Genomic DNA, 144,179 nt, shown 5'->3' on the forward strand with positions numbered 1-144,179 from the left:
TGAGGGAAGTTGACCTTCGCCTCTGAGGAAAGTCCCGTATAATAAAAGGGTCGCTTTAGGAGCTTCTTTTTTACCAACTAGTTTACTACGAACAATCTGCACAAAATGTGAAAACATTCCTGCACACAGCGTTCTCGTTCCCAGTTCTTTTATTCCAAATGGACTTTCTAAAATGTTCTTTCTATACAGCTCACTGGATAACATTTGTTCTAAAAATAACAGGAATTAAGTAAACTTTAGTGAAAGGAGGTATGTTTTGAGTATTGGATGCGACTGAAATGTAGTGGTTCTAGATACTGTTATATATTTCTTTATATTAACATCATTTGAATTTCCTTGGGGTGTTTTCTATGCACGGTGTATTATATATGGTTGTTGTTGTTTTAATCAAATTTTACTTCTTGGCGCAATGACAAAATGTGTAAAAAGATCAAAAGGTGAAAAGTCAATATTTCGTCAATGGTTATGAAATGCATTAACTACTCTTTTGTATATGCTTCGACCCATATAGATAAAACGATGAAGAGTGCTTTCCACACACCGGAATACTCTGGACCAATGTCCAAATTATTGGTATTCATTTAAACAGTAGACTCAGATCGTGTGATCACTTTTGCATATACACACTTGTATCCTGAAACAATTCCAATCACGTTGGACATTTAAGTAAACATTTCCCTTTGGATTATTTGACATCACGGATGATCCAGTACAACAACAACAACACCAACAACAACACCACTAACGAACAATCTCTCTCATCCAGATTTTATTTTATTTGTTACCACATTGCTCTGTCACATTTTAATTGCTCATTCCAAAGAAGCGGTGCACCCACTCGGCGTCCAGCCCTGTGAGCCGGGCCCTGCAGCGCACGTGAGCAGCAGATATCAGTAAAGCCCTCAGAACGGACCAATGGGATCTGACCTCTCAGAGATGCCCGCTGTAAGCATTTATCAGAGATTGGAGGAGATTATGCTAAATCAGATTACTGTACCCCCAACCTGCCTATAAAAAGCAAGGTCGTTATGAGCTTAGCCTCGTGTAATGTCGCTCGTTTTATGAAACGTATGAGATCATATTAGGTCATATTTGTGTTGCCATTTTACCTCTTTTTTCCTAATCTGATTCCTTCTCTGATCTCTCGCTAATGCTGTGAGATAGTGCTACTTACGGGCCCTGCTCTGCATGTGTGTGTGTGTGTGTGTGTGTGTCTCTGGTGTGTCTGCGTGTGAAACACTCATTAAAAGTCAAAGTTCTTGGGGGCCTTGTCCATGTGAACTGTTTCAATTCTACACAATTACTATATGAAAACATACAGGAGGCTGTTATATGCAGTATAGTCATGCTATTGACGATAAACATAATATGTCATGTTTCTTACAGAATAAAATGGCTCAATTGTTGAAATCTCTTTTTAATGGTTTGCCCGATGATGATGATGATGATGATGATGACTGTTTGACATAGTTTGACTTTAGTTCGACTAAATCAAAGCATGTGTTGACACCAAAAAGCACATCGAGGTGTGGCTTGTTGTCTTTCCGCTTTCCTCATCAAAAGTGCTCGTTGCCGACAGTAAGCCTTCTCCCCCGGGTGCACGGGCCGAGGCTCTGCAGCTTCACAACACATGCATGCAGACGGGCAGGGGCGTATCCAGGGGCAACTGAATCTCACCAGAATTAACCTGAGCAGATGAGTCCTGGTGGAAAGCCACACCCAGAATACACACACACACACACACACACACACACACACACACACACGCACACACGCACACACACGCACACACACACAAGTTACAGGCAATGATGCAGTGATTTTAAAATTATTTTTTTAAAGAAAGCTACATTCTGGTTTCTAATAATGGTATTAACTAATCCTCCACCAACATTTTGCTTCTTCCTTAATGTGTGCCAAAATGTGAGTGAATCAGTGTTGGTGGGTTTTCACTCGATACAGTACCCCTCCATACAGTACTCTCCATACAGTACCCCTCTGTACAGTACCCTCCATACATTACCTCTCCATACAGTACCCCTCCATCCAGTAATCCTCCATACATTACCTCTCCATACAGTAACCCTCCATACATTACCTTCCATGCAGTACCCTCCATACAGCACAGTTACTATGGGGAAGGCATCTCTGGCCCAAAGCAAAGGATTGTTCATACAGGAGAGCAGGCCAGTTTCCTCCTACGGGTTTGAGATTCAAAGAACTGACAATTTGCACACAACCGCGTGGAAATTAAAACGACTGAGACAGAATATATACATATTGAAGGATAATTTTAATAGATACGTGCTTATTTGCCATTTCTACTGCAACATGCGACTGTCAAGAGACGACAGAAAAAACCCCAGATCAAGCACAAAACAGTGCGTCCCCAAATGCTGGGGCTGCACAGCCGAGAGAACGGACCTCTCTCAGGAGCGCTCTTCATGCAAACCGTAGCTGATGATGCTTTTGTCTTACCCATCGCACCAAGCCCCACACACACTTTGCGGTCCTGGTGGACGCCAAAGTGTTCCACGTCTCCAAGTAACGACTTGTCCCGCTGAGCATTATCCCCTCCTCTGAGCACTCTACCAAGAGCACTGGTGATAATGATCAAGTCATCTCTGTGCTGCAGAGTGAGGCCCAACCTCAAGCGCTCAGGCGCAGGAGGCCAATCCCCACTGATTTCTTGTCTGGAACTATAGGGCACATCGCTTCATACAAATAAAGTACGACTTGTCAACAAAAACAGCCAAATTGCCAGCCTATGTCGACCACATGTCTGGGGACAGTGGGAGCGAATAATGACTGTTGTGGTATTACTAATGGATCAGAGTAAATGTTGTAGCATAGATCATCAAACCACCAATGTATATTATATTTACTGTACATGCAGTGAAAAGTGTTTTGGATTCATGCCTGCTGGCAGAAAAGAACCTGCCGTGCTGTAGTTAAATTTGTGGCACAGTCTGTTTTGGTTTGCAAATGAGACTGTGTTATTGGCCTGGGGTAGCGGTTGTTGCACTGACATGAAAAGTCAGGAGTTGCAGTTGTTATACCCACATAAAAATCACCTTTTTTTGTTTAAAGTTCCCAAACTCAGGTTCACAGAAAGCCTCTTTTGGCGATACATCTGCTTCCCGAAGAGTCAAAGGTCTCATGTGTAACATGGATTTGGGATTTTATACTACTGGAGTATATACTATAAATATATATGAGTGGTAGAATACACAAGTAAACAAAGCCACTTGTTCCTAAATATGTTACTAAATTATTAATGGTAAGTGATTATAAAAGTACCCTACAGAACCTAAAGAGTTGTGCAGGCCACATATCAGAACTACTGGGCTTTATAGAAAAGCTGTTCTAACCTACTTTGGCGTGAGAAATGCCCGTTCTCGTGTCAAGTCGGATTAGAACTCATTAAATGGGCACAGTTTTCGAATTTAAAAAAAGCGTTTTGGCAGGTAAATGTTATTTAGGTGTGTTGGTGTTACCAAAAATGGCAGTATTTCCTGATCTGTTAGTCGCCGACCCCTTCGCCGTGCGTTGTGACGCTGCGTAACGTGGGGTTTCCCAGACCTGAGTGCAGGGTTACCGCGCCCATCTCTGCTGTTTGATGGCCGGAGGAAGAAGCGACTGAGATCCTGGCGTGAAGGAAGAAAAAAAGAGGGACGACGACGGTGGGAAAGACGAGAAGGGATTTTTTTGCTTTGAGTTGGAATTTGCGTCGAAACGGAAGAACGCTCCAACGGGACTGTGACACGTCTTTCTGGGTGAACACCGCCTTATCTCTGCGCCTCTGTGCCGGTGTGTCTCCCCCCTCGGCGGGTCAAAAACTGGGTTCGGGGAGTGCCGCTCCTCGGTAGCTGAACCAACGTTAGCTCAATCTTAGCGCCTGGGCGGAGAGAGGAGCGTCAAGACTTTGTCGTTTCCAGTCAATGTGATTTAAACGACGGATACCCTCGACTGAAAGCGGGTAAGTTATATGTAATGATTTACATGGCGCTTCAGGAAATGCATTGGCGTTAAGTGTCTGTGCAGTCGGCTAGCCTGTCTAGCAGAAAGGGGTTAAACCCGAGAGCCGTTAGCTGCCGTTAGCGGGCTGCTAGCTAGCCGTCGCTGCCAAGAGAGTGGGTGGGGGTCGCTGTTAAAGAAACTCAAAGCATTGCGTTAACCCAGGTGTCTATTCAGCGGGGTGACATTTAGCTGGTTTTATGTCTCACGGTTCTAACCGGTATGCTGGCGGCGTTAGATAATGCCTTGTGTTCATGTACATTAGAAGGGTAACGTTAGTTGGTGAAAGCTTGGGTAGGTTAGCCAGCACCCCTCTCCAACGTCCGGGTATCTTCCTCCCTCTATGGTTCAGCTAATTCGGCTTAAACTGTATCAGCGTTGCTTTATAGCTCATTTATCCGAGCAGTTTTGAAATTTGTGGGTTCACTTTAATCGTAATATTGATCCCAGCCATCCCCCCAAAACATAGTGTCTCTGTATGTCGGCACACATTTCACATCTTTTACGCTACTCCTGATTTCACGTCACCCGGTGAGCTAACTAGCCGCACATTTGCTCCTCCGAATAGTGTTGACTAACCCCTGGGCGAGCTGTGGTCGTTTCATAGTTGCGACTTATTGTACTTGCGTAACTCAAACGAACGGGGTTTCGGATTTACTTCCTCTCGTGTTGCAAACTCCGTGGCATATATCATGCAAATAACCAGCGGAATTAGTCTAAATGTGGCCGCCTCGCCAACAGAATCGCCGCCGCCACCCCCATGGTTGCATAGCTAGTCCACACAAGTCGGCCAGCAGCGGGGCCACAGCCTACGTTTGCATCCTGGTATGGCCGATCTGTGTGTGCACACTCCGAACATGGCAGCCAGAACAATCTGCCCCGTAGCGATCCTCCTCCGCCGTGAGCGGTGTTGTTGTCGAGGTGCCGCTTTTTTTATGCCAAACTCGTGCATTGGATCGCTAATAGTTGCCTTTCTCTGATTATTTACGTGCCTGTCGAATTACTCAATTGCAAACTCTTATTTTACAAATTGGGTTTAAACGGGCTCGTTGACCTCGCAGCGTTTTAATTCAGTGAATCGAAACCAACCCATCATGCGTTATGGCCCCTGTGTGCCACAGCTAACGCTATATGTTCACATTCCCACGTTTGGGCTGCACACCAAGTCACCCAGTCCACCGAAAGTACTGGAAAGGAACTGTGGGGAGGGGGGTTCGTCCACGCGATTATTTCCTCTAATGCACAATGTCTAAAACTGACATTTGCGTTTACTACCAAGCCGGGACGCAGATTGTAAAATCGCGTTGAGAAAATAAGCGCCGCTGTGGAGCAATAGCCATTTTAGTTTCACGAGTGTCAAAACCGCCGTCAGTTTGCGAACACACACCGTTCGACCTACAGTCGAACTTCTTCTTTTAATGACGCGAAAATGAGATTGTCGAAATCCAATTATCATTAGACAATCTGTTTATCTCGATCACGGGTCTGTCGCGGGCCAAGTTGTTAGCCGCTACACCGGGCCGCGCCGCTCCAGAGTGTCTCGAGCTCCGGAAAACGGGCACGCTTTACCCACAGTGAAACCGCAGACGCCTGGGTAGCACACCCGCGCGAGGTGTTGGGTTCGGACATGTGTATTTAGTGTTAAACAATCCGAAAGATGCTTTAGCAGCGAGTCAGACGTGCTGTCGCAGGAAGTCTCGCTGAGCGCCGCCGCCTCCTCAAGCACCGAGGCGAGATAGATTTGTTTCGTTAGCCGAAGTTATTGACCAGCACTGGGAAGATATGGCACCTAAAGAACCCGCTACTGGGGAGGACAATCTGATTTCTAATCGTTTACATGACATTGTCGGTGTTTTCTTAAACGGAGCTATTTGTATTTACTGGTTCACAAAGATGAATTCATTTTGCCAGTGTGCCCCCTCCCTCCGCCTCCTCGAATGAATGGGTTCCTGTATTCAGGGCCCAAGCAGCTGCAATGAACAAGATGGCGTTCAAAGCCTTTTTCATCACCGCTTTTTCTCAGACTGAGAGAGACAGATGCCGAGCATCGGATGAGTTCAGGCTTGGCAGACTAGATTTCTTTGATTTCCCCCATCGTAAAATTGTACAGAATGTATTTGTATCAAAACGGGATTATTATTTTTAGCTGATAGAGAATCCTGCTCAGTTGAATCCAATATGTGCATCCCAGATTCAGGACAACATGGTGGGAAAGGGGTGTTGTACAGCTTGACTGAACGTTAATACCATGCAACATGATCAATAGTTTAAAGGATTTATAAGAAATAGACATTTGTGTGACATTTTGTTAAATTTAATGGCATATTTCAAGTATTTGCAACCACACCTCAGGGAAGTGGGACACATCCTCAATCCTGACAAGAACTCAGTCAAATGTAACTGAATAGATACAAAATACAGATCTCCAATTGTAAATGAACAGTCTAAAAAAAGTTTTTCCGCTCGGCTTTAAGTGCAGTGATTTTTTTATTTATTTATTTATTTTTTCTCCGCCCAGATTTTATTTGTTTAAAACACTTATTTATTCTATGTTATTTAAAAAAAAAAAAAGATCAGGCGCAGTTCTTCAGTTCATAGTATGTCCATCAGTATGTATTTAATGTTGGTTATGTAACTATCAGTTTTGAAGGGATGACATTTTACAAATTTGCAATGCCGCTGAATGGCCCAATTGCATTTACCCCAAATTTCAAATTCTGATTTTTTTTCTTTTTCTGTCCTTGTAATTACACAGGATGGTACCACACCACCTGAGAGCTCAGCAACTGCTGCCTCAGTGATGTCTCTCAGCTTCACTGGAATTTAAGATTGTGCTTTCTTTTATCAAGTATTTCTTTGTGACCTAGTGAATTAGTCCAGAACTTGAGACTTTTAGTCTAATGGCTCTCTTCACCTAGGAATCCACTGTAAATATAATATGAAGTATATACTTAGCACTGGACAGATCATGTTAAATGTCTTTTATTTTTGTTATCAATAATCAGTTTAGTTAGAGGAAAAACCTGTATGGACACCCAAGAGCATCCAGTTATCTAACTAGGCATAACACATTGTTCCATTTCATGTTAATCATGACCTGGCCATGACCCAAACAATACTGTCACCCAGAATGTATTTGATATTCTGTCCAGTGGCCCTGGTGGACAATGATGGCATAATCTGCAGGCATTTTTGAAATTGTGTATCTATATATGTAATGATACAAGTGGTGTATAGCGAGCTTATCTGAAAGCAGGTAATGTGTCTGAAATACTTTTGTCCCTGGATTTGTACACAGTCAAGCTTGTCAGTAGGATGAGTGTCACCACAAGATAATGACCATGTGTCAAAAGCCCGAGTCATTGGCCTTTTGTGCTGGTAGTGGAGGGGGGGTTCTTTGTTTTTATCCCGCTGATGTGTATTTTTTCCTCTTTTTAATCTGCGAGTGCAGGATATGAATAGGATTAAAATCTCTGGGGATTTTATTCTTTGGGATTATGTGGATTTGGTCAGTGATAGTGCTGATTTTTCTTCACTTCTGATATTATCCTGCTTTTAACTGTCTACACAGCCTATTTAAAACTGACTGTACCAAATAGTAGCTAGCTAATAGGCACTTAACTTAAAACCTTTCAGTGGGACATTTTTACAGACTGGGTGGGTGCTCATATCTTGGGTTGGCCACATTAATTAGTTAAAATCTCTCATATTTTACTGTGTGAATCAGCACCATTTAAAAGAAATTGTCTACTGACATCAGAAAAAGCAGATATTATCATAAGATTTGTTTCTCTGAGAGCCTTGCTGTTTTTTTTCTCTCCAGCAGTTTGGGTCTAATGACTCATTAAGACTTTTTGATTTTAGCTTTTTTAGAATTACTGGATGGTGCTGTATAGGGTTGCAACAAACAACACATTTTCTATCGATTTCAATATATCTACTATTTTAATGATTAGTCAATTAATTCAAACAATGAATCCCTTAAAGCAGGGCCTATTATTTAAATCAGCAGTTCAACAAAAGAAATAATTCAGATTTTCTACAAACGGTGCATCATGTTTAGAGTATAAGATGGTGCCCAGCGCTGCCCAACTCAAATATTGGGATCAAAGTTCTGTTAGACATTAGATGCGTGTTTTAATGTAAGAATTACAACATGTTCTGGACTTAGCCTGGCTCTTTTCCTGGAAACTGTTTCCAGCTGCAGAGGACAGACGTTTGGAAGGTGTTGATGTAGAAGGTACACACAAGTGAGACTTTGCCAGAAATTTGCCAGAGAGGGAAACCATGCCTCATTTGCTTTCCACCACTGCAAATTATCTGTATTTTTAGGCAGATGCTGTTCCCCAAACTATTTGAGAATCTTGGTTCTCACTGATTGACTGATGTCTGGCTGGATGTTTCTTTTAAGTCCGACCCAAGCAAGGAGTCCAGCATAGACGTACGGGCCGTTGCTGTGGCTGATTCTGTCACTCTTCTCTTTGCTCCTAGTGCAAAGGGCCTGCACTGTCACATGCTTTCTTATGGGGCCAGGAATGTCAGTCTGTGATGCAGGGCAGCTGCAATTACACTGTTTGGTGAAGCATCTTTGTAGGCCATCTCCACCTCCCACCTTGTTGAGATTTCCTGTCCTGCTCACGGGTGTTGTCCAAGGTTGCATTCTGTGTGGACTAACTTCATCAGTCCTATAATGAGTGCGGGAGGAGAGGAGAGGGTCTCGTATAACTCCCTGCTGAGATGAACAGGAGCATACTCAAATGGCTGGAGAGCCTGTTTCAGCTCCTCCAACAGGCTGCACAGTTCAGGTTTGAGGTCAAGGAAATGCTTTGCTCTTTGTTTAACTTCTGGGTCTGACAGAGTTGCTTTAACAGACCGCCTCGGCTCTAGCAGGCGGCTGATCATGTGTTAAGCGCTATTCCATCTTGAATTAGCTTGTGTTCAGGGATGCTTATTTGTTTTTGTTTTGTTTTCAGCTTTGAGCTGTATTCTTCAGTGCATGATTTACCACTAGTTGTAATGCGTGGCCAGCACAGCGGACTGTAGATATTCCATGTATTTCATCCAACAAATTGAGGACTGCAACTACATTAGCTGCATTACCATGCACCACAGCTTTGATATGACTTGCAGGAATTCCAAACTTCTAAATTGTTGTTTCAGTCCAGGATGCAATAATCACTGCAGTGTGTTACTCTTCAACTAGCATAGTAGTTAAACTATAGCTTCTCAGCTTCCAGTCGTCATTGTTAATTATGCAGCTGACCAATGACTGGAGCCAAAAACGACTTGATGTCATGAAGCTGCAATTTGGCTACGTAGTGATATGAAGAATAACGTAAAACATCAGGTTGTCGTCATTGATTACATCAACTTAAAGTGGCAGCCCGAGTGCTGCATCAGGTGATGCACTTTCTTGTTATTGGCACTGCTGTTCTGCACAGTTTACAATATACATCACCACTCTGTTTTGTTGCAAGCTTTGTTTCTCCCGATCCTGTTTGGGATGGGCTTATCGACAGTGTGGCTAAACATGCTTAAATCGCCAAATTGTTACCAAACCACTGACGTCTTGTTACCTCGGCTACAGCCACACTAATACGTTTTCTCCATTCATACGGGTGTTTCAGCATCCTTTTCGATCCACACGGCATCCTTTTTGAAAATGCATATCACATGACCATTCACGTACACTGCATGGGTGTGACGGTTTAAACAGGAGGCAGTATTTTCTACACAATGCAGTTGGTTTAGTTGCAGAAAATACTGCAGTGGAAGAACAGCAATGGCAAAAAGAGGCACCAGAGATTTCTTTGCTTGTCGAACTGTTGCTCAGAGTCATGTGATGGGGGCAGGACCAATCAGGGAACGACACCCCGTGACTGCTAAGGCCCAATCAAGTAGCGAACGTGGGTGTCTACGACATCGTTTCCCAACTTCTCTGTTTACGACCGTCCACGCTAGGACACACTAGGTTTTTAGGTGCTCATACTTGAAGCACCCCACTAGCGTTGGTGTTAAGCTAGCTCAACGCGTGCCGTTAGTGAATTGGACTGTCCAATACGGAAAGATGTAAGATTGGTTAGAAATAACTTTCTTTGTTTATTTCGCTTATTGACACTATCAAATGTTACAATTTCTGAGGAAATGTTTCTACTGCAATCAGTCCTTACAGGGCTGGGCGATATGGCCAAAATCTTCAGTACCGATATAGGTCTTGGTAACGCTTTAATCTGATCATATTGCATGTTTTCTGTTAATTCAAGAAATAATCTATATGAAATACCAACATACTAAAAGCCATTTTTTGTGTGTACTCCTGCCTGAATTAAATACGTGACAACTGAAAGGTGCTACATGTTTTCTTATTTATTCAGGACATTCTATGCAAAATAATCAGATTTTTCTGATACATTTGAGTAAGTAGCCTACATGCCTGTTATCAGTTTCGAGCATGTAATTATGTATCATCATATCTCATATGATTGAAAACTCCAGGGTTGTGTTTTAGTCTGGATAGGCGGACCTTTGAAAAATAATTTGCTTCTTGATTGGGTATTATCCAATAGCCATGATGTCCTTCCCTAATTGCATGATCCTCTTCCAGAATAAAACAAACATCATCGTCAACTACCGCCGATTGATATCAATGTGAATAAAGAATTACAAGCATTGCTGAACTTCATTGTTGTCAATGCTTGCAGTTGTTTCGCAGTTAAAGTCTGCATTTTATAATGCTACTACGGCTTTCAAGCACAGGAGGCAAGCTATTATTTGAGCGCTTTGCAACAACTCCCGTTTGCAGCGCCACTATTGGCCATAGGCCAACAAACGCATGGCCAGTGTACGTGAATGGTCATGTGATATACGTATTCAGTCGTGGTAGTGTGGACTAAGATTATTTCTGAGATGGCGCTTACGTTTTCGCCTGGGCGGATAACGTTTTTGTTAAAGTGGATGTAGCCTTCATTTCTATTGGCCATTACTGGTTGCCTCTGCATCATGGCACTCGTTACTTCACCCTTAGGTATGGTGTATTGTAGTTGAGCAAACCAAATCCTTTTCCTCTTCTCTCACTCAGCTTCTCTCAGAACACAACTGAAACTGTTTCGTCAGGGGTGTTGCACGTCCATAGTCAAATGTGGGGCTGGAGATTGTCTTATTGCAGCTTTCTGTTGCTAGGTTGCTGTGAAAGTTGTTTGTTAAACGATCTGCTGGCGGCTGAGATTGACCTGTATATAGTTGAGCTGATTATTAGTTTCACTCTAAGTTATACTTGCTTAACGTAACATCTGTTTGGCACACACAGACTCGCACACACACACACACACCACGTTATTACGAGTTGTAGGTCTTCCTGTTATTTTTAACCCTAAATGCCAGTTGATGGCTCAGGGCTCCAGTAAACCATTTTTCCAACTCAAATTTGGGTGTATTCCTAAATGTGGTGGACTACACCGCAGGGTGGAAATGCCAGTACACTCACAAAAACAGGAGATTTGTTCCTCTACACCAGAAGGTGGAGTTGTGAATACAATACAAACTATGACTGCACTAATAGTCACATCTGATACAGGTGAACAAAGACTCTAGCTCTCCCTATATGGCTTGCATCCGAATGAATGAATATCTTGTGAAAAGTGTTAATGAGGGTGTTTGAAATTACAACTTTCAATGCCAATACTGAATCTAACTGTACAACGCATGTCAGCTCCGATGGGTTACTTTCCATTATTCTTTTTCCCAATTCTCTAAACATGACAAGCAGCCTTAACAGCATTTCTCTTGAGATGTTTTTTCCTGGTAAAACACTTCCCAAGGGTACGTCGTGGCATTTCTATGGTGGACTGTTTGGGGCTGAAAACAAAGACCCACTTTCTTAAACACTTAAGTTGAGGCAGTACAAAGAAATGTAGTGAAGTAACTGAAATATTAAATTGGCTGAACTCGGATCAACTACCAAGCCCAGCTGTGTCCCTCGTGTCTATAGTTGTGGTATTAATGTCCGTCACCATAAAGGCAATTCGATATGTCTAAGTTTCTGCCCTGACAATGCAGAGTGTGATGAGCACTGTGACACGTACTGGCCACTCCTCCTAATGTCATACAGCAGGCCACGAGTAAGGGTTGACACAATGTGGATTCTTCCTTTCATCACAGTCTGAGGAGTAGGTGGATTTCAAATCTTTATGGGTCTTAAGAAGAATGGCTGAACTGAAAATGAATAGCCTTGGGCCCCACAACCCATTTTTCTCCGTTGAAAGTGGAGCAAAATCCCGGGGCTACAAATGAGTATGCATAAGCTGACACAGTTCTGTTCATGATGTTCCACTGAATTTGGGTGCACAATTCATTTGAGGGAAACAGTACAGTTCAGCGTTTTCTAACTTGAAAAGGCTGCATTTACCGTTTCTCTGAATTGTCCATTCTGGTGTGAACTCTGGGAGGAATCGTACCAGAAAGATGGTTTAATTTTTCAGCTATTTGTGGCAAGGCAACCTCTGGCCACTGAAATAGCCATACAAGACAAACATGGGCCAAGAAGAATGACGCATGCACTAACAAGATAGCTAATATGGGATAAAATTCCAGTCAATTGAAGCCTCATAGTAAAGGAGGGGCTTTAGAGAAAGAAAAAGCATTTTTTTTTATAGGACACGCATGGAGCTGTATGCGTGACACAAAAACCTTTTCACATCAGCAGACTTGGAGCCAGGGGCAATAAGTGTATGGTGAAACCCTTGCATTTCCTGAACAACCGTCACTTTACCTAAAAGTTAAAGAAAAACAACATACTATCAATTACAGAGTGCACAGAAACCTTGCTTCTTACATATGCTAATTAGTGCAATGTTTAAGCCCCTTGTTTGCCTCCTATGTAATGTTCATTCAGCTCAAGGTTAGGTGTATGAATGGTTAAATAATTTACAACCATAAACAAACGTATGCTATACGTCTGTGTGCGTCTGCCATGTGATAGACTGACGACCTGTCTTGTGTGTACCCCACAAGCTCCCGGCTCATGCGCTTCAAGGGTTAAATGGGTACAGAAAATGGATGGCTAGATGAATGAATCAAAGTTTTATGTATTTAAGTGTTGTTGTAAGGGCCTGAAATGACTGGATTTAGTTCAACTTCAGTCACTGAAGATGCAAGTACCGTTTAGATCTCACAGCTCTGGTGCTCCTCCTGTTGCCTTCGTCATATATTTAACTCATCTCTACACCATTTGAAACTTTCATTTTAAAAATATAATTTTTCCGTATTTCATATTTGAATGAATCGATTCAGAATCTCGATTTCTAAATCGCCGCTCCACCGCAGTATAATATACAAATCAATGCGGTCCCTTTTTAACTGGGCACAATTTTGTGTAGGCTCCCTCAATGCGGCTGCCTACTGCGAGTAGTGTCTGATGATAGGGGACATAACATCAATGGGACTGACAGTGGAGTTTAATTGATTGGTTAGTGAAACATTCCATGATGCGGTGTGCCCTTACTAGACAGGGTGCATTGCTAGTTGAAATGGCAGGCATTGGCTATTGTAGAATAAGTGACTCCAACAGGCAGAGTTGGCTAAATGAAAACCAATATCTGACAGTATAATTCAAGATAAGATGGTCTGTCATGCAATTCTCTGAAAAGCCAAATCTGAGCAGCAGGGCTCATGCCAAACAGACAGGCTAGCACTCATGTTGGCTGATTATTTGTGACTATCATGAAGACAGTTCAAGTTGAAAAGGGGAAAAAGCAGTCGCATACATTAACAAAGATATACTTTGTGCTTCGGACAGTTGCACAACCAGCTTCTTATACAGATAAATGAATGAGTTAAATTAAAAAAGGAGAGGGAAAAAAAGGAAGGGAAGGTCAGGCTAGCCTAAAGCCAAAAGCATGACTTTATTTAAAACATAAAATACACTCCTTTGATTGCATTAATAATCATATTCCTCCCCCCGTGCTTTCTCTCCAAGCTTCCAAGAGAGGAACAAGCGTGTGTGTGAAGAGTCACATGACAGCTAGCCCACTAAGGCTGTATTTCCTTATTCAAATCAATCTTCATCATGAATGATCCAATATCGGCTTATAAAAACCCCAATATTGATCTGTTAACAAGCCTTTTCATGTGGATACGTGAAGAAGCATCTCGGTTAAATCAAACCGGAAGTTGCTTTACTGAAGTCAGCGCCAAGCTCTGCGCCGATGGATTACCAAACTAGTCCGTAGGGTGGCCGGGCTCCCGTTTTATATTTAAGGGTTTAAGATCTACGTGTAGAAAAAAAGTGTATCCTCCAGTTAATTATGATCTATATAGTTATGCGGTTATAATCACTGTCACAGTCGAGAGAGGTGTGCATGTTCAGGTTTACCTGGTGGAAACATTATTCCAGTGATTATCTTAGACCAACAGTGACGTCTCCTCAAAGTAAAGTGGTATAACAGTATGACATAATATGGTCAAAATAAAATAAAAAGGCTGGTACATTATACATATTATGGCATATAAGTGTAATATTATGAAGTGAAATGTAGTAGTTGCAAAACAATATTCAGTATAGTACAGCAGTATTGCATATTGTAAGTATTAAGTCTACAAAATACTATATATATATATATATATATATATATATATATATATATATATATATATATATATATATATATATATATTTATTTATTTATTTATATTTTGTATTAAGAATCTGAATCCTCAAAGTAGCCTAACTAGTAATTAATAGTGTCAAGTAGAGTTAAAAGTACAATATTTCCTTCTTGAGATGTAGGCAAGTAGAAGTATGAATGGAAAAATTGTACCTCAGTACAGTACTTAAGACGCCTATATGAAGTTCTTCATAGATCTAGGCCAGGGGTGGCCAACCAGTTAGAGACTAAGAGCCACATTTTTTACTGTGTTACCACAAAGAGTCACATCATACACATGGGCACACATGAACATCACCCCATCCCTTCTTTTCCCATTTTTTTTTTTGTGTGCCCGTAAAGGACTGAAAACGGCTCTGAGAAAGACTGAAAACGGGTCCGCGATTTCATGGCTTTCAAGCCGTCGCGCCTTGAGTTTGACACTAGTGGTCTAAAGTATTTGCAAAATCAATAAAAAGATTTTTTTTTTAAAGAAAAAAATAAACTTTGATATGAACGTAAGAGCCGCATGAAACCAGGCAAAGAGCCGCATGCGGCTCGGGAGCCGCGGGTTGGCCAGGCCTGATCTAGGCTCTAAATTTTGCTCTTAAATTGTAATTGTTTACTATAAAATGTTTTAAAAAAGGGGAGCATGCCCTCCGAAGCACCTCTAGAGGGAACTTTTGCTCAAGCGACTACTGCCTTTCTTGCTTTTAAAGACAAAAATAAAACTCACTAATATGAGCCATCTGCTACCGTTATCTCAGGATTCAGGTTTGGTCACATGTTACATGTGGCAGCCAAATGTAAAAGTTAAAATGTAAATAAACCGCGAGACGGTCTCTATTCAAAGCAGGGCCAGCATTGAGGTGCATAGGCAAAGCACTTTCAGCAGGGTTGCACCGTGTCAGAGTGGCGACAGGTTTGTGTGCGGGTCACAAAGCTGCCCTGGAGCAACTTACTTTGACTATTCAAAACAGTGGCTAAGACCTTTTGGTCAGTGCTGACAAGCTATTAGAGGTTGAACAGTATGTCCATTAATTCCCAAACTTTCGTGACAGGATGTATGGTTCGATGCAACCAAGCATCCACATGCAACATCTTTCTGGGCTGTTTGAAGGAGATGTTTTCACAGCAACATATTTATGTATGAATGAAAAGGAATTATGACCCGGTTTAACTTCCCAACACTAGCTCTAGTAGAGGTGACAGTAACAAAGTAAAGATAACATTGACTTTTTTAAGTTTACATTAACTTCAAGTTGGTTTAAATTATGGAGTTGCCAAACTAAAGCTTTACCCCTTCAGAAGTATTGATGAAATTTAAGAAATTGGTATACTGTGGCATATACCGCTATCGTCCATGCTTCAAAATTATACTGCGATATACATTTTAGGCCCTACTGCCCTGTCTGTATAAACAAGCTCAAGCTGCAGTTCAGGATTATTTTTTTTTCCGAGTTTTTGTAACTAATGAAAAACTGATACTTTTTCAGTTTTGTTATTGTTCTCCCTGCTGTATCAAAAAACATAGCCAACCATGACCCTAAAACCGGGGTTCATACTAAACCATGGATTTTATTTACCGTTCCAACCCAGAAGTTATGAATGCAGAAAAGCACTACAGTCAAACTACACACTGGGATAACTTTAGTTTGAATTTCCTTAGTAATGTTGAATCTGGTGATAGCTTTGAGACCTCAAACCAACAAGCAACCATGTTTAGCGAAACAGAGACAAATGTTTTGTGTGCTACTGTACAAAGGTATTGCATAAACAGGTTGGAAGTACATAGAGTATCATCAAAACAATTATGATACCAGTACTTCATTCGATATCCATCATGTGAATGTAAGATCAGTGTGTCCCAGTAGCTAGCTAACCACAGACGCACGGCGTACCCCAACCAGGTAAAAACTGTCAGCTCTTTTGACGTTGTTAGCGCTGTTAGAACCATTAGCTGCTAGCCACCTGCTCAGACATATCTGTGTTCAGAGCCGTGTGGAGGCAGTCATTCTAGGCTGTATGGGTTGTACATTTTAAGATCGCTTGTGGAGCAACACCAAACAAATGGTCATTTATTTGCTTATATCTGGGCACAAAAGGGATCATCGGACTGGAGGAGTTTTGATACTACTTGTTACTGCGTTATTTCAGTCAATTCCTTTAAAAAAAAGTATGGAGTACCAATACCTAGCCCTATTTAGCAGGTCTTGCCGCCACCTTGCTATGATATGATTTGCAACTTGAACAGGTCTGGTATGTGCACTGCAATATGTTATATTATATAGGCACACATGTGGCTGGTCACATGTGGTCTGCGCTACAAATGGATTGTCCCCTGGCGTCAACCAGTTCTGGGTAGAGTTAGTGTTGGTGGGGTTTGTTCAACAGCAGGTTAGTCACAAGTAAGGCCAGACGTACACTACATTCAAAATCCAAACTGCCCTGTTTTCAGAAGTCTGTGATCCCAAAAAAGTAGTCTCAGGCCTCCAGAGAGAACGTTCAGTCATTTACTGCCCCAGTGTGCAATGGCAATTGGTTCACATGTCATTTTAGATTAGTCACAAAGTGGATCCACAACCTTGCTTTTAACTTTACTAAACATGAAATGTCCATTTCATTCTTTTTAGTCATACTGAAACTAAAAAAGAAAACAAAAGAAACAAACGAAAGTGTGAGATGCAGGTAGAGTCCCCAAGTGCCAAAAAAAAAGGTGTGTGTGTGTGTGTGTGTGTGTGTGTGTTGGTGTGTGTGTGTGTGTGTGTTGGAGAAAATGAATTGAGTAAGATTGAACAGGGCTTTTAAGAAATGTCCAGGAGCAATCCTCTTCTGTCTTCTTGTACTGCATCATCAGCTCCCTTGTTCCTGCCTTCTTTGTGACCTGGTTGTGTTTCAGCTACATTTGCCATGCATCACTTCCCCACAGCACTTAGTTAGACTCCCATCCACCAACCAGACAAAAAGACTCATGCACTTACAGTATCATCTCGCATCTGTTTTGCCCTAGTCAAAACTTTCAAAATTGGATCACTTTAAACATGGTAAAAGAGAACTGACATAAGTTAATATTACATGTTTTACCAGGAATTATCTGTTATAGTTTATTACCTAGTCATTTCATATTGAGTAACCAAATATGATCTGATTGTTGTGCCTTTTCTTTTCTACATCAGCCAGCTTCACAGCGCACATTCAGTCCAAGAAGGGTAACAGTAAATTTCTGAAGTAAGGTTTGGACATTATCTCTCCATTCCCAGCCTGTAGTTCAAATGCATTATTAAGCCAAGAGCAAAATTCAGAAGTGTGGCCTCCCTAAAAAAAACAACAACAACAACAACAAGGAATGGATTGGGAGTTATTAAGCCAAAACAATCCATCACAAATGGATCAGGGCAGCTCACTGAAAGCTCACTGACAACTGCTAGTTGTTAAATTAGACATCACTTTGATCATCATGTTGCCAGTCTGGTAGTCGGAGCTGGTCAGTGGTGAAGCTGTCACTACTGGTTAGACTGGAGGCTTTGAACATAATGTGGGTTGGCCTATCTCAAATTGAGAGGGCATGCGGTGGGAGAATGCTTTTAAATATTGCAGAGTTTTCTTCCGATGGCTGGATGGCGAGTAGAAGAAATGAGGTGGTTTCTCTCCAGACAGAGTGCTTTTCTAAAAGCCTTTCCGGTTGCATCAAGACCTGAAAGTGCAGTCCCATTGTAAACCCGGCATAGGAGTTTTGGAGCCATCTGCCGTTTCACCATCCTGGTGTCGACATTCAGAAGAAAATTAACATTTTAAAACTGCACATAAAACCGCTTTTCGTGGCTTTTTGTCAGGTCTGAATGAGATCCAGTAACCTTGTTTGCTTTTGAGGTTTCTGTGCATATCCACACTTTGGGACTCAGTGTCACAGAATTAATCCCAACTGCAAGTCCAAAATAAGCCGTGAGGAAACAACTAACTTTATCAGACACGTGTTGTATTTCATTTCTATGTTTGCCACTCTGAGTTATTGCAGTGGCCAGCTCGACAGGGTCTCTCCCTCACATAGCCCTGCGTGCCATCTACACTCGGTACATTCAGCTTCTAGCTGACAGTCAGTTTTGATTATTTGTTTACGAGTATGGGCTCGGCCTAATCTAAGTCAGACTGACCTAGTTTTGAGTGAGGTGCCAGCCGATCCTCTGGTGTTGCAGCAGCACCACCACACACAGCGCCTCCTGCTGATTCACCACCCTCCTTCCTGATTTTATCCCTACGTTTGTCTGTTAGCATAAGCCTGCCTGTCAGGATGTCCTGTGCAACCTGTTATTGTAATGCGGCTGATTGCATAGCCTGGTTCAAAGCCTGGATGGACAGTGACGAGTGTAATGGAGGTAGCAGAAAGTGTGTGTGCTGTCGCCACATCCGCTGAATGTTTTGACAAAGGGAGAGAGAGAGGGGGGGGGGAGAGAGAGAGACACACACACGAGCACAGCTAGGGAAACACCCTTAAAAAGGAAACGCCTGCTTTCGAGAGGCTATGTGCTCACGTTAAGGTGGAGGCAGCGCGCTGACAGACAATCGGTAGCGAAGCTCTGTCACAGCACTACAACAAAACGTCCATTCCATCCCCTTCTGTTCCTCGTACTGTATGGCTCTAGGAACAGCCAATCTACCGCGACCTTAATGTCACTCTAACACGCTAGGCTGTAAGATTGGACAGAGAGGTGAGTGAGTAGGAACAATCAGACCGGTGAAATGGAATGTGATCCTCCTGAAGGCAAGGGGTGTTAGAAGATGGTATCCAAGCAGGAGGGCGTAAATTATTAAGCCCACCACCCTTACTCCACCTTTTCGAATACTACAGTACCGTGTACTAATTACAAGGTTGTCTGTCTCACCCCCTGGGCAATATGTAAAGAATAATATAAATCATCATGGTTTAGACTGAAAATACTGCAGGAGTATATAGTCCTATACATTTTCTCTTCACTTGCATCGGCGCTGCTCCAGTGTGCACGGTGTCCCCAGTAGGGATGGGTATCGTTTGGGTTTTTTCTGATACCGGTGCTAAAACAATACTTTTAAAATGACACCGGTGCCTCAACCGATACTTTAAAAAAAAGAAGCACAAAATAACGATTGACAATTTTTTTTATTGCCAAGGCAAAAAATGTTTCTTCAAATTGAACAATATATTAATTGTTTAAAGTATACTATAAATATAAATACAAAATACTTTACTTCAAACTACAGCTTCAAACTTTTTAACTCCAATTAAACACCAAATGAACCGAGGAACAAACACGTCTCCTAATCTCCCTTTGTGTCGCGGCTTGGAGCGTTTCTCCTGCAGAGCTCCCAGCCGGTGTTCTTGCCGGTCAGCTGCGGTTCCTCTGCTCTGACGTTGGACCTCCATCAGGGAAACAGAAGTTTCTAGCAGGAAGTTTAGAGTTTATAGTTCGATAGTCTTTTCCCTCTCTAGAAACTCTGCAGCTTTCTCGTCCAGATTCCAGCGTGTAAAACGGGCGTTACCTCGAAAGGAAACACCGGTTTTCGGTACCCAACCCAGGCAGCAGAGATGTTCCAATCACATTCTTTGGGGTTTTTGACACCCGCATGCACCCTCACCCCAAATACCACACGAAAAACACACACTCCAAAACCGAAGGGGCTCAGTCAAAGTGAATATGGTCAAACTCCTCGTTGTCTGTTTTGTGAGCTCAGCAGTTCACAAACAATGTTCGTTTGTAGTAAAACACACACTACTCTGTATTTTAACAGAGTAGTGTGCCGCATTTATGTCACCTGGTGTACCCATAGCACATGAATGAATGAATAAATGAATGAATATATACTTTATTAATCCCCAAGGGGAAATTTCGAGTCGAGTAGCAGCCATTTACACAGGAAATAAGATATAAAAACAACAGGGATGAAAGATATATATATATATATATATATATATATATATATATATATATATATATATATATATATATATATATATATATATATATATATATATATATACACACACACACACACACACACACACTAATAATACTAATAAAAATAACAATAAAATAAAATAGCTGGATGAAAGAAAGACGAACAGAGTATTAATTTAGAAATTAAATTAAGTGCAAGAGTGAAAGTATGTATGTATGTGCATATTAAGTGTGTGAGGTGTAAATAAAAATAACAATAGGAGAGTGCAAATAATGTATGTAATATAATGTGTGAAGTGTAGATAACCATAAACATGTACAGTGGTTAATCCACAGAGGATCTGGCAAGCGTTGACTTATTATAAAGTTGTATTGCCGTAGGCAGGAATGTTCTCCTGTAGCGGTCCTTGTTACAGCGGAGCGTGATGATTCTCTTGGAGAAAGTGCTCCTCTGGCCCTGCAGCAGGTGGTAGAGAGGGTGGTCCAGGTTGTCCAATATGGAAAAAGTTTCTTCAGCGTCCTCCTCTCCACCACCTGCTCCAGAAACTCCTGCTTGCAGCCGATGATGCAGCCGGCCTTCTTAACTTGCTTGTTAAGTCTGTTGGTGTCACCGGCTCCAATGCTGCTCCCCCAGCAGACAATGGAGAAGTACAGGGCGCTGGCCACAACCGACTGGAGAACATCTCCAGCATCTTGCTGCACACATTGAAGGATCGAAGCTTCCTCAGGAAAAAGAGTCGACTCATCCCCTTCTTGTACACAGCGTTGATGTTGGCCTTCCAGTTCAGTCGGCTGTCGATGGAAACACCGAGGTACCTGTAACTCCTCCACTATGTCCACGTCCTCTCCCAGAACACTCAGAGGACTCGGAGCCGTCGTCTTCCTCCTGAAGTCCACCACCATCTCTCTGGTCTTGGCCACTTTCAGAAGCAGGTGATTCTCACCGGCCCACTCCACAAAGTCACTCACCACTGCCCTGTACTCCTCCTCCCGTCCATCCCTCATACACCGCCCACTGCAGAGTCATCAGAACTTCTGCAGATGGCATGACTCTGTGTTGTACTGGAAGTCAGTGGTGTACAGGGTGAACAGGAAGGGAGACAGAACAGTTCCCTGTGGGGCTCCAACATCACTGACCACCGTCCCAGACAGCACACGGCCCATTCTGACAAACTGTGGTCTGCCTGTGAGGTAGTCAGTGATCCAGGAGATGGTGGACGAGCAAAATGTAGAGGGCCCAGCGACCTTAAGGCATAAAATAGTAAAAAAGTTTCAGTTTTTCAAATATCATACTTTAAACGTGTTATAAAGGAGACACACAGTAGTCAGGACTTGTTTTTCAGTACACGGTACGACAAAATCTCTTCAGTGTGGGTCTAACCTAAAAATATAGTAGGGGTGGGAATCACCAGAGGCCCCACGATTCGATTTTATCACGATACTTGGGTCCCGATTCGATACTATCATGATTCTGCGATATATTGAGTATTGCGATTTTATTCCCTTTTTTTCACCGCAAATTGTCCCCAAAGGAAAACTTTGTCACAGAATTGCATCTAAGATACCATTTTCAGTCTGTTCATCTCACTTCTATAATTTTTATTGCAGCAAAATGTGATTGTCAAGCAGACAAACTGACCAACACTTTCATAAATGTTGCACCTTACAAACTGAACTGCTTGTGTTACAGTCTGCATAGTCGCGTCATTCGAGCTGGACGCGTCATAGAGGGGGCGGGGCTTATCTCTGTGGTTTACCTCCGTGCAAAGAGTTTCCATTTCTGCCGTCCACCACGAAAATAACTATTTCATACTTGTTGTGGAAATCTCAAAGAGGTCGGAGCATCAAACGCCGTATTGTCTGGGTTCATAATATTACTTCTCCAGGAACTGCGTCGGGATGACGGTGTTACGGATTAACAGGCGGCCGTGTTAACTGGTGACTTTCGGCCGGAAGTCACCAGTTAACACGGCCGCTACGAGAGTACCAGCAGCCAGTTTGATTCATGCTTGAGTTAACGTCTTTGACCAGCGCCGTGTCGCGGACTTTGTCCTGTGCGCCGTGCAACAGCTCTGCTACGAGTGACAGGAAGTCCAGACGTTTGATTTACACGCGGATGGCGCATTTCTCATCTCATTATCCGATGCCTCCCATAATTGATTACATTAATAAAAAAAAAAGATCGATAGTTGGCCAAAAAACACAGGGCGGCGTAGGTGTAGGCCGTCTCTGCTCAGTTGTTAATGTTGGAAAGCTAACTGAGCCTGCTCCTCTTCACCAAGGGGTTAATTAGCAGCTCCCCTCCCAATTGTCCTCTGCTTGTTCACTCTCATTAGTTTAATCTGGCTCTGTCCTCCAACTTGCCTCTCTTGCCTCTATCCTCTTGCGCACCAGAACATCTCACCGCCTACCCGACTCCTTATGTCATCAGGGTGGAGCCTTTTGTCTTCCCCAAAGAAATCTACTCTCCGACCCATCTAAACCATCATGTGATCTCTATCCCTTCACACCTGCTGCCCTACTGTATTTATTTAGCCATCATTGTTGTTGTTTTTATTAATTCATAAAATAATATTCAGATATTTGATATTAAGTCAGTCTCGTTATCAGAAGTCCCCTTTTGATGGTTATTGTGCTAATAAGGTGGACATATTGTCTGTTAAGTCGTGTTGTCAATCGTGAAATTCCTTGATTACCAGTCTACTTTTTTCCCTCATTCTGTGCCTTGTATAACGAAACCTCAGTTGAAATGTTCGCCGACTAAGACGCAATCTAGCCCAATGAATCGTCTGTATGGTGAGAAAATGAATGGTGCTTGCATGATCATTGCCATTCAGGAAGGAGAAATACCAACCAAGTTTGTTAGTGAGCGTGGAGTCAAATTACACTTCCTCTCTCCTTGTCACTGTGTTGCGCTCGAGATGTCGGCGCTGATAGGAGTGGCTGGAAAATGTGAAGTCTGCTCCCCTCCTCCTCTTTCTCTTTCTCCTCCTCCTCCCCCACCACCTCTCTAAAAATAGCTGGCAGAAAGAGAAGGCAGCGCAGTCGAGGCTGTATCTGTTGGGCTGCCAGTGGTTTCAACACTCCCACCAGCAGCACAAGGGAGAGAGTTATCTAAAATCACACCTCTAATACCAACGGCAGTAACAACTGCTACCGTATTATACTTTTTTGTCGGTAGAAATTCTTTTATTCTTCAAATCTCTACATTTCATCAATTAGACATTAACCTGTTATGTGAATTGTTTTATCTTAGAGACAAGGTTATTTTTTAGCACAGGGGTGATGAGTAAAGCGGAAATATATGCAATGCATTGATGCAATGCAGTCTGAAACAACCCAATTTTAGAAATGTTTTTTTCCCTGGACCAAACAGTGGAATGTTCTTGACAGGCTACATTGATCACCTGACCACAGCCCAACCGATCATGTGTTTCACTTGTTTTAACCAAAAGTGAAGAGGAAAAAGTCCCTTTTTTAAATAAGAATAAAGTGAAGAATGGCTGCACTACAGGCCTGGCAGGGCATTACCAGGAAGGATATCGAGCCTTCACTCGTGTAAATGGATTGTAGATATCTCGCAGTTATTGATTTAGACTTTTTGCAACCAAATATATTTTTTATTTCAATATATTTACCTAAATGTGTTAGATTAGGTTTGGTGCACTAAAGTTGGCAGGTTATTTTCTAAGAGGAACCCATATGTATAAACCCTTGAATGGAAACTGAAACCAGCCTTAACCATTAAGCCATTGTTTTACCTCCAGAAAGTACCCATGTCTTTCTTTTTACCATCCCGTAGTCACCCCTCCAATTGGTATAGGTAATGTGATATATCTACTACACCTAAATAATGCCACATTATGAACAACAAATGGGTAGAAATCTGCAAGATAAGACTAACGTGAGTTGATGGCACAGTCCTGCTTGGCTAAAGCCAGAGCTAACAGCATAGCGACATTTGGAACAGCAAATTTAATTGGACGTTATCAGGCCTGTTATATTGCAATTCATTCAAAATACAATTGTGGCTTTCCGTGTGTATTTGTATCTTCTTTTCAAGTTGTCTAAATCTCTTATTGATTTTTATTTATTTATTAATAGGCCTACATTTTCCATTTTCGGACAAGTACGTTTTGCTATTGTGCGAGTAAAACATCTCTGCTACTTGTCGAAGCTGAATGTTGGTTCATTTAAAGCCAGGACAACCAGCGCTTGCATGCAGACCAAATGATGCGGTTCATATGTTGTCGCTGTCACAAGGCATGTGTGACAATTTGGCAATGTTTAGCACTGCAGACTCCACCCCATAGTTCTTGGGCCATGGGAAGAGGCTACCCCCAGATCATGTACGTTTATGGGAGCAGAAGCCTTTTGCGTGGCTTCTGCACAGAGCTAGGTGAAAATATCAGAAGGACAACAGAGTGTTTACAATGAACACGTTTGGACTGGCGGTAGAAGATTACGTTACTTGAGTGTTCTAAAAACAACAATTCAAGCACAATGCCTGAATTTCAAAATCTGTTGACCAGTTGATGTCTTTCCTTAAAAAAAAACACACCGGTAGGTCACATTACCTCTTAATCAGAGGGATATTACAGAGAAAAGAACAATTGGCCTGTGATATGACCATGAGATGTTTTTATCACCAAGATTAAGGGTTAATGCGCCTTGCTTAGGTGCAGACCCATTTTTTACAGCGCTGGCCAATCAGGTGACGGGTAGCTACAGAGATGTCAGGGGCTTGAAGGATAAGGTGTTCATTCAGAAGGTCTCAACACTCCCCAAGACAAAGGACTTGTATCGAAACAGGGAGGTAAGGTGTGTTTGCATTGCAAATGGTGCTGTAGTTGGCTTGTATTTGACAGATGGGCAGCGACGTTACTTATAGTTTGCTATAAGGACATTTATTTTTAGAAAAAAAATTGTGAGGTAATTAGTCCTTGAAATGAGGAAGAGGAGAGAGTATCAAAGGAAGACAGTTCCTGAACTTATTTCCACCGGACGGGGGTCACTGAAAATATGTCATCCTGCGGTTAACTGTTTATATGAACATCTGATTTAGAGATTTATCTGACTTTCTGTGTCTTCCACAGGCACTTCTAGTAATAATGATTGCACTGCTTACACTAGGTATTCCATCAGTGTTCAACAAGCCTGTTGGCCAGAGGTCATAATTGTTCCAGTCGTATTTTTCTTCTTGATTAGAATTTGTCTTCGTTTTATGGAGAGTGAAAGTGTCAGTGCTAAGAGTGTCAACCAGAGGATTGAGGTCAGCAGGATAGCCACTGCTTTTAGGATCATCAGCAGGTTTTGTCTTAACCGGATTTGGCTGGAGGAGCTGAATCAACTGTGTCCCAGGATTACAGGGATGACATTGGAGGAGAGTTTAGAGTCCAGAGGCCAGAGCACTGACGGCTTCGTCAAACCTTGCCCATCATCGGAGCACTTTGGGGTTCCAGTCGTGCACCAAATCCGAAGCTGGTCTCTTGTAGTGCCTCTCTGCTTTCTCAATATCTGGACTTAATACTTGCTTCTTTTGTCAGTAAAGGGGTATGTTTTGCTCTCATATGGCTAAGTGGATATTTTCTTTTTAAACCTATTTTTGTTATTTATTTTTGCCTTGGCTGTTGAGTAATGGTTATCATCTGCTTAGTGTTGCCTAATCTTTGCCCAAGGGTTTGCTATTGTTTGAGGGAAGAGAGAACAAATTCAACATCATCTTCAAAAATGTTCTTTTAAGCTTAAAGTAGCTGCAGAGCGCTTGTTGCTAGGTAACAGTTTGATGATGGCAAGGACAAGTCTTGAGTCTCGTCTCGAAAGTGTTGGGCAGTTGTGATTCCCTGTAACTTTTGTCTGGAAGGGATTTAGGAGACTCTGTGATACTCGGCTGCAATTTGTCCATAATTCCATCACGGAAGATTCAGCACAAAAGGTCTTTGCACTGTGGTCGAGGCCTCGCATGTGATTTGGCGCGTTCGGAGTAAAAAAAAGAAAGAAAGGAAAAGGTTTACAGAGTAAATTACTTAATTGTACATTTGAATATATGTTATGCCTTTCATTTCTTGTCTCCCCAGATCAGCAAGAATCCAGGCGGCGGAGCGAAGCGAAGCACACCATTAGCAGAGGAAAATGAGTGAACTGGATCAGCTACGCCAGGAGGCTGAGCAGCTCAAGAACCAAATCAGAGTAAGGCCTTCAAGTCCTTAAACCTGCCAGGGGTTTTTTGTTTGTTTTTTATATTTGTTTACAAATCCACATTTGGTGCTCTAGAGACTTATGTTTCAAACAGGTGTTGATGAAAGCAGATTCTTCACCAAGAAGCTTCCTATTGTGATGCCTCTCCATATTATAAAGACATAGCCGACATTAAGCCATTTTGTTTTTTGTGCTTCAAAACACAGGTCTGTCTTGGTTAAGTGTCTAAAAGATCAAAACCCCTTTTACAGTTTTTATAGCCAATGACATTATGTTAACATTGGATCAAATTCCCTGAATTCATTGCCGACAACGCCGTTAATCAGCCACCAACGACTGCGGTGGATGGCAATATTCCATCATGTGCCACTATACTATATATCACAGATGATTAATGCGACTTTAAGCTGTCTGCTAAAGCCCAAACAGGGTTTCTATTTACGTCATTGTAGTGATATGCAGCCTAATGAGATTTCATCTTAATTGCTATGATGCAGAGTTTAAATGCTGTCATTTTTCCTACTTGTATTGCTCCATAATTGCATAATGACATTTATTTATTTTTTTAAATGGTTGCTATTATGGCTACAATGCACTTAAACTGAGATCACACAATTATATATTTGTTTTCCATTTTGACAAAGTGCATTGATCTAGTAATGAAGGAACCACAATATTATCAGTTTGTGACAGACGAGTTCTACACGGGACAAATGATATTACCAGTACCGAAACCATACTTTTTCAGGACATAAACATTTGGTTTATCAGGTGGTACTCAAAGTGTTCAGTTGTGAGAACCTTTTGATGCACTGATGGTCACTAATTGTGAATAGTTTGTGGGCTGAAATGGATTTTAATGGTTTGTTGTGTTTCAGGATGCCAGGAAAGCGTGTGCGGATGCTACCCTGTCTCAGGTAAGATAAATATCATTATTAATAACCTCACTATTTTTTCACTATGATCAAATATATTATACAATATACTATAATAAGCTTTGATGTTTGACCGTGGGTAGTGTTTATACCGAGTGTGGGATTTTAAGACTGCATTCTTTTTTTGTTTTTCTTAAAGTTTGAGTGCAAATAGCAGAGAAATACATATAGCCGTCTCAAAGTGACTTTTCCTCTCATCTTTATCTTGTTTAGATCACAGCTAACATCGACCCTGTTGGCCGAATTCAGATGCGCACTAGACGGACACTGAGGGGGCATCTGGCTAAAATCTATGCCATGCACTGGGGCACTGACTCAAGGTAATCTCATTCCACTCAATTCTGTCCATTAACTAAATATGTCATCCCATCAGCCCAGCCCCCTCGCCTAAATACAGGAAATGAATATAAAGGCAAGCTTGACCGTCTTTGTGCTCGTCACTTCTCCCGAGGGTCCTCGTCAATCCCATGACATCCTACAATAGCTCACTCTCGACATTTGTACAAAGCGATCTATCAGATTAACATATACTCGGTGTTCTTGGATTCAAAAGCAGGATATTTGTGCACACGCACAATAGGTAATTTTTTTTATGCACATCGGGCATGCATCAGTCACTCTATCGTTGAGTATGTCTACTGTGGTGTGTGCATGTGTATCTGTGTGTGCTGTGTTTGTGTAATGGGGGTGGGGTATGTGGGTAGGGAAAATACTCAAAATGGAGTCAGCCTTTGTTAGAGCTGTGTTAAGGCTAGATAGACAAGGAAGATGAAGCAAACACTCCAGTGATCTTCACATATAACACCTTTTTCCCAGGAGTTGTACACCTTTCACCTCAGCAACCAACAAGTTAATCACTGTAGTGCCGGTGTGCGTCAGTCCACAGAGGGACCGCTGCAAACTGCCATGTCACCTCATCATCCTTCCAGTCGTAGTTGGAACTGTTTTTTCATCTGTTAATGATTCACTTCTGGAGGAGTTGGGGTATTTATTAGACCACCTGCTGAGATTCAGCCACCCAGAAAGGTCACATAAAGATGTGTTGACCCACAGTTGAAGCTAAGTCCGCTATTTTTAGCCCTATGGAGGCGCTACTTGGATTCAGTCTGTGGTGGTGGGTCGCCCAACAGTTTGAGAAAGAACACCATCGTTAATTCAACTTCCCCTCGTAAACCTTAATTTATATTGAGTTAAATGTTCTGGGTGTTGTAGTCTAATCTACCCAAAAAAATCATACATGCCTGAAAAAGGCAAAACTTTGTAGTTATAGTATTATAAGAAAAGAAAAATCGGTGGCCTAAATTTTCGGTTACACTATTCATTACTCAAAATTAACTATTATTATTAGTTATTCTCAGTCGGACAGCGCTGTTCCAAGGCCGGCATCTCACTAATATTATTAGTCAGTGGTTCAGCGTCAAACTTTACTCAATAGCCAAAGCACTGCCCTTATTTATCCGGTGAAGATCTGGGTTCTTCCTTTCTAGTTTTATTTCAGTGCCTGGGAGACAGCTGACATTGCAGTCTTCACACAAAAAAATGTTCTGGTGGAAAAAGTGAGCCATTTTCATCAAATTTGGTACAATAGGACTTGGTATGACGTGATAAGGAGGTTTTCAGCGTTTTCATAACCCCTTTTTTTTGTCGCCTGTGTGGCTTTGCTCATATAATACTGCACCATAGATAGTTACCTCTATTTCTATGGTGGCGAATTAAGATCATTTTCAAATCAATGTAGATTTTGTAATTAAGTATTCACTATATATGTGAAATTGTGGCTACATCTTATGTTTTCATTTTTCTTTTGCTGCTATTCACTTCAGTGAAGGCTGGGCGATAATCACAACACGACTCCATTGAAAAATCATAAATAATATTGAATTAACTCTTTTTTCAAGATACACAATTATGTTGTCTAAATTGAGAATGACAAGCACATGCTGATAATAATGCTGCTAATGGGAATACCACAGTGTAGTTTAATCAAACTATTATATTTATATGATTACTCTTTATTTGTCTACATGCATCTAAACCTTTTCTCTAATTTACATTGAAACTTATCTTTTAGTTTGCACAAATGTCTTCATGACAAGAGAAAATATCCTAACTTGAGCTTTGCAGAACTACATTAGAGCAAAAACTCCTCTCCTTGTGATTGACTGTCACTAGACAGCATCACAGTTACTCAAACAGACCTGATGAGTAATGAGCCACACAAACTGATTGGGTATTCAAAATCAGGGCTTTCCAAACATTGGGCTTCTGTTCCCAACCATGTTGTCAGAGCTGCTCTGGTGAGAAAGGGAGCGTCTCATTACATCATTGTGTCCCACAGACGCACGCACACAGCGATTCAGTGTCCAACACACACACTCTGAGGCCATGTCCACACCACTAAGTTTCCATTTTAAAACGCATACCTTTAAGTTTGAAAACTCCATGCTTACGTCCTAGTATGGACGGTCATAAACGGAGAAGTTTGGAAATGATGACGTAGACGCCCGTGTTCCCTACTTGATTGGGCCTTAGCAGTCACAACGTGTCCTCCTCTGATTCGTCACGCCCCGATCACATGACTGAGCAACACTTGGACCTCGTCTGAGCTAAAAAATCTCTGGTCCCTCTTTTTGTCCATTGCCGTTCTTCCTCCGCAGTATTTTCTGCAACTAAACCAACTGCAGTGTGTAGAAAATACTGCTTCCTGTTTACACAGTCACGCGTATGCCCAGTGTACGTGAATGGTCAAGTGATATGCATTTTCAAAGGTTGCAGTTGCAGGTTGGAGTTTGAAAACATATTAGTGTGGATGTAGCCGTACTCTCTCGCTGGCATTGCACCTAAAGTTTAAAAGGAGCCTTTTTAAAGTTAATACATTTTCTTGCTTTTGACAACCTCTTTGTTTATTTGTGGTTAATCTGTTAATTTTAAAGCTCTGAAGTTGACACTTAATTTTCTGTCAGACTAAAATTCCCAGCACAGACCATTCTGTCCATTCTGGCTTGTTATCAGCGGGAGTGTGCACATGTGAGCGTGTTACCGCCAGCCTGGTAGTTAAGATTTACAAAGTCCCATCAGGCCTTGGTGTGTTCACTCCTCTTCCTGGTCCTATGTGTATTGGGACTCTCACTGTGGTTACTCTGGTTGGATTCACCCAGAGAGCAGAGCTGTCTCTAGACTGCAAAGCAGGGTTTGTAACAGTTCCTATTAGAATGACTGTGCTTACCACACAGACACTGCAGGTTGGGTCTTTGATGCCCATAAAAAGTACTCAATCGTATATTAGAATTACACAGAACTGAGCCAGTATGCCGCAGCTCTCTGTGGCGGTCCATTTTAGGATTAGCACTGTGCGTTCTGTGGAATACCGTGTTGTTGATGCAGCAGCAGCTTTAAAAATAATGCCGTGACAGATTTATCTGGTATACAGGTGCTGGATTAAAAGCTTTTATATTCATTACCTGCTTTAACTCCATGCAGCGTGGTGCATTTCCTTTAGTCAGTCCAAGTTTTTCCTCATTCACTGTTGTAGCTTTTGCAGTTTTTCTTTATCCGAAGAAAGTTAAAGTATAGTCTGCACAACAATTTGTTTTGTAGATATTCAAAATGTTCATACACGAATAGCCATACCCTCACATTTTGTATGCATCAACCACTGTTATTTTCATTATGAAGGTCAGAGATGACAGGAACTGAGGGCCAATATATAACTAATATATACATGAACATATCCATCACGGAATTGGATGCAAGATGCCATTTTTTGAGCTGATAAACTGCTTATTTAAAATGGACTGGTCATTTTGAATTGTTCTTTAGTTTACACTATCTTTATTTCCATCAGGCTTTTGGTCAGCGCCTCCCAGGATGGCAAACTCATTATTTGGGACAGCTACACCACAAACAAGGTAAGAAACTCCACATTTCCAAAGAACTGTAACGATCTCAAAGCGGAGAGCGCATAGTTTTTATCTGGTAATCAAAGCTTAAGTCAGCAATACCCATTACTCCCCCTTCGCTGGCAGTTAGTTTCATTTAGGTTGACAAATTGTCGGGTTCATTATAAAATAATTTGTGAGTGTTTGAGGGTGCCAAGTAATGCTATTTATAGTGAGCATTGTGCCCTTGAAAGGTTAAGTTAATATTTCGGACCAAACTTGTCCCATGCCTCTCTCTCTTTCCCCCCCTCTCTCTCTCTCTCTCTCTCTCTCTCTCTCTCTCTCTCTCTCTCTCTCTCTCCTTCTCTCTCCCCCATCTGTCACTGCATGCAATCTAATATTAAATCTTTCTTCTGTCTTCCAGGTCCACGCCATCCCGTTGCGCTCCTCCTGGGTGATGACGTGCGCCTATGCCCCTTCTGGGAACTACGTTGCCTGTGGAGGCCTGGACAACATCTGCTCCATCTACAACCTGAAGACCCGTGAGGGAAATGTGCGCGTCAGCCGCGAGCTGGCTGGTCACACAGGTGAGCTGGACACATCCACTAACATGAACCCATTGACCATCAATCCCAGGGTGTTCTGATGGTCCAAATGTCACTGAGAAGTAACTGGAAAATGCAAAACATGATTAGGCAACACTCGGCAGGATCATTTTCACCCAGCCAGTGTGCACTGCTTTTTACATAATATCATGTTGTCGTCATGTCATCATGACGGAGCACTTATCCGCTGCATTTTTGGAAAAATTTTGCTTTCCAGAAGTTTAAATTAGTCTTAATTTATGTGATGAGAAGATAAACGCATGAACCAAAGCCATTCAGTTATTAATGTCTGATAGTGACATTGTTTTAACCTCATGTAAGACCACATATTTTCATATCAGAGAGATGCCTGTCACATGTTGTGTCTTTCTCCCTAAAAATAGGAGTTGGTTGAGCCGTATCCCAGCTCAAACTAATGAAAGTGTTAAGCTCTTGGGCAAGGAGCATTCATCTGATCAGTGTCACATGATGCAGGAAGTGTGTCAGCATTTTAGTTCTTGCTATAGGGAGGGGTATGCATGCACACTCTGCCAGTAAGGAAAGGATGAATTATGGAAGAAAGTCATGAACCGAGAGATACCACACAGCTTTTTTTTGTTTTTTTGTTCTGGGAGTGAATTAGTCAATTCATCTCCTCCACATCCCATACGCACATTTAACTCTAAGGGTGTGATGGTAATTTTGAATATAACTTCTTCCTCTACAGACAGTAAAGAAGGAAGCCTCTACTTGTTAATGCTATAGAAAAGACCTGTCATAAATGAGTTCTTCAATCCGTGTGTTTGATTACTGTCAGGTTACCTGTCCTGCTGTCGCTTCCTGGATGACAACCAGATCGTCACCAGCTCTGGAGACACCACCTGGTGAGTTGTGGTACTGCACTCAATACAACCCAATACTACATGACGATCTACCCGATTTAAAAATGAACACAGTGTTAGCTCAACACTTGTTTAATACAAAATATATAATTAGATACAAGGCCGTTGTATTTGTTTGTTATATTGTGAGATGTTCCTTACCCTCCAGCCTTGTCAACACAATATACAGAAACATTACAGACGTTAAGTTTTCAGATTGATATTTAGATTCTCAGTCAATATAATCTATATACTGCTAAGCTTAAAGCCAAGTCAACCGTGAGCCTCCAGTGCTGGGTCTGCCTGTGCTACACAGACGTCACACAGCTACCAGCATCACTTCGATCAGTTTCCTTCTGGAATGTTTGAAAATGTCAAAGCGCTCCAGATGTTGTTTTGTATATTGCAGCTGTAATTTCACTTGGCATGGTTACTGGAAACCGGTATTAAACGGGCAAAGGTCAAACCCTAACCCTGCTAAATAATTAAAGACTGTGGTATTGATAAACTCTGACGTTCTTTTATCTCTACTTTATAACCTCTCGGTGTAATTTATGATCCCGCTGCAGCCTGTACTCTTCTTTATGTGTTGAGACTGAGCTACAAGTTCACACGCACAAACAAACACACAGAGAGAAGTAGATGGGCAGCAGAGCAGAGAGGCCGCCGAAGATTACTTGAGTTGACGACAACTAGGCTCGTTACCAATTCTTAGGCTTTTTGTACAGGTGGATTAATACACAAGTAGAAAAGCGATATTTCAATCTGCTCCATCAGCAGTTTATTATCCACCGCTGCGATGCCTTTATAGAAGCACAGTGCGTGAGCTCAGCTAATAGCCAATTGCTACAAACAAGCTAAAACAAAAGCTGCTTCATTGCCGTTTTAGATTTGTTTCCAATGAGATTGTATTGGTTTTATTTTGTCAATTTGCTGTTGTAAGCATTACTTTCGCAGCTCTCGAAACAAACAGATAAACACAAGTAAATGGATAATTGTGCAATGAAAAGGAACTGATGAGAAGAGTCTTGACCATACCCGTACCTTAATTTGACGGTTCTTTCTGCTTTCTTGCAGTGCTCTGTGGGACATTGAGACTGGTCAGCAGACAACTACATTTGCTGGTCACACTGGTGATGTAATGAGTCTCTCTCTGGCGCCCGACACCAGGCTGTTTGTGTCTGGAGCCTGCGATGCCTCGGCCAAGCTCTGGGACATCAGAGAAGGAATGTGCCGACAGACCTTCACTGGCCACGAGTCGGACATCAATGCTATCTGCGTAAGGCTGCACACGCAAACTCTCTTTGACATGTTATATACGAATCGTACGAGGGTGTCAAGTCTCAAATCTTTTCTATGCATGTCCAAGTCAGGTCCGGTTCAAGTAAAGTCACATGTTTTATAAGTAAATTGCAATTCAAGATGCTGTGGATGCTGGCCATTACAATGCCACTGCATTTGAATGTTTTCTTTTCAAAGAAGTGGTAATAGTCTTTCCTACATAGCTGAGTTATAAATTGTTATAACTTCTTGCTGCAAAATGTAGGTCAAAAATAAACTCTATAAACTCCAGAGTTCATTGTTCAATTATTACAAGAAGCACAGAAAAGGGTGTGGCAAGTTACTGTTACACAACCCCAGGACAATAACAATATACAACAACTAAATATAGTCATTTTAATAATTTGTATCCATCACTCAGAAGTAAAGGATGTTTGCACAAAAGTACCAACATTGAAACGTCTCCCTTGACCTTTGTTGCAGTTCTTCCCCAATGGCAATGCATTTGCCACGGGTTCAGACGACGCTACCTGCCGGCTGTTTGACCTGCGTGCTGACCAGGAGTTGATGGTTTACTCGCATGACAACATCATCTGTGGTATCACCTCCGTGGCATTCTCCAAGAGTGGCCGCCTACTGCTGGCTGGCTACGACGATTTCAACTGCAACGTCTGGGACACTTTGAAGGCCGACCGTGCCGGTAAGCCACCACGCAGGACAAAAGAGTAGAGATCTTTTCAACTGATTTCAAAATATGAGTCAATATTTCCAGGTCTGCTCCATTAAAGTGGTGGCTTGTGGGCCGTCTGAGTAACCAGCAGTAAATGTCAGTTTGGTGTCAGTCCTAGTCAAAAATGTGGAGAAGAGGTGTGGGAAGAAATATACCATATCTGTCTCAGCTGTTGCTCAGAACCACCACAGTCTTTTTAAAGTAAAGCTGACGTTTCAATTTAGCAGAAAACACGGACAGTGGGTGAAGTTCAAACACAAGAAATGTGGAGAATTAATCTATAGCACGGTTTTAGCTCCCCTGATTCCACAACTCCGTGCACCTGGTCAGAAGAGAGTGGGCGGGGCCCTCACTTTGTGGGTTTGGTTTTGTTGGGACTAAAGTACACAGCCAACCATCAAGCTCTCCAAACAGTAGGTCTTGTATATAAAATATTACCTGAAGCATGTTGAGGGAAAGTGTGTATACTGAAATATAAATTACTGGGGCGGGCGGTCAATGCATAAAACAGTCAATAAAAGATGTTTTTAGAAAGTGAGTCACTGCAACCACGATGGGTCCTTGGAGCATTAACTTGCCACCCAACATATTATGCAGTTTGCTGCAGCAGAATGCGAGATGATCCGTGGACAGACAGAGGTGCACAAACCGCATGACCCTCCTGACATGCATAATAATAATTTATACATTGGGTTTTGGGCTTGTCAGGGAAGACTAAAGACATGTTACAAAAATGTGATTGAGTTTAACGTGGCTTATCCAATTGCTAAATGTGTTTGGGTAAATCTGTTTATTCCACTGTACACATCTTGTGTTGTGCCTTTTCCAAGACTGTCATGATGTGACCATAGATCTTTTTTTTTACTTTGAATATCTTTATCTGGAATGTTGAACAGCTGAACAATATCCTGTTAGAAACCACATCATGAAGGCAGTCAGGAGCCCATGTGGAGGCATGAATACTTTACAGCTATTGATTGTATAGTGGGGTCAGGGATCAGACGATGCCCCCATCAGAGCTGGCTATTTCAAATATACACTTATTTGATCCTTTGGTGGGTGGAATATTGATTACCAGCATATTAGGTCAGTATTAGCCTTCAATAAGTCTAATCAGGAGTATTGGCTTCTCTTTGTGGTGTGAACCAAACGACGAAAACACATTGAGTGTCACAACAATGAATGCCCTGAAACCTTTACTGTTTTGTCACTTGCACTACTCGCTGATGTCCAATAAGGTTGTTTATCCACGTCCATCCTGGCAAGTGGTATTCATCAGCCTCTGGTGTCTCCACAGGTGTCCTGGCTGGTCACGATAACCGGGTGAGCTGCTTGGGTGTGACCGACGACGGCATGGCAGTGGCAACAGGGTCCTGGGACAGCTTCCTCAAGATCTGGAACTAGAGTCTGAAGGTAAATGGTGACGTGTGTGTGTGTGTGTGTGTGTGTGCGTGTGCGAGTGAAACGGAGGTAATGGTTTACTAACAGCATCAGCTACATGCAACCTCAGCCAGAGTTTGTATTGACTGCCATCTGGAGGTTGGGAATGAAGGTGCAACATATAAAACTAGCAGAGAAACCAAACATAATATCACATCAGCTATTTTTCATGTATTTTTGCCATGCAGTGCCACTTTCTTTCTGGACGCCTTTTCTTGCTCGCAGAGCTTCAGAGATTATCTTGTGATATTGTTTTTGACATTGCACTTTAGCACAAACACGAGTAAAATATAGTGAAGTTAGCCGTTTCTGTCTGCAGTTTGTGAATATTTATAATCGTTAATCAAATAAATGGATATGCTCATATGATCAACCATGGATTCAATGAGATTTACTGTACGGCGACCAATGATTTATTTAATAACATAATTTTTCTTTGTTTGTTTTTTAGATGACATCTGGACTCCAAAGTTGAGTGGAAGACCATTCCAACATCACAATGTTCAATTTTATTGCATATCCAATCTTTTCAAAAACACCATGATACTGACTCCAAACACCCCAAAAATCTATCAAGGGCAAAACTTCTCTCTCTCTCTTTCCCTCTCTCTCTCTCCCCCTCCCGACCCCCCTTCTCATTTGAAAGAGCACAATTGTCTGTCACTCATTCAGCTACAAAAATATAAAAGAAAAGGCTTGAGGAATTTAGTGGAGGGGGACATTGTGCATTCCTCCCATGACCATGGTCTGGTATTGTAGTAAGCCACCTCCAAGCATCCATGTCCTGCGTCCTCATTATACACAGGTCTGAGTGAAGGTTATTACATGACAGTGATCTAACTCTTACTAGCTTTTTGGCAATGTTTCTTTCTTTTTTTTTGTTAAAGAGAAGTAGATCAGTGAACTGTCAGTTCATGTTTAAAATGAGGATCAAAGCTTTGTTTTATTTCCTTGTCTTTACACATTTTAGAGATTGTTTTTAAGTTGAAAACTAGAAGAACCTCCAGATCACGTCATTTTAAATCCAGCTTTATCCCACTGGAGAACAAAGTGAGAGAATTGAGCTTCAACAGGGAGTCCTCAAGCCACTTCTGGCCCTTCTGTATATTTAGTCCCATGATACTTTGACTGTTTCTTTTTCTTTTTTTTTCAGTGTAGTCCACAAATCTTTGTTTGCACAAAAATTAAACTTTGCATATATAGAATTATGTCTAAAGGAAAAAAAAAGTTAACTAACCAAGCACATGCTGTTTATGATGATGAATGCTCGTTTTTAAAACGAAAAACAACACCAACAAAAACACAACAAAACTATTTTAACCATTCTTACACCTTTTTTGTCTGGCAACAGTGTAGAATAATTAAATGAAGATTAACCCATCGGATCATAATCCACCCCGGCCCTCTTTTTTTTTTATTCATTTTTTCCCCCTCCTTTAATTTAGTTTTGTTTTCCCTGGTTTCTGTTGACCGAGGTTGGGACCGGTGATGTGATTTGGTCGGGTAGGGAGTACCTCCACTTTAGCCCGGTTGCAATCCGGATGTTTCTCTTTTAACAGAGGTGCCCATGCCGTGCTTGGAAATGCAGTTACTACTTTGTGAATGACATGTTGTATAAATCAATGTTTGAAAATAATGATATTGAAACTTTTTAAGTTAAAAATGAAAAAAAAAGATTTTGGTTGTCTGCCATGGGTGGGTTATCTCTTAGAATCGCATGCTGTAGAATTGCTTAAAAAGGTGCATATGGAATTAAGTCCTTTGATGTTTTTCTTTAAGAAAATAACCTGTTGAATATATCAATACAATGGTATTTATATTTTTCTTTTCCTTTTTTTTCTTCTCTTTTGTTTTTGGCTACTCCGTGCATACATGATTCAACTAAAATGTCAAAGCTATGCACTTGAGGAGCGAACCCTGCAACATAAACGGTTACTTGGTCCATACTTGGGAGGGATTCCACAAATTTAAGAAGTAACGTAAATGTTAAAATTGTACACACATGCATACGTACATTCATTCACCTAAACATACACAATCTCAAATGGAACAAATGAATTTTCATTCCTTCTGTAGCAAACAAAATTCCACTTACAAAGAAAAACATTTTATAACAGGTTTTTTTCTGTCCTTTAATAAAAAAAAATTTAAAAAAATCTTGCAGCATCTGAATGGCAGAATTTTCTGTTGTTCCCTTCTCCTTGTAAACAGAGACGCTCTTTCTTTAGCAGTAGTGACATTTTTTTTCCCATTCTGTTTTTTCTCTGCGACATTCTGTACAAAAAAATGTGCTGTAATTGTGCGTTAGGCCTGGAGTTGGCAAAAAATACAATGAAATAAAAAATATTAAAAATTAATTAAATTCCCTTTCCTTTTCTCTTTCTCCATCAAATAACTGTAGAGCTCTGCACCCCCACTCTTCCCTTTTCACCTTTTGTATTTAATTTTAAAGTCAGTCAGTGTACAACCGAAAGCTGGATGCAAGATAGAAACTATATTAAAATGTACTGTTATTTAAGATGTAATAAAAAGCAGTTTGAGATGACCTCCTGTGTTGAGTGTGATTCACTTAGAGCGGTTGCCACTGAAGCTAGAATGTTGCAGACTGTTTGGTTTCCCCTGTAATTATGTTAAAGTCAAATAAACAATTTCTTATCCACTGTTGAATCAGCCTGGCTTCTCTGTCCAGTCATTTGCTCAGAGTTACCCTGATAGCCATGTTTGTTTATCAGCATTTACACTCGTATAAAGGGACACCTTATATTCCTGTTTGTATGTGTAGCTATTGTGAGGATAGAAAATAGAACTGCAGACTACAACCATCAACCGTTCGGTGACCTGACACATGAAGTGAAAAGCTACATCCTGTATGTTTGCCGTATTGAGCACAACTTCAGAGATCTCTTGGAAATACTCCCTGATTGTTGGACTCCTCCTAGCGTATGATTTTTTTTTTTTAACCATCATACGGTTCTCGCTACTGTAAGGAACTTTAAACGGATTATGAAACAGTCTCAATTTAATACGGATGCTTCTGTGTAAGTATAGGTATGACATCTGGAGATAACACTTTCATCCTAGCAGCGTTACTGCATGTTCAATTATTACATCAAAGCATATTCATATTGACTCATGTAACAAAAGCTATGTTAGACTTTGGAGAATTCAAAATGTGAGAATTTAAATGAACATCCCTGAACTGTGTTCTGAGCAATATGACAACCCCGTGGCCTGAACAATACAGTATGTGCCTGACAAGTATTAATGAATGGCTGATAGATAATGTTAATTTAAAAGGTGAAATACTTTTTTGCTCCACATTCAATACTGATCAGATTTGTATTCACCCTGTCCTAACGCAGTATACTGCAAATCTAATTACAGTCATGTAGTTTCTTTTTAATGAATAATACTGATCTTATTTCACATAAGGTCCCATCTGTCATGTCTGGAAGAGGAAATGCAATTTTATTGTATCGCTCTATTACATTTTAAAAGCATTATTCCAGAGGTTTGGTCCATGAATGAAATAAACAACCATGAAGTGGTATATTTGTGTGCAATGAGCCAGACAGTGGCGCTGTCGCACTGTGGTTAACAGGTTGTACAATAACGTATTTACTGTATAGCCCATATAACTGCCTGTTTGGGAGACAAGGGCTCAAAGTGTGACAAACTGCAAAGACGGATTACCAACCAAACAAAGTGGACGACTACGTCCCCTAGTCAGACTCCCCAGGGGCCAACAGGGGCCAGCACCTGATTATTAACCTCAGGGCGAGGTAATTCTGGCCATGTACAGCAGTTAAACAATCAGTCCATTTGGATCATCGCCCGGATGGAATCACTATTCAGACAAACTGTATAAATGTCCAGTTTCCCCAATTTCCCCTCTGATACAATCAGAAAGTTATATATCCCGGTCCTCCCTGGCCTGTCGGTCTGTCCGGAGATATCGTCCAACATGACGTCAGCGAGGAGAAAGCCCGTGATTGGTCGGTCCGTATCAGGAAGCCATGAGCTGACTGTTGACAGCGCTCTCCCAAAGTAAGGCGGCGGAACAGTGTTGCCTCATGAAATAACGGCAAGGATTTGATCCAACGGATCACTTGTCGCGCTCCAAAACAGTTGTGTCTTCCCACTGTGGGTGAAAGGTATTCTTGGTGGCAACAGACGTGAATGTTATGACTCTGTGTGTTGCGCGTGCCCAGCTATTAGCTTAGCTCGCTAACTAGCTCCACTTAGCTCACTGTGGATCTTCTGCCATCTGGACCGTCACTATTCATCCGCTTAACGCCGCGCGCGTTGCCGTGGAGGTCTCGATAGAGCCGACGCTGCTCAACCGTTCGACATTTTGAGGGATTTGATAACTCGGTAGGCTAACGGTCACCGCCAGCTAGCTAAGTGACAACGGGACTGCTAGTTATTCAACTAGTTATTCACCTGCGTGTCGCAAAGTACACCTCAGCTAGGTTAGGCTAGCTGAGGTGTTGCGGACTAAACGATAACCTCGCGTGACGGAACTCGCGAGTACCTTTTTTAATGACACACGTGACTTCATAAACTCCGCTATTGTGCTGCCACTTGAATTGCATAACTTTAGAGTTTCTCTCGTTTAAAAAATCAATAATAATGAATTGGGTCTTAACTTTATTTCGCTTTGACGTAGACTTTGAACTGACCGGAGGTTATTTGACTCTCCCTGTCGGTCAGTTTACTCGCAGCCTGGCTGTCTGAGATGGACGGTGGAGAGGAGGTGCGCGTGGACGCTGCCCCGTACTGCTGCTCCACCTGTGATGGAGGAGGGGAGGTCGCCGGACGCAGCCTGGCTCGACGCAGCAGGAAGACCCGAAGCCTGAGCAGCTCCTCGGCTGGCAGCTCCTCCGACTACAGGTATTGTAGATGCACACACACGCGCGCACATGCGGACACCACGCACCACGGGACATCATTTATATAGATGACGTTTGGAGGTAGGGATCGATGTTTTATTGGGTATAGTGGTGAAACTAGATCTTGTCTTAGTTTATGGACATTGTATTGTGGGACGGGTTGTCCTTTCCTGGTTTGTAAAGGCTGCCTGCGTTACAATAAAGTCATGTCATGTTCTAAACTTACCAGACTGTTCTAGCTGTCACGTTATTTGCCTTTATCCAGTTAGTCCTAGTGTGTGGTGCAGGAACAAGTCAAAACATTTTTTAATTAGTTTTTTGGCTACATGCCTGAAATAAAGTCTCTGTTTATCGCCCCGATGTAATGTTACAGCCTTTTGTTTGCGCTTCATGCCAACTTGGACTTGTTCTCCAGTTGTATCTCTCTGGCCTTGTATGAACACATTTTTGAAACGAAGATGCCTGGATTTGATGCATCTACACTTTGGTATTTGTGTCTCAGTTTCGCACACTCTCACTTGGAGTGAGCAGCAATTCAAAATTCACATGAGAACAAAACTGGTTCCACCTGAAAAGACGTGCTGAGGTGTGGCTGGTCGGATGCATACATATTTTAAATTCATAGAGCACGTTGCAACAACACAATAACCTGACTTATTTACTGCTGTGCAATCTATATGAACAAACGGCTGCTGTTGCTCTAAACTGTGTTAGCAACCATATTTGAAGTGGAGAATTGATTTGCGTAGCTCCACCTGCAGATATGCGTTAACATTTTATCAATAGTGATGAGGTTTCTTACAAGGAAAAAAGTTGAACGGCATTGGGCTATATCTAGCTATATGTCCTTAAAATACCACTCAGGACTTTCCCAGGAAGTGACCCATCATTCACTTGTCCAAGATGTCGAAATGCGCTCATGAAGTGACTCATGAATATCAAACATGAGGGGAAGTTGGTCGTCAAGGTGCAAAGCATCTGAATCAAATTTTGGTTAAAAGTCAGAGATTAATAAGACAAGCGGATCACAAGCTCTCTCCGATTTTCTTTGGTCACCCAAACTAAGAAAAAAAAAATGAAACATTGATTTTTATCAGGATGGTATTTGGTCTTGACAGGAGCATGATGCAATTCAGTTATATGACTGACCCACATGACTGCCTTTTGTAAAGGTTTTTTCAAAACATTTTTCGACGTAATCCTGGATTCTTGTGTTCTTTTTTTCCCACTATTGATGTTTTATCGACTAAGGAGCAATCGTTAAAAATGATTGTCAGGTTAATCGGCAATAAAAACACAAATTGACTGAAATACCCCTATGGGACAAAAGTAAAACCCATTTTAAATATCAGTTATGAAATGCATCTCTATCCACCTTGTTACAATTTTTATAGGAAACATGTAAATATGTGGAAGCTGTTTCATGGGAGCGTTAAAGCTGCATTAGAAACATTTTATCCTCTAATAGGCCGAAGGACTCTAAAAAACAAAACACACACACACACAGAGCACGTGACTCATTTCAAAACAAAAAGGCTCAAAGAGGGTCACAACTCTGTAGAGCGACGACCCTTGTCTCGTTGCACACACTCATTTCACACTCGCACTCAGGCAGCTTTAAGAGCGAGTAAACAGCAGATGGGTGCGATCCGACTGCTAAGAGGATTTGTCGGCTGAGCAACGTGGCGAAGCGTGAAGGCTTCTGTCGTCGGAGGCAGTCGTCTCTTGGTGCTGTGTCACTGACCTTTCACCCCCCAATACAATCGTGTAAATTTTTTACATTTTCCACCGTCCCTCGCTCTGTACGTCTCTCGCTCCAACACACACTCACTACGCTTACACCACGTACTGAGCCCTTCTGAGGTGACACCATTTTTCCATCCAAACATTTTTGCGTGAATTGTGTGGACTAGATAGAAGTGACAACTGCAGTATAACTTTCCTAGAGCTGTCAAAAACACTGCTGTGGCTGTAGAGGGAGATTTTTTTCGCTATAAATCAATTTAGAGAGACGTTATCTGTCATCATTATGGGATGAAATGAAAGATTAAGATCTAGACGGTGCTCAGGTAAATGTAATTCACCCATTGGATCTCCCTTCCTATTGGTTGGCAAGTTTGTAATCTTGGCCGTGTATTCCCTTGATTGTGGAATTTGATAGCTAAACAGAAATGATCAGCTCAAATGCTCGCGATCAGGTGCTCAAGTAACACATTTGTGGCCAGCCTTGGGTTAAATGTTCATGGTTAATGTACTGGGCCTTCACTTTTTTTCTTTTAAACAGGGAAATGAAAGTTGTCAATCTTAAAGCATAAAGAGGCATTTAGAAATGCTGGAATCCATCAGCAACACGTGCTGCTCTCCAGTTCAGCTTACACTTTCCTCAAAATAATGGGAATGTAACACTTCACACAAACATCACAATGGAAACAAACTTAATGCAATTCTTCTTTTTTTCATATTTGAAAACAGTGTTTTTTTCTTTATCACATGCATTTTGTGTCTTAAACCCGAATGTTTACATTTGTCATCCTCTCTTTTAGGAGGCCCCAGTCGCTTCATGGACCAAGCCCTGTGACCACATTCGGTCCGAAGGCATGCATGCTGCAGAATCCACACACAGTAATGTAAGTCAGAGCCAATGGTTTCGGCATCACAAGGAGTGTTTGTACTTGTTTTGTTTTTTAGGTTAAGAGTCAGTGTACAACGTTGTCAATTTAGTCTGTGTTGCACCAAAAGCTATGAAAGCCACCTGTTGTTGCTTTAAGATCTCGTGAGGCAAAACTGTTGCTTTGTCAATTGTAACACTGTTGTTGTTGTTGTTGTTACACCTTTCTTTCCACCATTTTAACTACAACTATTGGGGGGAAATGTAATCTAAAACAAACTTTCTCCATACTAGATAAATACACTTTTTATTTAAATAATTTGGCAATATCTTCAATATTCCAACACCTCCTTGTTTAAGAAAAAAAAGAAGAGATGTTTACATTCAGCAACCCGGTGCCTTTGCAGCTGATTGCCAGCAGACGCTGTGTGAAAAACAAACTGCCCGTCTATTAATGGTTTGACTCTCTTTTCATGTCGCTGGAACGACAAGCTTCCTCCCAATTTAAAGTTCTTAACGTCCTTTTGGTTTGTAAAAAACAAAAGTATTGAACATCAGAACCGTTCCTCGTCGGCGCGCAGGTGCAGTTTGCTTGACGCTAAAAATAAACCGTCCATCTTCTCCTCATTAAACTTTTAGTGAACCGAAAAAGAAGATTCAGTTTTAACTTGAATGGGGTTAACATTTAAACATTACCTGACCTCACAGTGGCAGCCACGATGGAACTAACCGTGACACCAAACAGACAAACAGACCGCGCTACTGAGCATCGGCTGGGCAAAGTGACATCACTCCGACTTTAAAAGATCAATTATTAAAAGCCGTTCTTCCTGTAGCCGGTAAATACAGCACACTGGTCGACATAGTACTTCTCCTCAAGTTGTTGTTTGAGAAGCGTGTAACCTCATGAGCCCAGTCTTGCACTTCAATGTCCTCATATCCTCTTAAGTCACTTCAGAGTTGGTAAACCTACAAACATTCCGTGCCCTATGTCACCGTTGCATTCACGTTCCTGATCGGCTAGAAATATTGAAAACAGAGGACGTGCTTCATGGCAGTACGAATGCGTCAAACGTTGTTTATTGTTGTGACATTTCCCCTAAATTCAGCACCATGGATTTCCAAACTTTTGGGTTCTGTGGCTTTAAACAGTGTTTGTCAGCTTGCGACGTGCACAGGGAAAACGATCCCCGCTAATACGAAAGAGGAGTTTGAGCTCGCTCGCACGTCGCATCGTCATGTTGCAAGGTGATGGTGACGTGTTTCCTTATTTTGGCTCGACTCCAGCACGTCGGTTTCATGTACCGTGTGATCGAACGGGGACCGCAAGGTTGGCAGTGCAGCAGGGCGACACTAATCCTAAATTACATTACAGCAAGAAGAGCCAGGAATCTGCCCTACAACTTTTCATGTTTCACATCATTTCTCGACTCGATCCATTTTCCTTTATCATTGATTTGTATCGGCTTAATGTTCAACGAATAACATTTTCAAATTTGGGATTTTATTTGTTAAATTTGTATACGTTTAATAATAATAACACATTTTATTTGCATAGCTCTTTAAAAGGTACTCCAATGCCCTTTACATGGTAAAAATAGAAGCAATAACAATGTAACCAAGAGATGATGTAGCGTAAGAAACAAAACAAACGCATACTTAACTAGCATCACAGGTTAAAAGCAGATTATTAATTAATAAATATTAATGAGGAGAATCTTGAAATGTATTCTTTGCTGTGTGGGGTTTTGAAGGACTGGGGTTTCAATACACATGAATATAACCTCAAACACAAGTTGTTGCAGAGCTATCGCGCTTGGATAGCGTTGTGGGCCGCAGGTGTTGCTCATAATGTGTCAAACTTTCATAAATCTACCTAACGAGTCAGGACTCGAAGCCTCGTCGAAGCCTCGTCACACTGTTGTCCTCTTGACTCCCTCGGTCACATAAGTTTCTCCCAGCACTGTTTGTTTTCGGCAGCAGTAATTGAAGGATTAGCTTCTTCAAAGCTGCTAGACGGGTTAAAAGTAGCAAAACCAGTCGTTTCGTTAGCCTCCTTGTCAGTACACTATGTTCCTCATTGGTGTCTGGGTGTTGTCATGGGGGAGGGTGTTGATGTCTGTCTGTCCCTGGATATTTTTTTGTGACAGTGATAGTGTCATGAAAGATGCCGACATGAAATGTGTAACTGTTATAAACAAACAGACTGCACACAGATGCCACCTCCATTGCATAATGACACCGCCTACTGATATATTTCACCCAGCACTTCCCCTTCCTGCAGGTCGTCAGGCACCATTCTCTTTTCTTGGAAATGGGTCATAAAATAAGAAGTGGACTTTTCCTGGCTTGATAAGGCTACTTGTTGCTACTTTAGGGGTGACGTTTCAACACTGTCCTATTATTAACTGGAGGATATCAAGCTTTTTTTAAATATATATATCTTATTTTATATGCAGCATCTATCCTGTGTCATTTAGGTTCATTTCATTGATTAAGTAATTAATTCTTAAAATAGAGCAGAATAATTGTGGCTTAATAGATCCATTACAGTGGACATTCTAGTTTCAGGAACAGCTTTGTTGTGTGTCAGTAAATCACGCCCGTCCTACGAGGAGAGTCTTCCCCTGGAATGGGCGTGTGCAGCACAGTCGAGTGGGCTGAGCTGAGATGAAGTCAATTTTAAGATGAGTGAGAGCCTTAATTCAGCAGCAGAATGCACCAGGAAGGTTTAGTGTTAAGTCCTCATCGGGACAAATATAGCCCCGGTGGATTCAGCCCGAGGGCTCGCTAGCCGATCCTGGAGCCGACCACAGCGCGCGGTGAGACTCTCTGCCTGCTCTTCGCTCTCAGACAGCCAGCTGATTCACAGCTTGACTGCAAGAAGTGAACCAACTCTGTTGCCCCAGCCGCTCTACTATGTGTCGCAATTGTGGAAGTTGTTCGAGGTAGAAATGAGCCTTTCTGCCAGCGCGGGCCACCAGGACAGAGTCTTGTTCTCCAGCTGAACCCGACCCCGAAGCAGCATCCTTGTTACATGTGTACAACCATGAAGTTCAACCAGTGCGTACCGCAGGACACTCCTGGGAACCCCGGCGAGAACAAAGTGTGGAAATGGTGAGAGCTTTTTTTCCACCATGTCTCTTTCTCAACAGAGAATGTGTTGATGATCACAGAGCTTCGCTGCGGCGTTAAACTTATGTCATGCTTCGAGGGGTTTGACAAGCGGAGGGCTGTTTTTGGCTTGAATGAAGAAAGGACTTTTTATATTTGGCTTGAATTCCGGGTTGGACTGATATGTTTTTTTTTTTTTAAGGCTGATATGCGATATCAGCGATATGCAGTAGATGTAACACACACACACACACACACACACACACACGCACACGTTGCAACAGCATGGCTCTGTGGTTTGGACAGAGAGATGTTTTTTTGTTGTTTTTTAATGAAGGGGGAAGGTCAGGGTGTGCATGCTTTGAGGTGGACAGAGGTGAAACTGTCCTGAATAGATCACAGCTCCAGCTCGGCACCGCCTCAAATGCTAATGCAGTATTTGCTTTGTATTGTATTTGTGTTGGAAAACAGGACGCACAGCTTTCCTTTTGTTCTTATCCGCGGTTGGTTTAATCAGGCTCACTTGGATTAGGAAGTTTTTTTTTTTGTTTGTACATCTTTCTCCACCTGTGGTACTTTTTCTTTCAAAGTCTAAATGCCACAGGTATTTGACACAATGACTGAATGGGGTCTGAGCTTTTTAATATTTACAGTAGTAGAAAGTCTGTTGCCACATGTGCGGCAGGTGTTGACGTGTTGCTGAAACCTGCTCAGCCGAGCAAAGACATCTGAGCCAAACGACAACAAAAAAGAAATATGTGCAGTAAATCGCCATCAGAAGGCTAATGTAAGGGTGTCAGCTGGTATTCACAGTAAAACTGACTAAACATGAATGCAGCATTGACACTGCAAATTGGCTCTCAAACTGCGTGGAAGTATTTCATGACCAGAGGGAACAAGTGTGGAGTGGAACTAAAGCTGAATGGTACGGCCGCTTCTAACCCGGCTTGAAACTGCAATTTTCCACATGTGATTGGTGTAAATGTCGCTGTGTGTAACCGATGCTAATTTACAAGCCGTGTAAAGCGCAGCTAATAAATTGTAAGTAAAGCATTGACTGTGTTCGGGTATGTGGGCGTCTTTTGATGGTTCAATCATGCCTGCAAGAACTAAAAGAAAGAAGAAGAAAAAATGACTCTTTAACCTTGTATTTATGTCGGAGCTGTAACTAATGAGAGAGGTTATCTGGGATTTAACAATACCAAAGTCTAGGATTTACCAAAGTATTGTTAAATCCTAGACTAGGATCCCATGGCTGTTCACGGCTTGAGTATTTCTAAAATCTCGTTATGGTTTTCATTAGTTTCATCCCTCGGGGGTTCCGATTTGTCGTGCCCCCTGTTTGTTTAATCATTTTTTTTGCGGTGGTGTTCTCTCTGGTTTCGTCCTCACAACTCGTGGCTCTTTGCTCGCCAGCTCAGAATGTCCTGTGGTTTTCAGAGCTGAGTTTAAGAGCGATTTTTTTTTTTTTTTTTTAAATCCTCAAAACTTGCCCATTTCACAGTGTTTTCTTTTTCAAACCATTTTGCATTCCACCAATAATACCGCCGACTCGCTGAGAGGGCTTGAGATCAGGGGGGAGGGGCTGACCACGCAGACGACACACGAGGGTCAGCCGTCTGCAGAGTGGACTTTAAGCTGGTGACTCTAATTGGTACCAATCGGTCCTGATTATGATAAACAGTGGGACGCTTCGGATCGTTAACACCTCTTTACATCGGGGGGTAATCCTCTGTCGAGGGCCGTTCAGTCGGGCTCGAGTCTGTGTTCCCCTTCCTGAGGTCAAAGTTGTGTTTTGTGTGTTCAGGCACATTCAAGACCCCGCCAGCCAGAGGTTGACTTGGAACAAGCCACCAAAAAGTGTCCTTGTCATCAAGAAGATACGAGACGCCAGTCTGCTTCAGCCTTTCAAGGAGCTCTGCATGTTCCTCACTGAGGTATGAACACATTCACGACGATGCTTAATGTGACGGGGCGGCCTTCAACTATAAGCCTAACTCGCCGGGTTTAAGGGTGCGAAGTTGCTGAGGGATCAACGTGCTGTCTTTCCTTTAAAAGTCCTTGCTGTCAGCTGCTAATCTTGTTTGTTTGTGTGTGTGTGTTGTTGTAGGTGAAAGACTTGATTGTTTATGTGGAAAAGAAAGTCCTGGAGGACCCAGCCATTTCAGACGATGAAAACTTTGGGGCCATTACGAAGAAATTCTGCACTTTCAGAGACGGTATGAAAACTAGTCATATTTGTTATGACTGTATGCACATTATAGATAGATATAGATGGATGGATGGAAGTAAACAGTCAGGAGCTTAGATAAACCTTTTAATTATTAAAAGTTTTTTTGTCTTTATATTCCTCAGATCTTGATGACATCTCCAACCGCGTAGACTTCATCATCTGTCTCGGTGGGGATGGAACTTTGCTTTATGCGTCTTCGCTCTTCCAGGTATTCAGTCGAGTGTTCCTCCTGTCACTTTTTACAATCGGCATTTGTGTGTTTTTACATTCAGTGGTATGACACAACAGTCCCTTCCTTGCTTTTGTTTGTGTAGGAGAGCGTTCCACCAGTTATGGCCTTTCACCTGGGCTCCCTGGGATTCCTGACCCCTTTCAAGTTTGACACCTACCAGTCTCAGGTCACGCAAATTATTGAAGGTAGTAAATGTTCTCTAACCTCTGTCCTTCTACAGCATGAACCGCTCTGGTTCTGTTTGCAAAGCATGTGTTGTGCTCCGGTTTTCTTATTAAAAAGACACTTCGTATATGTTATGTTTGTAGGTAATGCTGCCATTGTCCTGCGAAGTCGCTTGAAAGTCCGGGTGCTTAAAGAGAACTGCGAGAAGAAGGCCAGAGTTGACGAGAACTGCATCATCCTGACTAATGGGGACGTTGAAAGCAGTCGGAAAGCCGTGCAGTATCAGGTAATATCTGCACCCAGTTACTGCGGTAACAGCCAATGGGCTGTCAGTACACACTGTGAACACGACAAACCAGCTAAGCCATGTGGTTCCACTATAATGACTCGCTTGACTTCACCGTGAGGCTTTTTGGGCGATTCACAACGTGTTGTTAAAGAACCACGAGTGTAAACACTGTCGTCAGCTCCACAACAAGAAATGTAGCTCTGACTGCAGGTAGGTGGTTAATACTGATTGACAGGTGTGTTTACTGACACAAATCCCATGATGAGGCCTGGTGTCTTGTCTAGTGCAGAGTGTAGCGAGGTGTCGGTGACATCACGACAAACCGTGTCGACGCAGGAGTTCATGACAAACTGGTGAATGCGTGACGCGTGTGCGTTTCAGGTACTGAACGAGGTGGTGGTGGACAGAGGACCCTCCTCATATCTCTCCAATGTCGACCTCTTCCTCGATGGACACCTCATTACCACAGTGCAGGGAGACGGTGAGTGGGCGGATAATCTTTCTGGGAAACGTAAACGCACATAAATCAGTGTTTTGTTAGGCTGCAAGTGTTCACACTTCCACAGCTGAGTGGTAATCTGTACTCTGAGTAAAACCAGTGTTTTGTTAGGCTGCAAGTGTTCACACTTCCACAGCTGAGTGGTAATCTGTACTCTGAGTAAAACCAGTCTGACGGCCCAAACAAGGCGACTTTTACTTTCTGGCTTCACCTTCCAGCCAGCAAACTGTTTTATTCCAACAAGTCTCTAGTTGCATTTGAATGTGACTTTTGCATATCTTTGAGTTTCTTTGGCTCGCACAGACGAACTGCAGGTTGCAGGAGGTTCATGTATCTTACTGCATGGAACAAATTCACTTAGTGGGTTCATTTGAGATATTACTTGTAACTAAATATGCAAACGTTTCCACCGTGTGAGTTAAGGCCCAAATTCCATGTTCTGATTAAAAACTGTAAAGGAGGGACCTCAACACCGGGGAAGTAATGTTGCACTACAAAATGTAGCCATTTAACAATAATACATGCTCTACTTTTTAAGAATGTGATATCAAAGTATATTGTACCTCCGGTGGCCATTGTTAGAAAAAACCTCTGCACCGCCCTTTAAATCCGTCACACGCTGTACATGTTTTTGCAACTCGATGCAAGTGTTCACTTCCTGTTGGAATGTTGATGCTTACTTTTGTCTAAATAAGTTCTAAAACAATTGCAAAGGTAATTGAGCATACGTTGGATATTCAAACCATAGTTTAAATAATTTATAAAGCAAAATACCAAATGTTTGTTGGTTCCAGTTTCTCTGATGAGAAAATGAATCTCTTATCATGAAAATAAGTGTTGGTTGCAGTCCTAATCTAGTCTAGAGTTTGTGTGGGATTAAGGTGCAGGCCAATAGGTGTGTTTCCTATTTGACATATACAGTCATTTGCTTTTGTGCCATATTCAGCTTACTTGACATTAGTGGAGATTATGATTTATTGTGAGGGATGACTTGCTACTTGCTCCCTCACAGAGATGTTACTCCTTAAATGGCTTTAGGAGAAATGTAAGGTTAATTTGAGCCACGAGACACCTTTTATGGGGGTTCCGTGCGGCAGGTTTCGCCTGTCCATGCACATCCAACATTTATTTGTGGGTGGGCGGAGAAATTTGACAACTTTGACTCTGAGGAGTTTGTCGCGAGGAGAAACCTGCACGGAGTGTAAAAGATCCAAATGTTTCCTAGTCGCACTCGACCTGTCAGCCTACTGAGGAAAAGCATTTGTCACCCAGATGCGTCATTGTCCTTTAACTCTTCGTGTCTCTGTGACCCCCTCAGGTGTGATAGTGTCTACACCCACGGGTAGTACAGCGTACGCGGTGGCAGCGGGAGCTTCCATGATCCATCCCAACGTCCCAGCCATCATGATCACCCCCATCTGCCCACACTCGCTCTCCTTCAGACCCATCGTAGTGCCTGCCGGGGTGGAGCTCAAGGTAAATACACTGTTTGAGTTTGTTTAGGAAGGGGTTTGCTCTGGTCTTACCAAATATGGTGCTTATGTGTATCTCCTGCAAATGCTATACTAAATTAACTTAAGTTACATTTTCATAAAGATTGTACACATCGGATTTTTCTAATCAATTGTCCAAAGAGAGACAGGCTGGTTTTACAAATGTTATTTATAAAAAATATCTATATATATTATGTTAAAGGTAAATGAAAGCGACTGGTGGATTAATTTCAGTAAAAGTTTGTGATTTAAGAATAAGTACATTTAATTTAAATTGAGGCAGTAAGGACAATAAAACAACCCCTGTCTTTTTTTCTGTGACTTTTCTGTGACTTTTCTGTACCCTTTTCGTGACTTTTTCTAATTCTTTATTTTAGATAATGCTGTCGCGTGACGCAAGAAACACAGCCTGGGTGTCATTCGATGGAAGAAAGAGACAGGAGATCTGCCACGGAGACAGGTCAGTCCACATAACGAGCGGGGCCATCGCTTCTCGGAGACAATGGGAGTGGCGCTGAGTAAATGAAGCAAAACAAAGCCCAGAGACTCCGTAATAGATGAGTTCAACCCTGACCGGCTTTGTTACGTAACCGTATCAACCTGCTTAACGGGTGTGACCCAAGGAGTTTGCCTCATGCCAGATCCAGTTTTTCCCCTTTTAGGTAACTCATCTAGAGATCCCCTTCCTGTTTCTTGAAATGAGCCCCAGTGTTTCTGTGTCAGTGAGGCAAACTTAAACAAAAGCCCAGTGTTGCTTCATAAGGAAGTTGCGCTAATGCATCTTATGTCAACACGTCCTCTTCTGTGTTTTTGATTGCAAATACCTGGACTTTAAATAGATGAGACTAAAATTTGATCTCTTTCTTTCTTTCTTTCTTTCCCTCCCTGTTCCAGTATTACCATCACCACTTCCTGCTTCCCTGTTCCCTCCATCTGTTTCCGGGACCCGGTCAATGACTGGTTCGAGAGCCTGGCCCAGTGTTTACACTGGAATGTGAGGAAGAAGCAGAACTACCTCAGCTCAGAGGACGAGGAGTCCTGAGGCACGAGGCATCGTCGAGGTCTTCTCCAAAGTCTCAAGGACCCCTCAGCCGTGGTCTTTAGCTCGACCGTGCTCTGTGCTGTTTCGTCTTTAATGGATAGGTCTCGCCAAACTCCATTCAGAATCGTCCGTCGTAATAATGTTACCCATGACGTTGACAATTGTATTAACATTTTCAAAAAAACTCAAATCAATATTTAAAAATGTATATTTAAGCATTCTTGTTTTCATGCTAACAGTTTAATTTATTTTTATTTCAAAAGGCCCTTTTTCACAAGTCTGTTATTTTATAATTCTATTTACCCCAACGACAGTTTAATTTAAATATTTCCCTCATGGTGAAAGTGGAGTTGTCACAGCCTTGTCATCCCTCAGCCAATCACCCGACCGACTTTACAACAGCTCTCGTCAGCTGAGCAGAGCTTTGAGCCTCTTCCCTCCTCATCTGATCTGCCGGGTTGGCCTGTATTTTCTCTAAATTCCATTGGGCCAATGTCCTGTTTTTTAATTTATTTTTATTAATGCAGACTTATTAGTTTGTGATATGACAGTTTTCCTACAGTTTCTACATGTCTGTTACCTCACTGAAAACACTTGACTAGCGTGACAATTTTTTTATAGTGGAATTTATGACTCAAACACCGAGCTGCAGCTGCTGAAGACAAAAACCGACACGAGCCTCTGCTTTTATTTGGCTCAACAAGGCTACAAATGCTAGCGAGCTAGTTTTGATTATTACTCACCATCAAAGAGAAAAGCCAGTGCTCACGGAAAGCTGCTAATTTAATACACGTAACTCGTGAGTGAAAGGACGTTTATCTACAGCCTATTGGGTAAAAGGTGAGGAGGTGGAGACTGGTGACAACTCAACTCTTGAATCATGATATTTTTAAATAAGTATAATTTAAAAAAAACAAAGGCTAGAAAGACATAACATTGAAAAATGGGCGTTTTGAGATAAAAATGTAATAATAAAATAAAATGTTCACAATATGGACACTTTGAGTAGCTTGATTAGGCAACATTTAGATCTGTTTACTAGGCAACCACAGAGAACCGGGGTTACACAAGTAATCTAGCGACCTTTGTATGTTTTAAGATAAGCAGCATTAATGATTCTCTGCTCATGTCGACATAGCTCCACTACATCTTTTATATAGCAGGTTTTCTGCTGTATAAATGTCTTTTTTAATAAGTCTGTAGACTAACCAAGAAGATGTTTTGTCATGTTCTAATGAGTAAGCACATTAAAATAGTGACTATTTGAATGGAGTTTGGCCCCACTATTGGTCCAGGGTTGTCCCTGTGTGTTCCTTCTGACAATCAAAAGGCCGCTTGAAGAGACGGGGCTTTATCAGAAGGAAATGTGAGGCGTGGGATAAACCTGGACTAAAGCTCTGAAGGTGGATGGCAGTTATTGCATTACTCTTGGGTCTGTTTTGGCACTTTTTAGTCTTTTAAGAGGGACGGCAGGGACACATCTAGTACTTTATAAATAAGTGAGTTATTTCAGTAGAGGTTACAGATTTTCAAAAAAATTCTAAATCATCTGTTAAATCAAATATACCTGAAATTGTTAATCAAATCAGGAAAAGCTGATGTAATATCGTGATGACAAATGTTGTCTTACACATTTTGTAGGTGCATCTTGGGGGGAGAAAAAAAAAAAGCAGATTTACAGTACATCTACTTGGCAATAGTGACCCAAATGTACAGACTGTGCCTTAAACACTGGTATCATTCATTTATAGAAATAACTCTTCAAGGTTTACATCATTGTGATGGCGTAATCACACACTTGTGCGTCTCTGTTGTCGCCACATGCTGACCGTTGCTGTCGGCTGCACACGACACCTGATTGACTATTTGGGTCGGGGCGTAACCGGTTCTGTAGTCGATGCGTTGGATCATGTGTTGGGAACGCAAGACGGTGATATTCATTCCCGTTCCCATTTCTTCAGTGTCTTTTTAACGTTCGCTTTTCAAAATGCCGTTCAAGCCATAGCTGAACTCTATGTAGGTTTTATAGACCAAATGTCTGTGGGTGATTTTTAAAAAAAAAAATTGTTTTTCTCTAAGTTCAGTTTGCTACAACTCTGCCACTGTGTAGTCTTTGCTGAATACTTGTGGCCTACCATACATGTCTGTTCACATGTTTTTTTAGATGTTAATATATATAAATATACTTTATAAATTGGCGTAACAAATTGTGTCGGATCGTGAACGTGGCATCACCTGTTTTAGCTCAAATGGACCAACTGAGCTCTGAAAAGGCAATCATTCCTTTAACTCTTGGGTATATGTATATATTGTATGTGTTGCTTGAATAAGATGTATTTTGTAAAGTTAACATGTTTATTAATCCGTTTACAATGTATCATTGCTGCAAATAAATCTATTTGATACTTTTTTTTACATTAATAAGCTCTATAATTAATTATTTTTGTCGACCAATGAGTCTCTCAGTCTGGCAAAAATGTCCAGAAGCTTGTAATATATCAGACGTACTTGTAGAATTTCTTCTTAAAGGTACTTCTACTTTCAAAATGCTTTCCAGGACAACTTGAAGTCTAATTTTCAGAAGTTCTTTAATCATGTGTCAAAACAAAATGTCAAAGGATCTGGTTTGTTTACAGTCTGAACTGTTAACGTTCTCCACAAAAAGAAAAACAGCTTTCACTTCTATTTTCTATGAGGCATTGTGAACTCTTCTCGTGCTTTTCACTTTTGTAATTCTGACTTTTGTATTTGTAATTGTATTTTTGTTTCTAATATGAATCCTGCTTTTTTCTTTTTTCTTTCCAAAGCACTTTAATAAACGGAACATTTAACGAGGGAGTGAGTCTCTTTCCGTTTGATCCTTTTGCTTCACTCCTGGAACCAGTCCTTGGGTTCATGTTTGCTATAAATCATTGGAATGTAGTGGAGGTCATGCATTAGCCACTAAAATGAAAAAACTAGTCACCTGGATGTAACTCCAGTTCTGTGGGTATATACATATTGAAGGGAATTTACATCCAAAGAACTTCCTTTTACCTCTTTTTGAGCAACATGCTTAAACATAACTTTTATTTTATTAAGAAATGAAAAACGTGCTGCAGAATGTACAAATATTCCAGTGTTTCCCAAAGAAGTAGTCAAGACTATGCAGATCACAAGATTCAAGCTGTCAAAAAGCAGACTAAAGTTAGTCAACATTGGATGTAATTTACAGAAAGAAAACAGCTATTTCAAATTAAAAGCAGCTTTTGATATCAAAGATGTTGGCCTAGATTGTTGACGTCTACAAACACCAATAACTTAACATGTTACAATACTGGAATAAAATAAAAATAATCAAACCGGAGGAGAACCGTGTTGCGGGAAAGGCTTACAGAACAGTTCCTTCAACAAAAGGTTGCACCAATTGACTTAAATTAATGCCACAAAACATGAGCCAATGTGGGACTCAACTAGAAAACTAACTCACCTGCTATTCTCACTGACATGTTCTGTCCATGTTCATACATGCACTGCATACTATAATGCGACAATACTATTACTTTTTATGACTTTTCAACAAGAAAAACTGCTTTATTACCCAACACAACTGTAGCGTGTAATGGGAATTTTATGTTCTTAGTTGTAGTTTATCTTCTACAAACCTTTTATACAAATCATCTTCCTGCATCTGTCTAATGTTAATTGGATGCCACTCCCGTAGCTGTTATCAAGTATCAATTCACGTCTGCCGACATGAATTAAGGAAAGGAAGAAGACCCTTTTAAACTCAGGCGGTCTGGTCCTTTGTTTTAGCATCCACCTGAAACCACAGGCTTCTATGTTCTAACCCAGTGGTTCTCAACCTTAATTCAATGGTGTACCCCCTGTGAAATATGTTTTCAGCCAAGTACCCCCTAACCAGCGCAAATCATTTTTGGTAAAAAAAAAAAAGTAGTAATACACAGCGCCGTGTCGTCAGTGTTGGATTTATTAAACTATCAAGAATGAATATGGCATTGAACTGAATGCTTTTGCATTTACATTTTAGTGAGAAACTTGTGCTTCACTGAGGACCTTTGTCAGTCTTGGTGGCAGGGAGGCCATTACTGTGATCAGGCTCTTCTCTCTTCTCCAGACACAGTCTGCTTCTTTGCTTTGTTTTGATCAGTCATTGCAGAGAAGGAGGCCTCACATGAACATGTGGAGGCAAAGCGTAGTAGCTGCTTCAAAGCTTTCCGTCTCAGGTCAGGGTGCTCCTGCTTCACACACACCCAAAACGGTGTGAGTGTGGATGTGGCAAACTTCATCTGGAGGCCACGGTCAGATGACACTTCCAGGAGTTTTTCCTGATAAGTGACAGGTAGCTTGCTTCCGTTTGCTTCAGACAAGAGAAATGGGTTCCTCACCCAATCCAGCTGTACAGATTGAATCAAGTTGGTCAAATGTCCCACTATGACCGACTTGACTGGAGCTCTGTCCACATCCTCACTAGAGAGAAAATCCTCCACCTGAGGAAAGCAGGTGAAATCTCCCTCTGCAGAGGACCTTCTCCACAGCTCTGCCTTCTTCAGGAAGCCACCCACCTCGTCATACAGGTTTAACATGCTGGTCTCTTTGACCCACCTCGTCATACAGGTTTAACATGCTGGTCTCTTTGACCCACCTCATCATACAGGTTTAACATGCTGGTCTCTTTGACCCACCTCATCATACAGGTTTAACATGCTGGTCTCTTTGACCCACCTCATCATACAGGTTTAACATGCTGGTCTCTTTTGCCCAAAGAGAAACATTCAGTACGCTATATATATATATATATATATATATATATATATATATATATATATATATATATATATACATACATACATACATACATACATACATACATATATATATATATATATATGTATGTGTGTGTATATATATATATATATATATATATATATATATATATATATATATATGTATGTATATATATATATATATATACACACATACAGACATACATATATATATATATATATATATATATATATATATATATATATATATATCCTCTCTTGCTGGCCGTCATCGAGGCCGCTGCGTCCGTGCAGATGTTGCTGCAGGATTTCCAGCTCATTCCGTTTTCACAGAAGAAGGTGATGACAACATAAACAATGACATACAAATCTTCTTTGGCACTTGTCCCTCCGTGTTTTTAGCAGCTACGCTTCAACCACGACTTCATCGTTTGAGTTTTAAGGCGGCAGTGATAGATCGACGGGTAACGACAGGTGGCGTGTGCCAGGTTGGGTCAAACCATCCTGATATGGGGGAGACGCTAGGTTTTTAGGTTAATTAAATTAAATAGCCTACTTAATATAAAATTCAGTTTGTGAACTTACACTTATGTTGTATTGAATCTTTGTCAAATAACTATTTTTAAAGGATTTTTGAATGGATGCTAATGTTAAATAGATTTTAAAAAATCTCACGTACCCCCTGGAGTGCCTTCACGTACCCCCAGGGGTACGCGGACCCCCATTTGAGAACCACTGTTCTAACCTACCTTTGTTCTCTGTATATAAATGCTCATGTAAGATGTCAGTCCTCAGTGCATCCTTGACCAGACTCTGTGTAACGATTGCCTCTTCTCTGCGCAGGGAATAAATGATTTTATAGACAAGTTCTGGTTTCTCGGTGTTCATGATTTCAGCTTAGAAAGACTCAACACCAAGGGGAAATTTGCCTTCACAAGCGTCTTGCATGAATGTCATGATGAGTAAATACAAATACCTTTAAACATCGAGCGCTACTCCATGAAGAGCAGACCATGTCATTTAAATTGTGAAACACATTATAGTATTACTTTTTTCAACATACTTGCTTTCCATTCCATTATCCAAACCACTTATCCTATCATATCCAGGGGAGAACGTGCAATCTCCAGGGATCGAACCCTGAGAAATGTGATAGACAGACTCCACAGTGCAGATGACATGCCTTCTTTTTTTTAACCCTCATTAATTGCTCATCACCACTGGTTCCAACTATCTACTGAGAGAGGGATCGAACCCGAGCCCCTGTTTCTGTGAGGCGACAGTGGTGAGAATCTCAGTGGAGGCTGTCTATCACATTTCTGTCAAGAGGAATGCACATGACACTGAACTGAAGGTCAAAAGGTCATCATGGAAAAAACACCGGTTCAGCAGGAAGTATTGCTGCTAGAGGCCATCCAGGGCCCCGCCCACACGCAAAGCCATCATGTTGGGATCATGCCCAAACACACGAACAGATCACAGCTAGCAAAACAATTTTGGTTGATTCTCAATTACATATATGAAACATCCTTTTAAGCAGCTGTGATGAGGGATGATACTTAATACACACGACTGTCTGGATCAAAGTGATGGACTGACTGATCACATGCCACCCAGAGAACAAAAATGCCTCTCACCTGGTGTTTCCTGCTTGGTGTTTGGTAACACTGCAAACCATTTTCTAAACAGGAGAAAGCTAGTATGAATCTAATTGTTTTCATCTACAGTGTTCTCATGGTGGACAAGTGCAGTTCCACTAATCAGCATGTGTGCTGAAGTAGCAGTCGTAACTGATTGCTAGTCATTTTGCCCTGGGTTGTGCCTCTCAGGTCATTGCCCAAGCTACCAAGGCGACATGGTCTGCTGTTTTAAATAGAAGTCAATGGTATTGACAACTGGTTACAGCTGCGACTGAAAAAAGAAAACATTAAAACTCTCTTATTTATACTGGTGTCCCACTGTCCCAGTTTTTAATCATGCATCTATATATTCTTTTTAATTGTCTCTAAGAAAATGAAGCAGAGTTTAACACATAAAGAATTAGAAGACCAATTGCAGTTTGTTGTTTTTAATACATTGCTGGAACTATGAGTTGTAATTTCAACATGTATATCGTGGGTTCTTCATTGTTTTGTAAACCCTTCAGTAAAATCAATACATCATTGAAATGAATAAGAAACTAGGTCATGAAAACATTTCCGTCTCAACATTTTTGAGTCAGCACTTCCAAAACTGTGATAAGTTTTTTTTTTTATAATGATAATTAATTATAAACACCAGTAGACAGCGACCTACCAGCAGCTCCTGCTCAACCTTTGACCCCGGCACACAGAAGTTGATCACTGACACGCCGAGTGCAAACACCACCAGCGCCTCTCCGTCTACTCTCCTGCTACTCAGTGACGCAGGGGACAGACCATACAATGCTCACGTACGGCACGAGTCACTTTATGACAGTAATGCTTTCTTCTTAAAGATACACTTTTGTATTTGCACTTTTATACTCTGTATATCACATATCGGAATGTTAAGCCCTTATGAGTCATGTGTTATACTAATTATAGTCCGGATACTGGAACTGCATTGGTTTCATTTGCTTTATCCTTATGTTAGATGAAGGCGGGCTGGTAATCACACAGACAGGCAAACACACAAGGGTGTTTGCCTGTCTGTGTGATTACCAGCCCGATTACTAACCTGAAACGAGAAATAAGGTGAGTACAAACAAAACAAACAAAACAAACAAAGACAAAACATCACTAAACGTTGTGTCTGCAGTGCACAAGCGTATCAAGTGCTATTTGAAAAGTCCACACTGCTGACTGTCCCGGTGTCTTTATGAGGGAACTGAAAGGGATCCTACAGTGAAACCAGAGGGAATATTAATACGCTGTGGAGGGGAAGGGATATTCAGTTGGGTGCAAACTGCAACTTCACCGCTAAATGCCACTAAAATCCTACGAAGTGGACCTTTCAAGTTTGCTTTTTACCAGCAGACCGTTCACACTATGTAAAGTTGCGGCCAGTTATGAGCCTCGTATAGCGTCTCTCTCATCTCCGAAAAACGGTTGCAGAAAAGTTCAAAATCTGAATCTGCAACGTACCTTGCACCATTTCTCTGGCCGGTAAATTCCCATTGTTTTCCTCTGAAGTAGAAGTACAGGTAGCATACAAATGAGTTGCATATGTTTTATGTGCTTTGGGGACTTTTTGTTATTTGGGGATACAATGTTTGAATAGTGACATAATTCAATATTTGTCTTATCTAAACAGCATAATAAATCTGTAGCTGCCTTTTAGTTGGGCCAAGAGTAGCCTACCTGTATTCAAGTCATAATAATCACTTGGTTATCGAAACATATAATTGAATGTATTCAAATAATCATGCAATAGATAGCCTACAATCATCGTGAAGGTTTTACTCTGGTTTTGACTGCATTAATTTGAAAGTTGTGATTGTTTTTTATTATTTTATTACAGCACTGGTTTGTTCGATTATAAACCAGAAGCATTGAGATTGAGAGAGGTGGCGATTTACCAGGCAGGGTCTAAACATGCTATTGGCTGTTCAGCATCACAGCAGACATTATCTTCTGTCGCCTTGCTTCGACCATTAAAAACATTTTAATCACTACTGTCCTCAAAATATAAAACATCAGTGCATGCTGCCCTACAGTGGTCACAGTGGAAAACTACAACTCCTCAGAATGTTTTACAGTCCTAATATTGGTATAATTATTTAATGTATATATTATAAAAACATCAAAAATTAAATTTTCTAGAAATTTGATTATACCAAATTGAAAAATATAAACAGCAACATATATATTGGTAAACGCAACAAGTTGGCAGGTCTAGTTAAATAATCAAAGATAGAAAAAAACGTATTAGTTGAGGAGATGAATAGATTGTGGATGATGATTCCCCCTTTGTGGTCACAGTAAAGTACACCACAAATTAATAAGCCGACAGATATTAATGTTATTAATGTCAGTTATAGGTGTAGTAGTGCATCAAAAATGTATTCGTATACAGAATAACTGCAAACATACAATTGTATTATTATTATTGTGGTTGCTGGCAGTGTAATGTAATGTATTTGGAATAATAACCTCCATAGTAGTCACAGTGATGAAGTACAGATTTCATGCAGAGCCCCTCTAATTAGTTATGTTGGTTTACGTTTCTTTCAAACAAAATGTAATATGGCATATGGAATAAAAAAAAAAAAGTAATATTACCACATATATACATTGACCAGCGGGTTGAAGACATCATTTTTAAGCACCATGTATTTAGTCCCGTGGCAGCTGCAACACAATCGAAACGTGAGTCTGACCGGAAACGCAGATATTGCATCTTGCAAAATAAAACCATATTATTTTACTCCGGCGAAAGATACTAATTAATAATCACGAATACCATGTTAACATTTACAGAGCAAACATTACTTAGGGTGAGTTTGAACCCCCGCTAGGCTTCACCCACGGGTGACCTAATGTGTCCAACTGAGCAAAATTAAAATCGCGAACGTCGGTTTTATTTTGAAAGGGTTTTCCGCTTGAACCGTTTCGGTCCCTTGGTGTTCGGGTATGCACGCGCTGACTGTGAGCCGCCACGTCTCAGAGGCAGGTGCACGGACTCGACCCGGGTGACCCCGACAGACAGGTGACGGTTGAGCAATAGTGAGCGTTGAGGAACATGGCGGACAGCACAGCCGGCTCTGGAGCCTCCGCTCGGTTTGACCCCACGCTCTCGCCAAAAACACACAACGGCTAACGTCGACGTGCAACTTCCTCCTTTTACGCTCTGCTCTCTCGCGGTCCAAGTTGAAGCCTGTCGTCTCGGAGGTAAGAGGAGTTTGCGTTGTGAGTTTGCATTTAACCCCGATACCTTGCGTCCTAGCTAACTCCGATACACCGAGTTTACAGCCCGTATGGTTTCATTAGCACGTAATGACACGGAACCGCCACTTGGGGGCGTATTAACAGTTAACGGCGCGGAGAGAACCGCCGGCACAGTTTGTGTGAAAAGTGGTCCATGTTTGGGTTTGTTCTCGGGCTTCTTTCAGTGGCATGTTTGACTCAAACCCCTGCTCACGTTCACAGGAGCAGCTATGAGATGCTGCGGCTGTGTGTCTGAGACGAGACTGCGAGATCGTTCTATATTGTAGGTGTGTGCGGCATCAGTGTGTGAGCCCATACACGTGTACTTTACGACATATTTACGACACACTACAGTGCTGTTTCGTCATTTATAGTCCATCTTTAGTCCTGTGCTGTGAGGGGTTTGTGGACATCAGTTCCATAATGTCCCTGGGGCAAAGGCTGTTTTGAAGAGAAGAGGTGGTTATATATGTGTGTGTAATATTTTAAAAGCTCATTACTGTGTGATTCTTCATTACTGTGTGATTCTTCAGGGGACACCAGGACGTAAAGCATCCCAGACGCTGACTGCAAGACAGACACACGGATCGCTCAGGAGATGGACTGACACTCGAAGCTCTCGGCGAACCCTCACCTCCCTCTCATCACCCACCTGTCGGTTGGGGTGGGAGGGGGCAGGATGCCGGGCAGCAAGCAGACGCACCCGCTGTGGGGCCTCCTGTCGTCGCTCCGCACCCACCAGGAGCGAGTGGTGCTGGCCCGCAGCGAGAGCCTGCCGGGGGAGCAGGTGCTGAAGCTCACGGTCACCGAGACGACGGTGATCGAGGCGGAGTCCGGGGTGTGGAACTGGCGCTCAGTGTCCTACCTGTGCCTCTGGTACTTCTTCAGCTTCTGCACCCTGTTCCTCAACAAGTACATCCTGTCGCTGCTGGAGGGCGAGCCCAGCATGCTGGGTAAAGAAAAGCACCCATTACGCTTCTGCTAACTAGACCCAATAAGGCAGGGAACCTTATCGCCTTGTATGTTGTTGTGATTTAGTAACATCTCATAGAACCGTGTTGGTGGTTTTACACATGCATGTGTATTTTGTGTTACTGCTTAAAATATGAGTATTTAAATACGTCAGATTGTGTTCTAAATCATGCATTTTTATGTTTATTGTTGCGATTTCCCAGGGGCCGTTCAGATGCTCTCCACCACCGTCATAGGCTTCTTAAAGATGTTTGTGCCCTGTTGCCTGTACCACCACAAGTCCAGAACTGAGTACCCCCCCAACTTCATCATGATCATGCTGTTTGTTGGGCTCATGAGGTGGGTGCCCTCTCTATCTTTTTTTTGTAATTTAGTAATTTAAGTAATAAAGTATTGTAGAGTTGCTTATAGATTTACAAATCCTGATGCAATCCCCTTTCTTTTTATTTGTCCAAAGTCCAGTATTTGCATCCTCTTTCTCTCCGTCTGTCAGGTTCTCTTCAGTGGTTTTGGGCTTGGTGAGCCTGAAAAATGTGGCGGTGTCCTTTGCAGAGACGGTGAAGAGCTCGGCACCCATCTTCACCGTCATCATGTCCCGGCTGATCCTCGGGGAGTACACAGGTAGAGGACACACTGACGTATGTATAAGGGGCCAGGGCAGCAGATGTCAGGATCCCAGGGGCTTTGGGGGAAATGGTATATCTTTCACTTCTGATCCAACGGGTTGGTTTTGGTCTCCGATCAGGATTTGAAAAGAAAAATATAATTAAACGGCTTTTTATTGTGACTTTTTATGAATCTTACTTGAACAACGTGTAACGCGTTAAGACACACTGAAAGCATTGTCACTGCTTAGCTCAGGGGTCGGCAACCCGCGGCTCCGGAGCCGCATGCGGCTCTTTAGCCCGTCTGTGGCGGCTCCCTGAGGCTTTGACAAAAAAAAAAAAAAAAAGGCCGTTTTTATTTTCTTCTTCTTTTTTTTTTGCCCAGTGGAAAAACTTTCAAAGGGAATTCCTCTTATCTTGGAGTTTTAGGTAATATTGAGTCACTAAAAATCTAAATAAATGTTTAAATATTTCTTTAACTAAAATGTGCGTCACATCCTGTCACGTAGCTGTCAAGCCTCTTTCCCTGCAGATGGCTACTCGTGATTCAGAGCCCCGCCCTCGCTAAACTATCAACGGATAAATAAAGAAAAAAATAAAAGTCACGGAGGAAAGTGGAGTGTTTAATTCTGCGTGGACGTATTCATTTGCTTTCACTGCCAACGATGCTGCTGACCTGTCTGCTTGATATGTGGCGAGAAATTAGCAAAAAACTAAAAATGTAATGTTGAAAGACTCTTCCAGAACAAGCATCTGCTGAAAGGTGTCAAGCTGCAGAAGAGCGATTCCTCAACTGCTGCAGTAAACTGAGCAAAGTAAATATACTTTCAGGAAGCTGATCAAGTCTCCAGACTCAACTCCTGCTGCTGGTTCTGTGGCCGCTCATGAGACACTGAGGCGTCCGCTATAAAGACGGATCTTCCTCCTCCGTTTGCGGAGCTCACGTAGCAAAAGATATGCGTTTAAAATGTAAAACTCACGTGAAGACAGGGATCGAACCTGCTACCTTGTGATTACAGGGCGAACACTCTACCACATGAGCCACATTTAAACATTTAAAATAGCAATACAATGTCAAAAATTGTCTTTATTCTTGTTCTATAATTTCATAAATACAACAAACTATAGTTTTCTGTGTATGTATTATGACTATATATAAAACTTCAGAAGCTGTGATATCAAATAGCTTTTGCGGCTCCAAACACAGCAAATCCCACAAACCAGATCTACTGGTTTAACTTGTCAGCTGTTACGACACTTTTTTTTTGTCCGGATGAGTGCGATGAATTATTATATTATTGTGTCCTCCCATCTGCAGGGCTGTGGGTGAACCTCTCCCTGTTCCCCGTCATGGCGGGCCTGGCCCTCTGCACCGCCACGGAGGTCAGCTTCAACATGCTCGGCTTCTCTGCCGCTCTCTCTACCAACATCATGGACTGGTACTGCAGCACTCAACGCAGCTATCCCACGGCAGTGTGATGCTTTTATTTAACCCCCTCTGTGTCTGATCTCAGTTTGCAGAACGTGTTCTCCAAAAAACTGCTCAGTGGAGACACATACAAGTTCAGGTAAAAGACTGCGGACCCTCCGATTTGCGACTGCAAAAATAACCAAATTGTGTGCAATCAAACACGTGTTATAAATACTTTTTTCAGCCCTCCAGAACTGCAGTTCTATACCAGTGCAGCGGCAGTCATCATGCTTATACCGGCCTGGGTGTTCCTCTTGGTAGGTCAACACACAACTGCTCCAGTTATTGCTCTACTGAATCACTGTTTATAGTATGTTAATAAGCTAAAGTCTCTCGTCATTTGTTTCCAGGACATCCCAGTGATCGGGAAGAGCGGTCGGAGCTTCATCTTCAATCAGGACATCATCCTGTTGCTGCTCTTCGACGGCGGCCTGTTCCACCTGCAGAGTATCACTGCCTATGCTCTCATGGGACGGATCTCCCCTGTTACCTTCAGGTGGGAGACATTCCTGACGCGGCTTTCAATCTTTACTGAAGCCGTCCACAACGCTTCGTCTCTTCTAGTCCCCTCCCTTACTCGCTCATATCAGCTGCAGGTTTTGGCGTTCTGATAAAGCTAGATAATTATACACCCTGTTGGCTCCTTTATTGGGTAAGCCTACCTGAATATTATCCCTTTTATCTCGGTACAAAGTTTTTGGTTAGGTATATCAACATGCTGGAAGTGGTCTGTGATCAGTGGATAACAACATGCTGCGTGTGCTAATTTTCCAGCCATGCAAGCACGCACGCATGCTGCAAATCATCATTTTCAACTAATCTTAAAGGGGAACTGCACCGATTCCACACATCAGTGTCTGTTTTCTGGTGCATGTATGCATTCATACCCTCTCCACACAATACTGTGTTTTTGTTCATACAGGCCTGTAACCAAATGGATATGAGCCAGGCGTCTTCATCATGTTTCTCAGAGCAGATAATAATCTTATCCAGGCCATGCATTTTGATCATATTTGTAGTTCATGCCAACAGTTAAAACCCTCTTCTCTTCCTCAGTGTGGCCAGCACCGTCAAACATGCCTTGTCGGTTTGGCTGAGCGTCATCATTTTCAGTAACCAGATCAGCGTCTTCAGCGCCATCGGCACCTTTCTCGTGTTCATCGGGGTCTTTTTGTACAACAAGGCCAGGCAGACCCAGAGGGCGACCTTGCAGGCCATGGCTGCTGAGCAGAGCTACAAAACATTTCTGCAGGACGAGAACGTCCAAGCCCCCCATGCCCACTGAGGACTCAGAACATCCGGATGAAATGCTTGCCTGAAACGGGATCAAGGTGTGAACAAACATCCATTTCCTTTCCTGTGTCTGTCCAGCGAGGATGACGGGATTTTGGTTTATTCTTCAGCGTGCACACATTCCAGTTAAAGAGAACCCTCTCGCGTTTTGCTTTCCCAGGATGCATCAGGTGTCATTGTCCTGTCTTCGAGCTTACGGTAGAGTTCGAGGACTGACTTTGTCCCTCACTGGATTACGTTCTTGCACATCTTTGATCCTTTGCTTTGTCTGATATGAGACCGTAAAAAGGGGGAAAGATCAGGGTGTCCTTCAGCATTTTGCAGGGAGTGACTTCTGTAAGCCCTCTTTTGTCTTACACGTGTCCTCCAGAGTGTGGTTTATATCAAACTGTGGTTCTTTTGCTTTTGTGAATATCTGTAAATCATGGACGCTGTAAGATTTTTAAATTCTGTGTTTGTGTCGCTTACACTGTATCATAAAATGTAAAAATAGATCTTGACTGCATCTGAATTGAGATGTAAATAAGGCATTGGTGCCTGAGACCAGGAGGCCTTTTGGAGGCTCTTTTTTTATTTTTTTAAACTGTGTGTGGAACATTTGAAAGCCACATACTGCATTCCAGGAATGCTCATCCTCCAATCACTAAGTGTGACTGGTGCATGTAGGGATTTATGTACTAACATTTTTCTTTGTAAACTGACTCTTCCCCCAGTGCATGCTGGGATCGCAGCCTTCAATAGTTAAGGGGCCTTAAAGAATGAATGAATGGATTGACGAAGTGCTGTAGATCACGCTTTCCTAATCTTTTAGAAAAACGCTCTATTACAACTTGGGTTTTATTTTTCGTAACTCCGTCCAGCAGTCAGACAGTCAAGCGGGTTTAAACAGACCACCGAGATATTCACATCAGTAGGCAAACTGGAATGAATACTCAAATAGTCTGTCGTAAACATCCGTCACCGTCTACAAACCAACTTCCTGGTTCAGTGCCCAACCTTACATGATGTTTTTCTGCATCCAGTTTTCTTGTGCAAAGAGGGAGACTGTGAGAGACTCATATTTGTTTTTTCCACCAAAAATAGTCAATTTGTGTGGCAAAACTGCTCGTTTACTAATGGCCTGCATAACAAAAAACATGTTTTGTAATATATAGTTTTAATTAAAAAAAGAAAAAAAAGCGTCCTGTCCCATGGATCAAACCACTATTGATTTAACCCAGTGCGGTTCAGTGTGAGACCTAGACCACTCATGAAGGTGTCATCTCTGTGAGCCGCCCTGCCGTTGATACTTTCAAGCGCACATCGGCTGCTCATGAATACGTCTGTGATCATTTTAAATTCACGTGAGCCAAGTGTTTTCCCACATTGACACCTTACCAAAAAACGGTTTCATGGTTCCGATATCTGATGTACATGTGAATTTTATTCTGACCATAATGCTTCAGTCATACAGCCCCAAGTCTCCTTCACATGCTGTGTGTGCGTCCAGGCTTCTCTCCTCATATATCCCTTTAGTAACTAACTAAATCCATCAGACATCTGACAGGACACATCTGTGTTAATCATTGTCAGTCTGACAATCATCTACTTTTGCTGCAGATTTTGTGCCTCAAAGCACTTTTTTTTGTGATGTGTTATGTGCTCACACTTAGGCATCTGTTTGAACGTGACCATACGGGTTGTCTGACTTTTTGAAACGTAACATTTTCCTTCTACCTGGTTATTTCCTGTTATTGTTTTGAGAATGTGTTTCTTGGGAAAGGGCTATAAGACCCAAGCTTGGGCTTTGATTTGCTATTGATACCCTATGAACATATCTTTTACATCTTCTCTTCCATTTTAATTCTTTAAAATGCTGCCTCAAGAGGAAAGTCCAAAAATACAGATTTTATTTTTGTGTGTGTGTGTGTTTGTATCATTGAAAGTTCAGAAGTAAAAAAAATAAATAAAAATGACTTAAAATATAAAAGATCAGAAGTGTAGAAGAAAGCATTTTTTTGTGAACGTGCAAATCAATTGTGTAAAAAGTATTCACTAATGTAACCGTTAGTGAAGATGTTTGATGAACACTGCAGGAAATAAAAATAAAGTATTTTCTCTTCAGCACAGTGTAAATGTTTTTGTATTTTGAGTTACAGCGATCTCAGGTTGCATTGCTGATTTCGATACCTGCTAGTATTGTGATTATAACTATCTATATATACAATTCATCCTGTGTTTGCAGATGTAAAACATACGTTTTCATTTATTCTTCTACTTGGAAAGAGTGTTTTCACTCGCCGCTCTTAAACCTGCAGTGAACACTGAGATGAAGCTGTAAATGCAAAACACTGACATTAGTACCTGGATAAAAGGTGTGTATGAGAACAGGTTGGAGGACATGAAGAAGCCTTAGGATTCAGGTAGTCATGCTTTTGGTCTCCAGGCGAATCCAAGTCCAATATTTACTCCGCTCCTTATGCTCACTAACTATTTACATTTCTCTCTCTACTGATGACGACCTGCTGAGCTGAAGGAAACCGCAGAACCGATTGAGGATTTTTTCCCTCAGAATTTCTCACTACGAGTGACCCTTTTTTGCACAAGGCCAAGTCGTTTGACCTATTGTTATGTCATGATGTAAATACAGCAGCTGTAACTCAACCACAGGCCGACTTTTAAGATCAGGACCGATACCGCGAGTCTCAAGTCACAAGGAGGTGGGGCTTAACTGCTGGTGCAAACAGCACAAACTGATGAGGGGAAACAGAACCCCTGCTATGACCAAACGAAAACTTTAGTGAAGTTTGACATCACTGCGTAAAACACTGCATGGATGACAACAGCAGATCGATACACTGAACTGAGCAACAGATGGTGGAGCTCATGTCCACATGCAAAATAAATAGCATGTATACAGACAGCAATATATTAGAATGACACGAAGGCTGTTAATTAACAATAAGTTGAGTATTCACATTTGGAGACTTTCTGAAGGGCTAGTTGCGTTCCACCTGTTTATATACACAGTGTTTAGTTATGTGTGACCTTTAAGTACAACTTACAGGGCCAGTCACCAATAATGATCAAGATAATGAATCATGTACATTCTTTGTATTGTTTATTTTATTGTGAAATAATTCACTGTTTCTGTGCACTTGAGAGGAATAAGATGCATTTGTAATTTGAATAAAGCCTATATGGTGAAAAACAAGTCTCAAGTCCGCAACAAGGTTATAAACGCACAGTGTATTTGAGCAGCTTAACCGGCGGGTCACGTCACGAGGGGGCCGAGGTATGTTCAGGTTTCTGACCCACTTCACAGAGACTTCCAGAAATGTCCCCAGTGATTCAATATGTCTTAAAACTGCGACTGTAACCCTGAGACCTACACTCAAATTGTGTACACATATTAAAATATCCACACCATGGGAAGCTCTTTTTTTCGATTTTTAACGGCGAGGAGAGCCCCTCTTCGCCATCAAGAGTGAGGTCATCTGGTGGGTGGACAGTACATCCTCATCAGACTCTCGTAGCTGAGGAACGTGACGGCGTTGACGGGGAAAGCCCTGAGGCTGTTCAGCAGGAGGCCTTTGAAGAAGACCCTCGCTCCCTCCTCCCTGAAGCTCACTCTCATGCAGTGGAGGACCCCTGTGTACTCCCGGCCGCCGGCGCCGGACATCTGGAGCCGGGCTTTAACCACGTCCATGGGCGTGCCAAAGGCCCAGGTCAACACGCCCGCCACGCCGCCTGCCATCATGATTGCGAACGTACCTGAGAACAGAAACCGCTCGTGAGTAATGTGGATCCTCAAAGTTGTGTCTGAACCCTTGACTTTTAGAATTACTGAAAGAAAACTAAAAACAAACTTTCTGAGAGAAGCTGGACCCACCAACATTACACCATCCTTTTTTTAATCTGTTTTACCTGTATGTTAAACTATAGAAGCCCTCTTACAAAACTAAATTAGATCAATTATGACATAATATTGCAAGTCAAATGTATGCCATACTAAATCAGAAGTCAATATTAAGTCTGATATAAATTATGACTTTACCAAAACTATGTGCAAACTAAATCAATATCATGAGATACTAAGTCTAAAATGTATTATGAGGTATTATCTCAGGATTTGTAATAATGGATTTTCGTAACATTTCACAATTATGACCATGTCCTAATTATGATTTACCATGAATATATTTGTTTTTATTATTTCTAACATTGCATCCCTTCACGACCTTCCACATTTCACACTTGTAACGTTCACACTTGTCCCTCCGACACTGACCTGGCTCTTTGCCGCTCTCGGTCAGGGCCTTTCGGGTGACTTCGTAGGGCAGGAAGTAGAGTCCGTAGCAGGGTACGTCCCTCAGGGCGATGGCCAGCCCGCCTCTGAACAGACCCTTGGGCCCCTCCTCCTTCAGGATGACGGCGACACAATGAACCGGCCCCCGGTATCTCTGAACTGTTGTTTGACCCTGCAGACGCACCTTCACCAGGTCAATGGGTACATAGACACACACCTGAAAGCAGGTCAAGGTTCAAGTGTTATTCCACCACTATTCAGTACTTAAGGTTTCCTCTAATGCTGCGTTCACACCAAAAGCTTTGCGAATTTTCGCAACGTTTGCTTTTTTCGCAAACATTCGTGTCTGTGCCTTGACTTTGCATGGAATCTACTCAGGCGAATAATTCGCAACGCTTTTGGAGTGAACGTAGGATAAGGTTTTATGACATATAGCTTGCAACTCTTAAAGGATATCCTGGAGATATGCGTTCTTTTTACTGACAACGACCTACATGAAAAGACTAAAACCAACAAAGGCTGAAGACAAGTTCTGCCTGTTGTAGCCGAACACATATTAATGTTGAAGCAGTTGTTCACCGGTTCCACTGGTTCACCCACAGATATAGTGGATAGAGGCTACACTTGTCTGACTAATAACTCTTCTTTGTTCTATTCTACCATGGTCACACAAACACCTAATTGCATGGCAACAGTGTGGATTCCTCCTGCTTTTTTACATTTTTATGAGGAATTCACCAATGTAAAGCATATCTGTCCATCAGCACGACGGCATCCACGGCAAAAGCATGTCTTGTCTGTGCACAATATCTCAACTCTCCCGAGGTGGGAGTGGACATAGCAGAGGTCCCTCTGAACAAGACTGCAGTGGAATTTCAATATACAAATCTAAGGATCAGTTTCTATAGCTGTTTGAATATTGTGAAATTATGAATATCATTATGAAATTCAAGCAGACTTTGAATTCAATTTTTTCCAAAACTGTACACTAATATCTGGAGCCCATGCACATGGGCATAGCAGACGTCCACCTGAACAGTACTGCAGTGGTATTTCAATATACAAATCTAAGGATCTGTTTTTATAGTTGTTTGAATATTGCGAAATGTAGCTGCCCCCCGTACCGTAACACCTTGAATAGAGGTGCATTTAGAATTGCAACTGCGGCTCACTCAGCGGATGTGGGCTCACTTGACCGCAGTTCTCTGTGGATGGAGATATTTCCCACCCTGAAAGTGGTCTGTCCCATAGCACTTGAGGCCCTGTGGAACCATAACAGTCATCACGCCAGTACTGTCCGCAGCAATGGTACCGCGAAGATACGTTGGATGAAACTCCAGCCAGTGAACATCCGCCAGGTGCTCTTACCTGCATCAGACCTGAGAAAGAGCCGGCAGCGAAGACCTGCGCAGCGGAGGCCGGTTTGCCCTGCTCGCGGTCCCCGTGCTGAGACTGAGTGAGGTAATCTAAGGCGTTACTGTAAGAGCCAAAGACAACAGAGTTGGTGATGCCGGTGGTCAGCACTGGGAATGACATGCCCTTGAAGAACCCATGGAGCTGGAATAATAAAGCATAACAAACAGATGAATGAGCATGCATTCATACTTTCTGTCGTAACTGTTTGCTGGCGGAGGCTGACGTGACATCTACCCCTTCTTTGGAGTATGTTTTAGACATACAGTGAAATATCCCTTTATAAGCAGACTGGGCCTGCAGGCGCACCTAAAGAAGTAAACACAAGGTATCAGGATGAAAATCTTTTTTTAATTTTATTTTTACAGATTTCAGTGTGTATGATGTAGATCAGGCAACCTTTACGGTGTCCAATGGATGTCCCACTGCCAGTCCCAGTGCACCTGTAATGACCAACAAGATGTTATGTCTCCACGTGACTACAAATACTGCATTAAGTCAACTTAATAAAGCATCTTTTGTTTTGTTTTGTTTTTCTTACCGGAAACGCTCCCAGCTATGAATTCCATGAAAGGCATGTCTTGCAAAAATTTCACAACCTGCAAAAAAAAGTAGAACTATTATGACACGTGAGTAGAGGATTTACCATCATATGACATAACGTTTCATTTTCCACACGTTAACTCTACGTGACTTTGCTTTAAACGTTGGTGTTTACCGTTAGTATGTCTAGATTAAAACATAAACACATTTCGTTTACACATCTAGGTTATCTTCACGCTATCTCAACAATGGCATTATCATGCAAAAAAAAAAATACGATATGTAAATGAGATTGCATTGCCTATTCATTTTGTAAGACTCACCTCGTTGTTAGAATACCGGTTCCTTCACAATAATCCTTCTCAACGTAAACCTCATCTCCGCTTTCCCACAGTAGCACGGGTCATAAACGACCTTTGACTGAGGGTTTCATATATTCATGCATGGGTCTTTAAAAAGTCCTTTTTTAGCTCATTTCCTCTTTGACGCGTCTGCCTGTCACAATAAAAGCCCCATTAATAGCGTACCTGTTGATGTACAAAGTAACAAGATACAATAATATGCCAGCTGGTTAAGGCACAACGTTAGTGTGTTGCAGTGTAATAGCTTAAACCCAAAACTATGTTAGTGTGTTTGTAAACCACCCCTGAAAAATGAATGTGGTCACTTTAATTTAGTATGTTTTTTAATCTATTTATTGGCACATGTGTCGCTAACAAATATAGGGAGGTATAGCATGCATCCATAGTACCCAATTTGGATGGAAGCATGTCAACATTTACCACATTACTGTTAATATAGCCATAGATAGATAGATAGATAGATAGATAGATAGATAGATAGATAGATACTTTATTAATCCCCAAGGGGAAATTTGTTGTCGTAGTAGCGCCTTACAATTTACAGATATAAATAAACACACAAGATAAAATATATAAAAAGCAACAGGGATGAAAGATATATACAAGATAAAGTAATATATATATATATATATATATGTATATATATATATGTATATATATATACATATATATATATATATACATATATATATACATATATATATATATATATATATATATATATATATATATATATATATATATATATATATATATATATATATACATATATATATAAATATACACAAATAAAATAGAATACAAATAACTGGAATTAAATATATGTACAGCTGCAGAGTGTATTAATTTAGCAAATTAAATTTAAACAATAGAGAGTGCAAAATGCAAAGTATGTGTAGTGTATTTGAAGTGTGTGAAGTGTAATAAGCATACACGTGTACAGTGATAATTAATCCACAGAGGATCTAGCAAGAGGTGACTTATTGTAAAGTCGTATTGCTGTGGGCAGGAATGTTCTCCTGTAGCGGTCCTTGTTACAGCGGAGCGTGATGAATCTCTTAGAGAAAGTGCACCGCTGTCCCTGCAGCAGGTGGTGGAGAGGGTGGTCCAGGTTGTCCAATATGGAAAAAGTTTCTTCAGCGTCCTCCTCTCCACCACCTGCTCCAGAAACTCCAGTTTACAGCCGATGATGGAGCCGGCCTTCTTCACTTGCTTGTTAAGTCTGTTGGTGTCACCGGCTCCAATGCTGCTCCCCCAGCAGACAATGGAGAAGTACAGGGCGCTGGCCACAACCGACTGTAGAACATCTCCAGCATCTTGCTGCACACATTGAAGGATCGAAGCTTCCTCAGGAAAAAGAGTCGACTCATCCCCTTCTTGTAGACAGCGTTGATGTTGGCCTTCCAGTTCAGTCGGCTGTCGATGGAAACACCCAGGTACCTGTACTCCTCCACTATGTCCACGTCCTCTCCCAGAACACTCAGAGGACTCGGAGCCGTCGTCTTCCTCCTGAAGTCCACCACCATCTCTCTGGTCTTGGCCACGTTCAGAAGCAGGTGATTCTCACCGGCCCACTCCACAAAGTCACTCACCACTGCCCTGTACTCCTCCTCCCGTCCATCCCTAATACACCGCCCACTGCAGAGTCATCAGAACTTCTGCAGATGGCATGACTCCGTGTTGTACTGGAAGTCAGTGGTGTACAGGGTGAACAGGAAGGGAGACAGAACAGTTCCCTGTGGGGCTCCAACATCACTGACCACCGTCCCAGACAGCACACGGCCCATTCTGACAAACTGTGGTCTACCTGTGAGGTAGTCAGTGATCCAGTGGGCGAAGACCAGCCTCTCCAGCACCTTCATCACATACAGTAAAGTGAAAAGGAAAAGTATCACATAATCAAATTGATCAAAAATAGCATAAAATATGAGTGAATACCTCAGCATTCAGTTGTATACATCCATCTGTGTTCTCCATTCCAGTCAGTTCACAGTAACAGTTGAAAGTATAGCGTACTTTATTCAAGACCAATCAAAATGCAGCAAACCACTTGCAGAAGTGAGAGATTACATATACTGTACATTGGGATAGCCTTCGATTAAGATCAAATAGCGGGGCTTCTTTCTTAAATATTACATTTCTTCTTCAACACCTTGTCTTCCAGGTGCGTGTATTTTATTTTGAAGGTGCAATCACAAGATTTCCGAGTTTGATCTTTGCAGGCGTGGTTGAAGTCGTCTTGTATTCCGAAATTTTAGCAAAGAAATCGATGCATCGGGTTCATTCCTTGGCATATATTATACTGATAATGCCACATCTGGCAGAACGGCATTAAGACAACAGACACTGTGCCCACATTGTCTGAGCCCGTTAATTGATTGTTGCGCTGCACCGCGTTTACAAAGAAGTATTCTCTTTAGTCTATAAGTATTTGGACAGTGAGAAGCTTATTCTGCTTTCTATGTATTTCTGCATGCTGAAATGAACTTATGACTGTGAAGTTAATGGCCTCAAGTCTCCTCCTCCTTTTCTAACTAAATCCATCAGGCGTCTGATACACATCTGTGTTAATCATTGTCAGTCTGACAATCATCGGTTTAGTAATGTTCTACTTGGCTTCAGTTGTTGTGCCTCGAGAAGCAAACTTTTTTTGGTGGTGTGTTGTGCTCATACGGCATCTGGTTTTGAACATGAGCATATGGGTTGTCTGACTTGAACAAATATATATATATATATATATATATATATTAAACTAAAACAATCATAAACATGTTCATTCTACCTGTTATTGTTTTGAAAATGTTTTTTGGGGAAAGGGCTTATAAAACCCAAGCCTGGGCTTACATTTTGTATATTGATACCTATAAGAAAATATATTGTACATCTTCTCTTTCATTTTAATTCTTTGGAATGTTGCTTCAAGAAGAAAGTCCAAAAAGATTTGTATCATTAAAAAGTTCAGAAGTGTAGAAGAGAGCAGTTTTGTTTGTGTGCATGCAAGGAACGTGTTGTGAAATGAAAAAGCCTTAAGTCAGGTCCTGTTTTTTGATCTCCAAGTCCAATATTTACTCTGCTCCGTATGCTCACTAACTATTTAACAATGCCTACTGATGATGAGAGGCTGAGGGAAACTGCAGAATGAGGATTTGAAAAATGATGACTACAAAAAAAAGGTCTGTTTCTTTCATTTAGAATTAAATGTGCTTAAGTGGAGCCATAAAAACAGAAAAAAAACGTGTTATTGCCCAAATGCATAGTAATGGATCAGTCTTTCAGTCTGTCTACTCGAACACTGGACACCCGTTACATGTAACATGGGTACATCAAACGTCGCTATCAGCTTTAACTCTTATAAAAGTCAAACAAGTCATATCACGTGTTCACAAACTTCAGTAATATGAGTTAACAACACACAATCGCTGCAACCAGAAGGAAACTGTTTGGTTGGATGAGGAAACAAACCGAGCGCCGTATTCTCATTCAAATACCACACATTGAGATACAAAGAAATAAAGCAACTGTTGATAAGCAGCAGTGAGGAGTGTAACATGAGACTTGAACGGCTGCGCTTTAGTGACACATCCAACGTGCACTCCAGCAGCAGCATTTCCGGTGTTACCGATCCCGTCGGACAACCGACAACTCGTATCCTGTATTTTATGTCTATTTTTTATTCTCTGCGGTTGGCCCCATAGCATGTTGGTTTACATGCATTTTTCCGTTTCTTATTGACAATTTATTAAATTGTACATGTGCAATTGTTGAATATATAATAACAAACACAATGATATGTATCCTTTTTCTAGCTATTCACATGTTCTCAATAGTTCTCAATAAACCCAACAAGAAAGTAAATCCAGAAATGCGCGACAAACAACGTAATCACCAGTGGACGGTAAACCAACTTGTCAACAAATAGTGACGTCAATAAAATGCGCCACCAAGCGCTGAACACGGCTCGGTGAACGGGACGAAAAAGCCGCGTTTCGGTTCGGGTTGTTAAAACGGATTATGTCCTCGGGTCGTTTCGGGGTCCACATCTCCGTGAAGACGGTTTACTCCTCGTCGTCCCCTCCGGTCGGTTGTCATCGTCGGTCTCCAGCAGCGACAACAGAAGGACAGCAACTGAAAACCGCCTCGGGATAATGGACGCTTGACAGAGCGCCGCTTCCATAACGTCAGCTCCTCTGCAGTGTGTTTGTTTCACCTCACAGTTGTTGTTTTGGGGGAGAGGGCGGGATAGACAACATGACAACTTTAACGAGGCAAGATCTTAATTTTGGACAAGGTGAGTTCACCACACACACACACACACACACACACACACACACACACACACGCACACACACACACACGCACACACGCACACACAACATGACGCAGTCAATCATCAGTCCTTTAATGGTAGTTTATAGCCCCTGATTTGTTAAACGTTGCTTTGACAAAGTTAAGTTGATATAGTTGGCAATTAAACCTGATCTAGCATATGAATAGAGACTATTACCATCTATAGATGCGCTGGATTATGGGTACACGTTGTCCTATTATGGGTACACGTTGTCCTATTATGGGTACACGTTGTCCTATTATGGGTACATGCGGTCCTGTTCGGCATTGCATAATACATAACTACTCTCGTTTTTTAAGCATTTCTGTCATATCCATTGAACGTGTTGTAACTGTTCATTCTGTACAAGTGACATATATATTGTACTTGTCTCCATCCTCCAGCTCTTTAAAAGGTTTTATTTTGGTGTTTTTTCTTCTTCTTCTTTTCCTGAACCAATAAGAGTCCTGGGACAGAGGAAGTCGTATGTGTCCGACATCTTCTGTATACAATGTGTATTTTGGGCTCTACAAAATGAATTTAATTGAATAACGGCAGTTTATTTCTGTAAATTCTTCTTCCCTTGATGTCGCTTTTTGTGACATAATACGGCAACAATAAATTGCCGGATGTTTGCATTGAGTTTGGTGTTACTTTGTCTTTGTACGAGGACAAACGACATGCATGGAGACGTGATCAACCAGTTTGTCTCCTCTTTTCCAGTGGTTGCTGACATCCTGTGCGAGTTCCTGGAGGTCGCCATTCATCTCATCCTGTACGTCCGTGAAGTTTATCCCTCGGGAATATTCCAGAAGAGAAAGAAATACAATGTACCCGTGCAGGTACAGATGAATATAATGCCTAATCATTACAAGCTCACGCCACTGGGCAAGCTCACCTAGTTGGATCTCACAAAAATCAGTCTTCAGTGTTTGCTGTGTTTCTTTTTTCCAGATGTCATGTCACCCGGAGCTGAATCAATATATCCAAGATACACTTCACTGTGTGAAGCCCCTCATTGAGAAGGTAAGTCATGACCTGACACCGAGGTTTGTTTGGTAAACATGACTATCTGCACTTCTGAGTCTTTCCTTTCCCTCCCAGAATGACGCAGAGAAGGTTGCGGTGGTCATCATGGACAAAGAGCATCATCCAGTCGAGAGATTTGTGTTTGAGATTTCCCAACCTCCACTACTGTCCATCAGGTTTTTTTTTCCCTTCTTTTTTTTCCACAAAATAGTAGTGAGTATAAACAACGTGCTTTGAGTCATACATTTCCCGGGTGATCATGGTCACCTAACTTTCTGTGGTTTTGTTGTTGCAGCTCGGACACGTTACTGTCGCACGTGGAGCAGCTGCTGAGGGCGTTCATCCTGAAGATCAGCGTGTGTGACGCAGTTTTAAATAACAACCCACCAGGTAACGCCGCCGAGGATTACGCAAACACATGGCACACACACTCAAATATGTATTCTTAAAACTTTCAGGAGGATCGTGAAAAATCATTTGCTCCGATTCCCTGCCGTGATTCAGCCGAGTGGTCTCCAAAATGTTTTTAAGCCCCTCTCTGTAAGACTAACTTTCAACTTCACGTCCAGAAAGTTGTGACAAATAAACGGATTGACAAAATAAATGAGTCAAGCGTGTATCAACGATGGAATTTAATGATGCATAAGTTATAGTCGCGTAGGAACAGGTACTAAATCATAGACTTATTTGTGACCTTGTTTGTCACAGGGTGTTCATTTACAGTACTGGTACACACTAGAGACGCTGCTACACGCAACATGGAGAAGGTTCAAGTCATCAAGGTGAGCTTCTGACAGATCAACACACGACTGCGAATAGAAACCGATCAGCCCGTCTTCCTTCTTGGCGGCATTGTAATCTGCTCCAATAATATGTAAACGCTGAACAACAATGTGTACCTGTTGCGTCACATTCATGGATTTTTCCCTCTCCAGGATTTTCCATGGATAGTCGCTGACGAGCAGGAGGTCCACATGCAGGAGCCGAGACTCATCCCACTGAAGACCATGACGTCGGACATCGTGAAGGTGTGCGGAAACCTCCCACTCAAAAGAAACAAGCGTGTGACAGTCGTGATCTGCGACACCGCCCCCAAATCAAAAGCATGTCGTCAGTTTTCATTACGTCATGTTGAAATTCCCCCCCTTGCTCTTACGGATTCTTTGATCCTTCTCTGTCTTTAACAGATGCAGCTCTACGTGGAGGAGAGAGCCCAGAAAACGTAGGCCTGCGATGACGTTGACTCATCAGCAAAGTTGATCACGCAGTCAAACAAAACAAAACAAAAAAAACCCAACCTGAGTTTTTGTTGAACACATGGATCATGGATCATCAGGAATGAGAGTGTGTGTGGGTGAGATGTGTGCATTGTGCTGCAGCTGGCGTCGGGGGTCGGACAGATGCAACGCTCCATTAAGAATCGGACCCGGCTCAGATAGTTTGCCCTCCTCCGGCGGTTTGATCGCATGTCATACAAAATACACATGAATGCGGTTGTCATTTTATTGCCATGTCTTGTGTTTTGATCGCTTTAAGTTCCATGCAGATCCGAATGTAGCTGCTGCACCATGACAATAACATTCCAGCGTAAATCTAGTAGACCGGATATCAACTCAAATGTCGACAACGTCTTTAAACCACAGATAAACCCTCACGTGTGTGCTCATGCTTCCTAGAGGTTGTCTATTCACATCCACTGGGAGGTCAGAGGTGAGGCCGTCTTGCTCTGTTTGAGGATTTTTTTAATTGTTCCCTCACTGTAATGTCCCACTGAGTTGTGGGGTGGGTTACTATGAAAATAATGTGTGTTCATTCATGCAACCAGTCGTATTGTTTGACTCCGTCCTTATGTGACAAGTTTAAAGTTGTTATGTTGTGACAAAGGAACTGTTGTACTGCTGATAACTATGTGAAAAGAAAAATTTAACTGTAATTTAAAAAAAGAAAGAAGTTTTGTTTAAAGTACCACTACTATAAATATCTGTGTCAGTTGTGTATTAAAGCAAAAACTTTGTTGAATGACTAAGAATAACCTTTAATGCAGATAGTTTTAAAGTCTTCAACAGGACAGCACCACACACACACACACACACACACACACACACACACACACACACATGATATGTTAGCCACTGGCCTCACTGCAGAGAGTCCTAAATGTAAGCTTTGCAGCCACCACCTGAACAGCCAAAAGGGTAGCTCTTTTCCCAAGTCTTATACCTGATTTAGTAACTAAATGCAAACAAAATAACACAAAGCCATCACCATGATGTCACATTAAGATCGTATAAAATCTCTAGACTTCCAAATACCTGTGTTATGTTAAAAGACAGTCATTAGATGACGGTACTGCCTTACAGGGATGCAACAGGTCACAGACGCTGTGTTACTTTATCACTCCTCTACATCGGCGTGACATTTACTGGGCAAATGCTCTACAGGTTCCATCATAGTTTGCTGAAGTTACAGAATATAATGCAACTCCCTCCACATGAACATGAGAGGATAGTCGCAGAAGATGGAATGAGCTGGCTCCAGGTGATGTCATCAGTCCGGTGACCGAACTTGAGTTTAGCATGAACATGAATATCATCTAATAAATGTATTTAAAATATATCTGTAGCTCCTGCAGCTGAAAATAAAGCCACAGTACAGGATTCAGAGATGCATCAGATTCATTGGATGGACAACAATCATTATGGCACTGGTGATCCTAGACACCATGACAGCAGCGTGTTGATGTGACATGCAACAAAGCGCTCTCAACAGTGCTGATTGATTTGACTACTTAATATCAGAATGTGCATTTCGACATAATTCCCATGCACTTGCGAGACGCAATTTAAAACTCTTTGTCTTTAATATTCAGTTGACTCTTTGTCGATGCCTGGTTGCAACCTCAAAGTTTGATCAAGACAACCGATAACAAATATACTAATTTACAACCTTTATGTGAACTTCAATAAACTTAATTATTGCTCATGAGCCTGCCCAGAAAGCTCTGCTGCCCACTTTTAAGCCACAAAGTTTAGCATGAGACCTTGGTCGTGGTTCACTGGAACAGCCTGTTCAATAAATTCATAAATCCATCAGTTGTACTTCAGCTTTTCTGCTTATATGATTATTTCTCAGTGAAAAAGGGCAAGTTATGCTCTGTGTGGTTTGTTTGTCTAGTTTCATCAGACCCTGTGTCGATAATGGATCACAAAGCAAAAATACTTACTACCAGAAATGTGTATGAAAATGTGAATTGATTGAATAGAAGGCCACTTGTTCAGGTTGCATTAGATTTGAACACTCAGGAGAAAATCATGTAGGCTCTGTGACACATCGGAGCGTATTGCCAGTGTGTGTAGTATCTGTTAACCGGTTGCTCCAGGGCTCAGAGCTTCACAGGCATCATCAGAATCAGAATCAGCTGTATTGGTCATGTGTGTCAACACATACATGGAATTTGACTCAAGTTTCATGTAGCTCTCGTTGTACATATATACATTTGATATACAATCAGCAAGATAACTATAAAAAAATATTAAAGACAACAGAGACAAACACATTAAAAAAATGAAAGACAACAGAGACAACAGAGTAGTCAGAGTAGTGCAGATGGAGGTGTCTGATTAATTGTTCATCAGAGTGACGGCCGGTGGAAAGAAGCCTAAAGCAGCCAGAGGAAGACTGTAGTTGTGTTGTTGTTGCTGCCCATTGGTCGCTGGTGACGGATGTCAGTTCAATAACTATGCACATAACATAACTATAATAACTTGCACACTGCTGCCCCCTCATGCACATACATCAAGTCTGCTCTGAACACCTGCTTCAGCATGTATTTGTATATTGTATTTACTCTTATAGTGTAACATTTGAAACACATTCACATGTTGCATATAGGATCAGGCAACACATAAATCATTCTCAGAAACATTTGCTTGACTTTTGTGTTGCATATATTGTACCTACAGATATCATTTGACCCAAAACTATATGTGAGGTCCATTTCCTCAGAAGATGAGCATACTTAAATTTTTCCCGAAACCCTTTACTACATACATGATATTTGTATGTATTATTCAACACTGTATTGTCACTTGTTCATAATGTAGCTCAACTGGCCTCTTGCATGTCGATCTGTCCTGGACGAGGGATCCCTTGAAGTGCCGCGTGAAACTGCTCTTTATCCAAATTAAATATCTAAAATAGACAGATAATACAGCCTTCTGTGATATACAAAAACAATAATCTATGAAATGAGCAATGCTTTAGTTGTAGCTTGCAGACAACTTGAGAGCCATCCTCTGTGAGAAGCCTCTCCCATGGCGCAATAACCTCCACTATCTGGTTACGAGTCAGACGGCCGAGGGCCTCTGCTCCACCGACACTCCTGGCGACCTTTGCCCCATGCAGGCACCGCTCTGGAGAAGAGCTGAGCTGATACTCCACTGTTTCTGTTTCTGTCCTTAGTGTTTGATTGCTAAGATCACATTTACATCAATGCAGGTTTTTTTTCCTCAAACCGGTGACATTTAAAAGTCAAACGTTGGCACGATGTTATCCTTTATCACATCGTTCATTCCTACTTCCTACTTCCTACCGGAGTGGTTGACTCTCGATACAAATCCAGTGAATAGTTTACTTCAAGGTGAGCTTTTTATTTTCTTTGACGTCCACATTGCTACAGTCTATTGTCTGTGTTTGGGGTGTTGGAGTGTGTCACTGACTGACATGTGCTATGTGACCTGCAGGACTGATCGGTGCTTGTGGGATCTCGGTGCTATGCTCAATGATAAGACTGCACTTGTTTCTAGAAGAGGAGAGGTGAGGGAATGACCCATAATAGATCAACGCATGAAGATCAATGTGATGCCGTTCACCATTCTCAACAAAATCCTTTTTAAATGCTAGTACAGATCAATTTTTACTTCCACGACCATGTCCCTTTCTTGACTTATTTCCCCACAACCCACACAGTTGGAGTGATAAAAATGACGCATCAAGCGAGAAGGCTCCCAGTCATCGAAGGAGAGCTAACACCGGACTTGTTGGGAAGCTCCAGTTTGTCCTTGTGACTGGGATGCTGGCTGTGGTGGGCTCCCGCGTCGCCTCCCTGGTGGTGCTGGAGTTTTGTATTCGAGCCGTCTCGGGATTGGCCACAGCAGGACCTGTAAGAAACCATGTGATGAAAATATGCCTGATCACCCAATTTAGATAGATAGATAGATAGATAGATAGATAGATAGATAGATAGAGAGAGAGAGAGAGAGAGAGAGAGAGATAGATAGATAGATAGATAGAGAGAGAGAGAGAGAGAGAGAGATAGATAGATAGATAGATAGATAGATAGATAGATAGATAGATAGATAGATAGAGAGATAGATAGATAGATAGATAGATAGATAGATAGATAGATAGATTGATAGATAGATAGATAGATAGATAGATAGATAGATAGATAGATAGATAGAGAGATAGATAGATAGATAGAGAGATAGATAGATAGATACTTTATTTATCCCCAAGGGGAAATTAGTTTGTCACAGTAGCAGCAGTAGCAGCAAGACACAAAAAAGACACAAGAAATATCAGGAATGCAAAATACTCGATATATACAACAAAACAGCAGAGCAAATTAAACCATGAAGAAAGTGCTAAAATGCAAAGTATGTGCGGTGTATATGAAGTGTATATAAGTATGTCCAGTGACTAACTACAACAAAAGCGGTGCAAGGGCTATTGATGTTGACGTTGAGTCAATTGACGGAGGATCTGGCCAAAGGTGACTTATCAAGTCTAATAGCAGTTCTCCTGTATCCTGTGTAGAGTTAACTTCTGGAATTCTGACTCATAGCATCTATTATAACAATTATCTGTTTGATCATACCGCCCCTTTACCCTCAGGACTCAAAGAAATTTGTGCAGCAGCTGCTGGTTCAAAGCCAGTTCTCCCTCGGCTGCGCCTTAAGCTGCAGTCTGCACTTTCTCCACGAGGGGGCGGCCCAGCGCTGGCTGTGTCTTCTGCTGGCCGCGGCGCTCAGCTGGTTCCTGGCGAGACGGGCCACGCTGCTGCTGCACCACGTCCTGGCTCTGTACAAACTCCACAGCTCACAGCGCTACTGCGGCATCTGCATCGGCCTCCTCACGTCGGGCCGCGGCCTGATGCCCATGCTGTGCAGGACCATGCTCGTGGCCTTCTCCGTGGCTGCGGTGGCCGCCGTGTCGGTCATCAACCAGCACTTCCTCTCTGCATCTGAGGCCCTTAGGTTTTGGACACCGCTGACTATCTGCTACACACTGCTGGTTGTGTACATGCAGGGTGAGAAACGTGTGAAAAAACGTGTCAGCGATTACGGTGCAACATGAGACACACTGTTCAATCTGGTCTCAGAGTTATAGTGGAGGGACCCTCTCACGACCGAAGACGAATCAATAATTCATCACGCGTCTGTTGTGTCTGACCACTATTGCATCAATCTTTCACTTTTATAGATCTGTCCTAAATTGTGTAAAATCCCCACCATATGCCCCTATAACACTCCATCTCTGTTCTGCAGAGGAGCAGCACCGTCTGCCCGGCAGCCAGGCGGTGCTGAACACGGTGGTGGTGCGTCTCGGCGGTCTGATGGTCCTGATGCTGACTGTTGGACGCTGGGCTGACGTGCTCCACATCATAATGTGCTTCCTGGGTGAGGCCAGCTGTCTAATCCCCACTAAGGATCTGCTCGATGCCGCATTATCGCAGGTCAGTGATTCTTCCCTGGAAGCGGCGCACCGGGCCGAACGCGCTCTCTGTCCGCCGGGACCCCGGAACTGGGGCGGAATATCAATGTGTGCGTTAGGCAGCGGGTCCCAGGATGAGAATGAACTTCTCAAACTTGTGTCCCTGGTGGAGAAGGTATAAGATCCCCAAGACAGATTCAGGCCAAAGTATCACCTGACTCAGAATACTGAACCTACTTTTCCTTTTTCACTGAGTTAGCCTGCTTAAAAGAAAGTTTTGCTTTATATGAATTTGCTTTGAAAGGTGGGTTGAACATATTTAGCACAAATATAGGTTGATACAAGTTGTGTTAACATGGTTTAACCTTAAAGACAACAATACATTGAAGCCAAGTTGAAACCCCGACACAAGCGTTCAATATAACAACGTTTGTACTTATATAATGTATAACATTTTGGGTGAGTAATGCTGGTTCATCTTGTCATACTTGTACACACAGGAGGAAGAGGAGCACACACACTACATGAAAGGAGAGCCTCAACGAAGACCACAGACACAAGAGAAGGAGCATCGGAGATAGACGTCTCCTTTTAATGTCACTAAGGCCTAATATACACCAACAATGAACACTTTTGTATTTAGAATGTAATGTTTTTTCAAGGATCATAGCACAGCGACTCTGAAATGAAATATCTTTTTTTTTAAAGGTTATCTAAAAATATAATAAAATGTGGAATAGGTATATGAATAATCAGCTTTTTGTGCTTCTTTTCAAACTTTGCCTCAGCATTGGGGATCTTCCTGTCCGTTATTCTCTTCATACTGATTTTCTTGGTCATTCATTAATTGACTCAAGGGACAAGCCTGCAGTTCTGGCTGGACGTTATTCTAGGAGTCTGTGTTACATCTTAGATGAAGCAATGCTGTCATCTTTGGGAGATGTTGCTGTGCCAGTTACAAACTCCTCATTGTTCCCAAGAGCTTGCAACACCTTTTTGTCACAGCCTACTCATAAGGTGTCGGTCAAAATAAGACAGTTTTGCATTTGGGTGTATGTTCAATCGGCTGATTCTCATTAACCTGGTGGGATTTAAGGAGGCTCAAGGATGTTTTGTATTTCATTTCCAGTAATAGAAGTCCCATTTTCATCTCCCCCCTAGAGAGCTACCGGCACCACACCAAATATAGTCGACAAAAACATCTTATTATTATATTATTATAATGTAGGCCACATTACATACATTGTGAATTTCAAAAGACCATCACACATGGTTCACGTCGAGATTGTTTTTCTTTCTTTTACAGTAAAACAAAACACGTGTATCATTTATTAAAGACGCCACAGCTCATTATGCAGGCACAGAAAGCTGAAACCACGAAGAAACGCAGACATTAGGTCCATTCCAAATAGTTTAGGCAACGGGTGAGTTTATTTTAATTGCATTGCATCGCAGTGCGCTTCATCTCAACACAACACTATGGGCCTAAAAAAAAAAAAAAGGCTGTCATTCCGCTTTCGACTCGTCTCTCCCGTGGCTGTCCACTTAAAAAAAGAAAGAAAAAAAGGGAAAGGCAAAATGGCTGACGACAACATTAGTGCTGTAAAGTCACACACAAAATGGCGCTAGACAAAGAAACGGATCGGTTACTTTGGTGTTCCTCTGAAATTAACTACCTCTATATACAAAACAATAATAATAATAATAATAATAATAATACAAGACAAGTCGCCAACGTGCATTCATTTCATGCACTCGCCTTTTTTTTTTTAGAGATGTTTGTAACTGTCATTGCTGTTTCAAACACATCTTTGCGACATTCTCTCAATAACAATGATGCATGCTTGTTGTGCCTGTTTTATAGAAGCAGCCGCATCTCATTGAATCCTCATGTTGGATTCATCCTCATGTGCCCAAATAGATGTGTCTTTATTGAGAGCTGTGGACCGGCACAAACATATTCCAAGAGATGGCTTTTTGTTTTATCAGTCCCGTCATTCCTTGTCAAAAAAAAAGAAAAAAGAAAAGGCGTGTGAAATGACAGTGGGCACATTTAGCCTGACGGGTCCAGTTCCCAAGATAATCCAGGTCTGAGAATCACTGAAGCGGATTTTTAGTTTTGGTGTCTAGTCGATCCACCAAATTAGGAAATTGTACTCCGATAGGTTTATTAGATTATTTTTTTAAACTGCATACAAGTTCCACATCAGGACGAGTCGACACGGAGAGGACGTTCTCCACGAGCGGCCGAGCACGGCGCCACAGCCCATTGAAATGACTGAGGAGTCGCTGTCAGCCCCCTCAGTACATTTCCAGGCTCCCCCCCCCCCTTCTGTTCTCATCTGATAGGCACGCCGGACGCATGCGCAGAACGGTTGCGCGTGTCCCTTGTTACCGCATTTCAGCGCAAGCGCACTTCGGCCTTTCATATGCGTGCTTAATATAGCAACAGAAGCAGAATAATGCCGTCGTGTAGTAACAGAGCTTTGACTGGAACAAACTTCAATTCAAAAATCGCTTTTTAAAAAAAAATTTTTTTTTACAATCTGCTCCAATGGGCAAAAATTCACAAAGGAGTAAATTAACCCCATAATTCAGATGTGGACCCCCCCAGATTATATAAACAACGTTTTTATTTTAATTTTAACTAGGCTACACAAGATTGTATCATGAAAACAGAGACACAGAAAAAAATACAGCGGCGCTTTTATTTACCCATCATTAATGTTTATCACTGTCTTTTGTACCTTTGGACATGGACCTGATTGCTCATGTTACTTATTAGCTTACAAAAGAGCTCGCACCAGGTTTTTGACTGAAGAGCCTTTAAGCCACTTTGCAGCCCACTGGCAGTATAGTAGTAATATAGTAATTAGTTCAAGCGTCATTTGTCCTATGAACTCGGCGCACTACAAGCAAATGGCAGACAAGGGAATCTGACATTATAAACCTAATTTTGATGAATCAACGAGCAGATGAATACATTTTGTTGTCTCACGCCTGTTACATTGCTCTCATTGCCCAATTTTGTGTTGAACTGGGTCAAGTTTTGCATATTGTTGTAATGTGTCATCATGTCAGTCAGCATGATTGTTTCATTTTGTGGTTTTCGTTTTCGTTTTTTTGCAGCTATCCTAGCAGATCTAACAATGCACTGCTCAAGAATATTACGGGGTTTCTTCTTCTGAAATATATCGAGTCAAAGGCATATCAAAGGCATTTGTTTTGACTGAATGCTTTGTTTTTGCCCCACGCGTCAATCCCACAGCTGACAAACCAGCCTAAAGAAAAATGAGTTTGAACATATATGTATTTCCTGGTTAATCTATGGGACAGTTTGTGAGGAAAACAAACTCCTAAACAGAGAAATACAGTTTCCAGACCGTAATCTATCCTGTTTACAGAGTCACGAGGCTGCTCTGTAACCGCAGAGCAATGACTGTATTGCACTTTGTACAGATCTTAATTTACAGTTTGTCACAGCATATTATTTTACTGAAGCTCATCACAGCCTCAATGTTCTAATCGTTAACACTCAGAAGGACCTACAATGGGCTCTTCGTTTCCTGCAGGCATACGTTTCCAGTTCTAAAATGTTCTAGACTTTAAATGAAGGAGTCAACTCGTCAAACCCTCACGTATGTATGAAATCCCTGCATGTAATTTGGTTTCACTGATGTACAATGTCAACCTAAGTTCTGGAGACAATCCATCCATGGTTTAAAAAGCATATTCTGTACAAATTCACAGAAGGCTGGCGTCCATCCCAGCACCAAGTAATTACATGTATTTAGTCAGTGATTAATGATTGACAGCCTAGATGCAGCAAGCCTGCTACTCTTTATTTTGTATGTAGACATATGACTCACTTGATAAATGTGGGGTGATGATGTTGCTGTGCATTGATACAAAAAGGGTATATTAACAAAACATTCAAAAAAATATACTAAATCTGCTTCATTAAGTGTGTTACTGTATGCGGAGTGCAACAAAAACAACAACACTGCCACACCAGATGAGCAGAGACGGGATCCTCTTGCAGAGTCAAAGCTTCTCAGATGTCAAAGCACCTTCATTCAACCAGGGGTTTTCTCGCGCATGCGCAAGGGGCGGGAGACGATCTCATCAGGGAGAAAAAAAGAAGTTCACACACAAAGCCACGCCTGCGCGGTGCGCCTCTCATTACGAGAGCGAAGTTGCTGCATCTTTTTAGGAAGCTACATGCTTTTCTTTCGACACCCAAAAGGTCGCATGGTGTCAGGGACGCGCCTAGTCACGGGAACAGTCCGGAGCGCGTTCACGAGGTGCAAGATCGCGCTTTCAACAGTGAAGAGTATCTTAACAGCGTGTGCGGGGATCCAGCCTAATGGTTTACACTGGGTCACAGCGACCAGTCAATGATTTGCGCCAGGGTAATTTTGTGTGTTTTTTTCTTCTCCCGTCTGGCGTTTTTATTTTTGCAAAGCTTTTTATTTTTTCTCTTCTATTTTGCACGGGAAGAAACTGACATCGCAAACTCATCTGTATGAGAGGGGAGCAGGAGCTCACAGTATGGTCCGGGAAACCAGACATCTATGGGTGGGAAATTTACCCGAAAATGTGCGAGAGGAGAAAATCATTGAGCACTTCAAGAGGTGAGTGGAAACACAAATGAACGATGTGCGTTGCGTGTGTGTCTGAGGGTTTGTGTAATAATGTAACGACGAGTGCATGGACAGCATCTCCCTCTCTCTGTTGTGTCACATTTTTAGTGAAGTCTGGATGAAGCAGGAGGTTCCCCCTGTAGCAAAGTCCCATTTGGCAACTGTGCTGTCATGAGCGACAACGTTGCGCTGCATTTCAGCTGAGATTTAAAAAAACACACACACACACACACAAACACAAACGTCCATAGCCCCCCCGCTTGCGGACATATGTTTTTTTGTTGTTGTTGTCATTTTGACACGGTTAGTATAACTTGTAGGTGCAGCGGTAACTTTCGTGCTGCGCGGCTGTTCATTCCCGCCAGGTGACCACGGGGCCGGTCAGGAGCCCCGTCATCTCACCTGGGTGCCGTGAAATATAAAATATAAATATTGTTTTTTTTTATTACAATTTGTGTGTCTGTGTGTTTTCTACATTGCTAGCAGGCGCGCGTTAAACAAACTTCAGGCTGCCCGGCGAGCTGCTCGCATCGTGCACTTCGCAGTCCGCATCGTTTGGCACATCGGTGTGAAAAGTCTGGTCGCCGCGTGCGTCCTGGTGCCCGCGAGCCGACCGGGGACCCGGCGTTCCACCCGGTTCGTCGGGTCAGCTCTTCCAGTAGACTCCCCCCCCCCACCTCGCACACACACACACACAGAGGAGAGAGTCAATCGACACACTACGTATCTATTTATTATCAGCGTGCGCTGTAGCTGTTCCAAGAACCGGATCTATTTGTTTTTCTCTCTGGTGTCCTCCTCTAAATGTTACACAAGTCAGTGAAAGCTTACAAAAAAGAAAAAAAGGTGACGCGACATCCACGCTGCAACAACGTTGTTTGCAAATTGGGAGGGAGGAGGAGGGGCGCTGCGCGTTAACTCGCATGCAACATCGTAACGTTACAGTAGCTACTCGTGTTTACTTTGTGCGCGTATGAACACATACAATGCGCGTGTGTGTGTGTGTGTGTGTGTGTGTGTGTGTGGGGGGGGGTATTCGCTACATTATTACCGCGTTTGCACCCCCCCTAACACACCCCCACAGCTGCTGACTTGCAACCCCGCAGCGTGGTCTGATTATTTGAAAGAAAATCAGCAAACACATCGATATTTTAATTCCGATAATCTGATCGAGCTTTTTTGTTTGGTGCATATTAAAACTCCAATGCTACATTTATGGGGCTTTCGGCTCTTTGTTGTCATCCCCGGATGGAGAGAAACATGTAAATATGATCGTGTGTGTGTGTGTGTGTGTGTGTGTGTGGCTACGGTTGTCTGCGCGCCCTCGCCTCTCTCGCTCACTCTCTCTCTCTCTCTCTCTCTCTCTCTCTCTCTCTCTCTCTCTCTCTCTCTCTCTCTCTCTCTCTCTCTCTCCTCGGCTGTCAAGGAAATAGCAGCCCGCCTCTCCGTCCTTATGCCGGAGACCAGACCTCTGAAAAATAGCAGTCTATACGATCAACGTTGCGTTCCTTAGTGTTACGGTGTAGGCGGCGCCTATCGGACGAAGGCTGCCAAATCACCAACATTAATCATAATAAATCATGTCTGTTTAAAAGTGTCACCGAGAGGATCTTTTGTTTGTGCCTCAAAAATAAATAAATACATCTCTATCGATCTATTTCTCTCCAAAGGATGATGCATATTCCCCCTGCTCTCTTGGTCTTATTATTTCCAGAGGGATGGATGCAGTGGGTGAATTGCAAACATGGTCAATGTCTCTGATTCATGCCGCCTCGCACAATAATGCTCTACCTATATGCCGTTTTCTTTACATAAGCCCGTGCCATGATGTGCGTATGTTTGGGGAGGCAGCACGTTAATGCAATAGCGGAGGTGGGGGTGGGTGGATCTGGAGCCGCGTTGAGCGCGCCGCCTCGGCTGCAGCTGAACCCATGCAGAGGTAGTCGGAGTCTGCAGGTGCACGACATCCCCGATGTGTGATGGAAGTCATTGAAGATGGGGGACGGGCAGAATGAGTAAGCAGTGAGAACAGCTTTTCTAAAATGGCGTCGTCGTCGGAGGCTGTTCAATGTTGGGAACTGGCATTGCCAATACATTTATGGGCACCCCGACTGTCTCCGTCGGACAGCGAAATTACAGTCCCGAAAGGCGGGGTGAGGGAGGAGGGGGAGGAGGGGAAATCAACGGACAAAGATGATGGCAGGCTTTGTAACCCCAGACTGGGCTCGCACATTTCCATCAGTTAATTCAACCATCACTGAGCAAGAGAATGATTCAGGAAACAATGGGACCCTTACCTTCCTGTAATAATAAATACATATTACTGCAAAATGATAAATCTTTTTACCAGTTTTTTGTTGAGGGAGGGAAAAAAAGGTTGAATGATGTTATAAATGTAACATGTAACCACAATACGTTTCTAATAATGCAACAGAAGAAGCTATAAAGACATGCATAATGCATTTTGAATTTGAATTGCTTTTTTTTTTCAAACCCACACAAAGCAAATCAGGAAATGTCACGTCTCTTTTTTCTCTTTTTTTCTTCTTCTTTCTTCTGCCCAAACCTCATATGTGCGCTTTCCAGTAGCTATTATATTATGAGCACACCCTCCTCCTATAGACAACATGCTAATGTCAGAAAATATATACATTTACTGACGTGCAATGTGCCAGTTGCTGGGTTACTGTTGCCTTGAAGGAAGAAAGTACCACAGAGCAGAAAATAAGGGGAGCAATGCCACCTTTAAATCCTACCACACACACACACACACACACACACACACACACACACACACACACACACACACACACACACACACACACACACAGTATTACGTTTGAAAAAAGGTGTCATCAATTTTTACTGTGAATTAAAAACGGTACACTTTGCAAATTCATAAACACTGAAGCCCCATACTTGCAGTTGAAAACCTGGTGATCACCTCGTGTTTTCCACTGTGTTCTCTGCAGATATGGACGTGTGGAGAGTGTCAAGGTCCTGCCCAAGCGGGGTTCAGAAGGTGGAGTCGCAGCCTTTGTGGATTTTGTGGACATTAAAAGTGCTCAGAAGGCTCATAATGCTATCAACAAGATGGGGGACAGAGACCTGCGCACTGATTACAATGAACCAGGCACAATTCCTACTGCAGCGAGAGGGCTGGACGATAGTCTGTCCTTAGGCTCTCGTGGCCGGGATGTATCAGGGTTCACAAGGGCGGCAGGGGGGACCGTGTATGGGCCCCCCACGTCGCTCCACAGCAGAGATGGACGCTATGAACGCAGACTAGACGGGTAAGTGGACAAAGTTTCTCTGAAGACAGGGGGAAACCGTGGTTTCTTACACCTTACCTCCAAGCATCTTCCCACCATCTATTCATTTACTTGTTTAGGGCGGGGGAGGGGCGTTCTCGGGTCGACACGGATATATTCCATAAGTGATGAAAGCATGATTATACACAAGTGCATCTATTACTTCAAGGAATAGCCAATAGTTTATTACGTCGGGATTATCTTTGCGATCTTAAAGCATCTCTGTTAGGTGGAAAGTACGGGGCAAAAAGATTGGATATGGTAAAATTTCCCAGGATTATAGGAGATTGCTGGAGAGGGCGGGTGGGGGGAGGGGTGGTGAGAAAAAGAGAGTGGTCCAGCAGCCATCCCTGGGATTCCCCTAATCTGGAGTTACGCGCCCTGCTCTGTGGATTAATGTCGCTCTTTTTCCTCATGTAACAAAACAACCAAGATTCACACGTTATATGTAAAAAAACAAAACAAAAAAAACAACATTGTTTGGATTAGTCTAATTTGGTTTTTGATTACCGTTCACGCCTCTTGCAAGCTGGAGTCATGAGGATAACCGACACAGGATATTTATCCCTCTCTGTTGGATTAACGCTGGCCAGACACTTTAAGGATAAGCTATCATGCTAAAGGTATGGGTTGCTTTCTTGGTTCTTTTGTTTTTTTTCCGTTGTTTTATTTGGGATCATATCTAAAATCAGGGCATTACAAGTTGAGTGCTGGGAGACCTCCACTGGTGATCCAACTAAGTACAGACAACAAAAACAGTGAGCAAGTAACTTTTTTTTCTCATTTTTCTTTTCCTTGCCTCATTTTTGTGGAGATTATTTTTTCCCTTTCGAAGAATGAGACTTCCAAATCTAATGCAGACCAACACGGACTAATGTTTGGATCGTACAATTCGAAGAAGAATGATGGAAATCGGGACTGAAAAGTAGTTGCTGGAGATAACCTGCCTCACCTCAAGTCTGTGGATTACCCAGATTACCCACTCCTTTCCTGAACGTGGAACTATAATTTAAACACGGATACAAACGCACACAGAATCGGTGAACAAAGTTGCACCAATCGACGGCATTTCCCCATTGACTTGGGCTTCGGTTTGGACTTGTCACGGAGATAGACAACAGACATAAACATCCACGAGCTTCAGAACTGTTATGAATGTTCTCCACCCCGGGAATGAATACAGTGCTACGAACAAGAATCTGGATTACCATTAAGAGACATGTTTTCACTCTTCATCTGTCACGGGCAGATTTCCCTCCCTCTGCAAAAGGAATTTGACTACACTACTCTACTCTACTCTACTCCGGCGCACTGTGTGGCCGTCGTGGAATGCCCAAGACTTCACAAACTGAAGATGCAAGATTTTCCCCCCATCACGTCCTTCATTGCCGTTGGGGAATCAATTGTGCACTACCTTCTGAAGAGGGACTTATGGATATCATGCATTCATTTTACTGGACTCATTCCTCCCCCTCCCCTACATTTGGATGGTTATATGAACTCAAATTGACATTTTCCAGCATACAAAACATCCTACCCTGGATCCGTACAAGGCCAACTTTGTTTTTTCGTCGTTAAAACGGACACTCGTCTCGTTAAGTGCAAGAGGTCCTTTGCCCTGAAGATGAGGATTACGTTTTCTAATGTGAACAATTTTGCTTCCTTTGTATTTTCCTCCTCTCCACTCAACATTTTTGCCCATTTTTTTTTTTTCTGCTCACAAAGTTCTGTCTCCCTAGATTGTATTTGGAATATTAGGTCAAGTTACCACTCTCTCAAAAGGTTGGTATGTCCTGCCCTGTGTATTTTAGCTGTCCTCTCTAACCCCCTGGTTGAACCCCTGTCTCTCTCCATTTCCCCCACTAACCGAAGTAGCCGGTGCATAGGCTGCTATTACTGCCAGTGTGTCTATATGCCGAAATCTTAACCTTACCTTGTGTTGTTTTCCTTTTCTCTTCCTCTCACCTGACCCCACGTTCAGCTCCTGTCCACCCTCCATTTTTATTTATTTTATAAAGCTGTCTTTAATATAACAAAAGGACTGGGCTGTGGAAGATTCAAAAGATTTGAAGACTCAAAGATTCATCAGATACTTGTATTTACAATATGTGCAGGGAAAAGTGGGGGTGGTCCACCACGATGATAATAATAATAATTATAATAATAATAATAATAATAATAGAATTAAAGAAATAAGGATTTTTTTCCCCCTAATGTCTTAAACAGTGAGACAGAATGAAATAACTCTAAATCAACCCTTTAGATTGCTTCTAATTCAAGCTTTGTCTAGCTTAGTTTAGGATTTTTACTTCTCCCTATATTTGATGGTAAAAAATATCAGTTGATTAATAAGGAGAAAGATTATTTCATTTAATTGAAAAACATTTTTATCAACTAAAAATACAAAACAATTGAATGATTTTTCATCATTTTGAATTAAATACGTCACGGTTGAAGTCTAGGCTTCTGGACGGACAAAACCAAATTTGAAATGTTGCTTTAGGCTCTGGAGGGAAAATACATTGACAAAGGCATTTCATAAACCAAATGATTGATTGATTTAATTAAAAATAATAAACATGATATTCATCAATAATGAAAGCAATCATTAGTTCCAGCACCAGTATCTTTTGTTCCTGCCTTGCAGCTGCAGTTTTAAAACGTCTTCAGCTTCCTTTTTCTGGGATAAGAGAAGAATATGAATCTGGTATAAAATGCCACAGGGTGCAGATTCTACATTTGATTCCTAAACTCCTGAGAAATAAAACTAATTTAAGATTATTTGTGTAGAATTTCACTCTTACTAGTGAGTTGGTCGTAGTCCTTGTCGGGAAATGTGCAGGTAGAGAGATTACAAGTCCCTGACTGGATTTTAATGTCTCCATGTACAATAACACGATAATTGCCGTGAGATGGTAGAAATTTCCCAACGGTCAGAGACTTTTCTCGAGCATTTATACTGCGCTATCAGTGCTTATTTAATTTCTGATTGTATTGGACTGTTGATGGGAACATTGCAAATCAATAAACGGGACTGATTCATGGCAGTGCTGTCTTTACAGGATTGTGGCTTCGTTTGATGGATCACCTTAATTCATAGTTTATTTACTGGAATAACCAAAAGCAGTTCTTCAATTATTTGATTAATACACTATTTTTCCCTAAGGTTTCTGATAATTTATACTATGTCACTATATATATATATATATATATATATATATATATATATATATATATATATATATATATATATATATATATATATATGTATATATATATATATATATATATATATATATATATATATGTATATATATATCTCAAAATCATGATAAAAAATGACAAAATGGTAGGAATCCAACCAAGGCTCTGTGGTTTGCTTTAGTCTGCTAGTTATTGCAAATTGCCCCACAGCTGCACAGTTTAACTCTTGGTTTGCACAGCAGAAGGATATCTAACATAAATAGTTGTAATTTGTATGCATGTATTGCTCTCACGCGACTGAGTCTCCACATAAGATACCTTCTTAGCATGCTGCTGGAATGCATCCATATGATTATGCTGTCCCCGTAATCCCAAAACAGTTGATGTGTTTAGCATGCACCCGAGCAGACTAATAATCAAACACTGATGGAAAATCTGATGAAAAAAATAAATAAAAAAAAGTCCAACTGAATTATTTTAAGCTTCATGAATAATGTAGAACCTGTTTTGTGTAAAGTGAAATTGAAGGCTATCTATTGAGCAGTGAGTCTGCGCCACCAAATTAGCATTTTCGGGAGCATCTAGGGGTCAAGGTAATCCATCAATTTCACTGCATACATCGTTATACCATAGATGTTATTCATGAATCCAGCAGACGGATGATTAAATCAAATAAGATGAAACAGAATTTGCCCCTGACCCGCTGTACTTTACGTATAGTGCAGTGAAATACAGACATAGTGCCAGCTCCTTCAACCAATTTATCCTCAGCATCCAGTCGACTATCTGCAGACCAGGCAGTCTTTTGTTCTCGCGCCTTATGGCAAAGGCCTTTTGTTGGAAAGACTTATTGAAAGACTTCCATTTATAAGCTAATACATTGACGTTGTTTGTGTCTATACGATACATATATTCCAATGTTTTACACAGATTGGCCACGTCACAGCATCCACACAATTTAGTGCTCAATTATTGCACACTCACTAACCCTTGTCATTGAGATTAGATGTGCACTTACCTAAATAGTGTATCCTTAAAAGAGTTAAAAACAAATGTGACAAAGGGTTAAGCTTAGCGGATGAATGCAGTCCATCAAAGTCCTCTCAAGAAAGGCTTGTGATTATGAGGAACACATTCTCAGCCTGTTGTAAAGGTCAGGTTGGGCATTTTAGGAAACTCATCTTATGGATCATTTACCAAAGTGCCTTTTAAGACATCGCAGGGCATCAGTGATGCAGAGGAAGATGCTTGAGCCATATATCTTCAGAGAACAGCCAGCAGCCTCCTGTTCGCCCCTTGTATAACCCACAGGACATGGTTTCTAAAGCTCAGGCTGGGACCCGTTTCCCCCATCAGCTGGTGATTTCTTACACCACCCAAAGCATTTGACATAGCTCTCGTGAAAAGACAACACTGCACATCTTTTAAAGGTTGTAGCACGAGAAGGTTGGGAAATCAAAAAACAAAAAAACACCACACAAGGAAGCCTATAAAATCAATTACACATGTTTTCTTTGAAATTCCAAACAAAAAGCATTGTGGCCCCATTTCCACAACCAAAGGATGTGGCTGACTTCTCTTTTAATAAGATCAACACTTTCAGAAGTTTCTTCATGTTGCAAATGTCTTTGAGGCGTACCGTTCTTTGTTGGCACAGACAGTTAAAGCAGCATGCAACTCAGCAGGCACAACATTTGACTAGACATATCCTAACGGATGTAATCAAAACATTTCTGGTGGTCCAAATCAATCAAAAGATCCAAAGGTTTGGATGTCTGCATCAATTATCAGCAAGGAGAAACCCAGTTAGGGAATTGGCTTGATACACACTTGATATTATAAGATTAATTATATATATCAAGATTAATATTATAAGTAGACATTAGCTGTAAATATTGGGGATGGAAGAAGGAGGAAGTAAGGGTCTTAAAATATGCCCTCGCTACCTTCTAGGAAGTTGCAGTTGGACGATACAGGCATTAAGACACGAGTCCAACAAGACGCTGTGCACATTGGTTGGTTTTACCAACCATATTTACATGATTTCTGGTTTGAACGCTACATCGCATTATGTTTTTCCCACATAGGAAGCTTTGATTTCTATGATTACATAGGCACATTTATATTAACAATTTATTAACACTTGAAAAAAACACAGCATTTGGAATTGGTTTTGTACGATTTGAAAGTAAGGTTTTTCTATATATTTATATAGAAAGGATTATATAGAAATTGCCGTTCAAATATAGAAATTATTTACCGCTAACATCCGGCACCTTTGAGACTCTTGATATTTTTCCGTCCTCTTGTTTGAACCGGACAAAGAATAAAATCATCGAGGGTTTGTAAGACTTGTTAAATCAAACCATAAACCGCCCTGCGTTGGAACATCATCGCTAATTTGCTGACTATAATTTGATCTGAATTCAAACAGAGGTAATTGCTGTCCTGTCCTGCTCATTACTGGGAGTTTGGTAATATGACTGCTATAATGACACAGTCGTATTATCAAATTAAATTCTGATTGCTTTATTCAGAACGCGGATGTTCGGGTCTGAACAGAATGTCCTTAATAGCATCTCTTTTTTTTTAAAGTGTGCGTCTCCATAAAAGATTCTTTGAAGACCTTTTTTTCCAAGAGAACAAGTGGAGTTAAATTGTGTAACATTATAAAACAAAAGGCTTGTCATAAGTCAAATCCAAGAAACCTTCAACAAAGCCTCCCAGATAACCGATAAAACGAAACAAACTTGCGTTTGTTGTAGTTACAAGACCAGAATGACTCGACAATCTATCAAGGCATGAATCTCTCGTCTCTCTTTTTTTTATTCAAATACAGCTTTTTGCAAGTCACACATCCTGCAATAATACTTTAAAATACTCTCCAGATCTCTCTCCCTTTTTTAAACACTTAATGCATGCCTTTTGCTAAAAATCTCTTCCGGTCATTCTCTGCTTTTTGTATTTTCATCACAGTGTGTGCAGTTTTCATGAGGGTATAGTTATACATCTCTGTTGATGCTTTGAACTGATAAACCATTGACTTATAACACATTTGCGTTCAGAGAAAAGTAGTTTTAAACAGTTTTGTGTGAACACTTCCAGGAAAAACCTGACAGCATCTTTGTGGCAGACGGCTCTGATCCATTTCATCTCCAAGCCATAGATGGTTCAGACATGCTCAGCTGTCTCAACCAGTTCATCAATTGAATCCTCTTGTAGTTCAGTGTGTAGGCTAAAAGAAGAACAATCTCTTAAACACTTAAGTGCCCTGTCTTCCCATGTGTCTAATTAAGTGAAAACCCACCAGAGACACCTGATGATTGTTTGCCTAGTGTCTGATGCTAGCAGCTGCCTTGAATGCAACCGTAACGTGATGCTCTGTCTCCGTTTGTTAGGACGGCTGAAAGTCGGGATCGGGCGTACGATCACAGTGCCTACGGACATCACGAGCGTCCCGGTAGCAGTTTTGAACGCCAGCGGCACTACGAAACAGACTATTATCGCGATGCGAGAGAGAGGACTCTGAGCACAGCTGGGAGCGGGTCTGGTACCTCCAGCGGAGGTGGTACGGTGCCGCCATCGGGAGTCAGTGGGACTATCGTCAGCGCTGTTGTCGGCACCACGGGAACGGGAGGACCAGCAGGGGCCCCGCCGGCAGGAAGCGGAGGATCTACATCCAGCGTGGTCGGCTTCTTCCGCTCCCACAGCAGGAGCCCGTGTCGCTTTGAGACGCCGGAGCCTCGCTACGAGTCTCGCACCAGGGAACCCTTTACTTTGGCCAGTGTGGTGCACAGGGACCTTTACAGGGAGGACAGGGGGCGGCGCGGGGAGCGGTCGTACCGCCACAGTCGCAGCCGGTCCCCACACTCGACGCATTCGCGAAATCCATCTCCTCAGAGGCTGGCGAGTCAGGCGACCCGTCCGCCGCGCTCCCACAGTGGGTCAGGCTCCCACAGCCGCTCCTCCAGTTCCGACTCAGTCAGCAGTACCAGCAGCAGTACGAGTGGCAGGTGAGTGAAGCTGTCAAGATTTCTTCCCTTGTGCGTGGCTGTTGTTTACCTTTGTGCGTCCCAGTCAGGGCTGGACAGAGCACCGAGTACTTTAAGAAGGAAATCTGCACTATCTGGTTGTAATCCTTAATTTCACAGAATCCAATCAGCCAATCAAAAAGGGACACATCCAAGTTAATGTTAATGTGTGCAACATGGCTCGTTTTGAAGGTTATGTAACCACTATTCCGCTGAGAAGTTGACATACATTAGTCAACAAAAACTGACCATGCGATCAAATTAGCGGCCGTTTGCCTTCATTATATCGCCTGACTGCACCAGGCAGCTACAGTATAACCATACAGATGTTTTTTACGCACACCAGTCTGCTCAGTTATAACCCGATATTCTGCTTTTTTTTTAATGAAGGATGCGTTTGGTTACCAGGGCTCATCATAGCCTCAACGAAAGCAGCCTTGAAGCACATTGCAGTGCAAACCCTGCTGTGGAACATTAATTACTAAACAATGTGACCATGTACAAGGCAGAATACATAGGAATTTATTGCTAAGATGGTGTGTTTATGATAAAACCACATTCACCAAATCAATGTCTTGATTTTTTCCATCACCGACTGCCTTATGGAAAATAAAAACTCCATCTGTCTTTGTGGGCAGATTCGTGGTGTGTGTTCATGTCGTGGCGCTCTAAAGGAAAGCTTTCCGTTCTGCTGAGCTATCGCTGTTTTGGAGCCATGAGACCAGTGACGTGGCTGGGAGAGAGTATTTAGGTGTGAAGTATTTCATTAGAGAAGAAAAGGGGGAGGAAAGATTTCTATACGGGTACATTAATTGGGGTTTATTACAAAATGTCGTAATCTCTGCATAATACCATCTTCTACGATTTGATGCAATTTCCCAAACATATATATTGGCTGTTGTGAACACTGCAGCAGAGTTGTTGTTATTTTAAGTTAAAACAACATTTTTATAACAATAACCATCAATATATCATATCTCCTAATACCAGGTCACGTCTGTTTCCTCAAAAGATACTGTAGCATTTATTTTATTATTTTCAAATGGTGTTATAAAAGAACCATCTTACCCAACAACATGGCCGAACTTCACGTTGCATAGAATTTCCAATTCAAATTCTGTAGACCTTTCAAGCAGTGCTGCGTGTGCAAATTCCGTTCCACCCTTTTTCTGTGAGTGAACTTTGTACTCGTGAATCTTTCAAATGACAAATCTGCTTTTACAAGGTTGTTGACTGAGTAATTGATTGCTGGTCGGAGTCTGAATGTGTTTATTAGCGCTATACTTTGAACTGAAGTCTACATGTCTGTCAGTTTTGTGATGCATGTGGATCTTGCATCAGCTAAATTAGCATGTTGAATTCAAAACAGAGCAATTTGTTTTGCACCGGAGAGTTTTGCTACATTTGTGTCCAGGTTCTTGTGAATGTAGATGTTGGGTTATTGTTGTACAGTAATTGTTCAAGAAATGCCTAAATAACAAAAGGCTGGGATGATCAAGTGGGATCTGCAGTTTTAAAAACATAACCAACGTGTCTGGCCATGAGATTTACTCCACTACATAACCCCCCTCCTCGCTCCAGTTGTTTATTTTCTGGATAACCGCATCACCTTTTGGCCACAGCAGAGTGGCCGGCTCTGAGTGGCGTGTAGCGACACATGTGGTTTGACGAGGTAGTGCTCTGTGGGGAATTTCAGGAGACGGCTGGTATATATATTTTTTTCACTGCCTACCTCTGTATGTGTAATGGCTCACCCCCCCTCCGTGAGATCCAGTTGGAACTGGAAATTTCTGGCCAGTGCTGGCTGCCTGCCCACTCCCACAGGCCAGCCTCCGTCAGCAGCACTTCCGGGAGTGTCTGAGCACAGGAGGAGAAAGTGAGAAGGAAACAAACAGCAGAGGGCTTTGAACGCTGAGACAGGCATGGGAACGGTTGGATTAAAAAGGCGCCCAAGGCAGCCATGAATTTGTCAGTGACGTGCAAATCCATCTTTTTTATACTGATAACCAGATGATGATGATACATTGGGGGGGGGGGGGAAGAAGGTGTTTTTCCTCTGTGCTTTTTCAATGGTAGAAGGACACATTCATTGTCAGTGCATTGCATGATATATTGTGCACATGCATCACTATATATTAAATCTGAAATGTGTGCATATTACTGCCTGTTCAATACAATAAGTATTCTAGTTGTTTTTTTTACCTCGGATTGGACCAAACAAATGCATTTTGTCATTTTTTTTTATTCACAAAAATTACATTTTAACTGCTGTTGGTAGAGTTTTCAACAAATATTATCCAATCTATGAATGATTTTTCAGGGGCAGGGCATTATGCACTTGCAGTGTCTCACTGCAAAAAAAGATTGATGTGTATATACAATATACATATTATATATATACATATATATATATATATATATATATATATATATTGTATATACACATCAATCTTTTTTTGCAGTGAGACACTGCAAATATATATATATATATATATATATATATATATATATATATATATATATATATATATATATATATATATATATATATATATAAAACGATCATAAAACAAAGGCAACAACCAGTTCCAGTAACAGAACGATGACAGACTGTGACACTTGCAACAAGATCTAAGTCCATGTTTCTCTTTTGCTTCAGTGATTCTAGCAGTAGCTCAAGTGATGACTCCCCGGCACGTTCAGTGCAATCTGCTGCTGTTCCAGCACCCTCAGCACTTCCTTTATCCTCCCTTGACAAGGATGAACCACGTAAAAGCTTTGGCATCAAGGTCCAAAATCTTCCTGTGCGCTCTACAGGTTAGTCATAAGGTGCTCCCATGGTGTGCAACAAATAGCTTTTTTTCATGCAATAATAGAAGTGCATTGTATTTCTGTTCATCCCTTCAAATAATGACACATTTTATGAAAGATCAAGACTTTAGCATTTGATAGTGTGTTACATTTTCAATAAACATACTTAATACCTCATTTGACTGGTTTACTACAGATACGAGCCTGAAGGATGGTTTGTTCCATGAATTTAAGAAACATGGAAAAGTCACATCCGTACAAATCCACGGAGCTTCAGAGGAGCGCTACGGGCTTGTCTTTTTCCGCCAGCAAGAGGACCAAGAAAAAGCACTTGGAGCATCAAAGGGAAAGCTTTTTTTTGGCATGCAAATCGAGGTCACAGCCTGGAATGGCCCCGGTAAGTTCTGATCTTTAACTGTATTGCAGCACAAACATGAAGCGATAAAACGCAAAAGATTCAAATGGTCACTTGCTGTATTTTTTTCAGAGACTGAAAGTGAGAACGAGTTTCGTCCTTTGGATGAGAGGATAGACGAGTTTCATCCAAAGGCCACACGAACATTATTTATTGGAAACCTGGAGAAGTCCACGGCTTACCATGACCTGCTTAACATCTTTCAACGCTTTGGAGAAATAGTGGTAGGTTAATGCTGTGAAGTGGTTGGGAATATATCCATATAGGCAATGGTTACCATGCTGCGTAGTTTGAGATGACAATGCTTAATAAAAGCCTTTTTCTGTTTTCATTATTGTGCAAAGGACATTGACATTAAGAAGGTGAATGGAGCCCCACAGTATGCCTTTCTACAATACTGCGACATTGCCAGTGTCTGTAAGGCTATAAAGAAGATGGATGGAGAGTACCTTGGTAACAATAGATTAAAGGTGAGATTTATCACATTAATTACATTTAGAATCTTGCCTTAACTACCACATTCTTGTCTTTCACGACCATGCTAGTATTATTTATGAGCTCGATTTATAAAAACTGTTCTTTAAGTTTTGATGTTGGATCAAATATTTGCAATCTTTTTATTTTATCCTTCCTTTTTTCAGCTGGGCTTTGGAAAGAGTATGCCTACAACGTGTGTTTGGTTGGATGGATTGGCTTCAAACACAACTGAGCAGTTTCTTACTCGTCATTTCTGCCGCTATGGACATGTTGTCAAGGTAAGTCTTTTTTCCCCCTTACAGTTGCACATTTTTTACTTTCTGGCAACATTGGACTCTATTTTCCTCTGTCTTGCGCAGGTTGTATTTGACAGAATGAAAGGAATGGCGTTGATCCTGTATAACAACATTGAATATGCACAAGCCGCTGTCAAAGACACAAAAGGATGGAAGATAGGCGGCAGTAAAATCAAGGTGGGGGAAACAAAACTTTGCTCTTAAATTTTGCTCTGTAATGTTTTTGTTTTCTTAATTCCGGACATCATGTGAAAATTTCAACTGACCCTTTTTTTTTTAGGTGGACTTTGCCAATCAGGAAAGTCAGATGGCGTTTTATCGTTCAATGCAGGCATCTGGGCAGGACATTCGAGACTTTTATGACATTCTCTCTGAAAGAAGGTTTGTAGTTTTCTTCAGGAATAATAATTGTGGCTTAATACTGTCTAGTGTTAAACATTATTCATGTCAATGAGTGAGAAATTGATATCCTGGTGTTTGGGTTTATCTCTTGGCAGGGATGATCGACGAACTCAATACGAGTTTCAAGCAGAAAGACAGTATTACGAAAATGTACGAACACCAGGAACATATACTGAAGATCCACGTCGCAAATTCCCTGCCAGAAGTCGGGAGTTCTACACAGAATGGGACCCATATCAGGCAGATTACTATGATCCACAATACTTTGAAGAACCCCGTGAATATCGAGAATTCAGAGCTGACCCATATGAGCAGGACATTCGCAAATACAGCTATTTGCAACGGGAACGTGAAAGAGAGAGGGAGCGCTTTGAAACGGATCGTGGGCGGGATCATGGACGGAGGACCATTGAGCGTAGCCAAAGCCCATCTCACGTGGCCGCTCGTCGACCTGCAAGCCCTACTGCATCTCCTTCGCTCTCTGAGAGGATACCAAGTGATTCAGATCGTCGTGTTTGTTGCCGATCTTCTGAAAGAAGTGGTAGCTGCAGTTCAATCTCCCCACCCAGATTTGAAAAAGTTGAAAAGGCACGCACTGAAAGATATATTAAAACTGACAAACTTGAAAAGGATCGAGTCTTTGAAGTTGAAAGAGGGAATTTGGTTGAAAAGGAGAAGCGGGTTGGACGTAAAGATCGAGGGGACAAAGACAAAAGTGAGAAGCAGAGGCTTAAGAAGCTAAAAGTTGCATCACCCATTATCCAAGCATGTGAGACAGAACCGGAACCTGAACCTGAACTTGTACCTGAACGAGATGCTAGCCCTGAGTCTGTCCTTCGAAGCAAAAGCACTAAAATTCCAAAGGAAGGCTTGAGCAAAGGAAGGTTAGATCTTCTGCCGTGTGTTGTGCAATTAACACGCGTGAAAGAGAAAGAAGGAAAATTGATTGGGCAATCTGTCCAAGAAAAAACAATACCGAGGGGTGGGAGTGACAGTCCTAGATTGGCATCACCTTCAGCTGACCAGAGGACTCCTCCATTCTGCTCAGAACCATCAAAAAGTGATATTACTAAGCATGTAAAGGTGCCCAGAGACAAACATATGCACAGCTTAGTGGAGATTATTGACAAGGATGCTAAAATCAAATCCAAAAAACATGGTAAATCTGAAATGGGATTTGACAGTTGTATTTCTGTCGATATTGACCGTTTGGCAGCAAGGAAAAGGCGGTTTGAAGACTCTGGGAAAGCTGATAGGCAGAAGAGAACTAGTGAGGAGGATGTTGTTAAACCTGGACTACACAAACTATGGAACAATGCTAAAGAGACAGACTTGGATAAGAATCTTTCGATAAAAGGGATGCATAAAAAGGAGCACCACAAGGATAAATGTGTCAGGATGGTTTCAGTTATCAGTCCTAATGATGGACGAGACTGTGAAATCAACTCTGTAGACTTTTCTCTGGAGCAGCAGTCACGGCTCGGGGAGCTGCCTGAAGATTCTTTGGATCAGTTGGACTCTACTTACCTAAAAATGGATTTAGCAGAATCAAAAAGTGAAAACAGCTCCAGTCTCACAAAGATGTTAGACGATGGCAGCTTTTATTTGGATGAATTAAAAGAACAGAAACCGGTTTTGTCTGAAAATGAACAAGGGAAATGCAGGGACTCAAATGACACAGATGAACACAATGTGCACATTGACCAGAACATTTGCACAAAACAAATTGAACAGAGTAGCTGGCTCCAACCCAAGCTTACCGATCCTGATAATTTAGTCAAGTTTGAAAACCCAGCAGGTATTGAGACTCATGAATTTGGAAAGGATTATATCATGCACGATGTTTCAAAATCAATTCAGGACATGGTCAATGATGACTTGTCTTCCAGTAAAAGAAAGAAAGTTGAGGATTTGGGCTTTGAAATAGTCACTGCAAAAAGAGAGCGCAACTTTCCAAGTTCCCAAAAGTTGAATGAAGACCTTTATCAGAGTATAACACCCTCAATAGGACATGGTCACTTTTGTGTAAATGAGGAAGATGAAACTGCCCATATTTCTGTATCAGTTATAAACAAAGACAGAAAATCTCCAACAAAAGATGAGAAATGTTCACACACAGAGTCATTAAAAAACAGTTTGGGACTGACACATGTTCAGTCTTCTGACACTGAGCTCCCAAAGCTGAAGACAACTTTGCTTGGCTGTGACGAGGAGTTGATGCACCGCTGGGAAAGAAGGATAAAGTCCGATGCACTTAGAATGAATATGACTTTCCCAAGTGATATTGCAAAACGTGAAACCATCCGCAAACGCCTTGGCCAAGATTTGGAACCTGGAGAAGTGCAGTCTGATTCAGATGAGGACGGAGAAGACAAACACATATCTCCCAAGTCCAATAGTTCCTTGTCTTTTATCCTTCGGGAACGTGACGAGAGGATGACAGACCTGAAGCTTTCAGGCTCATTGGAAAAGAACAAGTTTTATTCTTTTGCATTAGATAAAACTATAACTCCTGATACCAAAGCACTCCTTGAAAGAGCGAAGACACTGTATTCATCCAGGGAAGATAATTGGTCTTTTCTCCCCTCACGTTTTCCAACCTCCCACAGCTGTTCGGATAAGGACAAGGTAGAGCTAGCACCTCGGCCTATTCCTTCTTGGTATATGAAAAAAAAAAAGATTCGCACTGACTCTGTCGAAAAGCTGCATGATAAAAAGGAGGAACTTAAGCCACAGGACCAAGAACGACGAGACCTGTTTGCCTCTCGCTTCCTGCACAGCTCAATCTTTGAACAGGATTCCCGCCGTTTGCAGCATCTTGAACGTAAAGACCAAGATTTAGAAACTCGCGTTAGTAGACCTTTTGCTAAGCCAGGTGCTACTGAGGCACTGCCTGAATCTGGAGGAGGTGACATGCCACAAGAGCCCATAGTGCTTTTCCATAGTCGCTTTTTGGAGCTTCAACAACAGAAGGACAAAGACCATTCTCCAACTGATTCTGAGAATGATTCGATATTGGTAGAGATTAAAAGAGAAGAAGGGCAGAATAGTGATAATGTGCTGTCTGATAAGGAATCTGAGCCAGTAGTGAAGGTTGATCACAAATCAACTAGCCCCCCATTAACCATGTTAGTTTCCCCATTTGCTTTTGCCCTGAAAGTAATGTCTTCACCAGAAAAGAAAGAATGTTTAACTCCATCATTAGATCAACCCGTGTCATTTGTCAAAGAAGAAAAAGAAAAGCCAGTTTTTAAGCTATCGCCATCGCATTCTTTCCCTCAGGAAGACTTAAAACCAGGTGCTCCTAAACTAACCTTAACCCCTCCAGTTGTCCTTTTGGGGCCAGAAAATGAAATGGAAACAAAACCTGAGTTAATTGAATCCAAAGCAAAAATTGGAGATAGTTTGGCAGTGGTACATAATCCTCTTGTGGACGATAAGCCTCCCACTCTTGGTGCTTCCCTAAGTGGTTTAGAGAGAGATACTTCCGAATTCACTTACTCTGACTATCCAAAGATTGAAGAAAAAACTGAAATTATTAAGACGGAGCCTAAAATAGAAAATCAGGAATCAAAACACTCTGAGGAATCTCAGAAAACTGAGACAGATAGTGAGACATGTATGCCAGAGCTAGAAGCTGAAATAAAACCATTACCAAATCGCAGACAACCTAAGAGTAAAAGGGCAAAACCATTATCAGTATTACGTACTTCCCAACCTTCCCAAATTGTTGCCACTGAAAAACCTGCAACACGAAAGAGTGAACGGATTGATAGAGAGAAACTCAAAAGGGCCTCATCTCCTCGGGCAGAAGTACCAAAAGTGTCTGAGTTCAAAGCCACATCCAAGTCACCAATTCATGGATCATATTCAGAGCAGAACCTTGAGTCTAGTTTGATCCATGGCAGAACACGTCGCAGGAATGTAAGATCAGTCTACGCCACACTACATGAAGACGACCCAGCTGGTAAAGAGGTTGTTGAGTCGGCACGCTCCATGCGCAAACGTGGTGCAGATAAAGAACCAATACAGCAAGATGTTCCAATGCCACATACCAACGCAAGGCGAGGACGCCCACCTAAACGAGGCGTCAAACGAGGTGAAGATGCATCACCAGTTAAGTGTGATCAGCAGAAAATTATGGAAGAAGACACAGAGGTCAAAGAGACCTCCACTACTGTTGAGGTTATAAAAGCCTCTGAGGGATGGCGTTCACCCCGCACCCAGAAAGTACAACAAACACAACTGACATCTCCTGCTCCAGTTAACAAGAAAGGTTGTAGAATAGACAAACAGTCTGGGAGCACTTCAGAGTTGGCTGAACAAACTGATCTGGCAAGTCATGATGAGTCAGTACTTGATCCTAAAGCTGATTCTGAACTGTTTGTGAAGCTATCAGAAAAGGTGGAAAACGAAAGCTCACAAGTGCTCAGGAGGGAAAAAGACTTAAAAGATTCTGGTGGAAAGAAATCTACTGACGAGGATATTGAAAAGGTAGACACCCCCTCCTTTGAGAGGAGACAACAGCCTGAAAAGAATGTTAAAATGAAGACACCAAGACTGAAAAGAAATGCCAAGCAAGTTACTGAAGATAAATCACACATCTTAAAAAATCTTGAGATCCGTGTAAGTGTTGACGATGTAAAAGGTTTACTACGTTCAGGGGATGATGAGCTTGAGTCATTTGAAGCTCCCACCATGACACAAACCAAAACGGTAATAAAAGGGAATGAGGAAACAAATATTATAGGCTTTCTAAAAGAATCAGAAGAACTTGACACACAGGAAGAGGAAGACAACCTATCCGAGCCTGAATTTCCTGCTAATCCAGCAGCTCTCTTAGCAAGGCAGATGGAACTAGAGCAGGCAGTTGAAAATATTGCCAAACTCACAGTTGAGCAACCTCCTCGACCATATAAGGAACCACCTTCAGAGCAACCTGCCGCATTGCCTCCTGTCATAGTGGAGCCAGAAGTTGAGGTTGAGGAGAAGCGAGTTTATCCTGCAAGCGAAACTGAACTTGCAGCCGCTATTGATTCCATTACAGCTGAAGAAACATGTGCAGATACAGATAGTTTCACAGCTCCTCCTACTTACACTGGTCGTATCCCTACCCCTGATTCATTGACATCTTCCTCCTCCAATGAAATTATGGATCCTGAAACACACATGGTGATCAACAATATTCTTGCTGCAGACTCAGATGATGGTCCTGTGACACCCACACCAAAGGGGCTAATAGCGGAGACAAAGGCAGCTGAAAATGCCTCTCTAATTGAAACACCCAAGAAAACGGGCAGAGTTAGAGCCAAAACTCTGAAGAAGTCAAGAAGTCGCAAAGGTGCAGCTAATAAGAAGGGGAATACTGCTGAAGCTGTTTCGCATCCAGAGCCCTCCCCAGTCAAGTTACCAGAGTCGATCCCAGAAGATCCAGAAACCAACAATTCAAAAGCAGCCACTGTTACAGCTGGGGCTACAGCAGCAGCTTCTGTGGTCACTGCCGTTGCAACTTGTAGACGTCATGTTACAAGTGCTATAACCGTCGACACACCCAAAGAGGCAGAACAGCCTGAAGTTGAACAGCCTGTACCCAAAGAATCTGCCTTTCATTCAGGCACAAGCAACATCTCCAGTAGTAAAAAGCATCCCCAAGCAGAAGGGCCATCTACCCCTACTCTTGCTCGTGCCTGCCCACAACCTGTATCTCACTTCAGTGTACCCCTGCTGCGGCCTGCCAAAAATCCACTTTCGCCAGACTGGCCTCCTAGAACTGAAGAAAGTAGAATCTATGTTGCTCCTCCGTGTCATGTTACAGTGGTAACTCCTTCTCCACCACAATCAATTGCACTTATAACCCCTTCAACAAATCCCCCAATGCCTCCTGACACAAAGGCCTCAGATATTGACCCTAGTTCTAGTACATTAAGAAAAATCCTAATGGAACCTAAATATGTTTCGGCACCAAACAACAATTCTATGCCTACCACCATGGTGACGTCTGCACTGTCAGATCCTGCACGGATGTCCGAGAATGAAAATCCCTCTGATATAGTGGGTTCAAGACACTTACACCCCGAAGAGAGACCACCTTTACCCCCCCAGCCCATACACCACAAACCCTTTCCACTGACAGAGTCCCAACAGAACTGTGGCGATAAGATCCAGCATACAGTTATTTCTCCTGCTACCTCAGTAATAAGTCGAATTCCAATGCCTTATGATACAGAGGAAACTCCACGAATTTCTCTAAGCAACCGCAGGATTGGCCTGTCTATTCCCAAGCAAAAATTTAGATCAAACCCTAATGAGAATAATCGCTACCATGGCATGGATATTGTAGAAGATGCGACGAGAGGGCGCTCTGTTGTTGAGACCACTCCCTACAGTACAGGCACCAGTCCTGGCCTAAGGGTCAATACATCAGAGGGTGTTGTTGTTTTGAGTTATTCTGGTCAGAAAACCGAAGGACCTCATAGAATGAGAGCTAAAATTAGTCAAATTCCTCAAGCGAGTGCTGGTGATATCGAATTTCAGCAATCTGTGTCCAAATCTTCAATAAAGCAAGACCCACATATCACATCCTCTCAGTCCCCTACGCCAAAAGTAACCCCGACTCCCACAGCTTATGGGCACACAGGGGTTCTCTTGTCAGGTCAGTCTTATAACTCTCAACCTGTTATATCCAGTATGAAGCAGGAGGGTATTAGGTGTGACAAATCTGATGCCCCGTATCACACAGCGTCCCAGGGTGGTGTTGTAAAGATGTACCAACAGCCAGTTAGTTCTCCTCAAGTCTTGATGTACAACCATGCTGTGATACAGCAGCAGCATGGCAAGAGAGGACTGGGGTCTGAACCCCTACCCAAAAAGATGGACATGAGTCCACACCACCCATCACTATCTGGAACCCGCATGAGCCCCGGCCCAAGCATGCCAACTGATCGTTCATCTCTACACCTAAAGCAAGAACCCCATTCCCCACGAACAGCCGTCCACTCGCCTTCACACTTTGTCAAAGCCTGTCCCCCAAGCAGTTCTCCTCGAGGCACTTCTGTCGTTCTAGGTCACGGCATACCACAAATTTCTACATATCATTCTGGTATGCATCACCCTCACTCGGAACAGTCCTCCGTCATCATTCAACCTCACAGTGTCACTCAGGCAATGGCTCATGAAGCCAGAATGAACACCCCACCAATATCTGGGATGAACTATGGAAGGCGAGGTGACTCCCTGTCTTCCCACCCAGGGCATTCACAGCGCTCAAACACGCCTCAGCCGAATGTCATTCGAGATTTGGTACTGCAGTCCCATTCAAGTACGCAGGGTTCAGTATCCGGTAGCGGTGGCAGCAGTGTAAGTGAAGAAGACCCCAGACACTTCAACCAAGCCCTGAATAGAATTGCGGTGCCCCAGCTCCAATCAGATGTAAGGATGATTCACAGTGATCACCGAGGGCTCCACCCAAGTATACGCATGGACCAGTACAGAGACATGCACCAGCGCATCCTCATGCACCAGCAATTGGGAGAGCAGGTCGCTGTAGAGACAAGACAGTCACGCGCCTCAGAGACTGGAACGTCTTCAACCAACATCTCTGGGCCTTCAAAGAGTCCTATAGTGGGAAAGACCATTGACCTTTCTGCAAAAGAATCTCTCAAACCACCAGAAGGAAAGCTGATACACGCACCCTCCAACGAAAGTAGAATCAGGGGAGTCCATGCATCTTCTCCAGTCTTGGTGTCTCCTCACCCACTTGGGGTTCAGCTGATGCATCCAGGAGGTGCGGGCTCCTTTCCAGTATATCGGGACATGCGGGGCTTTCCATCACAGTTTCCAGGGCATCCTTCATCGGGACACAACCTGGCTAACCAAGGCATTACATCTTCACAGGTCACTTGATATGCTTTTTTTATTTACATATTGCAAATATTTCAGCATTTTATTATAATTGTATTTCATAGATCATATACACATACAAAATATGCATTACTCTTTTCATTTGGTAGGTCCTTAACCAGGTCCCTCCGGAGCCTGAGCTGGGCCACAGGGGTAAAATGTCTCAGTCACTTGTGGGAGGAAGTGGTTCCAAACCTGACAGTTCCCATCTCCGCCATCCTACCTCTACGGAACTCTCGCACATTTCCAGAATATCACGGGATTCAGTCTCACCCTCATACCAGTCTCCCATGACGTCCCCAATGAGTCTTACTCATAAGCCAGATCTAGCTCTACAAAAAGGCCCAACAGCCTTTCTGCCAGCAGTATCCCCATCAAGTTCTCTGCACTCACGACCTGATGCTAAGTTGGAACATTCGGGACATCGTTCCGTTGACATGGTTCAGCTCATGACGGTAGGAAGACAGATTGACCAGCAATGTCATCATATATGGAATATGTTTTCAAGACCTTGCCAAAGAGGAAAGAGGTTTAAAACCCATTTTTTTGTTTTTGCTCTACAGAAATATCCTATTGTATGGCAAGGCCTGTTGGCACTGAAGAATGACCAGGCTGCCGTCCAGTTGCACTTCGTTTCTGGTAATACTATACTGGCCCAGCGCTCCCTGCCGCCTACAGAGGGAGGTCCTCTCCTACGTATTGTCCAGAGAATGAGGCTTGAGGCTTCCCAGTTGGAGAGTGTGGCACGCAGAATGACTGTGAGTATTTTGTTTTTTACTACCTTTGGACTGTTGGGTGCTTAAGTTTGGATGAACATACATATTGATCAAATAGAGATGTATTGCAAATGTATGGATTGTCAGCCTATAACCTGATTAACACTCTATGGGATTTGCTTTTATGTTTACATTTATGAAAAAGACTTATCATTCATGGCAGGTGGAGAATGACTACTGTTTGCTACTGGCTCTACCCTGTGGTCGAGACCAAGAAGACGTCCTTGGTCAAACCGAAGCCTTGAAAAGTGGCTTCATCACCTACCTGCAAGCCAAACAGGCAGCTGGCATTATCAATGTGCCCAACCCTGGCTCTAATCAGGTCTGTGGTCTTTTTAACTTTTTCTTCTTCTTTTTAAATTGTGCCTGTGTCCAAGTCATCAAAGTCATGTCTAATCATGTTATTTTAATTTTTTGATTCGCAGCCGGCTTATGTGGTACAGATTTTCCCGCCCTGTGAATTCTCGGAGAGCCACCTCTCGCGCCTAGCCCCAGACCTTCTCAACAGCATCTCCAGCATTTCCCCTCACCTCATGATTGTCATTGCCTCTGTTTGATTACCTTCATTTTTTCTGAACAAAGCCAACACCAGCCCATTTTGAGTTTTGTAAACTGGGAATTGCCTCATATTTTTATGAGTTTGACTTTAAAAATATATATAATTTAGCATGCACTCACCTTTTCTCCACCAAGTCCTTAAGTCCCTAATGACATTGAATTTCAAAAACTTTACCTCTACAGAGAAGGATCTGAAGGGTTGAACTGTTTTTTTATGATCATTTCTGATTTATCATTTAATTTTTGCCATTTTCGGAGGTGTTGTGCAGCCTTTCCTAATTCATAGCACCTATAAAGCTATGGATTGAGGCCTTCCTATGGGATATTTTGTACCTTCATAAAAGTGATTGTGATAATTTTTTTAAAGACAAACAATATGGGAAGTCATTGCACTATGTTACGGAAAAAATTGTGAACTCTGTACAGATTTGAGTATAAAATGATACATGTTATGGAATTACTCTCGTGATCAGCCATGCTTGTGCAGGATAAAAAAATCAATGCCTGAAAAATGATCACGGATCAAGGATCATTTCAGCCTGATCTATCATACTGCTTTTGCTCCTTCACCATCAGCCAACTTCTACATCATTTCCGGACTCGACTCTCCATCCCGAAGTGTTCTCTACCCCAGGAACTCGAGAGGGGACTTAAGAGTTGTACAGTTACACTCAATGCCTCAATAGGGGACTATATAAAGAATATTTAATTTGTTTATTTTTGTTTGCATCTTCTTTAAGCCTAAGGTTATTGTGGACAATTGTGAAACTGTAAATATTATAAATATTTAAAGACTGAAGCAATGTGGAGAGACCAAGTGAATTATTTTACAAGACTGATCATCAAATCTTTTCTTTCCTTTTTCTTTTGGGCAGGGGCAAGAAGGGGAATGGTGGGAAGGATAGTGATATTCAAGAAAAAATATTTTTAAAAATTGATTCTGTGCCAAAATGTCTTTTGCAAACGCTCTACACACACGCAATGTATCTAAAACAAAAATTGAGCAGAACCTATTTTCATATGTGACTTTGTATTTTGCCTCTCAGAGGGCAGACTTGATTCCTTTTTTTTGGTATTGTTCATCAAACCAACTCTGTTACTACAGTGCTTTTACATTATGAAGTTGTATCCTCACTTTGAAGGAACCATTGTATTGTAGAGGTTGCATTTCTGTTAGTATTCCTGTTCTCCTTCTCACTGATGTGGTCCTCTACTGCCCCCTCCTGTCTGAAAATCATCCTCACATATTAAGGACTGCATCCTGAGGTCATATAAGCCATGACTTCATAACAGATGTGCTATAGCATGCTTTATTTTCAAATCTTAAAGGGTAAACAGAAATCATAAGTAAAGAATGTGACTTAAACTTGACATCATGCCGCTATTGGATGTGTTAATCATCTGTCTCCATCCCTCCCCTTAACTGTGTTGAGCCAAGCTGTAAATACTAATGTCCTTATCTGTGCTCTTGTGTATTTTTCCCCTTCATAATTGTCTTTCTTCAGGGTCCTTATGTTTGTTTTGTGTAACAAAACAAAGCAGTCTGAAAGAGACAGGGGATGAGGTGTGCGAAACCGATGCTGAAAGTAAAACCATGCTCGTCAGTTTTGTGTTGTAAATATGTATATGACTGCAAGCAGAGTACTCTCATGGTTATGTTGAAGGCACTTATAATTTTTGATAAACAAATGAGAAGAGAAAAAAAAAAACTTAAAACGGTGATTAGTATGAAAACTGTCTTTTGATCAATCTTCATTTTGAGTGTATTTTGCTGTTCCTCCATGAGGACATTTTAGACTGTAAAATAAATGGTTGTTTAACTTACTTATGAGGATCATTAAATGGTCTGCCACTCTTGGTTTGTGTTTTTGTGACCTGCCTTTTAGAAACTGAAGTTATTTCAAAGCACTGACTTTAAAATGAGAAGACTTGCGCCGCTGTAATCTAACATATGCACACTAATCAGTTCATTGTCTGGAAGCCTCAAGTTTTGAAACAGTTTAAATAGTGAAAATGCTCAAAATATCATTGCACATGAGATATAGTGCTGCAGTCCATTCAGCAGTCAGAAGATGTCAGTATTTGCCTCACTACATTGCTCCGACACACAAGTCAATTGTCATTTCAATTCACCGTAAAAGTGAGTTAATTCTTTGACATTTGGGCCCTGCCTTCATCTTGATACGACTGCTTTTCCTTGGAGCTTAGTATCTCCAAATGTGAATGTGTCAAGGGTAAATGTGCGACTTTTAAAGCAAATAACCTTTGCTTGGACCTTAAAAATAACTACACAAGTAAGAAAATTGTCTTTGATGGACTTGTATTTTTTATTTTTTGCAGCCAGCAGGACATTGATTTAATTCTGTTTTGCTCCAGAGGGACTTGTGGAGGATCTTTTATGGCTAAACATGTCTGTTTTGGACAAGGAATATTCTTAATCCTACTTTAAGTATTAGGATGCATGGGTTGGCTGTCTCACTGCATAGTCAATTCCCTCTTTACTCTTATATTAAATACTAATCAAATTTACATTAAAAAATCACTAGAGAAAATAGGTGTGCAGAAAGGAAAATATTAGTAGGATATAGGATTATCTAACTCAAGCGCTTCCAAATATTTATTAAATGCCAAAACCTGAACATCAATGACAAATAATCAAATTGTTCTTGCTGTTCACCTTTTCTAGTGGTATTTAGATGTCTATGCAGCAAGACGAATGAGCACCATGGCTGTCAGAGCTACAGTTATGGGCTCAACCCTGAGGGCAAACAGCTCCATGGGTTCGGGAATTTTAAAACCATGGCTTGAAGGTTAGGGTTTCCGGCTGCACAAGTCAAATTCAAGAGTACACTAGCTGACAGATTCCCCAGCGGGGAGGCCTTTGGGGATTTAGTGGTGATTGGAATTCTATTTGGAAACATTTGGTGGTCAAGGCTGCGTGATCTTTCCCTATTTGTATTCCTAAGAGTGCAATTCATCTCAATCAAATGCAGGCAGCCCGTGAGAGAGACACCAACTTACTGTATTTAGTTTGAAGTAAACTTCCCAATATTAGTTATCAAAAGACATTCATGCAGCAAAACAACTGCATGACATGTGGACCATTATTTTCCATCTTCAAGGCTTATCCAGTTGCTCAGGACTTCCCATAAAAAAAGGATGACACAGGAAAACCAGCTGCAAAAGCACAAGATGATTGAGCAACCAAAGGAGGGTAAAGAGGGCCATAACCATGCTTCGCTCATTTTCTCTCTCCTGTCATTATGCCTATAGAAATAAAGGAGTGTGACCACGCAGAAGAGGTGAGGCACAAGTGATTTATAGTGCCCCGGCAGGCCAAGACTTGGAATTTTAATTGACGCCCTGTGTGCAGCGTGAGAAGAAGCAGATCAGATTTTGACAGTGAAAAGGCATAGGACAAGGAAGACTTGTGAAATTCAAGAGGATTTCCTGCACACTGTTCTCCCTCCTTCTCCAGATTCGTAGTTCTTCTAAGATTACAGGCTCTGCCTTTGAGCGATGAAGCGCAGTCGAGGGGGGAGTCCGGTGCCGTTGTCCTTAAAGTAGATTCATATTTCTGAGCGGTTCTCCTCTTGAATTCTTTGCCACAAGACGACATTTTAAAAGCCCAATTTGAGCTAGAAAATGTAAAGAATGTGGAAAATTCAGAGGTTGGTTTTTCAGATGCTGATAAGTGCTTGTTTTCTTGTTTGTGCCCTTCTGGCATTGAGCTGCATGCATTCCATGCTGGTGTTTGGACAATACGTCCGTACATGCGAGCAAAGAATAAACCGGGTAAAAGGGATACTTTGATTAAATACACTACTTACTTTGATTTACACTGTTGCATATGTCAGAGTGCTGGAATGAAGTGGTCCATGCTGCATCGACATGGTCATGACGAGTCTTTGTAGACAAGTACACGCATGCTTTTGTTGAGGCATTTAGCAGTTATCAAACTGTTAATAAGGATGCTCACAGATCGATTTGCTGAGTTAAACAAAGGAAGAAGCTCAAAGGGTTTTAAATGAACTTCTGCTCAACAGATGGCTGCCATGCTGGTTTTCATGCCAGAAACCTATGCCAGCCTTATCATTCATAACCAGAGGCACCAGTAATATCATCCTTTTAGGAAGTCCTGAGGTGCTTCAGAAGCCTTTTTTACTGCAGACTTGTGGGCTTGAAGTGTTGCAGTTGAAAACTTGCTCCTTGGACTATGTTGGCTCACCTCTGTCTGCAACTGCATGGGAGAACTTTAATAGAGCAGTGTTGTGATTTGTTCCAGGTATTAGCCATTTGGAAGCTTTTTGTATTTGTGTGAACTCTTATGTGGACACTGACTCCCTCATGTGATACTGAATGTTGTGCTTCTTTCAGCCGATAATGCAGCACTTATGCAACATGCTTTACTCGTGTTGCATATTATCACTACTAGTATGATCTATTTTACTTCTATAGACCACAGGGTTGATACCCAATGCTAATCCATGCTAGTAGCCGGTCCATTCCACTACCTTGTTTGATTCTGGGAAGTCTCTCATTCAAGGTTTTTGCAATCAGTTTCTCTTAAATAAAAAAGTGTCAAAGGGATTTACTTTTAGTATTCTAACAAAAATAGATCTGCCACAGCACCTGCTATTATTATTTGAACCCTTTGTGGTTTTAGTAAAGTTAAACCACAATGACATTGTTAACACTCCAAACACTCCAGTTCCCATGGACAATTTGCAATGCATGGGTCTGCCATTCTAATGTTAACTTCCCTAATATCAGCTCTATTATGTCTATTTAGTTTGCACTATTTGGCCTTCTACAGCTTGCCACAGGGCTAGCCTCAGTCTGGAGGCATTCCACCCACAACCATCGTGGGCTTGTGGGAAATACTTTTTTTTTTTTCAGTTATTGCAAAATGTGTTATGTGTTACAATTTTGGACCAGAACCTAAAGATTCTGGGTAGCTCAATATAGCATACTGTATACTGAAACTTTTAACAGTAAGCATGGATATTCCATGAAAAAGCTTTTTATTTAGTGGGGTCAGGGAGATGATTTAGATGGTGGTCCCTCGTGATATATAGGGCCAGGATATACAGAGTAAACTCCAAAGATGTCCTCTTCCCAAAGCAGGGACCAGTGAGATGTTGTGTCCACTGGCGTCACCCGTCCCAAAGACGGCACGAGTACAGATGTCGCTTTCAAATGAACTAACACAAACTAGACACGGTTGATTTGCATGCTAGCACGATAAGGTACTGTAATACAGAATGTGGTATTTGTTTATTCTGATAACGTGACTCTTTGCTCATGAACATTATCAGAGTATGTTTAAGAGATACAAAAAGCCGAGAGCTTTAACGTGAACATAAACTGTGGAGAAAAAAAAAAGGAATGAGTTAGATAACATGCCCTTCTAGAGTTAGACTGGAGCATTGCAATCATGGGAAACAAGAGGCAAAGTTCATGGAGATAAATACAAACAGGCTCTATCAAGTCATTTTGGAAATTCTTACAAGGCTCTCCCAGTAAAATTCCCATTGATTTAGGAATCTTTAAACACTCCTTAATGCACGACATTCGATTCATCTTGTGACCCTGTAAATGAGTCGTCATGCAAACAATACGACACAGCTGACTTATAATACCTGTTCACTTGAAGTGAGAATGCTTCTCAAGACTGAATATGAAAGGTCAGCGCCAGGCAAACACCACTGAATGCAAAGCAATGATCTGTTAGATCAAGTGACTGATGGGGTCACAGTACACGCTAGGCGTGGACAGGCAATGCTGCAGCTATATGGCCTCACCATGGTGACTCAAGCCAATTAAACACAACACCTTCCTCTGAAATCATGGCTTGGTTTCCTAGTTGCAATCTTATATCTGCGATGTAATACTTGAGCTTTCATGTTCTGGTTCTCACTTCCTTCATTTGGTGTCTTTGTACTGCGTTAGACAGATAGCATATGTAAATGTGACTTATTTTTTTAATCTGTTCTCTATTTGTATGCATGTAAATACATTATTTACTTATTTGAATAGTTTCAAGTATGCTAAAATGCAAATAGCTTGTATGGTGTCTTGTCGACTCGAGTGCTTTGGTTAAAAAATGCCATGGCTGAAACAGAAACTTGGCGCACATAATTATGAAAGGTATGCTAGGTTACAAGTTGATGGATGTTTAGAATGGAAATTATATTGGGATTTTTCCATTGACTTTCATTTTCTCTTCCAGTCTGTTTAAAACGTGTCTGATTGTCTGAATTCACGTGTTTCTTGTCCCGACAATAGACTTCTTTTGAGCACTGTCACGCCCTTCCCAGATCTCAAGATTAAAGTTGCCCTCTCTTGTACTTAAACGTAAGTTATGTTGACATTCAGTGTTATTCAGCAAACAGATTGTACGTATCATTGAGGTCTAAAAAACCCCTGTTAAATGCATTTCATTCCTCATAATAGATGAAGACGATTTTTCTCAAAACGTTAGAAACCTGCTAACTTAAGTTTCACGTTTCATTTTTTGCACATTGCAGTGCGCCATCAGTGGAATTGCATGAAACCTTCACAGAACCCAAATGCATCAGCGCAGACAGTTCTTTTAATGCTACATAAATGCATTTCAAAATAAAAACAAGCACACATGTACAGTATAGATGAAATATGTTAAATCAGCATTTTTTAGTATGAGCATTATGGTCCATTTACTGTAGTGGGACTTTGGACATTTCTTTTTCCATTCCCTCTTTCCGGCAGGTTTGGGTCATGATCTGGCTCCAGGGAGATGTGAAGTTGATTTGTGGTTCTCTCACTTTTTAAGGATAATAAAAGGCTGACTTGTTAGTTCTCTTCTTTTTTTCACCCTCCATCTATTCTGGATTCAACCACTATACGCCTCCAGAACCCAATACGTCAGTCAGTGTGAATTAAGTGTGAGAGACTTCACATTGTGCCTCAGGTTGCTCGGCTGGCAAAACTGGACATAGGTCACTTGAGGTGGGTGTAGGTTTGAAAGCAGAGTGCTTGTGCCTGACTCATTCTGAAATAGGTTTCCAGAGGTGGGGGAGTACAAAGAGGTATTATGCCAGTCAGGGTGTGTTGATTATTCAGCATGCTCTGCCTGCACAGCGCTCAGAGAAAATGATTGCGGTTGGAATTTCTTAAGACTGGAAATGCAAAAGTGGAATTAAGGAAGAGGTAATAGACAAAGGAAGGCATTTAACAAGAACAATCTGGATTCCTCTGCAGTGCTCTTTCCCACCGTGGGCCTGTTTGTGTTTGTTGGACAGCTAATTGTTCAGTCTCTGCAATGCCGGGTTTTGAAACTTCTCTTCTCACAGCATCAGGGCAACATCAAGCTGTTTACAAGAATATCAGTGCTGCACTCAAACCTCACTCATGTTATGATTTATGGATATCTGTGGTCTCACCAGATATTTAGGAAGTTACCAAAGTCTAGTTTCACATATATGTATGTCTTGGTGGGAGACTCTATGGCCTCGGACAATAGTCACTCTGAGACACTCTGAGAGAAAGTTGGTGAAACATATTTGTATTTATTTGTACTTCCCAGATTTAACTTATGTATGTCTTATGAAATCACTTTTATCTTTCAACCTCAAGACCAGAACAACCACTGATGTTTCATTTTTTTCCACATTTTCAGGTGAATATGCACCTCTTTTGTTGCTTAAAGTGAGACCAGAAAAAAGGTGTAAACCAAGAAACACTACAATGCGCTTTAATTTTTTTAATCCATTTTGTCATTAGTTAGGAATCTTTGTTATCATAAAAGGCAGCTCCAGGAGGTAACTTTGAAAAGTTTGAACGTCAATACAAAGCCCCTCTGATGTGTTCTACAAAAAAAGGGGGCATGAGAGGTTAAAGGTGCTCATTATGCAATTCAGAGCATATCTATTTTTTCCACATGGCTCTCAACACAGAGACGGCAGTGATAAAGGAAAAGTTGTTATGAAATCAGACGCAATTGATGGGTTTTGTAATATTCAATTTGCACTTGAATGGGTAAAGCCTCATAATAATGAATACAACCATTAAAGTTAGCATAACACCTTTTTTTCTTTATTTAAAAATTCAAAAATATTTTAGAATATATTTTTTTATTGATGTTTCACATTTAAATTATACAAATCTCCAGGTTTATTTATTTCCGCAAATGTTCTATCAACTATGTTACTGACAAAAAAATCCCCCTGCAACTAAACCCGATATCATATCACCAGCATAACAGGATGTCACTCAAACACTTTTCAATACATTCTGTATAGTTAACATGGCACTTCTGGGATCACTGGGAAAATATCCTTTACCCTAAAACATTAACATTAATAAAGTGGTTGGATTAACTGGGCAGTGGGAATATTTGAATTCAATCCATTGATTATTTTTTAAAAAAGCACATCATTTGTTAACTTTTTTATTTGTGATAAATGTATTTCATTTCTAAATCTGTACACATAGCTTTCCCCGGACAGAGGGGAGCAGATCAGACCCCCACATCACATCTGGGCCATTTAAAGCTGCCTCCACCATGGGAGCTGCCTTAAGGTGCAGTCCCACTAATGGTTAGCAGATGCCGGCTCTAGGATAGCTCTCACTATTAAAATCCATTTTAAAAGTCCCCATTTTGCTGTTGAAATATAATGTAAGTAGCCGTATTTTCACTTGAAGTTAGAATTAAATCGTTTTTACTGAAGTGACTCACATGGGTACGGCTTTCTTACTCACTTTGGCTCAGATGATGTCTTCAATACAAAGCAGTCCCTGAGACAACTGTAGGATCATGAGTGATGGATTATCCAGAGCACCCAGGACGCCATTTTGGGAATGACAATGAATGAATGAAAATGCAGTTCATTAGGCTCCATTGTATTTTGGTGGTGGCAGAAATCTCACAGATGAATATCTCAAAACCTCAGCTGATACAACGGAAGCTATCTGCATGGCTACTCCCCATATGGGTATGTGAGGAAATTAAATAAATGATGTAACAGGCCCACGTGGGGATCTTGGGACTGGTCAAATCCCAACAGGCCGGAGTTACAGGAAACTTCGATAATCACCCTCAAAAGTGCACAGTCATTCTGTTTAATTCCAGCCCCACGTCCACGTCATCAGCCTCACAGGTGCAGGGAAAGACTCACTGCGGTATTTGGGGTTTTGTTATAAGACACCAACAAGCAAGAACAGGCTCTCGGCGAAGCCGCCCTGACAGACAGGCATTGAAATGAGGTGCCATTCCACAAACAGCTGTGATGCGTATCACTCCACTGAACCACTTCCACCATAATCACCAGCACCAGCAGCTCCCTCGGCGCTCGGGTCTCTAGTGTGGCAAAGGAGCAAGCAGGTACACGAATGCACCCGCCTGTACTGTGCGTGCTCACACATGTATGCATGCATGCAAGCATGCATACACGCCCCGCATTCCCATTCTTGAATCTATGGATGTAACAGCTGCAGGCAGAATGTCTAAAAACTGCGATGTGACAACTTCCACTGGCAGTGCTGCAAGTGAAAGTGGACAAACATGTGCTCGTATTAATTTTGCCATCTGGAAGGTCATTTTAGGTGTGTTTATGGTGGCAAGAGGTTAAGAGACGGCAGTTGCACCACTGAGATGCGTCTGTGAACAATGAAATAAAGTGTTAGCATCTAACATACTGACATTTTGGAGCTGCCCACACAAACATTTTTCTTTTTCATTCCGACTATTTTGTCATTGTCACTGGCCCACCAAGATACTTTTGAATATTATGTTATTATCTAAGGTTTACAACAGGAATTTTGTACTTGCAAAATGGAAACTGAAACCGTATTTACACAATAGGACAGGACAAGGATAGTATTACAGTGTCTACTGCTAATACTGGTGGTTCTGCATCTCTACAACTGCTGGGACTGCCTTTACTGCTATCAAAACGTGCGAAACATGATCAGACTTAGAAGTGCTAAATTCAATATGCAGACCATTAATATAGCGGTAAACAACTATTTACAATATACAGCACTTTCGTTTGCAGTTTGCACTGTTTTCGCTGTTAGCGCTGTTAGCGGTGTTAGCGGTGTTAGCCCCGATAGCTGCAAGCCACCATCTCAGCCTACGCCATTTGAGAAATGTTCCCAATCTCATTTATAGCACCTTTAAGATCCAGGGCGTCCCATTGACAATTACTGAAGACTTGCCCAATTCCCCAATAATTAAGTAATAATAAGTATTTAGAGCTTTTAGAAGCATTTACTTAATCTTGGGGACAACACAGCAAGATGGAAATACACACTGATATATTATCACCTTCTCTTGGCGAAGGTTAATCAAATTCACACTTCTTATAGCTTGATTTTGGTCTCCACCTCTACCGGTGGGAAATATCTGTCTCTTTAGCAGCTGAATCCTAAACTAAGTTGGCCAGCTAGTTGCTAATTTTACTGTGTCTGCCAGCCGTTTGGTGCTGAACAGTTCATCTGGGCCTGTCCCTAAAGTGGGGCATTGCGGTACAAGGCCTGCTCCTCTCCATGTCTATATTACATGCTAGAACCTTTGTCATAATTATAGCACCATAGGATGAATAGTTTCCTATATCATTTTGTATAGTGCCCCATAGTATTCTGTCTGTATTGATCTGTCGTAGTGGTGACATGAGTGCTGTCTGTGTAGTTATGTTGATGACTAATGCACATTTCTTAATTATGTAATTTGTATCCTGTCATACTGCTTTGTTGACATAAGGTTTCATTGTGCTGACAGGCTGTGATTTACTGTATTTGTATTGGCTGAATCACAAATGCATTGCAAGCATAAATTGGAACAAAATGGAATCCCTTCAGAAAGATATTGTGAAGGATCGTGATGCAATGGGTGCAGCCGCCTTTTACAAATATTAAATTAACTAATTCATCAGTTTATCCCAGTGTTGTTTTTAATGATTAATGAACACTAAAAGGAACAAATACTTAAATAAATAAAAAGGGCTGGAGAAATGAGATGCCTGTCTTCAAGACATGTATAAGAAACTGTGCTAGTCAGAATTTTTTTGTTGAAAACAAACTGCACAGTTATATGATAATTCTTGCTTTCACATTACACATACGAATGGGTCACTATGTTTGCTCCATTGTTAACATAACAATATTGAGTGGTGAGGCCGTAGTAAAATATTTACAATATTCAATACTTGACTACTAATACCTTCTTGGCAATCATACACATTTTTTCACTATCTGTATAACTCCTTCAATTTAATTAACACTTATGTGTTAACAATTATGTTAAAATAGCATGCAAGAGAAGGAGACTGAGCTCCTAAAAAACACATCCAGCCAGTGAGGACAAGCACACAGCTGTCCCAACACTTTCTTTGGGATAACAACACTTTGCTACTGGGAGTCAGAGCTAGACATGCTTCACATGCCTACCTCTAACCACAACCCACCACGGGGAGGTGGTCTCCTACCAACCGGACAGGTGCTGCCAATATGACTTCACTGTGGGTGGGTGGGTGGGTGGGTGCAGCTCGAAAACCTCTCGCGTATCCGGGACCGAGCAGTGCTGACAGCTACGACTGTGAGATAATGGGTATATAATAATCAAGAGAGTGTGACCAACAATACACCGCCATAGTCTCTTTAGACTCTGGGAGCAGTAGAGATTAACTGCAGCCATGACAGGGATTTATGAGTCAGGCATGACTTTGTGGGATGGAAATGATGCATGAAGGAAATTATGCATGAAAATGCATGAATCATCCTTGACACATTAACTGAATATGGGTTGTTTCATTTTTAATATCATCTCTGCCTATCAGTTCAAATGAAAAAAAGAGCAGCCTAAAACGTTTAGCTTAGAGTTTAAGTTCTTGCAGGCAGGTTTCACAAGTTGATATTTAGTGTGAGCTGAGCAAACATTACGTTGTGTGAACATACATAATTGATTTAATTTGTCGGAGTCTTGGCAGAGTAGACAAACCTCTGTTTGCTTTCAAAATAAAATGTGCAGCTTGGGAATCGGACCAAGTAGGATCAACAGTGAGCCATGAAGGGTGTCCCGTGTTGTCAATCGGCTGTTGCTAATTGCTACTGGCAGGGAGGGTGGAGGGAGGAGGAGAACGGAAACTACAAGTATTTATCTTACAGTTGATCTTTAAACTTACCTACCACAGCTTCAACATCTGAGGAGCCTTTTTAGACAAGTTAACTGCAGATTGTACTTAGTCAGCTGGACTGAAAGAGGCAATTTTAGATTTAGTAATTGGATGGGTTAGAGGGTCCTTGATTTGTGTGTGTGTGTGTGTGTGTGTGTGTGTGTGTGTGTGTGTGTGTGTGTGTGTGTGTGTGTGTGTGTGGGGGGGGGGGGGGGGGGGGGGGGGGGGGGATGGTGCTTTGAGATGGAAGGCTCTCAAATTACCAGCAAATTTACAATCAGCTAATTTACAATCCAACCCTCATGAGTTTTGGGTAATGACCAAAATAATGTTATATTGGTCACAATTCAATTGCGAGGACCTCAGAGATCCGGAGGGAGCTTTGGAATTAACCTTCTTTCTGTCAATAGAAATCATTTTAGGTTTATGAAACATGGAGGAGACCAGTTCCAGATCATGCGAGAGGGATGTCCCATCTGACCTGGGAACACCTGAAGATCGACTATATGAGTAACTGGAGGACATGGAGGAAGGACATCTTGCTTGACTTGCCTATAACCTTCTGCCACCGCAGCTCAACCTTGGAGGAGCAACAGAAAATAAAAGGATGCCTAATGTGGAAAGCAGGTTCGAATGAAATTCAAAAGGGGCCTAAAGTAGAACCCTGTTGAATGCCGGTTGAAAGATGTGACTTGAATTGTCATCGGAGATAAATATAACTTTGTGATCTATTTGTATCAAACGCTTAATTTGTTTCAAAAAACAAGCTGCAACTAAAGGAGGACTGGCTGGCATGGCTGTAGACTTTTAGCCTCGTTTAGTTGGGTTTTGTTTAATATTGCGGTTAATTATTTTACGTGTGATCTTGTCTTGGACCAACAGAACAAAATCAAGGCCCCAGACGCAAGAAAATCAAGGCTTGCAGGAAAACACACTCCTTGTCCAAGCACACCTCTCCATTTCCTCCTTCTTTGCATCCCATCTGATACCAGTGAGCCCAGTAGGGTCATCTGGAACTGAATCAACAGGTGGCTTTCAATGGAGGCTCTCAGCAGCCCAGGGTCCCTCCTCCAGGAATCCACTTTGACTTTATTCTAAGCTCTGCCTCCTTTTGCTCTTTCGTCTGCGCTTCCTAAAATGCCCACAATGGCCTTTAGACTGGCAGTTACTCGATATGGAAGGAGGAGAGGAAGGAGGTGCCTGAAGGAGCAGGTCATTCTACTTGAGTGAGCAAATGGGAACATCTGCCACTCCAGTGTGACCCATGTCTCCAATAAAAAAAACACCGTAGGCGTCGTCTGAGAATATGAGCATGTTCCAGCTCAGGGCATCGGAATGCTGAGATAATGTTGTGATAAGGAGTTGAATGAATGGTACGATGCATCTATTCTGCTTTTTCTTCCTGTTGAGTAAATCAGCACTTTCCAAGGACAGTTAGCTGTCTGTTCACATGGAGGAGAAGCAGGAGGGAAGGAAGAGGGTATTTCGTTTTGATTAAATATGGACTATGGCTTGTGTAAATTATGATTATATGTAATTACACTGATAAAGCCATTGGATAATGGGTAATGGGAAAACTATCTGTGGGCGACCGAGAAAAACAATGTCTTAAATTTTAGTTTTTGTGTGAGCAGAAGAGTGAGGAAACCTTTAGTCGCTCCAAGTCCCTTAACACTGTCTCAGTATAGTTTTCAGGATGAACAGCAAATCCTAGTCCTAAAACCCAGAACAAACTGAATGAAATAAGGATACCATAAGGATGTGATACGAATGTCTGAAATATGTCTCTGGTAAAGATTTGCTCCAGAGAGCGTTTTGTTTCCTTCTGTCAGATAAACCATTCATCATTGCGTTGAATATGTAAGTTGCTTTCAAGTATCACTTCACTACAGTGGGTTGAAGAAACTAAAGGCTGACACTTGTTCTCTTTTCAAGTCACTGACATTGCAGAGAAAATCAGATAAATACTGCAGGCTCTCATCCATCTGTTGTACCCATGAAGAAAACGAGGTGTAACTTTTAGTATATATATCATACGGACACGTTGAATACTGAAGGTGGCTGTGCGCAAGAATGTCTTGGCCCACAATTATTCTCAGAAATCAACTATATTTCGATTAAAGGAAAACTCAAACCAACTTTACTTATTGGATAAAGTTGAGCTTGCTGGTCACATGTAGCAGCCTAGCTATATTACTATATAAAGAATATAATATATAATATATAAGGAAGTGACAAATCTAGTATTGTCATTCAATTTGGAGGACTTTTTAGTCTGATGCTGCGCTCATGACGGCAAATTCTTAAGACGGAGAAACCGCACAAAACGAAAAGCTTAAATATTGAATTCTGTTTGGATGTAACTGCTATAATTTCCCATCAATCCTAGATATCTCTTTAGAATGATAAGAAAGAGGCTAATGTGACAAAGTTGCATTTTTTGTAATTATGGTCTGCGTGATGTGACGCGCTGATAGCTACTGTGACCTCACAGCAAGAGGGACCCGGGTCTGTGTCTGTGTGCAGTTTGCACGTTCTCCCCGTGGCAGCATGGGTTCTCTTTCCGGGTTCTCTGGCTTCCTCCCGCAGTCCAAAGACATGCAGCTTAGGTAGATTGATGACTCTAAATTGCCCGTAGGCCTTGACCCTGAATAGGATAAGCGGTCACAGATAGCGGAAGGATGGATGGAGGATGTGATGATGTGACATGAACTCGTCAATAACTACAACATAATGGTTGCATTATGGGAATGTAGGACGCAGCTTCTTTGTTTTATCAGGATGTAAGTCAGGATATCTCTGCATGTGCTGCTTTTATTTTGACCGGTCGTTTCTTTCACAGTCTTTTGTATCTCCAACACCTTTATTGAAATGCAAAATCACCCCCTTTAACCTGATTTTGGTAGTTTAACAACTGTAATAATATTACCAGTTAATCCTATAACCTACAATGTGGCAAATGCTTGTAGAAGAAAAGATAAGCAAACGTTAAAATGTAAAATGCACACTTTTTTAGTGTTAACGTGACTGACGAAACATATACAGCTCTGAGAAGACAAACACAACGTGAAAACCATGTAAGGCATTACAGGCGCAACTTTGAAAGTATGGGAGATTAATCTCAGCGTCAGCTGTCACCGAATGTTTCCCCTCAGCAATGGTGTCTTTAGTTGTTTGAAATACAAATGACCACACTGCAGCCAACTACTCATGGTTGGTTTACATTACAACTCAACACATAGGTCACACATACCCTCGAGCTTCCCACTCTCTCACCTCAATACACACACCCGGGCCACATTACCACAAAACATTTGCTCATTACCACATACACACATTTGTATGCATAGTATATACAATTGTACAGATGTTTCCTTTGTATGTTGATTCCCAAAAATCCAGCTGCCATGTCTGTGGCTTCTTAGTTGATGTAAAGTATTAACACCGTGTGGTTGTTCCGGCTCTCCTAGTGTAGCACGAATTAAAATTCAGTGATCGTTATCTTTCCTTAAACTGCGAGCTGTCCACGCTGAACGTGGCTTCCGCAGGTCATTTGCAGATCCATACAAACCTTATGTACCGTGAACCTCCATCTCAATCCCCACCACCGTCGCCCTTATCAGGTAGTTAGTACAAGGCACATGGAACTACTTTCTCATGCCAGGTTGTGTGTGTGTGTGTGTGTGTGTGTGTGTGTGTGTGTGTGTGTGTGTGTGTGTGTGTGTGTGTGTGTGTGTGGAATGGGGGGGGGGGGGTGTATTTGCAGGAGATAGAAGCACCACCGGGCTATGTAGGTAATCAGACGAACAGATGAGCCAATATCCTGTTCTCACATATGGCTGTATTCTGGCTCACACTTGATGCACTGTGTGTTTGTGTGTGTGTGTGTGTGTGTGTGTGTGTGTGTGTGTGTGTGTGTGTGTGTGTGTGTGTGTGTGTGTGTGGAGGGGAACAATGGCCCTGCTGTTGGCCCATTCGCTACTGCTGCTGAAGTTGCCTTACACCTGTGCTTACAGCCCCCCTCCACACACACACACACACACACACACACACACACACACACACACACACACAACCCCAACCTACCCACCACCACCACCGCCCCCCTCCCTCAAACACCACACGTCCCAATCCACTTTAGTTCTCAGTTTACATCCTGCATTAGCTTTTAATGCTGCACTACAAAGAACAATGCATATTCAACAGGCTTACCAGGACAGATAATGCACATGTGGCCCCTCAGGCACGTCTTATAGTTTCATATTAATGGCATTAAAAAATGGAAAAGGGACCATATCAAAGGTTTCTTCATTCCCCTGCTCAACATCGACCTCAACCCTTAACTGAAAAGCAGACCTCCCCTTCCACTCCTGCTCATCAGGACGAGGTGTGAGAAGTGAGAGGGAGAAGGGAATGCGAGGACGGCTGTGGAGGCGAGAGTGGGCGGGTGAGCGGTTGGATTTTAGGGACTCAAAAGCTCACAGCGAGCCGTGTCGTTCATCTGCAGTCGGAAGGGGCCTTTGTGAAACCGGAGCCCCCAGAAGGCACGGGGGTGGGAGATGAAGTGAGGGATGTAGAGGTCTGGGACACAGCAGAAGCACACACCTCTTTTCCCGCAGTGTCAGCGTCACAGGTGTGCGAACGACAAAGCAAGTGTGTGTTTGAGAGGGAGACCCATGTCCAATCAATGACACACTGTATTGTAATCCTCTATTGTGGGGACAAGGCTGGCGCTCAAAGGTAAACACCATAGAGAATAAACTCTTAGGAACCAGGTACAGCCCTCTGGCTAGAGCACTGCGTTCAGCGATATATACAGGATGGGATGCGAGGGGGGATTTTAAAAGCCAGATGCAAAGCATAGCATCTCCTTATCATCTCCATAGCCGTTGCGCAACACTATGCCATAGTAACACTGGGCAACAAACACTGAAAGTAAGTCAGATAAAGCTTGACAGTGAATTCCACTGTGCACCAGTTGCTAGGTGAAGGACTTTTCTTAATTCCCCCATATTCATACTAGACTCCCACACTCCCACTCCCACAGGCCCTCCTGGGACTGAAAAAAGCAGATTAAACTTTGTTTTGTTCATAACTTGACGACTGTCTATCTACAGGGTTGGCGGGGTGCAACATTTTTGGGATATTTTCCATAAATTATGACAGGCTATCAGTAGGCCAGCTGTACTCTTCCATTCTGCATTCATGGTTGCTATTATGCTTGTATGAATACATCTCTCTTCGCTTGTCACAATGATTCTACCTCTGTATGTGGGGATGCTCAGAACAAAGGGGCGTCAAATAAAGCAGCTCCCCGCTCCTTTCCTCTCCTATTCAATGGGGCAAACAATTCTAAATCAATATCTTCATGCAAATTATTCTGTGGCCCTGCAGGCTGCTTTACACCCAGGTATGCAAGACTGTAACCAAGGCCATGGTGCCTTCAAGTGCCTAAAAGAAAAACTCTTTGATATAAGAAGAGTGCACAAGGAGTTGTATATAAGTTAAATGAAGACGATATAGTGCAGATTATGTCTGCATTTAATTATTATTTTAATTATTTTATTATTTTTGGGATCAAACAATAGCTAATTATATAGAAGATATTCACATAATTATTCATTTATTAAGTTAATCTATGATCATAATGCTGCACCAGGTCTGCATGGCTCTACTACAGGCGAGATAAGCACATTGTATATTGCGTGAACCCACATAATTTGTTGTTTCTATCAGTACTTGCGTATCGTACTACGAACAGATCGGGTCCAGTCTACATCCAGGACATGGGAAAACCGTACACCCCAGCTCGTTCGTTCCGCTCGGCTTCTGTCAATCGGCTTGTAGCTCCGTCACTGCGAGCTAAACACTCGCGACTGTTTGCTACTCGTCTGTTTTTCATGGTTGAATTGCACTTATTGTAAGTCGCTTTGGATAAAAGCGTCAGCTAAATGAAATGTAATGTAATAATGTAATACAATAAGGAACAACTACCCAACTAACTTATTTCTTTATTTTTGTTCTTTATTTTTCCCCGCTCAATAGACATGCAACGGGCTGTACCTCGAATGTAAAAAAAAAAAAGCTGCAAAACTTTCTCATGCGCTGCAATGCACTCTCCGGCTCCTCCACCTCCACCCCCGCCCCTGAACACACCCACACACGCACACACACGCGCGCACGCACGCACACAGCCACCCTTACGCGCACACACGCGCATTCCAGCAGGCGGAGTCTGTGACGTCCTTGCCCCGTTTGTGAATGAGCTGCACAGAGTAGCGCTCCTCTCTCAGAGTCCCAGCGAGCACAGGAGTGAGAGAGAGAGAGAGAGAGAGAGGGGAAGGAAAAGTTTGCCAAATGGATTTCTTTACTGGAGTCAGACCTTTATTATTTTCATATGTACTCATTAACGGCATACTAATAACTTTACAGACTAAAGAAGGTGAGTGTCTTTTGAAATAACGTACCCCCAAAAAATGCATGAGGCTACATCTTTTTAAAAGTGAAGTGAAGTGAAGCGCGTGTTCCATGCGGGAACCTCCTTTAAGGAACTTTAAAACCAGGAAACGCACTCTTTTAATCCTGTGACAGTCTTCTAGTCTCTCAAAGTCGTATTCAAAGAAATCCTTTTAAGTTCATAAGATATTATTTCGTTGACGTTTCATATCTAATCGCTAAATTGAAAGTGACGCCTGCGAGTGCGCTGATCTAAACTTAGTCGGCAGGTGAATTCTGGCAATTTGCTTCTGAAAATGTTGGGTCACATTGGAATAATTATTGTTCCTTTTTTGTATCTGCCTTTCAAGTAGTTTGCGCAGTGTTATTTTTACACCCATTAGTTTGTCATTCAGAAACTCTCAAAGTGTATTAAGTTTATTTCTAGTTACTGCCGAGTGAAAAGCCAGAACTTTTAACATAACCTTTATTTTGAAAAGGTGTTAGTTTTGTGTAGTTACTTTTTTAATTGAATCGGTTCAGCTTTTGGGTTATTATGCAGGTCATTTAAAATCAGTCATTTGTACATTTTCCATCTGTAATCATCTGTGTGTGTTTTTCTTTTTATAACTAGAATTATAAGTCAAAACGCTTCCTTGCTGATGAGTTTAAAGGTTTATTTCCATATACTGACCGTGTCCTCATGTCTCCACAGAGGTGCTATTGGATATGAAGGCAACGGGAGGTGAACTGGGCTGGTTGACATGGCCCTTAGACCAGGGAGAGAAGTCCGGGGTGAGTAAACGCCTCAATTTTTCCTGGAGCTCCCACGTTTACACTTGGAATTTGCCTTAGGACAAAAAACTGCATGGGGAACATGCACAGGAAGGGCCCGGCCGAACTGAGGGCCTCCAGAGCAAAACTATTTGACAATTTGACGTGTGTGGTTAGCCGTTCGGTTGGCCTCTTGTGTATGTGTGAGTACATGTCAGGTTGCTATAATATCTGGCAGGAACTGCCTCATGGTGGCCCGAGTATGGATATTAGAGTTGTAGGATCCTATCGGGCGCTGCCTGCAGAACATGTCTGGGCTCCACCAAGGCTTAGGGAGACAGAATAGCTGCTAGCTCTGCACTGGGAATACTTGTGGCTTCTTGTGGTTTCAGGGCTTTAGCTCCAGAATTGTATGTTAGATGGCAATTAACTTTAAAAGTTTGCAGCATGTGGTACCTCTTCTTAGGGGGGAGGGGTTTTAGACAGCTACCTTTTCCCTTAAACCGGGGAAAAATGTCTACGTTTTTGGAGACGCCTCTTGATAATCGCTACATTATTGCACCCAAATGATGTGGCTATCTCCTTGCCAGAATTCAGGAGGAATGTGTGCCTTCTTCCATATTGTGGTTGCAAAGTAATTGACCAGTCAAGCTCATGCAAATTCACTGTAAATAGCCTCATTTCATGTGCTGATGACTCAAAGGCATGTGCAGACGTGCTTCCCAGTGGCTCAACCGACTCCAGGGTTTGACTGCTTAAATAATCACTTTGACATTTATGTTTCACTTTTTGCACTAATGAGCATCAGGTGTGTTTTTTTTTTCCTTGAGGTTTGTTGGAAACATTTTGTATTGTGCACAGTTTTCTCATGTAACTGCATTCACTTATGACCATTGTTATTTCTAGTTTTAAAGACCTCTGATAAAATAATGTTTGCCAGCTGTTTAATAGAGGTGTTGGTTTATATGCAGGAACCACACAGTCCGCTAACAAAGCACATTCCTTTAATTAATAGCCCAATGGCTACATGCAGAGAGCAAACCACAGGCTCGGCACCCGTGGGGGCCAGTTTCTCCCTCAGGAGCCAAGGTTACGTTAAAACATGTCACTTTTTTTAAAAATGTATTTGCAGCAGCATTTAATATTCACTCTGCCAACAGTAATTTGGCATCTTTGCAATGACAGAAATGCTTTATCCCTCACAATCCTTGAGGTTTTCATAAAGGCTCATAGTAGAGTTTTCCATGTTCAGGAATATATTTTGTCTGTGGAGGATAATTTAACATTTTCAGGGGGAGCAATTAGCAACATGTAGAGCTGTGGGTACCCAGGTTCAGATTACTGCGGCTGAATGTGAAATGGTATGCCCCCCTCCCCCCCGCTTCCTTTGGGGCTCCCAGGGGTCAGTGCTCGTACCTCCCTAACCTTTTTTGATTTGTGTGGTTTCGTTTCAGTGGGAGGTCACCCAGAGGACCCTGAACGGCTCTCAGTTCTATACCTACTCGGTCTGCAATGTCGGGGAGCGTGAGCAGGACAACTGGCTGCGCACCACTTTCATCCAGCGGCGTCCATCGGCTTCGCGGGTTTTCGTCGAGATCCAGTTCATCGTACGCGACTGCAACTCCTTCGACGCCACCTCGCTGACCTGCAAGGAAACCTTCAACCTCTTCACGTCCGAGTCTGACGCCGACGTGGGCACCACCTTCCGCAAGGGCCAGTTTAAGAAAGTGGCCACCATAGCGCCCGACGAGATCACCAGCAAAAACGAACTGCGCATCAACACTGAGACGCGAGTGGTGGAGAACCTGTCGCGCAAAGGCTTCTACTTGGCCTTCCAAGACATCGGGGCCTGCGTCGCTCTTCTCTCCACCAGGGTCTACTACAAGACGTGCCCGGCCACGGTGAAGAGCCTTGCGTCGTTCTCGGAGACCGTGGCCGGAGGTGAAAACCAGGCGCTGAGGGAGGTGAGCGGGGCGTGCGTGGATAACGCCATCAGCGAGGAGTTGCCTCGCATCTACTGCACTGTGGACGGGGAGTGGGTGGTACCAGTCGGACAGTGCCAGTGCAAACCGGGCTACGAAGAAGTCAAAGATGCGTGTCAAGGTAAGGGTTGGTCTTTGGTATTTGTAAAAGGTCTGCCCCCACAGGCACCCAGGACGGCCATTTTGGCAATCGTTATTTATTTTAATTGCCATGGTTTGTAAAACGAGCCTGTAAGGTATGCTGCGGGTATTTACCGTACAGTACATGTGATTATCATTGTTCAGTGGAATTCTCCCCTTGGCTAACAAGGCTCCTCTGCAATGGAAGGAATGCTTCGAGTTACTTGTGCATGTCCCGGCATCATCCCTGACCTTGAGCCGATACCTACGAAATTAGCGAATGTGTGCTTTCGAGTTTCAGCTATGATTCGAAGCTCCTGAGGGAGTGTTTGCACAAGCACCGATCATTTGCTCGCGCCGTAAAGTGATACACCCCTTGTGTCAGCACGGCTCAAATTGGGCATTGAGAAAAGCTTTCAATCTGAATCAGCTCCCATTCAGGTTACACCTACAGGTTTTCAAAACCTCAATTAGCTCTTTGGAATTTAGTTCTGAAAGAAGATTCTCATTAACTCTGAAGACATTGTGTACAAATCTTTTTTCGTCTTTTGAAACAACACATAAAAAAAAAAAAAGTGCAAATGAACGTTGAAGTCATGCTCAAACACTTCACCTTTCGCAACTCCTCACATCGACCATAACTTGCAGCCTGTTGCATCAGGTGGTTTCCTGCTCCCTCATTATCGTGGCTTCTCTTATCTCGATGTGGGCGTGCTGCGCAGTCCAGCCATAATGCCGTCCCTGGACTTCGTTGCCATGGTGTCCCTGTGTTTTAAGTCCTGCAAATAAGGCTTTTATTGTTGTGGGAAGGGCTGTCGGAGTGACAGAAAATGATCAAAGGAGCCGGAAGACTACTGTACTGTGATGGATTAGCATCTTCAAGGCTGGCGATGGGAGGCAGGAGGAAGCTTCTGAGCTCACTGACTTTGTTCATCACAGAAAACGGGGACGCATCCGTCTCCCATTCCCTCCTCCCCTCTGTTTTTCGTGAATCTACTGAGCCCCAGCTTTGGGGTGTATTGTGTGACTCCAGCGGTGTATGTCAACATACAACACAGGCTGGCATGCAAGGGCATGTTGGAATGTGTTCCATGACAGAACACCTAAAGACTTCCATCAGCCCCAAGTACTTCTTCCTCCTCCTCTTTTCTTTTTGGAAATATCTTGCACACACACACACACACACAGGTAATATCCTTAATCACACTCTGGAACGCACACTTTGGACTGCGGTTGTAAATCCACACGCAGCTTGTTTATAATAGATTCATTGGCTAAAGAGCGATAAAAGTGATGAAGTTTTCTGTCAGTACATAATTTTTAGCTGCAGGACAGTGCCAGGTAAGATGATTGGGGAGGAGGAGGAGACTGAGGAGAAGAGGCAGGAAGGAGTGAAAGAAAAGTCATACAAAAGCGACAGAGGATTTGCTTTAGCGGAGGGGTGTGATTTTAAAACGGAGAGAGGTGAGGAATGGAATGCAAAGGTAGGGAACAATGAGGAGCTGTGTTTTCCCCCGTGAGGCCGGAGGAGCCCACCTCCACCTCCTCTCCCCCTCGGTTGGTACATTCCTGATCAGTTTGCCAAGGAGGAGCCTTCCAACATTACTCCAGACCTGTGGAATTCCCAGGGGGGGAGAACAGCTCCGGGTCAGGCCCTCACATAAAAATGACTAAAAAAAGACCCCCCCCCCCCCCCCCCCCACCACCAAAAAAAAACCTACCAAGATGAAGTCAAATGAGAAGCCGGAGACACGGGAGGGCCAGTTGTAGATGATGTTGGAAATGAATCACAGGGTTGCAGAGCGGGGTTCAAGATGAATGGTTCGTAGGGCTTTAAGTGGAATCTCATACAGACACACAGTTAATCATTCTCCCGACTTCTTTCCTGTGCTGCGTGCTGTTCTGGGGAGAAGCCGCAAAACTTCAATTGTGGTGTTGTTTTTCTTTTTTTCTTTCTTACTTGGGTTGAACGTTTCCATGTTCAGTGATGTGTTCACTCCGTTTTATGACTCTTCGGCCCCGTGGGATCTGTTAAAGTAGCAATCTGTGACTCTATCTGGTTTTCGTCCGCGTCTCCTCATCGGCCCTTACCGCGATGGTGTTTTTGGCTTCGAGATCACTAGTCCGTCCCGCAGTGGTTTCCCCCCCGCCACCCAACCCCACCCGTCTTAAACTCCAGTTGAGGTTTCTGCAGGTGGTGTTTTTGGCGCTCCTCTCTTGGTGGCCCTTATTGCTCACGTGAACTACGGCAGCGGACAAACTGCAAAGACAACGCATCATTCCGGCGTTGCAGAAACCTACCTCGGTGTTTAGAGCAGCAGATGTGAAAAGCTGTTATGAACTGGTTGTTAATCATATCGGTCAACAGTAGAGAGTTCTATGAAAAAATATTTATTTTGGCTCTCAAAATACATGAATGTCAATTATGAAATTAATCAGAAATAGAGTAAGCACAGTGAAAGCTGCTCTCAAGATTTATGATGATTGCCAAAATCCACACAAGACTTGTATTATGTTGAAGGCCAATTTGTTATTCTTCTTCCCAACCCTCTTAACCTGCTGCAACAGTGCTGACGCATCATGTTCTTATTTTTGTTATATTTTATTAAATACATTTACTCAATTATTTTGCATTCAAAATGTTGTAAGTGAAGCTTTAAGTGCAGAATTATTTCAATAACTGTACTTAAGTATCAAACGTAATAATATATATTTATGATAATTGTATCTAAACAATGCATTATATTTATAATGTATGTATTTAAATGACAAATCTGTAAACTATATTGGTACAATATTTAGTAAAATATAATGCAGTAGGAGCACAAGCATCATAAAATAGAAGTACCTCAAAACTATACTTAAGCGCAGTACTTGAGTAAATGTAATTAGTCAAGTTTTGTATGACTGAAACTTGTTAACAAAAATAAATAAATCAGTTTATAACAATAAAACATAACATGGTGGAAATGGCTTTTTAAGTGGTGAAATCTATTTCATTGGCGCCTGCTCCACACCAGGATGTCATGCAGTCAATCTTCTTAGTGAGAAAATAAACATTTTTTTCATTCTGGAAAAGAAAAATCGTAACTTATTTTGCAATTAAGCGGTTGGCTTTTTAAATCGACAGCAGCGCTGTGACTCACCGTTGACACTGACACAGTTTTCCTCCGTTGCCTATCACCCCCTTCCTTACCCATAATCCCCCCTGGCACAATAGAGCCGCATACCGTGTGTCACCCCACAAAGGACCACGGGCTGCTTTGGCTGGTCCTCAGGAGTGTGTAACCGCTCAGGTCCACACTTCATCAGCTGCTCTAAAGCCTCAACAAATAGGGCTTAATCCCACGTCATGCTTTCCAAAAGGCTGGGAGACACAATGTGATATATTTGGACTGCTGAGGGCACTTTTAGTGTCTTGGTGAAAAATGGCGTCGCGGTAGAACTGTCCATTGAGTTCCCGTAAAGTATTTACTCCTCTCGCCAAAGAGGTTCCAGTAAGCCATTTTCTCTTTCCCCCTCCTTTCCTCTCGGCCCGTGTCTCCAAACTCATCCTCAGCTGATGTAACAAACAGTTGGTGACTAAGTTGTAGTTTTGTGACTGTGGTGAGTGATTTGTATGGGTAGTAATTGACTTGGGTGTGTTTGTGCTTTTTAAGTGAAGTAACTACAGGTTCTGCATGCTTTTTTCCCCTTTGTACAATCCCTTTTTGCAGTCCTCTATACCTCTCTCCCCACATCCTGGCAGTCCCTGGAGAGCCTTTCTATTTTTGCATCAATTTTCCGCCTCTCCACTTGTATTTATTTGATAGTGTCTTATCTCAACACTCGATTCCCGTCACAATTTTACAGTTCTTAATGCTCATTGCTCCGACGTACACTGCTGCACAAGCTGTCCCAAGTATAACAAACAAACAAAAAGTTGTTCCTTTTGTGTGTTGTGTTCTTGTTGTCCATGAAATCAGAGCCACTGCTGTTTTTGGCTGACGTGCAGGTCATGAATATGACACCAATAGAGTTTAAACATCCCGTTTCACACGGCCCTGATGGGACTATTTAGACTGTGTATAGTTCTCGTCTTTCTCACTGGTAAATACATTTCTCTGCAACTGACTCGTAAAGATAAATAGAGGCTAAATTTGAACAATGCTGCCAATCGGAGGTTGTTTTTTTGTGGAGATGGAGAGAAAAAAAACAACAGGCCCTGTTCTCATCGTGGTTTGGGTATAAACATTTGGTGGAGGTGAAGTTTAAACTTTAGCTGTTAGCTTCTGTTTTTTGTTGATTAACTTTATGATGGCGTTTGAGATTTGGAACACTGATTATTCCCTTGGAAATACACGCCAGAAATCAAGTGTTTTAATGCCAATAGTCTCTAAATCCGCTCGTACCTTTAGCCAACCAGTTCATCATCATCACCCCAAACCTTTTAAGACCAAAACGTCTTGTGCAATTTCAGCTTATCTGATGAAGAGTGTGCAAAGACACGGCAAGGCAGCGCCACACCTCAGGATCTCAGGGATTTGATTTTGCTGGCTTACGATGGATTTCACATCAATCATCTTATGCTGCAGAATTAAGCCTACATTCAAACTATTCTGCTCGACTGAATCCCCCCATCTCTTTACCCCTGTAGCCAGTCTCTGAAAAAAAGTCTCCGATAAGTCGTAAGTCACCGACTTATCGGACAGCGCTGCTCCTTTAGATGCACGGGCTTGATATAACCTCTCTTTTTCCTCCTCTGCTCTCGAAAGCAGCCGTGATTACTTTGAATTAGCGGATTCCTCAGATCTCGTGCCAAGGTAACGTCTGCCTGGCGGGCTGAACTTGAGGGAGTTGGCTAGATAATCGGGGGGACTCTGAAGGCACTTTCAAGTGGTGTCATGCACCGTCTTGTTGGGCCGCGTTTGGAGTGAACAGAATACGGGCAATTACTGTGAACGAGATGACAGGAAATGTAGCAAAGAGGAGATCTGGTGGCCCCTATGGTTCTCTAATGTGGATTAGAGCTAATAGCACTGTTGTGGTTTAAGTGGGATCAGTCTCTTGGTTGAGCCTTTGAGGTGTCAGACTCAATATCAACTCTTTGATCAGATATGTTACTTTTGCACTACCAGCCTACACACTGACTGCATCATTTAGCGCGGAAAACGGATGGTTTTCTTGCAAGCAAACATCATGACTAGCGGATAAAAATTTTTGTTTTCGAGATGAAAGTAGTTCAAAGCTGCATTACTTGTTTTATTTATCTAATTTTGGCTACACAACATCTCAGATATTACCACCTTTAAAAAGTTGACATGGCAAACTTGTTAGCAAACGGTAATGTTAGCTCATTTACAGATGTAGCATATGCACAGCAACGTATGCATTAATTTGGAGTTTTGTTTCTGGTCACTGGATGAACACAAGTCCAATATTCTCTCTTCTTTCAGTTCTGGTTTGGCTTCTAATAACCAACAATCTAGGTTTCCAGCTTGCTATATGTTCACATTTGTTCAGCTAGCCGCTAACAGTGTTGAGTGTGCACACTGGAAAACCCAAACGGTGCATGAAAGGAGGCTGAACGTTTTCTGAACCACTAATATCTTACATAATATATCTTACATTTCACCTAGTTATTTAATCTATTGCAAATATAAAAATACATATTGATTGGTGCAGCTTTAACCTGGTGTTGGTTTCTTCAATCGAACGTGTTTAAATTCAGTTTCCTTATTTAGTTTGTGAATGTCTGTCATTAGTGAAATAACTGAACCTCAGCAATTTTGTGTGTGTGTGTGTTGCGGTGGGGAAGTTGGGACATATTTCCTCTTGGTGACATTCCTGAGCCTGGGGGCTGTGTGTGTGTGTGTGTGTGTGTGTGTGTGTGTGTGTGTGTGTGTGTGTGTGTGTGTGTGTGTGTTGTGATTGGGTTCTCCAGAGCAATGTGAAGCACATTGTATTGTACTGCTGGTGTGAGGTCAGCACTTTCCGTCACCCATGTCAGTCAGTCCCCCCCCCCCCCCCCCCGCATCCCAGCACCACCCACCAGCTACCGCCCCACCCATCACCGCCAACAGGACGAGCCCGCAGCGGAAACCGGAGGTCACCTAATCCCTCGGTGACTCCCCGACCCGTTGGCTCAGGGCTTTCTATTGTCGATCCGCTCTGAGCGGCCTCGCTCAGCCGCTTTCCATTTTGTTGTACGGCCTGATAAGTCATTTTGTTTATTGGTGCATTTGGTCCCATTTTGGCCCCTTCCCCAAACCAGGAAGCAGACGGTTGTCGGCATCCAGTGTGTGACCTGTTGGCTCTGCGTGCTGTAGTAAAATGGTGTTGTGCTTGCCACCTGGCTGTCTGGATTTCACCAGCAACGTGGAGAAACGTGGCCAAATGACCATGCCTGCAGTCCAACTGAGGGCTCTGGAAGCTGCCTGTGACTCTCGCGCCAGCCAGGATTGGTACTGTCAAAGCTATCTACTCTATTTCAAACCATGTTAAGTTTTGTGCTTCCTTGATACTTTTCACTCCCGGTATCCCTCCTCCTGTTGCTGGACAGAGGGAGTGAAAGGAGAAAGGGGATCAGGGAATTTATTGTGTTTGTTAACAACCCCAGATGAAAGCCTGAGTGCAATTGTAAAACAGATGTAATGCCCTTACAGCTGCTCCATTGGTCAGCTAATCCTTTGACTAATGTCTAACCCCCCTTCCATACACACACACACTTCCATCAGCTCCTACACCTTTACTGCCCCCTGTTCGCCCCTCCCCTCCTCTACCTCAGTGACCCCTGGCTCATGTTACCAGCTCACCTCCCCCATCAGAAACCCCCATTGTTCCACCGGAGCCCGACTCCCCCAAAAGGCTAATGACATGTTGTCACCCCGCATACAAACAAAATGACATGACATATTGCAATTACGGGTCAGACCCACTCGGATACGATACTGGGGGGGGGGGGGGGGGGGGGGGGGGGGGGTTGGGGAAAGAGAAGTTTAGTAGATGAGGAAACAGACAAAGCGAGGACTCCCTTGCTCCAGACACCCTGATAAAGATCGAGATATTCTATTTGTTTCTCATGTATTTATTTTTCGAAGATGCTTTATTTTTTTGTTCACTGGATGTACTTTAATTTAACCTCCCTCCTCATGAGGCAAGCCACCGGCTGCTGCAACTCTTTCTCCCTCTTCCTCCTCCACCTCATGGTGAACATGTGTTTGTTTTACTTGGCCACTGACTCCCTGTAAGCCATGCACAGTTTAACTCACAACTACCCCGAGGCAGACATGACCTTTCTGCCTTTTTAAAAGCCCAGCGTCGGTCTCGATTGTGGGGGCCCCTCTACCACTTACTACTCCAGTCCTGAGGGCCATTTCTGTTGTCAAGCCCCCATGTTACCCGTTCATCCATCTTTCCGACCATGCATTCATCACTGTCGCCAATCTCATCCATCTTAACTTCTGCCGACAAACCGGGAGGGGGGCCCCTTAGGGGGCTCCCACTCCAGAGCCACTCGGGCTCCCAGAATGTAACAGGCCCCTGCACTCAGTCTCAATAAACAAACACAGAGCCACTCAAGGCGCACAGGGCCTCTCAAATGACAAACAGTTCCTTGCTCTTTAGCAAATAGGGTGGAAAAAAAAAAGACCGGTTTAAGTTTGTCAGATGTTTCAAGTCCGAACAGGCTGATCGACTTTTGTTTATGGTCGGGAAAGCATTCATCCCAGGAGCCCCCCCCCTTTGTCTAGTGCCCACGTTCATGCGGGTCAACACGTTTTAGCTTCCTTTTTGGTTATTATTCTGTCTCAGGACTCTGGTAGTCTCCGCTCTGGGTCTTCATTTGGTCCCGCTTCCCTGTGTTTCCATGCTTTGATTGGCTGCTTTAGGAAGGAAGGCTGCATCAGCCTCACACTTCCTGCTTCCTGTTGTGTCCAACAACAATTCAAAGCCTTTCCTCCTCCGTGGAACCATGAAGTTTCCTCTCACCGGACTTTGCTCCTTTGTCGAGGAATCCTCTCGTTGGATACCTCTGCAGAGCGTCACCTAGTTCCATTTACCGCCTTTGTGACTCATTATTTTCAAGAAACACAAACTCATAACAGAGAACTGGGCGGAAACTGAAGCTGCAGTGGCACTG

General features: G+C 42.2%; 9 protein-coding genes across 9 annotated transcripts in view; 8 read left to right on the forward strand and 1 right to left on the reverse strand.

Annotated features, from left to right (window-relative positions):
* The first annotated feature begins 3,679 nt into the window (after positions 1 to 3,679).
* gnb1a (guanine nucleotide binding protein (G protein), beta polypeptide 1a) lies at positions 3,680 to 39,175 on the forward strand. Its single transcript, XM_079225989.1, has 11 exons — positions 3,680 to 3,979; positions 26,665 to 26,776; positions 27,664 to 27,702; positions 27,934 to 28,040; positions 31,565 to 31,628; positions 32,023 to 32,185; positions 33,000 to 33,066; positions 34,141 to 34,342; positions 34,828 to 35,044; positions 36,372 to 36,487; positions 36,966 to 39,175. Exons 2-10 carry the CDS (start codon positions 26,720 to 26,722, stop codon positions 36,476 to 36,478), a joined length of 1,023 nt encoding a protein of 340 aa, XP_079082115.1. The 5' UTR covers positions 3,680 to 3,979; positions 26,665 to 26,719; the 3' UTR covers positions 36,479 to 36,487; positions 36,966 to 39,175.
* A 1,303-nt stretch (positions 39,176 to 40,478) lies between these two features.
* On the forward strand, positions 40,479 to 55,917 carry nadka (NAD kinase a; the record flags this gene model as incomplete). The annotated part of the gene is made up of 12 exons (XM_079225865.1): positions 40,479 to 40,561; positions 41,228 to 41,407; positions 43,950 to 44,033; positions 48,936 to 49,065; positions 49,239 to 49,347; positions 49,484 to 49,569; positions 49,676 to 49,778; positions 49,902 to 50,044; positions 50,429 to 50,528; positions 51,865 to 52,022; positions 52,417 to 52,499; positions 52,934 to 55,917. 12 exons carry the CDS (start codon positions 40,479 to 40,481, stop codon positions 53,079 to 53,081), a joined length of 1,407 nt encoding a protein of 468 aa, XP_079081991.1. The 3' UTR covers positions 53,082 to 55,917.
* A 7,516-nt stretch (positions 55,918 to 63,433) lies between these two features.
* On the forward strand, positions 63,434 to 67,087 carry LOC306743362 (solute carrier family 35 member E2A; the record flags this gene model as incomplete). Its single annotated transcript, XM_079225866.1, has 8 exons — positions 63,434 to 63,707; positions 63,930 to 64,065; positions 64,220 to 64,347; positions 65,650 to 65,770; positions 65,846 to 65,899; positions 65,987 to 66,059; positions 66,153 to 66,298; positions 66,859 to 67,087. The coding sequence occupies 8 exons, from the start codon at positions 63,434 to 63,436 to the stop codon at positions 67,085 to 67,087; spliced, it is 1,161 nt and encodes a 386-aa protein (XP_079081992.1).
* A 3,480-nt stretch (positions 67,088 to 70,567) lies between these two features.
* On the reverse strand, positions 70,568 to 73,750 carry slc25a45 (solute carrier family 25 member 45; the record flags this gene model as incomplete). Its single annotated transcript, XM_079226355.1, has 7 exons — positions 73,663 to 73,750; positions 73,338 to 73,395; positions 73,196 to 73,239; positions 73,034 to 73,105; positions 72,752 to 72,940; positions 71,366 to 71,600; positions 70,568 to 70,848 (listed from the first exon to the last, which is right to left on the reverse strand). Exons 2-7 carry the CDS (start codon positions 73,372 to 73,374, stop codon positions 70,568 to 70,570), a joined length of 858 nt encoding a protein of 285 aa, XP_079082481.1. The 5' UTR covers positions 73,375 to 73,395; positions 73,663 to 73,750.
* Positions 73,751 to 77,679: 3,929 nt separating this feature from the next.
* On the forward strand, positions 77,680 to 81,068 carry mad2l2 (mitotic arrest deficient 2 like 2). Its single transcript, XM_079226267.1, has 8 exons — positions 77,680 to 77,989; positions 78,752 to 78,870; positions 78,983 to 79,054; positions 79,133 to 79,233; positions 79,353 to 79,447; positions 79,766 to 79,839; positions 79,993 to 80,085; positions 80,245 to 81,068. Exons 1-8 carry the CDS (start codon positions 77,950 to 77,952, stop codon positions 80,281 to 80,283), a joined length of 633 nt encoding a protein of 210 aa, XP_079082393.1. The 5' UTR covers positions 77,680 to 77,949; the 3' UTR covers positions 80,284 to 81,068.
* A 2,534-nt stretch (positions 81,069 to 83,602) lies between these two features.
* tmem82 (transmembrane protein 82) lies at positions 83,603 to 86,373 on the forward strand (the record flags this gene model as incomplete). Its single annotated transcript, XM_079225663.1, has 6 exons — positions 83,603 to 83,696; positions 83,800 to 83,872; positions 84,026 to 84,218; positions 84,953 to 85,367; positions 85,606 to 85,793; positions 86,272 to 86,373. The coding sequence occupies 6 exons, from the start codon at positions 83,603 to 83,605 to the stop codon at positions 86,350 to 86,352; spliced, it is 1,044 nt and encodes a 347-aa protein (XP_079081789.1). The 3' UTR covers positions 86,353 to 86,373.
* A 3,949-nt stretch (positions 86,374 to 90,322) lies between these two features.
* LOC306743363 (msx2-interacting protein-like) lies at positions 90,323 to 106,235 on the forward strand (the record flags this gene model as incomplete). The annotated part of the gene is given in 14 exon segments (XM_079225867.1): positions 90,323 to 90,405; positions 93,387 to 93,707; positions 100,328 to 100,455; positions 100,458 to 100,494; positions 100,640 to 100,942; positions 103,620 to 103,777; positions 103,968 to 104,168; positions 104,259 to 104,410; positions 104,531 to 104,656; positions 104,828 to 104,941; positions 105,023 to 105,136; positions 105,240 to 105,340; positions 105,457 to 106,042; positions 106,128 to 106,235. Coding segments are annotated over 14 exon segments (2,532 nt in total).
* Positions 106,236 to 109,310: 3,075 nt separating this feature from the next.
* LOC306743365 (msx2-interacting protein-like) lies at positions 109,311 to 114,593 on the forward strand (the record flags this gene model as incomplete). Its single annotated transcript, XM_079225869.1, has 6 exons — positions 109,311 to 109,460; positions 109,754 to 113,254; positions 113,392 to 113,715; positions 113,824 to 114,018; positions 114,200 to 114,358; positions 114,462 to 114,593. 6 exons carry the CDS (start codon positions 109,311 to 109,313, stop codon positions 114,591 to 114,593), a joined length of 4,461 nt encoding a protein of 1,486 aa, XP_079081995.1.
* Positions 114,594 to 133,106: 18,513 nt separating this feature from the next.
* The window catches only part of epha2b (eph receptor A2 b), a gene marked incomplete at its 5' end in the record, with an annotated part of 22,970 nt that continues 11,897 nt past the window's right edge, over positions 133,107 to 144,179 (forward strand). Inside the window, 3 exons of the mRNA XM_079225755.1 lie at positions 133,107 to 133,191; positions 133,900 to 133,979; positions 135,413 to 136,061. Coding sequence (XP_079081881.1) covers positions 133,107 to 133,191; positions 133,900 to 133,979; positions 135,413 to 136,061 — 814 coding nt within the window. The remainder of the gene's footprint in view (positions 133,192 to 133,899; positions 133,980 to 135,412; positions 136,062 to 144,179) is intronic.

The sequence above is a fragment of the Taurulus bubalis genome (genome assembly GCF_910589615.1).
Source record: "Taurulus bubalis genome assembly, chromosome: 11".
NCBI lineage: Eukaryota > Metazoa > Chordata > Actinopteri > Perciformes > Cottidae > Taurulus > Taurulus bubalis.

Bases quoted from the DNA above. Each gene is read 5' to 3' on its own strand.
- mad2l2 (XM_079226267.1), top strand. From the start codon at position 77,950: ATGACAACTTTAACGAGGCAAGATCTTAATTTTGGACAAG. The intron at 77,990-78,751 runs GTGAGTTCACCA...CCTCTTTTCCAG, and splicing joins AGATCTTAATTTTGGACAAG to TGGTTGCTGACATCCTGTGC. The intron at 78,871-78,982 runs GTACAGATGAAT...TCTTTTTTCCAG, and splicing joins AATACAATGTACCCGTGCAG to ATGTCATGTCACCCGGAGCT.
- gnb1a (XM_079225989.1), top strand. From the start codon at position 26,720: ATGAGTGAACTGGATCAGCTACGCCAGGAGGCTGAGCAGCTCAAGAAC. The intron at 31,629-32,022 runs GTAAGAAACTCC...TCTGTCTTCCAG, and splicing joins ACAGCTACACCACAAACAAG to GTCCACGCCATCCCGTTGCG. The intron at 34,343-34,827 runs GTAAGGCTGCAC...CCTTTGTTGCAG, and splicing joins CGGACATCAATGCTATCTGC to TTCTTCCCCAATGGCAATGC.